Raw genomic sequence first — 144179 nt, 5'->3', positions numbered from 1 at the left:
TAGCAGAATAATCCAGCACCTTCACTTTATAGATGAGGAAACTGAGATTCAAAAAAAGTAGTTTGCTCATAGTAGGATATCTCCATATCCCTTTACCCACAGAGAGGAAAGAAGATAAAATGGTAGGAGATCTAAAGAGGACTAGAATAAGGACAGATAAGGAAGAATGTTTAATAGAAGTTTGCCAATAGACAAATAGACAAGCAGGGTCAGCTTGGTTCAAATCTTTGCCTTTGTAAATGTGATATTTCTATATTTTGTACTTGATTTTGATTTTAATTTTCCCCTTAATTCCTTGATAAAGCTTCCTAACTACAAAAAACAAAAATTGAATTAAAGACTTATGAGTGGGCATGGGGTATTAGTGGTGAAACTAATAATTTTTGTACCTGATGTAAATGGCAATGGCAGGGATGGGGTAGATTCATCTGAAGTATCTCTCTTATGCAGAGCTTCTTTAAAGTTTCCCTGGACAAGGCTGACACCATTGTGTATTATTCATGATGTTTTCATAGCTCAGGAACTGAAAATGGGACAAATATCACATTTTTCAGTATTTATTCATTTGTTTAATAAGAAAAATTTCCAAATTTTGGCAATAGCTATGGAACTAAGATCCTTTATATTCTCCACAAACTGTCTAGATTTTTTTTCCTGTCAAGCTTACAAGGGTTGTATGAACTTGGCCTTTGGTCTTCCTGCCAGAGCAATCATCATTCACTGACATTTCCCACTGTACTTTAAATCCATAGAAAATGGTTAGGAAAGCAGGGTTTCCCATGGTGATATGAAATTGTATGCAAACAAGACAGACAAAGGGCTGGCATGTCCAACATAATTTTAATGGTATAAAAGGAGAAGTGAATAATAGTGATAAAATAGGAGCCAGGAAATAAAGGTTGCAAATGTTACACTAAGTCTTCATTATATTTTAACACTTCCTCTATTTTTTTCTTGGTTAGTGTGATGTGCTTTGGGTAATTAATCATAGTCTGAATACCCATCAGTGCAAAAATTCAATGTTCACAGACCCATCATCAAGCAAAACCTGTTTAAGTGTTGCCTGTGGCTTCCACAAAACTGCTCCTGAATTTTAAAAGCATTTTACTGACATGATCTCCTTTAACCTTCATGATAACTCTAATAGATACATGGTAAGTAGCAGAAGCATTTTTTTTTAATCCTATAGATGAGTAAATTGAGACTCAAGGGGGTTAAGTAACTTGCCCAAAGTCAAACAGCTACTAAATGGCAGAGACCTGAGTGATAAGATTTGGTGCCAAATTATGTGGTTGGAATAGCAATTCCTAGTTCAAATGGTGTTCTCTTTGCCAAAAGGTACTTTTATTTATGAGAAGAGGTTATGGACAAAATGAAGACATAAAATAGACACCAGAAATGATAAATATAAAATAGTATCAGGAGAGCGTATAATTAGCAAGGAAAGGAGTTTTAACAATTAACAAAGGAATAGACAAATTCCCTATTGAAACTCACAATTAATCAGGAAAAAGGGAATATACCCTGAAGTTTACCAAGAAGTTTTAGACAAAATCCAAAGAGGAATTTAGCAGAGTAACTCCAAAAGAGGTTAGCAGGGGGAGAGGATTGCAACATTGTTTTAGCACCCTAAAAAGAGTTAACTCTAACAAGGAGAATGACACAGAGAGAGGGTGAGGAGAAATACACCAAGAGGCAGAGTGTGGGGTATTAAAAAGGGATTTTTAGCAAAGATGGCTTTAGGCCATAGGCAGATTTATTGGGGAAATTTAACCTCAGAGGTTTGACATCAAATTGGCTTTCTGATTGAAAAGATGGGATTTCCCTGGACCTCCAGAGGGGGTGAGATTGTAAGGCTGAGCTGATCCCTATCCATGCTTTTCCCTGTTTGCCTCAAGAAGTATTATAATCTTTTCAGTATTTCAGGCTTTCTCTGCCAACCTGACCTAGTAGCAAGGACTCATCAGAACTAACTGATTCCAAATTCAGTCTTCTTTCTACCAAATCTTATTCCACTGTGCTGGTTTTTTTTTCTTAATAATAACTCACATTGATAGCACTTGAAAATGTAATAATAATACCAGTAATAAAAGCTGACATTTAAAGCACATTTTATTGATACTTTTAAAAAAAAATTTTAATGTCACCTTCCTTAGCAAATAATTTTTATCCTTCCTAGCCAGGGAGATACTCCTTATAACAAAGCATAACAAAGAAAGAGAAGGGGAAAAAATCCAAAACATTTCAACAACATGTCAACCAGTCCAATAGCATATGCTACACTTCACAACCATAGTACCTTACTTTTACAATAAAAGGAAGAGTTTGTTCTCAATTTTTGACTGAAGTCAATCATTGTCCATATTGTTTTATAGGTTCTAATCACTTCACTCTATACCAGGTCACAAGTCTTTCTATACTTCTCTGAATTCTTTATATCTGACATTTCTTATAATTCTATAATACTCCATGGCATTAATATAACAAAATTTGGGTATCAACTTTGTTTCCAACTTTTTGCTGCAAATGTTTTTATCTTCTCTTTTACAGAGTAAAAAAGAAATGATTATTTACTCAGGGTTACATAGAGAGGAATTATTCAAATTGAGATTCCAATTAAAGTCCTTTGATTCTAAAACATTTATCATTATACTAAGCAGCTTCTGTTCAGAAATTTAAGGGCAGTCATAGATTTAAGTGCTTGTCATTAATTTAAAGATAGTATGGGGACTAGAATTGTGATATGGTTGGTATAGGGAACACCCAAATAAGAAAACTCCATCTGCCAATAATTTTCTATATAATTTAAGCCTTAGACAGTTATCTAGGGCAGGACTTCTTCCCTTTTTCTATTTTTTCCATTCAATGAACCTTTTTCACTCAAGAAATTTTTATACAACCCTGGATATATAGGTATATAAAATAGGTATATGAATCAAGCATTTACTGAATTTAAATCATAATTTCACAAGCCCCACATTCAGTTATGAAATTCCACATAAGGTCTTAAAACACATTTTAAGAAGCTGGGACCTAGCACAATGAGAGATTAGAAGATTTGAACAAGATCTTCTTGGCTCCAGGGTAAGCTTTTTATTTACTACACAAAGATGATTTTAAATCAGTTTTTAAAAATCTATTTTAAAAAATTGATAACATGCATTTTGTTTTGTTTTTTGCTAACCATGGGCTTACCAAAAAAAAAAAAAATCAAAGTTAGTTGCTGAGAGAATTGTATAAATATGTTTATGCATATTGGATTTAACATATATTTTAACATGCAACATATAACATACAACAACACATAAAGGGAAAAAGGGAAGAGTTCTTGGCATAATCTGTTCAGTGATTTTGTGACATGATAATTTAAGGGAAATTATATTCTTTAAAATTATTGTATTTTTATTAATAGGAAAAGATTAACTGCCCTTCTAAGTAGTGATTAACTTTGTCTTATAAGTCAACAAAGATGTGTTGAGAGTCTACTTGTTCAAGGGTAGGTCTTATAGTTTGTTGTTCAGTCTTATCTGACTGTGATTCCATTTGGGGTTTTCTTGGCGAAGATAAGTGTTTGTTTGCCCTTTCCTTTTCCAGCTCATTTTACAGATAAGGAAACTGAGGGAAACAAGATTAAGTGCCTTGCTCAGGATCAAACAGCTGGTGTCTGAGGCCAGATTTGAATTTAGGTTTTCCTGGCTCAGAAGCTGCCTAGTTTGCCAAGGTTTAAGTGGTTGAAATCAGTAATAATCACCCAAAGACACCAGTTTCTGGGATAAGAACGCATTTAAATGTTGTGATCTAGTTCAGATGGATCTGAATCTGTCCCTGTTCGGGCACCAAAATGCGGTGATCTTTTTCTTCTAGCCCGGTTAGCTTAGAGGCCTATCTCTCTGCTTGGTTCCAAGAGCTCTTGCCGCTTTGTCCTTTGCTTCTGCCTCTGCTTTTTTCAGCCTCCAGAGCCAGCACCACTCTTCATATCATTCCCGTGAAATCTCGACTTGTAGCTTCTTCACTCTCAAGAACTTCTTCTGCCACCAGCCAGCCAAGTGGAAAATATTCTGCCTTGCCTCGGAGAGAGAGCTTCTGGCGTAACTCCGCTGAAATCTCGACTTGTAGCTTCTTCACTCTGAAGAACTTCTTTGACTGGCCCATTGAAGCTCTATTTATGCTAGTGCTCTCTGGCCCAAAGAGCTTCAAGGGAGGTGTGAACTCATTGAACTCCAATGAGTAAAGATGTGAACACAAGCCTTGTATTAATTAGTTCTACTTAGTACCTTGTTTCAGGTTCTGCCCAAAACATCTTCTTGTAAGATTAGATCTTGTAAGATTAGGATTCCAACAGATGCCCATCAATTGGAGAATGGTTGAGTAAATTGTGGTATATGAACGTTATGGAATATTATTGTTCTGTAAGGAATGACCAGCAGGATGAATACAGAGAGGACTGGTGAGACTTACATGAACTGATGCTAAGTGAAACGAGCAGAACCAGGAGATCATTATATACCTCAACAACGATACTGTTTGAGGATGTATTCTGATGCAAGTGGATCTCTTCGCTAAAGAGAGCTTTAATTGATCAAAGATGGACAGAAGCAGCTACATCCAAAGAAAGAACACTGGGAAATGAATATAAACTACTTGCATTTTTGTTTTTCTTCCCAGGTTATTTATACTTTCTGAATTCAATTCTCCCTGTGCAGCAAGAAAACTGTTCGGTTCTGCACACATATATTGTATCTAGGATATACTGTAACCTATTCAACATGTAAAGGACTGCTTGCCATCTGGGGTGGAGGGAGGGAGGGGAAAAATCGGAACAAAAGTGAGTGCAAGGGATAATGCTGTAAAAAATTACCCTGACATGGGTTCTATCAATAAAAAGTTATCAAAAGAGAGAGAGAGAGAGAGAGAGAGAGAGAGAGAGAGAGAGAGAGAGAGAAATCAGTAATAATCTATTGATAGTCCTGCACCTGTAGAAGTAATATCATAGAGTTCAAAAACTTTTGCAGATGCAGCAGCCTACCACCATTACATATTAACTTGAATTTTACCAAAACAAAAAATTTTTATTGAAAAATCATAGAACTTTAACATATTTAATATGTATTGGTCAACCTGCCATCTGGGGGAAGAGGTGGGGGGAAGGAGGGGAAAAGTTGGAACAAAAGGTTTTGCAATTTTCAATGCTGAAAAATTACCCCTGCATATATCTTGTAAATAAAAAGCTATAATAATAAAAAAAAGAGAGAGAGAGAGAGATCAAAGAATTGTAGAATATTTACAACTAGAAGATCTTTAAATCCTTATTTTATGGTAAGGAAGGTGAGGCCCAGAGGGTAAATTAACATGCGTAAAAACTTAAACCACAGTCAGGAGACTCATTTCCCTACTCCAGGCGTTTGGAATAGTTTGTCTCACCAACTTTGCCTTTTGGCTTCTGGAGTTTGCTTCAAATTTTACCTCCACAAGCTTTTCTCAACCCCTCTCCCCCTTAATCTTGTTTTTTTTCTCAATTGATTATCTCAAATTTATACAGTATATAGTTTTTATCTGCCTAGTAATTCACATGCTATCTCCCCCATTAGAATGTGAATTTCTTGAAAGAAGGGATTGTTTTTGTCTTTTTTTTTGTATTCAGTGCCTAGCATATAGTAGGTACTCACTAAATGTTTATTAATTTAACTTGTTGACTTAAGTTTAGTGATTTTAGAATAGATAATTTACTCAACCCAACCCACTTAAAAGTAAGAGATAAGATATTACAATCAAATTCCACAGCACTTAGATTAAGAGTGGAAAAGTTCTTTCCTTTAAATTAAAGTGATGCTGAAGTCCAGCAACAATAGATATGAAGAGAAATCTCATTTAAAATAACTGTAGTTAATATAAAATATTTTCTAAGACAAAGTCAGGAACTATATGAACACAGTAACAAAACACTTTCCACACAAATAAAGTCAGATATAAACAATGGGAAGAATATTAAGTGCTTATGGGTAGGTGGAGCTAATATAACAAAAATCACAATTCTACCTAAATTAATCTACTTATTCTTGCCATACCAATCAAACTGCCAAAAAAAATTTACTTTACAGAGCTAGAAAAATAATAACAATTCATCTGGAAAAATTAAAGTTCAAGAATTTCAAGGAAATTAATGAAAAATGCAAATGAAGGTGATCTAGCTGTACCAGATTTGAAACCATATTATAAAGCAATAGTCATCAAAACCATTTGGTATTGGCTAAGAAAAAAAGTATTCAATCAATGGAATAGGTTAAATTCATAAGATACTGTTATGGCCAGAACTCTGAACTTGAAACAAAGGATTCTTACAAGGTACTAAGTCAGTGGAATTAATAGAGATAATAGTTATCTAAGTTAGCATGGTTCAGTATGATTGATTTAATCCTACAAGGAGATGTTATGGGCCAGAACTTGAAACAAGCTACTAAATGGAATTAAGGAGACAATGGTTAAATCTAGTTTAGCATTGATTTAATCCTACTACAAATAATGGTTTCCTAGTGATATAATGATTGGTGTGTACTCAGTGTGGAGCATATAAGTGAGAAGCTCTCAGGGCCAAAGGACAAGCTCACTAGAAGCTCTCAGAGGCTGAGCCAGATTCATTCCATCTTCCACCTTTGTGCTGGCTGGAGGCTGAAGCACAAACCTTTGGATTCAGAGAAAGTTGGGGAGATTAAGAAGCCAGAGAAGGCAGGTGGGAGCTCAAGCTCTTGGAACCAAGGAGAGAGATAGGCCTCCAGAAAAACTAGCCCAGCCCCAAGGGAAGGAGACAATAAAGGATTTGGACTTTAACCCCTGGCTACTCATGTGGTGATTACTGAACTGAAAAGAAAGCTGCTCCCAGAGACCCCAAGAAAATCTCAACAGAGAACATTACATTTTAAAGAGAACATTACAAGATACAATAGTTAATGACTATAGTAACCTAGTGTTTGATAAACACTGAGGAATTCAGCCTTCCTATTTTTGCAGAGTAAAGGCTGATTTCCCAATTCCAATAATATACCTCTTATATCAATCTAGGCTCTTTAGGTTTGTAAGTTCCTTTACAGAGAATCTCTGTACCCCCAGAAGGGGGTTCCCCAAAACTCCCTACCCTTGTGCCAAATCCCAAGGGGGTGTAGAGGAGCCAAACCTCTCTATTTGGTTTCCTGAACCCTGAACCTGCCACTAGACCTTATCATTTAACTCCCTGACCACCAAGAACTCTAATTTCATTTTGGTTCCCTAAATCTAGACCTCATCATTTGATTCCTTGATAAAAGGGAACCCCAAAACCTAAATCTCATCATTCTTATAAATTTGAGTCAATTCTCTATATATTTTAGAAATGAAGCCTTTGTCAGAACATTGGATGTACAACTTTCCCCCAGTTTTTTATTTCCCTTCTAATCTTGTCTGCATTGGTTTTATTTGTACAAAACCTTTTTAACTTAATATAATTAAAACTATCCATTTTGTATTGCCTTATGTACGCTAATTCTTCTTTGACTACAAATTTCTTCCTTCTCAGATTTGAGAGGTAGACTATCCTTTGTTTTTCTAATTTGTTCATAGTATCACTCTTTATATCTAAATCATGAATCTATTTTGAACTTATCTTGGTATGGAGTGTTAGGTGTTGGTCAGTGTATAGTTTCTGCCATACTATTTTCCAATTTTTCTAACAAATTTTGCCAGATAGTGACTTCTTATCCCAGAAGCTGATGCTGAGTGAAGTGAATTGAACTAAGAGAACATTGTACATAGCAACAAGATTGTGGGATGATCAATTCTGATGGCTGTGATTCTTTTCAACAATGAGGTAATTCCAATAGACTTGTGATGGAAAGAGAGAGACATTTTCATCCAGAAAGAAGACCATGGGGACTGAATATAAATCACAACATACTATTTTCACCTTTTTTGTTGTTGTTTGCTTGCTTTTGGTTTTCTTCCTCATTTTCTTTTCTTTTTGATGTGATTTTTCTTGTGGAGCATGATAAATATGGAAATAGGTATAAAAGAATTGCACGTGTTTAACATATATATAAATGCTTGCTGTCTGGCAGAGAAGTGTGGGAACGAGGAGAAAAATTTGGAACACAAGGTTTTGCAAGGGTGAATGCTGAAAACTCTCTAAGCATATATTTTGAAAATTAAATGCTAAAAAAAAAAAAAACTATAGTGATGTTGTGTAAGAATCATGTTCAGAGAGGCTTAGGAAATTTAGTAACACTTGAAGGCTCCTGTATAAAGTATCAAACTAGTTAGAACTACATTCACTCCAGAGGTTGAAATAATCTTGTGGCAGAAAAAAAAAAAAATTTGAAAGGAGAGTCATTTTAGAATAGAAGACCTGAACTGAAGGAAATCCATAGAAAAGGTAAGCTTAATCCTCAGCTTTCCTTCCTAGTGCCCGTCTATTCAAAGACAGTATAATATAATTTTGCTTTTAATGTAATCTTCTGTTTTGCTGCCCAAAAATTTCCAGTAAACTAAATTTTGCCAAGAGTTGAACTAGAAATAGATATAAAATTAAGCTTAGGAGAGAGCCCAACTTTCTGATTAACTAACAGGAATTTTCTTAACTGGGGGCTCACAGTAATTATAGATGAAATCACAACTTTACCTCTAAAGTGAATTCCCTAAAGCTGAAAAAGAGGAAACCATGTGGATCTTGGAAGGAGAGGTGTCATTATACTGCCACCAGGCTTAACCCATGCTAATTATTATAGCAGTATCACACTAATATCATAGATCTAGAGCTAGGTAGGGCTTCAGAATGTATCTTGTCCAACTCCCTTCATTTTATAGGTGAAGAAACTGAATTTCAGGGAGATAGTGAGTGGCCCAAAGTCACACAGAGAATGATCATCAGAGATAGGGGCTGAACCCAGTTCTGCTGAATCCAGATCACTATTCTTTCCATTATGTTATTCAATTTTCCATTATATACATTTCTCCTACTGGTTATAAGAATATATATGTCAAGACTTCTATGCCCTGAATAGCATGATGTGGTAAAAAGAACACTGGCTTTAGTGTCAAAGAATTTGGATTCAAATTATGGCTCTGACATTTATTGCCTTTGTGATCTTGGACAAATTATTTCTCTGTACAAATTAATCCTCAGTTTCTACATTTTTATAAAATGAGAGAGCAGATTAGATAATTACTAAGATTTCTTCCTAAAATCATCTAATCAAGTATCTAGGAAGGAGAGTGGGATTTGAAATAAGAAGATCTGTGTCTTTCTCTAGATCAACTAATATATAAAAAAGTATTTTATAAACCTTATTGAGACCAGAATGGTAAAGTGATTTGCTAAATATATAATAATAATATTAATACTAATTATAATGCTACTATTTATAATAATAAGAAGAAAAAGAAAAATACTAGCAATAAGAGTAATAATAGTAATAATAAGAATAAAAATACTAGCAATAAAAGTAACAATAATAATAAAAATATTAGCAATAAAAGTAATAATGATTATAATAACATTATATATAATATATAATAACATTACTCTTATTAGTAGTATTATTTATTTATCCCTCATATTGCTAATATTATTATTAATTACTAGTGTTATTATTTATGTGTTCCTCAGCAAATCACTTTACCACTCTGGCCTCAGTTTCCTTCCTTATGAATGAAGGATCAGACTAAATTAATTCTAAGGTCCTCTGAAGTTCTAAATCATGTGATCCTTTGATCTTATGATTATGAGTAGCCAGTTTTTCCTTTAAATATTACTGATGCATCCAGGATCATCATTGGACAAGTTAAAAAATCTGTACAGTTCCTTGTAAATGGGCTCCATTTATCCTAAATCATGGACCTCAGAGGTCAGCTAAATGCTTAGTAAAGATTTGTTGAATTGAATTGTACCTATAAGAAAACTTCCACCCCCAAGATGCAGTACTGTGGCCTTCTCCTGAAAACTTCCAATAATATGAAACTCCCAACTTCTTCAAGGAATCCATTCTACTTTGGGACACCTCTAATTTTTAAGTTTTCCTGTATTTTGTTTTCTGGGACAAAGCAGAATAAGTTTAATCCTTCTTTCACTGTGCTGCCCTTTAAATGCTTGAAGACAACTATCATGAACTTCTGAATTCTTTTCTCTTCCAAGCAAAGTATGTACTTACCCTTGGTTCTTTTTTGCCAAACCTTGTATGGCACAGTTTCCAGTCCTCACGCCATTCTGGCTGAATTCCCCTGGAATTCAACACTTCATTTGTCAATGTCTTTCTTGAAATGTGTGTCTAGACCTGGACATAATATTCCAGATGTAGTCTAATTAGAACAAAGTCCAGTGGGATTCTGTAAAGAAGCATAGGACTGAGGAGAAAGAGCTAGATTTGAAATTGGAGGTCTTAGGTTTAATTCCCAGCACTGCATGACCTTGAACATGCTGATTTAATCTCTGGGTTTTGGTTTCCTCATCTGTGAAATGAGAGGGCTGTACTAAATGGTCTCTGTGGTCCCTTCCAGCCCTAAATATCTTATTCAATTATAATCATCTCCTAATTCTTAGACATTTTGCATCTTTCAGTACTGTTTTTTGCACTATGACTTTTGGGATGCCCTCTGTGACTAAAGATCTCATTATCTTGAATGACTTTTCTGTCTCAGTCTTGCCATGGTATTGTTGGGTCAGTGTTTCCCTCTATAGGCATCCGTAGGTGGAAGAATTTTCACATCACTTATGTGAAAACTATTATATGGAATACTGTGGTAGAGAGATTGCCTCTGTTGAAAAGAGTTTAGGAGAGAATGGATTTTTGTTTTGAGATTTTAACAGAGAGGAAAGGGGATAATGAAAGGACAAGATCAATGATCAGAAGTAACCTCAAAGTTATCACTGAATGGGAAAAGTCTTTTGAGGACAGCCAAGTCTTTGCATTCTACTGAAATGTCCTGACCAACTAATGAGAAAGAATGAGACATTACTGAGAAGAGGGTGGGGATAAGGACAGAGTTGGGGGGAGGAGGGAAGGGAGAGAGTCCTTTTGCTGAAACATACCTATTTGCTTAAGCCTGTCATTCCCACTGTAGGAAAAAAAAAAAAAAAACACTTAGGACTATTGAAACTCATTATTTTTGGCTCCAGCTTCTAGCAGGAGGCTCATTTCAGGCTTATTACTTCCCTAAAGCCAAGTTCTCCACATCTGAGCTGTGTCTGTCTCACAAATGGATTCTAATGGGTTTCATTGTCAGGTTTGCTGAATTTCTCACAATGGCAGGTAACTTCATAGCTACCTGATAATAGACCCCTTTGAGTTATGCCTTTGAATGGCACCAAATGATTTTTCTAGCTTGGCTGGGCAGATGAGGTAATTAACAAGCACACCTATCTAGTTTCCATTTAGTCTTTAATGGGCTTGACAAGTTAACAACTAGAAAAGAAAGCTTTCTCTTATTTACAATACTTAAGTTATTGAAGTTAAATTGGATAGGAACCAATGACTTTCCAAATTCAGTCAGTCTTTTTTGGAAACTGCCTCATTGACCAAAGAATCTTTAGTCTGGAAGGGGCTTAGGAGAGGGGCTCAGCTTGATCTTCTTTTCTATCGATAATGTCACACTTTTCACTCTTTCAATCTACATAGACTTCTTTTCACAAGCAATTTATGTATGTAGAACAGGTTCAGACACTGATAGAGTAAAAACTCTTAGCACAAATGTGATTGGATAGAAACCAGGAAGGAAAAGTATGGACTTTCAGAAGGAGCTCACTTGGCATATGCTTCCAAGACATGCAATATTCATTCATGAAAGAAAAAAAGTACTCTATAGAACACCACAATTCCAATGAGACCATGATGAAAAAAGCCATCCACCTTCAGATAGAAAACTGGTGGACTGAGAATGCAGAACAAAACATTTCTCTTTTTTTCTTGTCTTTTTTTGGTGGAGGTAGTTCAGACATGGCTACTTTGAAAACTTGTTTTGTATGACTATATATATTTGTAATGAGTCATATTTTTCTTGCCATCTCAAGGGGCAGGGGAGGGGTGCAGTGAGGGAAAGAATTTGGGACTGAAAATAAAATAAATCAAAATTTTAAAAAGGGGTTTACTTATTTCTAGCCATATGAAAAGATCTCCAATCAGAGAAATGCAATTAAGACAACTCTGAGATACCACTACACACCTGTCCGATTGGCTAGAATGACAGAGAAATATAATGCTGAATGTTGGAGAGGATGTGGGAAAACAGGGACACTAATACATTGTTGGTGGAATTGTGAATCCATCCAGCCATTCTGGAGAGCAATTTGGAACAATGTCAAAAAGTTATCAAATTGTACATACCCTTTGATCCAGCAGTGTTTCTACTGGGTTTATATCCCAAAGAAACCTTAAAGAAGTGAAAGGGACCTGTATGTGCAAGAATGTTTGTGGCAGCCCTTTTTGTAGTGGCCAGAAACTGGAAACTGAGTGTATGCCCATGAATTGGAGAATGGCTGAATAAATTATGGTATATGAATATTATGGAATATTATTGTTCTGCAAGAAATGACCAACAGGATGATTTCAGAAAGGCCTGGAGAGACTTACATGAACTGATGCTGAGTGAAATGAGCAGGACCAGGAGATATATACTTCAACAACAATATTATATGATGATCAATTCTGATGGACATGGCCATCTTCAGCAATGAGATGAACCAAATCAGTTCCAATGAAACAGTAATGAATTGAACCAGCCACACCCAGGGAAAGAACTCTGGGAGATGACTATGAACCATTACATTGAATTCCCAATCCCTATATTTTTGCCCGCCTGCATTTTTTATTTCCTTCACAAGCTAATAGTACACTATTTCAAAGTCCGATTCTTTTTGTACAGCAAAATAACTGTTTGGACACGTATACTTATATTGTATTTAATTTATACTTTAACATATTTAATATGTATTGATCAACCTGCCTTCTGGGGGAAGGGATGGGGGGAAGGAGGAGAAAAATTGGAACAAAAGATTTGGCAATTGTCAATGCTGAAAAATTACCCATACATATAACTTGTAAATAAAAAGCTATTATAAAAAAAATGGGTTCACACATATAATCCCTTTTGAGTCTTACAATCTCAGTGTGATGCAGGCACTATTATCATCCTTATTTTGAGGAAGGGGAGAATTGGCTTGCCAAGAATCCTACAATTAATGAGTATTAGGTCTTCTTGATTTTACTTCTGAGAAGTGTTGCATTCACTATATCACTTAAATAAGTGGCTGCTATGTGGGGCATTTGATATAAGCCTGAAGTTGAAAAGACCTGAGTTCAAAAGTGGCCCCAGATACCAACTAGCTATGTGACCCTGAGCAAATCACTTAACCACTGTCAGCCTCAATTCTCTCAACTGTTAAATAAGATAGAACTGTTTCCTTTTGTCTTTGTGTTACTATCATTCAGCACAATATCTTGTATATAGTAAGTGCTTAATAAATGTTTGCTGAATTGACTTGAAAATGATCAACAAAGAATTGAGAAACTAACTAAGACAAGAGAGTCCTTGAATGATCTCCATCTATTCATCATCAAGCATTTTATTAAGTATCATATTAATTAATTTCACTCAATTAAGTGGTCAATCATCTGATCCAGATAAACTCCATCCTGAGGTATTATTGAGGGAACAAGGTCTTAATGCCTATATCAGCTGGGAGAGTCCTCATCAAAGTTCTGGATCATTTTGACTTCTGATGTCAGTGCCCAGATTTAAATCTAGATCATAGGATTGAGTCCTATTAGAGACCTTAGAGATAATCTAGATCAGTAGCTTTATTTTACACATGATAAAAATGAGGCACAAAAATATTAAACGAATTTCCTAAAAGCAAATAACTAGTAGTAAGTTGTTTTTAACCCAGAATTTTAACTCGGGAGTAATGGACTTTACCACTGAAGAAATTTTCAGTTTTACTTAAGGCATTCATTGAGATTCATAGAGATACTCAAAATTCTGTGGGAGGAAGAGAGATAGGAGAACTGAGATGAGACTTAGTATTAGTATTCAATTGTTCCATTGGAAAGTACTGTACTTAAAATAAGAATATCCTTTGCGTTCTGACAAACATATAGCATTTTAAATGATGCTAAGTGAATTAGAAAACCTAAAACTCTTGCTATGTGGAACCTATTTCTGGTTATAGGGTAGATGGCAGGGAAATTGATTCATAGAAAGGAATAGATTGCAAAAACTAGCCCTTTTACTTGCAGAGAAATTTGTAGTGCCTTTCTGGCTGGCCGCAGTTATGAACTCATGCTAAATAATGTTGGTAGGGACATATGATTCATGGGCAATTTTTAAAATATTATTTTTAGAACATGAGATACTCCAAATGCTCTTTTCAGAGAGACATAAAATGAAGCTTAAAGTTCCTGAGAACTATATGGAGTAAGAAGTTTTCTGATCTTCATACTTCTTCCCACCAACCAAAGCTTTCTCCTACCAACTTGTTGAATTCCTACCTATCTTTTCAATTAGATCCTAAATAAATTCATTGAATATTTATTACATAGAAAGCACTATACATATAAAATAGTGGGGATATAAAGATGAAAAATAACAATAGGTAGCATTTACACGGTGCTTTTAGGTTTAAAAAGTGCCTTACAATGTTTTTTTAATCCTTACAACAACTGGGGAAGTAAATGCAATTATTACTCCCATTTTACAGATAAGGAAATTGAGTCAGATAGAAGTCAAGTGACTTGCCCAAGGTCAAAAAGATAGTAAATGTCTCAGCCTGAATTTGAATACATATTGTCCTAATTCCAAAAACAGTATTCTCTCCATAGTGACTCTCTTCCCTCAGGGGAATAATCTAATACATTATAGTGGAATGAACACTGGTCCTAGATTCAAAGGATGTTAGCTTACATCCCAGCTTTACTACTTATTATCTGTATGATTCTGGAGAAGTACAAACTTCTCTGAGTTCTGGTTCCATAGTTTCTGAGTTCACTTCCAGGACTACATCTATGATCTCATGATCCTGTAACATTCTGCTAAGTAATACAACACATCCCACTGATAATGAATACAAGATAATTTTAAAAGGGAGAAAGGGAGAAAGAAACACTAACAAGTTGGAGGAAATCTGGAAAGCTTCTCATAAGAAGTACCACATGAACTGAACAAAGAAGGATGTTGAAGATTCTAAGAGGAGTCAAAAAGGGAGTCCATTCCAAATCAGAGGGGACAGGTAATGAGAAATTAATAGACCTGGGAGATGACAAATGTTGAGTTTAGAAAGCAATGAATATTCCAGTTCGGAGTGGATGAATATGTGAAAAATGACTGGAAAGGGAGGTTAGAGATTGTCAGCAATGGCATCAAGCCTGAAATGCTAAGGTGAAGACTTCTTTCCAGAAAGAACCATTGAAGTTTTTTGAGCAAGGGAGTGGTCTAGTTAGAGTTGCACTTTTTTTTTTTTAGATTCACACTTTTAAAAAATGGCTCTAGCAATTGTGTAGAGAAGGTGGATTAGAAAGAGAACATAGAAAGTTGAGTAGTCAATACATTGTTGGGGGAGTTGTGAACTGATCCATTCTGGAAAGCAATTTGAAATTATACCCAAAAGCTATAAAACTGTGCATACTCTTTGATCAAACAGTAATTCTACTGGACCTGTATCCTAAAGAGATCATAACAATGGGGAAAGTACCCACATGTGCAAAACTGTTTGTAGCAGTCCTTTTTGTAGTGGCAAGGAACTAGAAATTGAGGGGATACTTCTCAATTGGGAATGACTGAATAACTTATGGTATTTGAATGTAATGGAATATTATTGTTGTATAAGAAATGACCAGCAGGATGATTTCAGAAAGGCCTGGAGAGATTTATATAAATTGATGCTAAGGGAAATAAGTAGAACCAAGAGAACATTATACAAAACAACAAGATTATGTGATAATCAACTTTGATGGACTTGGCTCTTTTCAACAATGAGATGATCCAAGGCAATTGCAACAGTCTTGGGATGGAAGGAGCCATCCTCAACTAGAGAGAAAAGTATGGAGACTGAATGTGGATCAGAGCACAGTTATTTTCATCTTTGTTGTTGTTTGGTTGCTTGTTTGTTTTTTTCTTTTTCATGTTTTTCCCCTTTTGATCTGATTTTTCTTGTGTAGCATAATGAATATGGAAATATGTTTAGAAGAATTGCACCTTTGACATACTGGATGGTTTACTGTCTGGGAGACTGGAGGAAACAAAAATTTGAATTTGCAAAAGACTATCTTTGCATGTGTTTGGAAAAATAAAAAACTATTATAAAAAGAAACAAAAAAAAAAAAATGAGTGGCCAATTAACAGCCTTTTGCTATAGAACAGAAGAGAAATGGCAGGAGTTTGATTTAGTCTGGTGGCCAAAGTGAAAAAAAAAAAAGGAGAGATACAATTTGGAAGACTCGAAATCTGATGGGCATGGGGGCAAGGAGTAGGAAGATGGAAGTTAGTGAAGAGTCAAGGATAATTCTGAGATTGTGAACCTCTGTGACTGTGAGAATAGTAACCTGCTAAAGGACAGAAGGGTTTGCTATTGGGTTTCTTAACCTTTTTTTGTGTCATGCATTCCTTTGGAAGCCTAAAGAAGCCAATGGATTTCTTTTCAAAATAACGTTTTTTATTTTTGTTTTGAAATTTTATTTTATTTTCAGTTCCAATTTCTCTTCTTTCTGCCCACCACCCATTGAGAAGGCAAGAAACATCTTACCCATAATATATATGAAGTCATACAAAACTTATTTCTACTTTAGCCATGTTTGGAGGTTGAGAAGTGGGGGGAAGAAGGCATATGGAGGAAGTAAATAAATAAAGGAAAATAAAGAGAAAAAAATGTGCTTTAGTCTGTACTCTGAGACCACCAATTCTCCATCTCAAGGATGGATAGTATTTTATATCATGAGTCCTTTAGAGTTGTAGTGAATCATAGTATTGATTAGTTACTAAGTCTTTCTCAGTTACTTTTCTTTATAATATTGCTATTATTGTGTAGATTGCTCATCTAATTCTTCTCATTTCCCTTTGTATCAGTTTTTCCAGGTTTTCTGAAACCATCCTCTTTATCATTTCTTACAGCATAATAGTAAGTCCACCATCCATCAGTAAGAAGTCAGAAGAAATTCAGTTTTATGCTAATAACAACAATAAGTAACAATACAATGTACTTTGAGGATACTCTGAAGGCTATTAATGGGACAAAGAGGTATAGTGTGTCTCAACTCCTCCATGCTGGTGGAATCACACTGATTAGTGATGAGGATGTGATCCTGGAAAAATGGGAACACTTCCAGTATTCTTAATAGACTGACATCAATCAATGCTGAAGTCATTGACAGTTTATCTTCAGTTGAAATTAATCCCTCTCTAGCCAGACTTCCAATAGAAAAATAGGTTTTGAATGCCATCTCCTATGACAAACCATCTAGTGCTGATTTTATTTCAGCTGAGATTTACAAGGTGGGGGATGGGGTGAGGTGGAGGAGCAGCGTCCATTGTTCATACAAGAGCTGACTGAAATTTTCTGAGTTATGTGACAAGAGGAAGTCCCCCACCCCCACCCCCGGAGTTCAAGTAAAATTAAAGGAAATAAATTGTCTTGTGCCAATCACAGAGGGATCTCTCTAATTATTGGCAAGATTCTTGCCAGAGTCTTTCTCAATAGCCTGATGTTTCCCCTAGTAGATAGTTATCTATTTGAGAACCAATGTGGCTTTGGAAAGAGTTGAGGAATTGGCCACATTGTTCAAATGCCAAACATATGCTTGCCTGAAAGACTATGAAAAATACATGTTATGTGCTCATATGGTAGTCAGAAGAAGCAATAGAAGGACACTCCTAAAGTCTCTCTGAAGAATTTTGAAATTGATTATGTGACATGTCAAAGGATGACATACCTACATCAAAGAAGGCAAAGTAGAACTGCAGCAGCTCAAAAGAAATGTGCAATGCACAAATTTAGAGATATTTCCACCCCAAGTTTATATGGATTATTTGTGCCTGACCTGTGATAGAGCATTCCAAATTCATATTAGTCTGATCACTTCACAACCAGATACACTATAAGTAGACTCCAACATAGTGATGTCATTTTGGTTCTCTTTGAGAATGAAGAACAACAACCAGTACCACATACTCATATACCATGCCTTCTTGGCCATTTTCCAATTATTGATGAGCATTTACTCAGTTTCCAAGTCTTTGCCATTACAAAAAGAGCATCTATAAATATCTTTGTATTTATGAGTCCTTTTCCTTTTCTTTTTCCTTTGACTTCCTGTGGTAGAGATCAAGTAATAGTATTGTTGGACTTTTGGGGCATATTTCCAAATTGTTCTCCAAAATGATGGGATTAGTTTGTAGTTCTACCAACAATGCATTAGTGTGCTTATTATCCCATGTCCCCTTCAGCATTTATCACTTTTCTTTTTTTGTCATCTTAACTACTATGATGGATATGAGGTAGTTCCTCAGAGTTATTTGGATTTCTCTGATTATTAGTGATTCAGAACATTTTTTTTTGCGTGTGTTTAACTGTTGATAACTTTTACTTCTTCTCCTGAAAACTTCCTGTTCATTATATGTGAAGAGTGCGTTAGCACCCTGGTTACTTTAGCATCAGCCAGAATCAGGATGGGCAAAAGTCCTTGATCTTTATTCTTTTTGGATGTGAACAAAGTGGCAATACGAAGTGAGATCAATCGTGATACAATACGGTCAGGAGTGACTCTGGCTTTCTCACTCCACCCTCTTAATCCTCCACCCAATCTCCTATACAACAGATCAAGCTTGCACACAGTAGTGGGCAGGGCCATTCTTTCTCCAAGTATATACTAATAGAGTTATTATCCAATTGGTAATTAGCCTTACATGCTCTGATCTCAGTGTATCAACTGAGTTTCAGCCCATTACAATTATACTTTGACCATATATCAATTGAGGAATGACTTATTTTTGTAAATTTGACTTGGTTCACTACTATACTTGAGAAATGAGATCTTTATCAGGAAATTTGTGGTAAATTTTTCCCTCCCTCAGTTTTGAGCTTTCCTTGTAATTTTGGCTACATTGATTTTTTTGGTGTGTATTTTTTTTTTATTTTACATAATCAAAAATTCATTTTACCTCCTTATCTCTTGTTTGTTCAAATGCTTTCCCCCATCCATAGATTTGGCCAGTTATTTCTTCTATGTGTTTCTAATTTAGTTATGTCTAAATCATGTATATCCATTTTATGTATATAGTATGAGATATTTGTCTATACCTAGTTTCAGCCAAACTATTTTCCATCTTTTTCTGCTTCTATTGACATAATGATTTTTGTTGTTTTTGTTATTAACAATCAAGTATGCTTATAGTTTTCTTAATATTGAATGTCTGAATTCTTGTTATAAACCAGTCTAATCATAATGTATGATCTTTGGGATGTACTGATGTAATTACTTTGCTAATATTTCATTTAAAATTTTTGCTTCAATTGTCATTAGAAAAATTAGCTCATTTTTTGGGGGGTTCTCTGTTTTACTCTCCCTGCATATTTATGTCAGAAAACAATTCAACAAAATTCTTTATCTTTTTAAAAAAAATGTTTCTATAATATTGGAATTGTTAAAATGTTTGGCAGAATTCACTTGTAAATTTCACCTAGTCCTGGGGAATTCTTTTTTTTCTCCTTAGGAAATTCTTTATGGCTTGCTCAATTTATTTTTCTAATACGGTGTTATTTAAGCATTTTATTGGATTTTCCATTAATCTGAGTAATATATATGTATATTTGAAAATATTTATCTATTTTATTTAGATTATCAGTTTTATTGGCATACAGTTGGGCAAAATAGTGCTCAATAAGTTCTTTCATTTCATCTTCATTGTTGTGCATTCATCTTTTGCATTTTTAATAATGACCATTTAACTTTCTTTTTTATTTTTGACATCAATTTATCAAGAAGTTTGATTTTATTGATTATTTTTTCATAAAATCAGCTCCCAGTTTTATTTATAAGTTCAATTTTTAAAAATTTAAATGGCTCTATTTCTCTTTTAATTTTCAGGATCTTTATTTTGGTGTTCAATTGAAGATATTTGCTTTTTTCTCTAGTTTTTTAAAATTGCATGCCCAATTCATTGATTTGATATTTCTCTCTTTTGCTAATGTAATTTTCCCCTAAATGTTTAATAATAAACATATATTTTCCCCTATATTTTGGGTATATTCCACAAATTTTGGCATGTTGTCTTATTGTTGCCATTATCTTTAATGAAATTGTTGATTTTTTTTCTGTGACTTATTCTTTGATCTACTCATTCCTTAGGATTTGATTAGTTTCCAATGACTTTTAAATGAAGCTTCTAAGTCTGCAATTATTTAATGTAATTTTTATTGCATTATGATCTGGAAAGGGAGTATTTAATATTTCTGCTTTTCTGTATTTGTGAGGTTTTATTGCCCTAATACATGGTCAGTTTTTGTGAAGGTATCATTGCATCTCAGAATAGATGTATTCTTTTCCATTCCCATTCACTATTCTCTAGAAGTCTATCATATCTAACTTTTCTAAAATTCAATTTTTCTCCTTAATTTCTTTCTTGTTTATTTTATGAGACTAGATTTATTTAGCTATAAAATGGATAAATTGAGATTCCCTACTAGTGTCTTTTTAATATTATTTTATTGTCTATGTGCTCCTTTATAATATTGTTTTATAATTTCATCCTACAACTTATTTAACTTTTCATTCAAGAGTTTTTCGTGTGTTCATTTTCTTTTCAGTCTATTTCTTGACTTTGGATATTATGTTAAAATGGGATTCCATTCATCTATGGTAGGGGACGACTTATGCTTATCTATTTTATGTTCTTCTACATATGTCTGGAGACCTTATAAATTTTCAGTGTTTCCATAGTTGTGTAATCTGAGGAGATGTCTGGTTACCATCCTCCTGATTTGCATTTTAGTGCTTACCTGTATCAGTTTCCTGCATTCTCACAATAACTGCTCCTTTCTGCCTTAAATGTACAATCCATATTCAGGTAGGAGCCCTGCTCCTTTGTGACCAGAATCACTCCTCTCTACCCTGGATATGCAACCCAGAACTAGGTAATGAGCTAAAAAGCCACTAAATTGTACTGTACCCAGTCCTAGTGTAACAGCTGAATTCCTTTTTGGATGCATTGAGTTTGAGCTGGAGGATTTCCACAGAGCTTAACAGACTAAAGTTCAGGAGGGGTGTGTGTGTGTGTGTGTGTGTGTGTGTGTGTGTGTGTGTGTGTGTGTGTGTGTGAGAGAGAGAGAGAGAGAGAGAGAGAGAGAGAGAGAGAGAGAGAGAGAATTTGTGAAGAGATGATCATTGAATGCATGGGTGCTAATGAGTATACCAAGAAAGAGATTTAGAGAGAGAAGAGGGTCTAGAATAGTGTTGGGTATATCCAATTATGGAGCAGGTGCTATATGATAGTTCAGTCCAATCCTACAATTATTATACATCTAATATATTACAATATAATCACTGTGTTAAGAATATAAAAATAAAATGAACATTAGAAACTGACTTCAAGGATTTAAAAAGAAAAAGGCAAAGGAGACTGAGAAGCATTCAGGTTGATAGGAAAAAATAGAAAACAGTTTCATAGTTGGTGACAGTGATGTTTCCCTGTAACAAAAGCTGCAAGGAGATCAATAAAGTTTATACAAAAAAGATGATCAAATTTAATAGCTAAGAGATCATTATCAACTTTAGAGAGAACAGTTTTTGTCAAATGTTGAGGTTAAAATCCAGATAGTCTAGGGTTGAAAAGTGATTGGGAGGTGAAGAAGTGATAAGTGAAAGCAAAAGAATGAATTAATTTTTCTAGGAATTTATTTGTGACAGGGATGCAGGGCCAAGATTTGTAACTGAGCTTCCAAATTTTTTAAAGTATAAAAGTAGACCTGAACTTATTTACAAGCAGCAGGGAAGGAGCCACTCGATAAGAGAAGAAGGACTGATTGGAAGAACAAGCTCCTGGAAGAACCTAGCAAGACACAATTATAAGGATTGGTCACAGATGGGAATAGAACCATATCTATGAGAGACTAAAGCAAAGGAGGATGGGGAAAGATAAAGAAGAAGGATTTGGAGGAACTAAACACAAGTACAATACCCTTCAGGATGCTTTTCCTTATCAAGCTTTTTACTCTCAAATAGTAATGAACTTAGAACTACCCCATCAGGGCTTCACATAGTATGTTTTACTTCTGTGCACTTATCGTGTATTTTATCTATCTTTGTGTATGGGTGTATATGTGTATCTGTGTATGTGTGTCTCCACCCCCCCACCCCCCCCCCAAACCAGACTATTAGCTTTTGGGAGGAAAAAGTCACTATCCAAGTTAAGCTTGTCATTTTATCTTGCCTATCAAAGGAGCCTGAACACAGTAGGAACTTAATAACATTCATTAAATTGAGGTTATCTAAAGGTTTGTATAGTTGATAAAGACAACATCTGGGTCTGGAGTCTAAGGCTAAAATTTAAGATCTAAATAATATAGGAAATTTAACTACAAGTACTAGCACCAGTTCATTTTGTGCCATGTGTAATGTAGTGTGGTATGGTAGTAGGCACCCTGGGACTGGAATAAAAAGAGTTGAGTTCAAGTTCTGGCTCAAATTACTGAAAGAACTTCAACAAGATGTTTCACCTTTCTGGGCTTCTGCTTCCTCATCTGAAAGGTGAAAGGAGAAAGGATTGGACTAACTGAACTCTTATGAACTTTTAGAATCTTTGTACCTAGAATCTGAACAGTTTTCTCAATGCTAACTGCAAAAGGAATTGTTAGCTTTAACCTGCACCTGGCTTCTGTCGAAAACTACTAAGGCAATGAATTGACAGGCAAGTTGGCTAATTATATTTTCACCTGCATGTGCATAGGTTACATAAACACACATCACCAGATTGCCTAGTTCAGCTAAAAATTGAATTTATTTAAACAGCAGCTGATGAAAGAACTCTTATTCTCCCTTAGGAAGATCCCAGGTGTGTTACACAGCTTAGAAATGCATGTAATATTATTGGTGGGGAAAAAATGTTTTCAGCTAAATATACACATTTCTCCATCATTTTATAGGATTGCTAGAAAATAGATGTCTACCAAAAGTTTATTTTTTTTTTTTACTGTATAAATTTTCTAAGAAGAGTAAATGCACATTATTCTGATAGTTTCTTAACATGATGACTTCCCAGGTCCCAAAATGACATAATCCCTTGGATCTGCTTTAGGTTATTTATCTAGAAGGCAGCACAAGGGGAAAATCAGTTTGTGCCACTGAAATGTTCCTTGATTTCTTAATTCATATAATGATAAATAGACTTTGATTAGTCATTTTAGTGATATACTTACAACTCTCCTGAGAACCATTGTTCTCGGGGGACAGAGTGCTAGGTGTAGAGGGGATCCAGGTTCAAATCCAAGCTCTCTGCCTCTTAACTTGTGTGAATATGAGCAAATTACTCATATCTCTGGGCTTCTATTGCCTTCCCTATAAAGTATGTGAGTTGGATCTGATTGACCAATAAGATTTTTTCCAATTCTAGATGACATGTACATAGATTTAGAGCTAGAAGGGACCATATATGCCATTTCATTCAACTCCCTCATTTATAGATGAAGCTCAGAGAGAGAAATGACTTGCCTATGGTCACATAGGTAAGACATGTTATAGAGGTGGAATTTGGCTCTAAGCTCAATGTTCTTTCCACTTTTCTGATCTTATGGAAGACAGATTTCGTAAACAGGAAAAATGAATTCATTTGTACCAAATGATCCAAAACAGCCCCCCAGATTGGCTAAGTGGGCCCCATGCTCTGCAATTACTCTTTGGGGCTGACATAGCACCTCCTGTAGGAGAAGGCTGAGAAGCTGACAATTATGTAAAGTCCTGTTTGCTGTGGGACTTGTGACACAGGAAATATTTTCCCTCCCCTATCCAAGGATTGTTTCCCCATGGGAAAAAGGGACATCATTATAGCACTGGGATGAATCTGAATCTTTACTCTCGTGCTGAAATAAAAACAAAATTGATGATTTCCTATTTCTTGGTTTCTCTCCTTGGGAAGTTGGAGAAAAGCCAGTTTTGAAGCCAATTGAAATGCTGAAAGTTTTGGGACACAGGTATAAAAATACCACTGAAGTGATGACCCAGAAATAATGGCTGCTCTTGGGTAATAACTCTCCCCTATTTTTACACTCTTCCCCTGCCATTTTCCTTTTCAAAATGTGACTTGTGACTGCAGTAGACTACTGAAATTCCAGATGGTCAGACCTGGGGTAGAACATCTGACAGAACCTAGATAGAGGGGAGAAAAACCAAATGGCCCATTAGCAGTTTATTATCATATAGGAGTACTGTGCCAACACCTTAGATAAACACAGATCAGTGAATGTCCAAACACTGATGGCAACTGTTTGCTGCCAGGTAAGAGACACAAAGTAACCCAAGGCACTCAGCAGTTTAGCCTATTCAATTGGGAGCATCCATCTTCTTTACATTCTATTGAGACATCAGCAAAATACTGCTAAATGACGCTAGTGTCTATCTTCTTTGATTTGAAAACGCAGTTAATTCACTCAGTTCTTCATAATTCTTCTATATCTGTCCATTTGTGGGATGCTTTTGGTAACACTGATGGTGACTTCTCTTGCTGGCATCTGCTTGCGCTCTTTTTTCACCTGTTAAAAAAGATTTACAACATCGTTACACCTCCACCTGACAATAGCCAAAGACCCCTCCTTCTTTAACATTTTGAAGGGTATCATGGGGGGAGGGGGGCGAGGTGAGATTACATAGCTATAGATTAACACCTTGACAGCAAGCAACATTCTTCACCTAGAATTTGATCTCTGGAAGTAACTTAACCTCATGCACTTTTCAGAAAAAAAATGCATTGACTCAACCCAGAGTCAGTCAGTTAACACTTAGGAAAAAACAGTATTAATTACTTAGTTTTCCTAAACAGCATTTCTTTCCCATTGGAAGACAGACCTTCTCCTCACATAATTACTTAGTCTCACTGGGCCAGAACAGATATTAATATGGGAGTGGGGGGGGGGGGGGGAGTGAGGACAACAAACAATACTTAGTGGTGCACAGAAGAGACAAATCAACTTCTTTAAAATAAAATTGGTTGATGACAAATTCATGCAAAACTGCCTAGGTTGGATTGCTTGACTGGTTTTCAGCTGTTAAATTTTAAAAGCTAAAAATCAGCTAATTGCCATTCTTGAGAACACCTGGCTAAATTCCCTAGGAGAGAAAAGATTATAGTAACTGAAAACTGGCTCCAGTTATTGGTAGTATGTGTTTTTTAAAGCAAAACTCACTCAACTATCATTGAAATGTTACTTCCTAATCTCCAAGCTTGCTTAAAGGCTGTAACATATCCAGAGAGAAAATTATGGACACAGAATGTGGATGGAAGCATAATATGAAACATTCATCTTTTTGTTTGCTTGTTTCTTTCTTTTTTTTTGTCTGATTTTTCTTGTACTACATGACAAATATGAGAATATGTTTAAAAGGATTGCACATATTTAAACTATATCAGATTTCTTGCTGTCTTGGGGAAAGGGGAAGTAAGGAAGGGAGGGAGAAGATTTAGAACACAAAATTTTACAAAAATGGATATTAAGAACTCTCATTACATATATTTGGAAAAAATAAAATACTATTAGAAAATAAAAATAAATTTGTCCATACACACACACACACCCATACAGTATCTTTGAAAAACATTGTCTAGGGGCAGTTAGGTAGTGGATAGAGCACCAGCCCTGAAGTCAGGAGGACCTTAGTTCAAATCTGGTTTCAGACACTTTACACTTCCTAGATGTGTGACCCTAGGCAAATCACTTAACCCCAATTGCCTCAGCAAAAAAAAGTCCAAAGTTTTTCTTATTTTCATGAAGTGTTTCATGAAATATTACTACATGCCAAAGCAACCCATTCCACTTTGGAGTAATTCTAATTAATAGGAAGTTTGGCTTTACATTTAACCCATATTTATCTCTTTGCAATTTGTACCAACTCTAAATCTTAAGAATTTAAATTTTCCCAGTTCCAATTTTTCAGTGTTGAAGAGAGCCATCTACACCCAGAGAGAGGACTATGGGAACTAAATGTGGTTCACAACATGGCATTTTCACTCTTTTTGGTGTTGTTTGCTTGCATTTTATTCTCTCTCTCTTTCTCTCTTTCTCTCTCTCTCTCTCTCCTGATTTGATTTGATTTTTCTTGCGGAATGATAATTGTATAAATATGTATACATATATTGGATTTAACATATATTTCTACCATGTTTAACATATATTGGACTACTTGCAATCCAGGGGAGGGAAGGAGGAGGGAATTAGAACACAAGATGTTTCAAGGGCTAATGTTGAAGAATTGTCCATGCATATGTTTTGAAAAATAAGAAGTTTTAATTTAAAAAAAAAAAGATTTTAAATTTTGTATCAGTTCATAGTACAATAACAATGAAACCTGCCAAAGAATGTTTGAAATACATTCTGCAAATAGCAAATCTGTTTTGGAACTGTCCCAATTACTACATCTCTCATTTACTTGGATAGGGATGAGAGCAGAACCCAAATATTTTTCTGAGACTGGCCCTGAAATTCTAGTATTCAATTCATTTCATCAGGCTCTGGAAATGCAAAGGAAAAAAATGTCCCTGCCCTCAAAGAATGTATTGAAGAGTGGGTGGTAATGAGGGAGAGATGCATAGATAAACATCAGATTATAGCTCACAGCTAGCATTCAGGGTAAGTGTTACAGTGACTACATAAGCAGGCTTTATTTCACTAGTCAGAAACTAGAAAGAACTTATAAGTAGGCTTAAGTCAGCACAACTCTCCTTTCTCTGGTGAACCCCCATCTCCCTCAGGCAATGTTCCAGACAAATAGGACTAGCCCATGGTCAGAACCCTCCAAAAGATTAGGAGTAATAAAGAATTGACCTCTTTCTTCCACTACTGACATAGTGCACATAATTCACAGTAGTATGGGAGGGCAAAGACTGGTTTTTCTTCTTTACATCATTGCTTTGTCCTTTGCTTCCTTTTGGCTCTGGTGACAGAGCTCTTCTATTTGGTCAGAAACTAAACATTGCTTTTTGCCTCCAACCACTATAAGTTTTGTGGTCATGTGGTTTCTTTTCTCCTAAGAAAAAGTATTAATGCTTCTCTCCTGAGACCTTTTAAGTTCCCTAAGTAAGTATGAAATCAGTACTCTTTCTGTTATCTGTTTATCTACTCTTCCTGTTCCTTCCTCCCTCCTTCCCTCTCTCTTTTCCTCCCTCCCTCTCTCTCTCTCTTCCCCTGTCTTTCTTCCCCTCTCTCTTTCTTCCTCCCTTTTCTCCCTCCCTCCCTCTTTCTCCCTTTATCCTTTTCCTCCCTCCTTCTTTCTCTCTCTCCCCTCCTTTCCCCTCCCTCTTTTTTCTTTTCTCCCTCCCTCCCTTCCTTTCTCTCCCTCTCTTTCTCTTTTTTCCTTTATCTCCCCCCTTTTCATCCTCTGTATTGGTCTCTCTCTTCTTCTGTCTTTCTGTCTCTCTTTGTGTTTCTCTGTCTTTGTGTCCCTGTGTGTTTCTGTCACTGCCTCTCTCTGGTTCTGTCTTTTTTCTTCCCTTCTTCCCTCCCTCCATTTTTCTCCCTCCCCCTATCTCTCATCCTCTCTCTCTCTCTCTCCCTCCTCTGTTTTCTGTCCTTTAGTAGTGTACCTCTTATCTCTTTTACAGGATAAGGCTAAAGATATAGCTCAAGTGTCTGATTAAATATCCTTTGTGAGTTGTCAAAGGGCCAATTAATTGTACACAAGGCAAAGTTACTTGTCCAAACTTGATTAAGAAATATAATCAATATTAGATCAAAATCACAAATATGATATCAATTGGATTACTTGTGTCTTATATAGAGAGGCATATTAAATTCCAGAAATGTTTTTGTCATTTATAAATACATATGAAGATGCACTCAAAGACACTTAGTTCCCAATTTATCAAATATGGTCATATTCTGACCCAAAGACCATGGGTGCCAGAGACTATAGTGATATTCCATGTTGTAGCCCTTTCCCTCCTCTCCCCTGCTGTATTTATTGCTTTCTAGAAGTTTACCTACAGAGAGTAGAATAGATATAGAATGAAAGGAGTATAGGCAGATCAAGTGAGGATTTTTTCCAGGATGAGGGATTCATGAGCATGTTTGTAGACAGGAGGGAATAAGCCAGTACCCATGGAGAGATTAAAAATAAGTGATCCAAAAGGAGGAGAAATGGTAGAATTGCTTGATCAGAGAGAAGAGTTGGCCTTAGGAAAGAGGAAGGCCACTTCATCATGTGAGACAGGGGTGACTGTCTTAATTTACTTCTGGGAAGTTCCTTTGGTTCCCAGCAACTAACCCTATAAAAGTGACTGGATGCTATTAGAATCAAAGATTTAATACTGGAAGGTAACTGTGAGATTTATTTAGTCCAAGTAATTTACAGATGGAAACTAAAAGGTTAAAGGATATGTCCAGTGCCATGTAGATAAGTGAATGGCAGACTGATAGAGACCAAAGAGGGGAGTTGGGAGAGCGATTTTGGTTAGATAAATAGATTTGGGAGTCATCAGCAACCATATGCTCATTGAATGATGAAGATGAAGATGAGATTATCAAATATATTGTAGGAAGAAAAATGAAAAGAGAGTCTAGAATAGAGCCTTAGGCTTAGAGACATGTATGAACAGGAAAGGAGATTTAGAGTAAGTGTCAGGCAGGAGTACTGGGAGATAGATAGCAAGGGCTATTTTATTTTTGCTTTTGTATCTTCAATGCCTGGCACAGTGTAAATGTTCAATAGATATTTGTTGAATTGAATTAAACAATGTCACAGAATTGTTATAGGGACTGGAACAGCATTTGTTAAGAGCTTACTGTGAACCAACATCTGAGCTAAGCATTGAGGGCATAAATAGAAGAGACAGATTATCCCTGGTATCAAGAAGTTCACATTCTAAATAATGGGAACAAGATATACCAGAGGGTGCACCTACAGGACTAGATGTCTTGACAGTAATTCTTAGAATGCAGCTTCATAGTATATGCCAAAGTCCTTATGGGCCTGAAGGGCAAAGCTGCAGGACATTGATGATAAAACACCAAATAGCATTTCCCTGGGACTTCTATCCTTACTCTCAAGTTTTGAGTGCTACAACAATTATATTGTCATTCAGTCATTTCAGTCATGGCTAACTATCCAGGAATCCATTTGGGATTTTCTTGGTGAAGATACTGGAATGGTTTGCCATTTTCTTCTCCAGCTCATTTTACAGATGAAGAAACTACTAACAAGATTAAGAGACTTGCTAATGATCTCACAGCTAGTAAGTGGCTGAGGCCAGGTTTGAACTCAGGAATATATGATTCCAAACCCAGCACTCTATTCACTGTACTACCAACATTTATATTATGCCAACAATTATATCATGCCATATTTAATGCTGTGGAGCAGACCCTGTAATTTCATTAATAAAGGGAACTCTTGAGAAGGAAAATCTCTCAAACATTGCAGATGATTCACCTTAGAGCTTTGTCCAGGACCACAAGCCATTTAAGTGTAGAGTAAAAGGCAGAACCTGAATGTTGCCAGTTTCTCCTTACCTCTAGACCAGCTCTCAGGGTACTTACTACTCCAAAGTCTCTCCCTCTCAGGGTTCTTTTGAAGCTTGGGAAACTTTTAAGGTATTTATAAAAGATTCTTTTCTTATATTAGCAGTCTATGGATGCATGTATCTAACACCCAGTCCCAAAGTCCATTAGTATGGGACTTTTTTTAATGATGAAAATCAAAGTCCCAGGTCTTCCAGAAGAGTGGATGGGCTGGAATTGGTGAGATATCTACCAATAAGGAAATAGTCTCATATCAGTGAGTTTGGGAACTGGGGTTTACATGGAGGGAGGCTAATTGAGTTGTTTCACTTCAGCAGAAACCAGCTAATTATAATTTCAAGTACAAAGTTGGAGCAGGAGGAAAAGCTGCAGGATCATAGTGCATGCAGGTCACTTCTTTAAGGAATGCTCTCAGAGTTCTTGAGGTAATGAAAAGTGCTTTGGGTTTGTAAGAGCTCAAAGTTCTGAGTAAATACATAACCTCTTCAAGTGTGCTGAGGGTGTTTGAATCATACAGGTACTTTCCTTCCCGGTGTGGTTTCCCAGCAGCCGTTGAAACCCCTAATTTAGTGATTTATTTTCCTTATTGAGGGCCAAGGAGAAAGTGTTACTTCATTTAAATTACTGACTGCTCTTCTGTTTTGTGGTTCCTGTGGAAGATTATTGTGCTTCTTCCATATTTTTCTCTCTTTTGAGGTTATTTTAAGTATTCTAAAGTTCCCTGAGTTTAGTGGTATCTCTCTGGAAGGTCAGTGGTCCACCATCTTTCTTTTAGTGGCTTTTCACGGCTGACCTTCCTTTTCCTGCTGTTTGCTCTTTGACTTTTGTAGGTTTCTTGCCCCAGAGTCTGTAGTTTCTAACACTCTTAGCTGCACTTTTTCATTAAAAATGATTCTCTAGTTCTTCTTTCATTGGAGAGGCCAATTTGGAAACAATAATTCCACGATAGATATGGGCTTGTTTCTCTCAAGGTTTAAAAGTCAATTACCCAGTTTATTAAACTCCAGAGAAAATTCTTTCTTAACTGCTAAAAGTAGGTTTGTATTCAGAGTGCAATCAGAAGCTGGAAGTTAAGAAAACTGATTTCTAGTTTTAGCTCAACTATTGAATGAACTGGGACAAGATCAAATCAACATTACCATTCCTAGAAAGGTCACACAATCAATTCCTCTTTATTCCACTTAGCATCCCAGTGACTTCCAAACCTGAAACACCCCTCTCTAGACACAATTCTCCTACATTTTATCTTTTGATAGAAAGTAAGTTCTTTGAGGGCAAACCCCATTTTGGGATATTTTATCTCCAAGATTTAACTTGGTGCCTACATTAGTAAAGGCTTCATGAATTTTTTTTATAAAAATTCAATTATGCTGAGCTTCAGTTTCCTCCCCTGGAAAATAAGAGAGAGAAGTGGGATTATATTAGATAATTTCTTATATCCTTACAAAATTCTGATCCGGAACTTCAGGTTAATTTCCTTTGGTCTCTTTAATTTTCTTCTCAAGAAATGAAAATCCAGATGCTATCAGCCTTACTCAAGCTCCCCAGATTCCACCACACCCAGCTGAAGGTTTTGCCATCCCTTGGGCTCTTCAAATGCCAGGTTCAGGATTTTGGAATGTATCCTCTAGGCAATAAGGAGGCATTGGAAATTTTTGAGCTGTGACATGAAATGATTAAATTAATGTTTTAGTAACATTAACTTAATCTGGGAATTTAAGATATAAGACAACAAAGAGGCAGAACACCAAGAATATCTGAGGTTTGATGATGGGGAAAGAGAGCAGAATTTAGGAAGCTGGTATTTGAATTTCTAGAATTGACCTCAAAGACAGAAAGGCAGACACATTAATACTCTGGCAACTCTCTAATTATAAATCAAATGTATAGTATCATATCTTGATAAAAAGTGGAGAAAACTCTAGAGAAATAAAGCCTCCTTCAGACATTCAAGAGTTTTTAGTAAAAGAGCCCCTGCTTTAGATCTTTGAACAGGTATGGGGGTTAACCGAGTAAGTTTATTACACAGAGCTGATCATAAGAATAAGAAAAAATGAAATTTTCCTGCATTGCCTTCAGACTCAATGTATGTATTTGTGTCTGTCTGTTTCTCTTTTTCTGTCTGCATCTTTCTGAGTCTCTGTCTCTGTCTCTATCTCTCTGTGTCCTTCTCTCCCTCCTCCTTTCTCCTCTTCCTCCTCCTTTGTCCTTCCTCTTTCCTCCTCCTCCTTCCTCCTCTTCCTTCCTCCTCCTCCTCCCTTTTCTCCTCCTCCTCCTCCTTCTTTTTCTCCTTGTTCTTCTCTCTCTTTCTCCCTTCCTCTTTTTTCTCTCTCCTCCCCTCTCTCCCTCTCCTTTCTTCCCTCTCTCCTTCTCTTCTTCCTTCTCTCCCTCTCTTTCTCTCTCTCCTTCTTTCTCTTTCTCTTTCTCCTTCTTTCTCTTTCTCTCTTTCCTTCACTCTCTCCTCTACCTCCACTTCCTCCCTCTCTCCTCTTCTTCCTTCCCACCCTGCCTCCTCCCTTTCTCTCTCTTTCCCTCTCTTCCTCCTTCTCTCTTTCTCTCCCTCCTCCTTTCCTCCCTCTTTCTCTCTCTCTCTTCCCACTTCTCCACTACATTCTCCACATAGCTGCCAAGATGATTTTCCTAAAGCCTATGTAAACCAGATCATGTCATTCTCTTACTTAATAGGCCCAAATGATTAGACTTCTTATGCTAGAGGCAGGCCATTCAGCAACCACATGCTCTTCAGCAACCCTGAAGTGTATACTAGATGAAATAATGATTAATAAATCACTGAGAAACTACACTGATATCTTCTAACCCAAAGCTTCTCAAGAGGTCAGTTGGAACTGTCCAGTATCAAAGCTACCACTAGCATAATTGTAACCTCACAGGGAGACTTGCATCCTATAATAGTCTATGTCCAGAAATATCAAGAATGAAAGATTCATCTGAGAAAGTCACAAGATCATCAGAAAGCTCCTTAGAAGCCACAGGAGTAGAAAAGCAGAGAGCAACCAGCATAGTAGTCCACCCAACACAATACTATAATACTTACACCTCAACAGACCAGGTGCATGGGTCCTGGAGTCAATAATATTCATGTCCTAGATGTCAAAGGCATCTCTGAACTCTCTAAACTCCAAATATCCAAAGAGGTGAAGGTTAGTGCAAGAAGGCAGGGGACTAGGGCAAGACCAAGCAGTGCTGGTCATCTTACCCAAAAGCATAGCAGGAGTCAGAGCCCAACCCTGGCACAAAGCCCTGATTCAGGAGGGAAAAGATGAAAACATGAATAAATCAAAGAAAACTTCATCTAATATCAAAAATAATTGTAAACCCAACTTCATAACAACTGTTAGCAGAGATACAAAGGAAAAAGCTGGATTTCCCACAAAGATCATATGGATATCCAGAGGACTATATGAATTCCTAGAAGAAATGAAACAAATTTTAAAAATTAAATAAAAGATCTTAAACAAAGAATTGGACACATAAATTCAGAATAAAAATAAAATTTAAAATAAGAAAATCTAGTGTCTTCCTGTTATTTCTAGGATCAAAATACAAAATTTCATTTGGTATTCAGAATTCTTTATAACCGGCCTTTTCCTTTTGTCACAGTTTTTCTAGCCTGCCTTCCTGTGATATTGGCTTACCAGCAGACTACCTGGGCCCTAGCTAAACGAAGTGACTCCATGTTTGACCAGTGATTGACTCTGCTATGTACTAAGAAGTTTCTATGTATCCAATCTAGGCTTAATTGGCCACATTTAGTAAAGGAAAAAAAAGTTCTTTTTATCACAATCAGTTTAATATGCCATCACAATCCAGAAATACAAGATTAACACACTTTCCTAATTACAATGCTATTGTCAGTCAACAAGGAAAGGGCAGGGAGTTTGCCATCCAGACCACCCACTGATTGACTGCCTTTAAGGCACTCTTCCCACTCAATTGCCTGTGAATATGCTCAGCAACAAAAATCAGATATAAGAACAGAGACTGAGAGATTTGAGCTTCTCCTTAGATTGTACTCTTGTGCCACTGCCTTTCTGCCCATGGATCCTTTGGGCTGGGGAGCCACACACTTTCATACCTGTCAGCAATAAACAGCTTGACTTATGATCCTTTTTCTTGGTAATTCACCCACAATTTACTTACTCTTTTCCAATTTAACAATGAACGGTTTGGCATTTGAGTCGTTGCATAGAGTGTCCAAAAGTAAAATCAGCTGCCACCTTAGGAAATGAGTTCCTATTCCCACAGGTCAAGTGGAGGCCAAGTGACCAGTCACTGATGATATCATAAAAGGGATTTCTTTTGGGGTATGGACTGATCTAAATGATCTCTGAAATTTTTTTGAACTATTTCTCTCAGTCTTTAATTCACAGTTCTTAGTTTCTATTGAAGGTGAGTCTGAAAATGAGACTTATTTTAAGAGGAAAAAAGTTACTTTGTGAATGGTACCTGCTTGCATTGCTCTGCCTGAATGTCCTAAGAACTTTGGAGATGGTGCTTCAATTATGCTCAGGATTGACCTGTTATTTCAACCTCCCTGTGAGAAAGGAATTAGGCTACTTTCAGCAAAGGTCACAAAGGCTAAAGCAATTTGACAAAGCACCTGCCAGAATCACAATGAACCAAGGGCAGATCCAGAGACCACTCATTAGTTTCCTGCTTGCTGTGGGAACCCTATCCCACTGTGCTATCCAAGTTCATGTGAACTATACAGTTCCCAGTACTAATCAGATAGGATTTCCTTCTTATTCAAATGGCTAAAAGGCAAACTTTAAAAGCTCTGTTAATTCAAATCCCACATCATTTCTCCCCATTTTTCTAGTCTCATTAAAGGCAAACATTTAACAAACATTTAACAAACCTCAGATTTCTTTTGGGCTCTATTCTTTTTGCCCCTGTCTCATGGATTTTCAAGGCACTATCACAGAGTCAACAAGGAATATTTGATCTTAGCAGCTCAAACAAGAATCAGCCTTATTTGCATCATTAGGCAGGGTACAGAAACTGCTAATGGCCTAAATGGAAAGAATTCCAGAAATCATCAAAAAATCCTGCAGGGGAAGCAGATGGTCAAAGATGCTATAATCCAGCACAACTTGGAGTCTTCCTGCACAAAAACTGTGTAAAGACGCAATAATGAGCACTCTGAATTTTAGTCTTAAAAATACAACTGATACTTTTCTTCTGGAATCCTTTTAGGGAGATGCTTTGAGATTTATATTACAAAATGGACTTTTGCCTTTATAGGAGTTGAAGGATTCATGTAAAGTGGTTTCTTAGTCTGGCTCCATTTATTTAGTATCAATAATTGATTACATGTGTAACACTATGAATTGAGGGGGATACAAAGAAATAGGAGTAAACTCATTGAAGGTAGGGATTATTGTTTGTTTTGTTTTGATTCATTTTGTCTGTATCCTAGCACAGGATAAGAACATTAATTGATGTGTGTTGAGTTAGAAGAAATCTAATTTTAAGAACCTTTGATCTTTCGATCTAGGTTTTTTCCCTGAGGACTGGGCTAGTCAACTTTGCAACTATGTATTAGTGACATATAAAAAGAAAAAAGAAAAAACCACAACCCACACTTAACATAGAAGGTAGGATTCTAAAATCATGAGGTGAATTGCTAAGTTTTTTCTTTCCATTGCCAATTCTTCCTCCTCCCTCACACACATCCAGAGGGAGTTCCAAATCATTTTCATATATCTTTATCACAAAATGTCTTCCTGACAAGAGGTTCACAAATGTAAGAGTTGTTGAGTCATTTCAGTTGTGTTTGAATTTTTGTGACCTCATTTTCTTGGCAAGACACTGGATTGGTTTTCTATTTTTGCAGATGAGAAAACTGAGACAAACAGGGTTAAGTGACAGGGCCACACAACTAGTAAGTGTCTGAGGCTGTATTTGAACTCATGAAGATGAGTCTTCTTAATTTGAAGTCTAATGCTTTATCTATTGCACCATTCAGCTGCCCTCAAATTCATGTATCTGTACTAATTTAAGTATGCTAGATGTAAATAAGCCTAACATTTTGTCCCTCAGTGAGGCATATTCTTTTATTTCTATCTTCCCTCTCTGTGAGCTTCTTCAGAGACCATAGCTGTGGTACATTGGGTAGAATACCAACCAAATTGAAGAACCTTAGTCTGTCAGTTACAGCCAGTTGAGATTAATGTGAGTTTGAATGCTGCAGAATTTGATTTAGTGTGATTATAAAATGATATCATGCTGTATTTAGGGTGAAGCACAATTCAGTTAATATGATGTTATTTGATCAGGGTTTTAATATGCTACTACATCATCAGCCTGAATTTGCCTCTCATGAAAAGTGAATGTAATATGCTAAAACATCCTATTACCAGTAGCTATGTTAATTTTTTAAATCCCTTAAGAAAATGGCCAATAGAAAAAAATACTTCAGAGGAAACCATAGAAGAATCAGAACAACAACAAGAACAATAGTTTGTCACAATGTTAGAACAATTTAATATATTTGAGTGGTATAAATGTGGTCATGGTAACACAAAAGAAGAACAAAATGTTTGAATGTCTGAATTTATGGCCCATAATATTATAAAATACATAGGAGAAATAAGAGAAAAATGTATGCTTGCCATCAGCTTTTTGTGGTTTACAAACAACTACATGCAATAGAAGTGTTACAGTGATAGAGGTGAAATATCTTAGCTATAAGGATTGAAAACAGCAATGAAAACCACATTCCTATTAACAGAACAGTCATTCAGACAAAAACTTCACATCTACAATGAAAGAAAATGGATATGAAATGGATAGTGAAGAAACATGTTGGAAGATGAAAAAACTGAGACCAACAGACTTAAGTGATAGGGTCACACAACTAGTAAGTGCCTGAGGCTGATGACGATAAGCAAATATTGATTGATTTCAATGCTTCAAAATTGAGTTCAATATCATAGTGTTAAAATTACTAGAGAGATGACCAGTGCAGAAAAAGTTGCCCTAGCTAAACATTCTGATGTATTGAAGAAAATAATTAAAAAGAAGGTGAATACTTTGATCAACAAAAATTTAATGCAGATAAAATAAAGCTATTCTGGAAAAGGATGACTTCTAGAATAGAGCCTTAAGTCATTTGGTTCATAGTGTAAGAAAGTGAGCATGCAAATTTACTTGAGATGAGGATAAAGGTTTTTATACCTATCAGCATATGTAGGGAGATTTTGAGAAAGAGATGTTTTCATCATATTAAAATTATAGTCTTATCTTGAGATATGTATTTTGTAGTCTTTTTGTAATTTTATTTTCTATAACTATTACTTTGTAAGAATCTTGAATCAGAAATACAACTTTTCTAAAATTCTTTCCTGTTACATTACATTAATAAGCAAAAATTTTAAAATCTATTTAAAGGGTTTTTTTCTGCATACTTTTACTGAGCTGGACCAATTACCATATTTAACATATAATTATGACTTCATATAGTTAAATTTGAATAATGAAATGAATATATTATGAAAATTTAAATAATTCATTATTTGAATAATAATCCTATTTCATGGAATTCATTATTTACACTAATCAGGACCTAGCTGTCCTGTCTCTGTGACCTTGGAGAAATTATTTAACCTTTATGATTTCAGTATTTTGAATCTTCTTTATTTAAATTTTATTTTCAATTTTAAGCATTCATTTTTCCTCCTCCCCATTTCCCCACATTCTCTGAAAAGAAGGAAGAAGGAATCCCATAAGCACAAATTTTCACATTGTTTAAATCCAAAAGAGCATTTCTTAGTTTGCATATTAACCCATTATATCTCTGCCATGAGGCAGGAAGCATTCTTCTTTATCAGTCCTCTGGAATCTTTTAATTAATCAGAGTTCTTAAATCTTCTGAATTATGCATTTTCATAATTTTCTTGCCATGTATACAAATTCTGGAGGGATACTATGACAAGAATATTATAAAAATTTTCTGGTTTCTGCTCAGTTCACTGTGTATCAATTCTTGCAAGTCTTTCATGTCAATTTGAAATCATCTGTTTCCTCATATTTCATAGCACAAAAGCATATACATAATACAACAATTTGTTCAGATATTCTTCAATTAGTAGATACCCCTTTAATTTCCAGTTTTTTGTCACCACATTTTTGTTTGTAATCTTTGATTTCTTTGGAATTTAAAGCAATAGAATTGCTGGGTCAAAATGCATGCAATGTTTAGTACCTTTTTTAGTAGCAAATGTAGTTGTGTATCTTTCCACTGTCTATGTTTCAACATTCTTTCTATCAATTAGCACTCTTGTCATCTAACAGTGAACAGCTCCCTGAGGGAATAGGATGAAGGGGGGCAAGTTTTGATAAGGTAAAAGACAGAGAAAAATTGGGCACATGGAGATGCTGCTCATGATCTTTAATATGCCATATAAATAAATGTTTCAAATCCTCAAATAAAACTATTGAGACTTAAGATTTGTCTTGCTACAAGGAAGTAAATAATGTTTAGGTAAACTGGTGATACCAGAGGATTCAGAATCATGGACTTCTAAAAGACTCTTTGGATAGTGGTTGAACTGGATTATTCTATGATTCTAAAGAAAAAGAGGTTAACTAGGAAAGAAGAGAAAACAGTCATCAACTAAGGAACCACATGATGAAGTGGGGGAAATTCTGGATCTGGAATCAGAGGACCTGGCTTCAGATCCTGATTTTTTTCCTACTATCCCTGCTTCCTATATGCTCTTGAGTGAGTAATATATATAATCTTTTTTAGGTTTTACGTTCCTTATCTGTAAAATGAGGAAGTTGATCTCAAGTCCTTTCTACCTTTAAATCTCTGATTCTAAGAATGTCCTGGAGGTTTAAACCCATGGTTCTGGGAACTAGAAAATAGCCTGGATTCAGAGCTTATATGAAAGAGGAGAAAAACATAGAATGAAGAGAAAGTGTGATTCTAAAAATCTAAAATGGAAAGACATATGAGTGGATGAAGAAGATGGTTAGTATTGATTCCAGATTCAATTAGAATTTGAAGGAATGTACCTAAGGTTCCAAGAGTAAATGACCAAAGGCTCTAAAACAGCTGACTTAGCTCAAATTGCAACCAAAAGATGGAAATAGGATTCAGAAGAACAATTACAGGACTGAGTAGAAGAATCTCTGGTCTAAAAGAAAGGAACAAGAATCATCTCGAACAGATCATTTTCTGTTTTTAATCTGCTCAAACTGAGTCATGATTGTACTAGCCAGTCAGTCAATCAACAAGCATTTCTTTGTCCCAGATATTGTTAAAAACAGTTGTAATTTACTTCAACTATCTATAATCCATTTGCTGAAATTCCTTGACAATTCAGTACTTGAAATTTGTATTGTGTAAATGATATTGTCTCTAGAAAAAGATCATAACATCATAGAAGCAACTAGGTGATGTAGTAGAAGGACTGTTGTTCTCAGAGTTAGGAAAAACCTAAGTTCAAATCTTGCCTCAGAAACTTACTAGCTGTGTGGCCCTGGGCAAGTTACTTAAATTTTTCTGTAATTCAGTATCTTCATCTGTAAAATGGGGATAATATCACCTCTTTACTAGGGCTATTGTGAGGATCAAATGAAATAACATTTGCAAATGACTTTATATAATTCAAAATGCCATGTAAATGCTAGAAATCATGATTATCTCAAGCTGCAAGGGATCCCAGGACTTCTTTATTATTATTATTATTATTTTGATATTGTTCAATTGTTTCCTGGCCTGGAATTGGTCAGTAGGCAGATTCTTTTGTTCCTTTGTTCTTTCACTCTTTTCTTCCTTCCTTTCTCCCTCCCTCCCTCTTACTTCTTCCCTCACTCCCTTCTTTCTTTTCTTCTTCCTTCCTTCCTCCCCTCCTCTCTTCCTGTCTACACAGGCTATCACACTCTAATCTACAGACTCTTCATGACCCCATTTGGGGTTTTCTTGGCAAAGATGTTGGTGAACTGGCCATTTCCTTCTCCAACTCATTTTATGGAGGAAGAACTGAGGCAAACATACTAAGTGATTTGTCCAGGTTCACACAGCTAGTAAGTATCTGAGGCCAGATTTGAACTCAGGAACATGAATCCTTTAGACCCAGTACTCTATACACAGCACCACTTCCCTTTTCTATTTTACTGAGGCAAAAGAAAGTTAAATATCTTGCAGCAGTTCTCAGATAAGAGGTATCAAAGGCAAAAGTCAAATCTCTGGTCATCTGATTTCTCTAGCTAATGCAGTTCCATGAATCTCAGCATCTTAGAGTTGTAAAGAATCATAGAGATCATATAGTCCATATAGTCTCTAAGTAGTAATCCACTCAACAACATCCCTGACAAATAGCCATTAAGCCTTGGCTTAAAGATATCTACTGATGGGGAAGTCACTCCCTCCTAAAGTTTCCCATTCCACTTTTGAATAGCTATAATCTTAAGAAGATTTTTCCTTATATTAAGCCAAAATTTGCCTTTTGGCAACTTCCACCCACTGTTCCTAGTTCTGCCCTGTGGGACCAAGCAGAACAAGTTTCTCTCTTCCACATGACAGCCCTTCAAATATTTGAAGAAAGGAGCCTGGACAAGCTTAGGGGGAAATAGGAAGGTGGAGAATGGGAAAAATGCCAATGGGTGCAGCAAGATGCAGAATGAAAAGTTGAGGGAACCACCTTTGCCTGCTTCATTATTTTGCCGAGAGCCTAATGAGAGAGCAAGAAAGTCATGTGAATCATATAATGATCTTTCCGCCTTCCAGAGTTTAGAAAGGCAGGTGATGATAGAGGAGCTGCTTTTGGCTTTGTGCCAAAAAAGGCAACCTCATTTAGCACTCCTGCAGGTTCCCATGATCACTCTGGAATCACTGAAATAAACTCTTTAGAGATGCCTACCCTGCTCTTCACTCTCAGTTCTTCTAATTTAGACCTTAACCTACTGTTATGTTAATCTTCTTCATAGTATGAACTTGGCCATACTATTCCACTGCTCCAACTTCTTCAGTAATTTCCTATTATAGGGCAAATAGCAGTACAAGACAGGTGTAACATTCAAGCCACTGTCCATAAATATTGTTGCCAGAGATTATTAGTTAGCATAGTCGTGCAAGATCCAGCCTTTGGATGTGGTTGTGATGAGGGTCAGCCTAGAGTTGGTTTGAGAGTATGGAACAGAGAGAGTATGGAAGTGATAAATAGGTGTAGAATGTTAGATAGTGAGTATGAAGGTGAAAGGGCACTTAAATACAGACCCTAGGACCTGATTCTATTCTCCCATTGAGTTAGGAGATTTGGCTAGAACAAAAGTGTCAAGCCCTCAATTCAAACCAGAGGGAAACAGATTAAAATGTAATTGGGAAATTAACAAAATAAATAAAAATGCAATAAAACTAAGTAGATATACAGCCAGCAGGGATCCTTATCTATAGATTAGTATCCCTTGTTTTTATTTCTGTTTGTTATCATTAGGCTAGAGGACCAGGCAGAGTCAGCTAACTCTTACTTGGGTTAGCTGGCCAGAGAGGTCTTAGTGTCAAGTCTTCTGGAGCAAAATCATAATTCTGAAAACTATGATGACAATATCTTGGCAGATGAAAATATCTGATTGAAATAGTTCAGAGTTCCCATTTATCCTTGAAAGAAAAAAGAAATAGTGCTCAGGTAAAAGCTTTGTTTGAATGTGGCTATAAGAAGTGACAAGCAATGAAGTCATTGAGAATATTTGTGAATATGTCCATGTCTCCTTATTACTTGCTGAGTAAAATTTAAATTTATTAGCTTGATATTCAACATGCTCCAAATTTGGTGGATGTCAACCTTCCTGACCTTATCTCAAACAACTTCCTCAAAGGTTCTCAGGAGGACAAATAAGATAATTTATATAAAACACTTTGCAAACTGCAATATTAATGCTAACTATTGTTGAGTAGTTGAGTTGGTATAGTGAATAGAATGTTTCCTGTAGTCAGGAAAACTAAGATTAAATCTCATGTCACACATTTATTTAGTTATGTGACTCTGGGCAAATCATTTTATCTCAACCTGCCTCAGTTTCCTCATCTATAGAAGGAGATAATACCTTCCAAGGTTGTTGTGAAGATAAATGGATATTTGTCAAGCACTTTGCAAACTTACAAAAGCTATATATGATTGTTGTTGTTGTTTTATATTATATGCTTCAATAATACTGTTTCTTATATAAGCTGCATGGTTACTATCCTTGATATCTTTGCTACTATTGTTCCCTGTGACTGGAATGTTCTACCATTCCTCCCCAATCCTTGCACTCTCAACATTGGTCCATTTATCATGCTAAATTCCTGTTCATTTCTTTAAGACTAATTCAAATCCAACCTCTTCTACTTAGAATAAGTAAGTAAATGGATTTCCAGGTCATGTGAGCAACAAGATGGTGGACTAACTAGACATTTTCACCTTTTTTCCCATGACCTTTCTAATGTCTCAAAAATTGAAATTATGTTTCAAAGATAAAGTAACTTCAATTATCCATGATTCCAGATACCCAGAATACAAAATAAAAAAAAAAAAAAACTTGCTGATCTTGCACTCATCATCCCTTTGCCACCTTCCATGTTACTGGCAGTGAGGCCATATTAGCAGACCCAAAGACAAAACACACACTTATATGAAAACCCATCTATGTACCCCATTCCCTGCCCCTTTTTTTCCACTTCTATGGCGATCCTGGCTCCAGGATATGACCATTTATTCTGGTCTCAATAGTCAGCTTGGCCACAGACCTTCAGGAGCAAAAGCCCAGTAGAGGTTGCCACCCAGTGGCACTAGTGCTGCAAAGTTTCATATTGCAGGTGACAAGGAAAACAGGCCATCAGAAGGCTCTAAGTTGCTCAAGCAAGGCCAGAGAACTAAGGAACAGAGGGAGTGGGACAAGTCACTATGACAGGACAACCTACATTTTAAGAGATGAGCAGCAATCCACTAAGCTTGAAGTAAAGAGTACCACCTTCATTGGGGATCAGTTCTAATCATGCACAAATCAATTGGGGCAGAGTCCTAGACTGGAGAACTATAAATTGGCTATGTAGGAAGAGCCTTTTAGCCCCAAAGAAAACCACATTCAGAGGGAAGAGAGTCAGGAAGTCAGTGAAAAGGAAAAGGGAGGGTTGAAAGTACCAAATATTTCAGGAAGAAGAAATCTCAAAGATCTTGAACATAAGTAGATAAATCAATAGGAAAACAATAACAGAAGAAAATATGGTTATCAGATCTGTGAATGAATTCAGACATCTATGAATAAATATTGCAGAATGAAGGGAAATGATTCAATATTTGCCCATAAGGAGTGATGAGACAGAGGATTCCAAAGAATTTGACGACAATGTGGTACCACAACATAATATTCCTGAGTGACTTAAAAGAAAAATGAAAATTCTGAGAGAAAAATTTATATTCTGCACAGCAAAAATAGTGAGCAGAATAGAAAGATTTGAATCTCCAATGGCAAGCTCACCAAAGAGATAAAAAAGAAAACAAATGTGTGAGGCCAATAGACAGAAATGAAAGACAACCTAGGAGAAAAAAACCAAAAATGTTAAAAGAAAATATGCTCTGATATTTGTAGAAATATGTATAGAAGAACTACACATGTTTAACATATATTGGATCACTTGTGATATAGGGGAGGAGGTGGGGAGAAGGAAGGGAAAAATTGGAACACAAGGTTTTGTAAAGGTGAATGTTGAAAATTATTCATGTGTATATTTTGAAAATAAAAAGCTTTAATTAAAAAAATATGCTCACTAAACAATACACAAGTCAAATAGAGTCTGTGTAGAGACAACACAAAGATCATAGATGTGTCAAAAGAACACAATAGGACAAATATCATAATTTAAAAAATGGAATAAGACTGCCTAGAACTTCTAAACATAGAAAATGAAATCCTAATTGAAAAAAAATTCACATATTACTTCCAGAAAACAACAATAACTCAAGGTCACAAACTTCATGACACATAGTAGTTATATTTAACAATTCAGTTCAGAAGTGGTAAGATCTACAAAGTCATCAGAAGAAAAAAAAATTACAAAAGAAAGTATATTTGAATTTTAAAAGTGAAAAATCTTAGGGAGCACAAAATAGTTGTCTTAAAGTATCTGAGTGATTCCAGAGAACAATACTAAGCACTATAGAGAGAAATTGCAAAAGACTGTTTCATGATATAATGGGTTCCCCAACACTAGAGGTCTTCAAGCAAAGGGTAGACAATCTCTTGTTGGATATGTCTTATTTGTATGTAGGTTATACTTGATGTCTTCTGAAGTTCCTTCTAGTTCTGAGATTCTGTCATTCTGTTATAAGACAGTTTTTTCACAGAGCTAATTGATAAGATCAGGATAGTAATTCCTAGTTCTAAATAAACATGTGACAAATTCACAATGGCTATTCTCTTTGCCAAAAGGTAGGTTTATTTAGGAAAAGAAGTTATAGACAAAATAAAGAGGTAAAATAGGCACCAGGTATGGCAAACATGAAATAGATATGGGAGAACAATAGAGTTACCAAGGAAAGGAGTTTGGAAGAATCCATTAAAGAAATATGCCACGAAGTGTAATCATACCATTGACTGGCAGTCTAAATCCATAGAGGAGGTTAGCATACTAAAAGAATTAATTAGCTATAACAAAGAGAAAAACATCATGAGGCATGATGAAGGTGTGTGAAAGGAAAGACACCATCAAGCAGAATGCTGTGGTGGACTAAACCAAAAGGGGTTCAGCAAAGATGGCACGAGCTATGGACAGATTTATGGGGGAAATTTATAAGGGTTTGACATAACTTGGCTTTCGGATTAGATATGGCCAGATGGGAATACAAATACAAGCACAAAGTCAGGCTCAAATCTATGAATATAACATGTAAAAAGAAATTGAAAAGTGAGAGATAGGAGGAAGTGGAAGCAAAGATGGCAAAGTAGTCCTGAAAATCATAAGCTAAAGGTTTGAAGTGAGTATGACCAGTATGGGCCCTATTTAATCAATAAATATTTGTTAAATTGAATCAAATTAAAGTTAGCTACAGATTAGTTTGAAACAAGAGTCAAAACATTTGGATCTGAACCTAGGCCCTTCCAAATGGACAATTATGTCACTATGAGCAATTCACTAATTGTCTCTGAGCCTCATTTTCTACATATGTATGTTCCATGAGTATGATAATTTTTGCATTCCCTACCTTATACTGAGGAGTCAGGAAGATATGAATTAAAATCTGGCCTCAGACTCTTATTATGTGCTCCTTGGCAAGATACTTCATCCTATTTGCCTCAGTTTCCTCATCTGTAAAACGAGCTGGAGAAATAAATGGCAAATCACTCCAATATTTTTGCCAAGAAAATCCCAAATGGAGTTATGAAAATTCAGATACAACTGAAAGTAGCTGAACAACAAATGAAGCTAAATCACTTTCTTTGGGATCTGGAATCATAGGAAATAGGCTTTCACATGCATGATTGGCTTGATGTAAAGTTGGGAAATAGAAGGTGTTTGACTGATGATATGGGGATATAGTGTTAGCAATAGGGTTGTCATTATTTTTACCCCCAGAAATTGTCAAATTCAATCCCTTCATTTAACAGTTGAGCAAAGTGAAGTTCATGGAGGTTAAATGATTTATCCAAAGTTTCATCCAGATAATAAATGTCAGAGCTAGGATCCCATATCCTCTGTGTGGTTTGCTAAGCAAGAAAGAAATACTACTTTGTTTTCTGAAAGAAATGCTTTCTTTCTTTTCATTTCATTATTATCTACTTGGAGTAAGTTATTTTTTGTTTCTGTTTTGTTTGCTTTTAAATGTAGTTCTAGGAAAAAAATGAACTAAAATATACATAGCACATTCTGAGCTATAAGCACAGTATACCCAACAAAGGTTCTCCTTTAGCCTTGTGGCCAAGATTGAGATATGGGATATATGACAGCATAGTTAGACACATTTGGGACTGGTAGAATGACCACACCCAAAATATAGTAATTGATGAGTCAATATAGAACTGAAGGAATATCTGAGACAAAAGAGTCACCCAGGGATTCAAAAACATTGAACTGAACCTAATAAGATGTGTAATGGGAATAAAGTCTTGCACTTTGGTTAAGAAAAATTACATTACAAATATGGGTGAAGGTGACATGATCAAATAGTAGTTTGTATGAAAAAGATTTAGAAGTTTTAGAATTTGATAAGCTCAATGCAAGCCAACATTGTCACAATACAGCCAAAATAGCTGTTGTGAGCTTGGGCTGCATTTTGTTGTTGTTTAGATGATTTTCCAGTAATAGTTGACACTCTGTGAACCTATTTGGGGTTTTCTTGTTAAAGACAGCTGAGCAGTTTACCATTTTTTTTCTTCAGTTCATTTTCCAGATAAGGAAACTGAGGAAAACAGGATTAAGTGATTTGTCCAGGGTCACATAGCTAGTTAAGTGACTGAGTCCAACTTTGAATTCAGGAAGGCAAGTCCTCTTGAGTTCAAGCCCAGTATTCTATCCATTGTGCCACCTACCTGCCCAATGCAGCCCTCTAGGCTATATTAAGAGACATATATTTTAGAATCAATGACATAAAATTCCTCTGTATTCTGCCCTGATCCACACACACCTGGGCACCACAGTTTAGGAAGGACATTGATAAGCTGCAGAATATCCAAAGTATGGCAAACAGAATAGTAAAAGATCTCAAGTACCTGCCATATGATGGTCATTTTAAGAAATGGTTGTTTTTACCAGGAGGTTAGAGGAGATGATGTAAGATAGAACATATTTCTTTAAACAATGTGGTCTTGTGGAAGAAGAATTAGTCTTCTTTTTAGACTTAGAGGGCAGAATCAGACTCAATGAACAGAAGTTGTAGGGAGCAGATTTAGAATTCTGGGAAAACCTCTAACAATTAGAACTATCCAAAAGTGGGTCAGGCTGCCTCAAGGAAATCATGAGTTCTTTATCACTGGACGTCTTGAAACAAAATCTTCATGTGGGATGACAATTTCTCAAGTATTTGTTGTAGTGAAGATTCTTCTTCCAATATAGATTGGACTAGATAGCCACTGAGATCCATTGAACTCTCAAATTCTGTGTTTTGGTATACACACACACACACACACACACACACACACACACACACACACACACACACATTTTTTATTTCCCTCAAAAGATCCATGAATTCTTTCTATTGGCACTTTGTTGTCTATGTTAAAAAGTTCTGGGAGGTTTTCTTATATCATTTTATGCATTATGATATTTAGAGTTTTCTCTTGTGTTCTTCTGAGGGACCTATAATGTGCCTCTATACATTCTGTTTTGGTGATTTGTTTAACTTTCAAGGAGATCATGTGTATATGTCCTATTATATATGTGTGTGTGTGTGTATGTGTGTGTACATATGTATGTTTACTTATGTATGTGTATATATACACATATATTAAATGAAGGCATAGATAGTATGCTTGTGAAATTTGCAAATGACAGTAAGTTGGATGACAGAATTAAGATCTTGACAGACCAGAATAATGGGGATTGCACAAATCAGGGATAGGTGAGACAACAATTTGTCTGGGAAAATATCTGCAGGCTTTAGGGCAATGAAAACTCAAAATAAGTCAGTAGTGTAACATGGTAGCTGCCAAAAACTAAAGCAATTTGGACTAGATTAATAAAACTGTTAATAGTCATAAGCATGATAATAGCTGGCACTTATATAATGCTTATAAGTTCCCAAAATATTACTTCTTTTATCCTCACAACAAGCCTGAGAGCTAAATGCTATTATTGTTCTCAGTTTACAGATAAGGAAACTGAGGTAGACAGGGGATAAGGGACTTGCCCAGGACCACATAACTAATATGTATGTATCTGAGCGAAGATTTGAGCTCAGGTTCTCCTGACTACTACTCTATTGTGCTACCTGGCTACCTTTAAATTCTAATGTCCTGGGAGAGAGAATCACCACACTCAGTTCCTGTCGGATCAGCTCTGAATACCATATTAGCCACCACATTTTAGAAAAGACAACCAGAATGATGAGAAAACTGGAGATTATGCCACAGGAAAATTAGTTGAAGGAACTAGAAATGTTTCACCTGGAGAAGAGAGGCCTAAAGGTAATGAGTATTTGAAGAACTATTATACTTACTGTAGCACCATAGATCTTTAGAGAACATTAAATCCAACCCCTTCATTTTTCAGCAAAAACAGAGGCACAGAAAAAAAAAAGTGATTTTCTAAGGGTCGCAGAAAGTTAATATCTGAAGCAGTATTTGAAATCAAGTTTTTTCAGCTCCAAGTCTAGCACTCCATCGACTGCATCATTTACTTGTTCTGAGCCACCCACCCACTCCCAGAGAGCAGAGATAGAGTTAGTGGATAGAAATTAAAGAAAAGCAAGTTTAAGCTCAACAGAAGAAAAAAAAAAAAAAACAGGGGCAACTAGAATGGTGCAGTAGATAGAGTGCTAGCCCTAAAGTCAGGAGTACTGGAGTTCAAATTTGGCCCCAGACACTTAATATTTCCTAGCTGTGTGAATCTGGGCAAGTCACTTAACCCCGATTGTCTCAACAAAACAAAACAAAACAAAAAACAAAATCAAAAGCAAAAAAGAAAAGAAAAGAAAGAAAAAGAAAAATAACCTACAACTTAGAACTATCCAAAAATAGAACTAGCTGGAACCATAAGATCTTGAGTTTTTCAGTCACTGGAGGCTCTCAAGAGGAGGCTAGACGACTACTTGAAATTGAGGATATCATAGAAGAGATTCCTGTTCAGTTGTAGGTTGAACTAGAGAACTCTGAAGTCTCTTCTAACTCTGAACTCTTTGGTTGTGTTTTTCTTTGATTCTGGGTACAATTTTCTTATAGATCCTGCTCTCTGTTAGATGGTAACTAGATAATCAGATTTTTTCTGAGTTTTGGGCAAAGAAAAAAGTAAACAAAATTGATCAATATATTTTTTAAAATCTTAAAATATGCACAATGTTCCATACCCTTGAAACCCCACATACCCACAAACACTTCTGCAAAGGAGTTGGGGTAAGGCATCTTCTTATAGTTTTTCTCTGGCACCAACTTTGTTGTTTTTTCCATTTACATTGTTGTAGTCATTGCATACATTGTTTTTTGAAGTCTGATTTCTTCACTTTGTATCAGTTTGTATAAATCTTTCCATGTTGCTCTATAATAATTATATGTTATTTTATAGCACAATAGTAGTCTATTACATTCATAAACCACAATTTAACCATTTTCCCATACAGAGGCATCTACTTTGTATCTAATTCTTTGCTAAAACAAAAAGTGCTGAAATAAATATTTTGGTGCATATGAAACCTTTCTTTTCATCATTGACTTACTTGGGATATATACCTTGTAATGCAATCTGGAGGGTCAAAGAATATGGATATTTTATCTGCTCATTTCTTCATGAAGATTCTGTTATATGTTATACCCCTATGCTATTATTATACTTAAAACATTAATGTTATTTAAAATGGATGTCTATGGGCAACTAGGTGGCTCAGTGGATAGAGCACCAGCCCTGAAGTCAGGAGGACCTGAGTTCAAATCGCATCTCAGACATGTAACACTTCCTAGCTGTGTGACCCTGGACAAGTCACTTAACCCCACTTGACTTAGGGGGAAAAAAGATAAAAAATAAACAAAATGGGTGTCTAATCAAAATAACAACTCAATTAATATTTTCTAAGAAGTATATAGCAACTCTATAAGTTGTTCACCCCTCATTCTTGTTATGGGCCAGAACTCTGAAACAAGGATTCTTACAAGGTGTTGTCAGTAGAATTGATGAGACAATGGTTATCTAATTTAGCATGGTGCTTAATAGTTCTCTAGTTCAGTATGATTGGTTTAATCTTACAACAAATAATGGTTTCCTAGTGATATAATGATTGGCTTATATTCAATGTAGAGCATATAAGCTGGGAGCCTCAGCCAGATTCATTCAGAGGGCTAGGGAAGACAAGCGGACTGGAAGCTGAAGCACAAGCTCTTGGATTCAGATTCATTCATCCCATCTCACACTACCTTGGTGGCAGAACTGTCCTTCTTAGTTTCTCCACTGAAACCAAGATTCCAGAAGGCCTCTAAGAAAGCTAGCTTGAAGCCCTAGGCAAGGAGACAAGACTTTGAAGGAGATAATAAAGGATTTGGACTTTAACCCCTGGCTATATTTTGTGATTACTGAACAAAGGCAGCTCCAAGACCTCCAGAAAACCAAAGGAGGACATTACACATTCTTTTTTTTTTTTTTATGAGTATATACAGTTTGTTTGTTTTTTTTTTTAATTATAGCTTTTTATTGACAAAACATATGCATAGGTAATTTTTCAACATTGACACTTGCAAAAACTTTTGTTCCAACTTTTTCCCTCCTTCTCTCTACCCCCTCCCCTAGATGACAGGTAGTCCCATACATGTTAATATGTTAAAATATATGTTAAATAAAATATATGTATACATATTTATACAGTTATCTTGTTGCACAAGAAAAATCATATTTAGAAAGAAGGTAAAAATAACCTGGGAAGAAAAACAAAAAGCAAGCAAACAATAATACAAAGAGTGTAAATGCTATGCTGTGGTCCACACTCATTTCAGTGTTCTTTCACTGGGTGTAGCTGGTTCTGTTCATTGCTGATCAATTAGAACTGATTTGGATCCTCTCATTGTTGAAGAGAGCCACATCCATCAGAATTGATCTTCATATAGTATCGTTGTTGAAGTGTATAATGATCTCCTGGTTCTGCTCATTTCACTCAGCATCAGTTCATGTAAGTCTCTCCAAGTCTCCCTGTATCCATCCTGCTGGTCATTTCTTGCAGAACAATAATATTCCATAACATTCATATACAGCAATTTACCTAGCCATTCTCCAATTGATAGGCATCCATTCCATTTCCAGTTTCTAGCCACAACGAAAAGGGCTGCCACAAACATTTTTGCACATCCAAGTCTCTTTCCCTTATTTAATATCTATTTGGGATATATGCCCAGTAATTACAAATACCACCATCTCCAGGAAGCCTTTTCCAATCCTTCTTAATTTTAGTACCTTCCCTTATTTCCTATTTATATTATGTTTTGTATATTTGTTCATAGTTGTTTGCATGTTGTCTTCCTTATTAGATTGTGATTTCCTCAAGAATAGGGACTTTTATCTTTCTTTGTATCCTGGAACATAGCACAGGACTTAACTCATAGTACGTGCTTAATACTTATCTATTGGCTATTTATCTTTTATGGCTACTCTTTATAACAAAGTTTCTTAATTTGTGGCCCACACAAGAGGTCTATGGGTAGATTTCGGTGGATGCATGAATTTAGATGGTAAAAAAAAAAAAAAAAAAAACTGGTTTCCTTTTTAATCCTATGTATTTTGTTTTATACATTTAAAAGCATTAGTCTAAGAAAGAGTTCATAAGTTTCCCAAGATTGCTGAAAGGGTAACAGGCTAACTCCTGGTTGTTGCATCTTACTTAAGAGATATGCAGAAATTCTTCTCCCTCCCTGGTCCTTTTTAGTTTAATGCTCTTTTAATTAGATTAGCAAGACACCTGAGACAAACATTCTTACAATCATTTGATGTATTTTTTATCCTTGGTCAGGTATATGTCAAGCATATATTATAGCTAGTAATCCAAAAATCCAAATCTTAGTCTCACAAACAACAATGCATATCACAATCATTTCATGCCCATTCAAAAGGTATAACTTTCTTATCAAACTGTGCATATCCTTTGACCTAGCAGTGTTACTACTGGGTTTATATCCCAAAGAGATCTTAAAGAAGGGAAAGGGTCCCACATGTGCAAAAACTATGGGAAAAGAGCATTTCCACTCTTTCTGTTTTGTTTGCTTGAATTTTTGTTTTCCTTCTCAGGTTTTTTTACTTTCTTTCTAGATCCGATTTTCCTTGTGTAGCAAGATAACTGTATAAATATGTATACATATATTGGATTTAACATATACTTTAACATATTTAATACGTACTGACTGCCATCTAGGGGAGGCGGTGGGGGGAAGGAGGGGAAAAACTGGAGCAGAAGGTTTTGCAAATGTCAATGTTGAAAAATTACCCATGCATATGTTTTGCAAATAAAAAGTTATAATAATAACAATAAAATAAACTTTTAAAAAGGGTATAACTTTCATTCTTGTCCTTATTCAAGTTTACTACAAGGTGGACACCAACATGATATAGAAAATTTGCTCCATTTCTTGTGATATCAGAAGGGTACCATTGAAGCATACTGATTGTCTCCTTGTATCCCTTATTCACAGACAACTCATCTTCTCTTTCTAGAATATATTTCCTCAATATTATCTTTTGTACCTATTCTTTGAAATTCCTCACTGATTATATATTTATGTTCCTCACATCTACCATAAATCTTTTCTACTGCCCTCAGTATGACATACATTTTTTAATAATTACGAGTCCAGACCAAAAAAGTTGTAAAGAGACATATTTATTTTAGTTCATACTTGTATGTATATCCCTTCCTCCTCTGGGCTACTTCCACACCTTGTACTTATATTGATATTTGGAACCTCAGAAGAAGGCTACTAACACAAGTTCTAAGGGCATTCACTCTTATGGGGAGTGCAGAGAACTAAGTCTCAGGGATAACACTGCTTCTAATTTTGTGACTGTGGGAAAGTCACTTGACAAGTCCAGTTCTTAATTTCCTCATTTCTCAAGTGGGTTTCATTCTAGCATAATGATCTGACTCCTGGGAGACGAAAGGTTCTAAATAGGAAACAGGATGACCCTGAAGACCAACTTTATTGAATTTTTGAACTTTTGGCCAGAGGAGTAAGGGCAAAAAGACCTGTATGTCTGAAAGTAATTTGGAATGGAAATGAAGACAAAATTTAGGAGAATAGACAGGGTGTTATACATGGTGTCCTGTGTGAAAGAGAAAGAAGGCAGTACTGGCCATAGCTTTAGTTGCCTTAGGCTGGGAAGTCTACCCCTCCCCCCATCCCAGAAGCACAAAAACTTGGCTAAGTACTCATGTAGAACTCCTCCATTCCCTTCAGGATTTATTACATTATGTAACAGGACTACCTCTGTGGGATCACAGATTTAGAAATATAAAGTATCTCTAAGGTTATCCTAGTCCAAACCCCTCACTTGATGGATGAGGAAACAGAGGTACAGAGAAATTAAATGACTTGTCCAAAGAGTTAGTAAGTGGATGACTCAAAATCAAAGTTCTTTCCATCAGATCTCCCTCATGCTCAGCATAAAACATTTCTGCTTTCTCCATTCTCCCTTTATTCATTCTACCCTGATCATTTTCGCCACCTTAATGCACTAACATCAGAACCAAGGTACAGGCTGAATTTGATTGCTACTCGTGGTAAGTATAGACTTCCTGAAATTGAAAGGTAAAGGCAGAAAATATAGCTTTTAATGAAAACTACAATTCATCAAAATTCCATTATCCTCTAGAATGAAGACCCAACTTCATTAATTCAAGATAAACAGGTATTCTTGGAAGAAGTCTTCTTTTTTCTGGATATTAAGTAAAAGAATTTTTTTCTGGTAAGTAACAAGCAGTCAAATCCTTACATAGGGTTCTTAATTTCAGTAACTATAATATTAACTGATATATATGTGTGTATATGTATATATAAAATGTTATTTTGATTTATATGAGATAGATATTATTTTTCCTATTTTATAGACAGGGAAATTGAGGCAGAAAGTTTAAGTGATTTGTCCTGGTTCCAAGGCTTAAAAGTGTCAGAGGTAGGATTTGAATCTAGGTCTAATCTCCAGGTCCAATGTTCCATCCACTGCATCATTTGGGGAATGGCCAGCAGTAATTTCCTTGGCCTTGAATTTAGCCAAGCTATCATATTCCTACCTCTGCAGTCTGAAAACCATTCTATTTCTGGCTGAAACCACCAGCACTGTGACCTGGGGGATTGATACACTAAGTGCCACAAGTGATATTCTTCTCAGGATTCATGATTCCACTTGCTGATGAAGATAAGGGGACACAGATCTGAATTGATAGTCTATTTTCCAACAATTTGGGGGGCTGAAACAAAGTATGGAGTCACTGAACTGAATATGATGTTGTTCATTGCTAATGAGTTTCAAGCCTTGTGCTTTCCCTCAATTTGTTTATAATATAACTGAAGAAAAACAAAGAGATACCTTTCCCAGGGTGTTGGGAAATCCTTGTGGTTAGTAAAGAATTATAGAGGCATCAGATAAGAGTGCTATGTAAGGAGAAAGTGTTATGATTATTATATAAGACTTATTTACTATTAAGTAAGAACCCAGAAACATAAAGTATCAGCTACTCTACAAGATTCCCGAGCCAGTACTTTGATTAAGCAAATTTTACTAAATAAGTAATCACAATGCTTTTTTTTAAGCCAAAGAAACATGCTTAAGAAAGCAACTAAAGGCACAGGTGTCACAAGTTAATATGCAAAACACCTCTTCTAAGCATCTGTTAAACTCTTGATGATGACTGTTATTAGAATGTGAAAACTGGAAAAGGCTTTAGGAATCATTTAGCCTGATCACCTCATTTATAGCAGAGAAAATCAAGATATAAAACATGTCACTGAATTGTCCATGTTGAACAATAAGTCAGAGTCAGAGTTGGAATGAGATCTGTTTTCCTCTAGTGTGGTTTATCTCATATCATGTTTCCTCCCAAATAGTTCTCACATTATAAAGATACCCAATGGATTAGTTCAGGTATTTTTCAGTCATATTCAGTTCTTTGTGACCCTCTTTAGGATTTTCTTGGCAAAGATACTGAAGTGAGTTGCCATTTCCATCGCCAGATCATTTTATAGGTGATAAATTGAGGTAAACATCTATTCCTTAAAAATTTGGTTCACAAGTCCCCACCAATAGTTAAGACTATTTTTCTTAATAGTCAACCACTAGACATAATTAGTTCTTAGCAAAAAACATTTCTAAGATGATACAATTTTTTAAAAGTAGTTATAAAATATTACCTCCATAAGCTTGAAGTACAGTGTCCCACAAATAAACTCAGTGTCCATGAGATAAGTGGGTAGACACAAATTTAATGTACAATGGCAGTAAGGCACATGTGTGGGGAACATATATGGCTAAGACTTCTAACTGCTCCATTACTGTTGAATTTTTAAGTACGTCTTCTCTTGAGGAGTCTTCTTCACAAATCTGTCTACTGGGAATAGAATCTCTTCTGGAAAGGCTGTTCAACTGTATACTCTGCTCCACAGTTTGACTCGATTGCTGGAGATATCTTTCATTTGAGTCCAGAGTTGGCCTTTTTCACTAGAGGGAGGATTCCTCAAAGTTGCATCCTCCCTCTAATGATTAACTTTCTGTATCCATATATCTCTGGAAGGTGTATTTTTAGTCCCTCAGCTATGCCATGAATTATTTCAAAAAGATACTTCACCTGAAGTACATGTTGTTTCTTTTTAAGTAAGCTACTTAGCTGTTAAATACTAAAGTCAATCTCAGTTTTGAGAAGGAAAAAAACCTGTCATTTCCCTCCAAGATAAGAAAATCTGGGTACTTCCTTGACTGCTGGGAGCTCATTTGAGCTATAAGCCTTGATTATTTAAAGTCCGTGAGGGGGAAAAGGGGGGCATTATCAATTTTTCACTCATCTGATGGTATTGTTCCCTTCTAACTCAATCAGAGAGATGTTTGTAATAATAAATAGGTAAACACAATCATAAGATCATAGATTTTGAGCTGTCACAGACCTTCTAGGCCATCCAGGTCAACTTTCTTAACCTAGAGATGAAGAAATTGAATACCAGAATAGATAAGTTATTTACCCAGGATGACTCAAGTACTAAGTGTCAGAGATAGTATCTGAACCTAAGTCTTTGTGACTCCAAGTCTTTCATCTTATATTAATATCTTGTTAATATGTTAAAAGATCAATATCTATAGTGATATCAAATGGACTAGAGAAGTGGTAGAAACCAAAGCTCCATTATGTGAATAATATTTTCCTCAGTAAAATTTAAGCTCCTTAAGGGCAAGAACAATTTCAGTTTTGTCTTGATGTCCCAGCACCTAACACAGGACTGCACACACAGTGGGTGCTTAAATAATGCTAATTGATTTTATTTTGACTGAGAGAAACAAGTGGAAAGGAAAGAAAAGGAACCCAAGCTTCTATGTCAATATATCTTGGCTCTAGCCTGGTCACTGGTGGTGCAGGCTAACAATACAAGAAAATAGAAAGTAATGACATGATATAGGGATTCATGACAAAAAGTACCCAAATAAATGTAGAGTGGCTTTCACTTGACAACAACTTTGAGTGCATATTTAATGCTGCTTTAGATGTATGCAGGTTTAGATGTATGAAGCATTTTAGATGTAGGTAAGTTCTCAGTCAGCAATCTTTTAAATGATTCTTATTGTAGTTCAGTCATTTTAGTCATGTCTAATTCTTTGTGATTCCATTGGGAGTTTTTTTTGACAAAGATACTAGAGTTTTTGTCATTTCTTTCTTCAGCTCATTTTGAAGATGAGGAAACTAAGGCATAAGTACCTGAGATCAGATTTGAACTCAGGAAGATGAATCTTCCCGACTTGAGGCCCAAAAGTCTATCCACTGTATCTCAAAAGTTCACAGATGGAAAATACCGTAATAGTCCAACCAACCCCTATAAAAAAATCCTCCCTACAAGTCATCATCCAATCTTTGCTTGAAGACCACCAAAGATAAACTATTTTCTAAGGCAGCTCACTATATTTTTGGATAATTCTAATTCTGAATTTTTCATCATATCAAATCAAATTTTGTCTTTACAAGCTCAGTTCATGGATCTCCTCTCTGATGAAGAGATTCCCTAAAGTTAATTCTGACACTATACTTCAGATTTTGAATATATATATGCAAATATATTTCATATATAATCACATTTTATGAAAAATCTGTTTCTGAAAGACCATATCATTCTTTTTCAAACTTGAATAATATCTAAATTAAAATCACAAGTATGGTCCAAATGCACATATATGCATGTATATAGTATACATACATATAAACTAATAGATATCTAAGATATTTTCCAACTCTAAAACTATGATTCTCCATATATGTGTAGATGTTATCACATATAAAGTATTCCAAAGTTTTTGTTCTGATTTAAACTTAAAACCATAGCTATCTCGCTATTTATTTGTATTGGCTATGATTATTATCATTGAATTATCCTTTATTATTGTTTCCTCCATTACAGTATATGATTCTTAAGAACAAGATCTCTCTTGCTTTTGTATTTATATCCCCAATATTTAAGCATAATGCTTAGTTTTAAGTTTAAATTAGAATTTCCTGCATAGAAAGAGGGGGGGAAAAGAAAGAGAGAAATAGAGAGGGGGGAGGGAGGAAGGGAGGGAGGAAGGAAGGGAGGAAAAGAGGGAGAGAGAAAAAGAGAGAGAGAGAGAGAATTGCAGGATTTCAGAGGTGAAAAAAAAACTGTGTATGTATTTATGTGTATGTGTGCATATACATATGAATAATATATATGTTATATACTTGGTTCAGATTTTAATGAAAATAACCAAAATGCTATTTATGTTAAATATCGATGACATGCAACTTTTAGAAAGACAATGACAGCAAAAAATAAGGTCATACATATACATGTATGTGAAAATGTATGTTGCATAACACCCTGGTGTGCCCTTCAGAAAGAAGGCACTGAATGTCTGGTGTGCTAGCAATTAAATGCTTAGGAGTAAGAACATTCAGAAGCTGAAGAAAGTCCTGAGGAAGGCAACTAGTATACTGCAGAGTCTTGAATTCATGTCACATGAAAATCTGTTTAAGGAACTGGGCATGTTTAGCCTGGAGGAAAAAATATTAGAGATGAAGGGAGGATGGGATAGGACAGCTGTCTTCAAGTATTTCAAGGAGGGATTAGATTTCTTCTGTTTGGCCTCAGAGAGTGAAACCAGGAGTGATAGGAGGAAGTTATAAAGAGGTTATGGTTACTTTTGCTATCAGGAAGAACTTCCTAACAATTTGAGCTGTGCAACAGAGCATTTAGCTGCTTTGGGAGGAGAGGATGAGATGAGGAGGGAATATGGTTCTCTCCCTTATTAGAGGTCTTCAAGGAGAAGTTGGATATAGATAACCATTTCTTGGAAATGTCCAGTAGGGATTCCTTTCATGTATAGATTAGGTTAGATGGCCTCTGATGGAAGATTCCTTCCTGTTTTCAAATTCCATGATCCTGTGATTCTGAGTTTGCAGCAATCAGAAAAGATGATATTCTCTGGGCTGAAGTGGTCCAAAGGTGTCACTTTGTAATTGGGACCCATCACTTAAGAGATGTTCCCTTTATACCAAGGCTTTTTAATTTTTTTTCATGCTTTAGATCCCTTCAGTGTGCTGAAATTTATGCATCCCTCCTCAGAAGAAAGTTTTTAAATGCAAAAAATAAAACACAGTGTTATTTTCAAAACCCAACTAAAATGCATAAAATATATGTACTGTTCTGCATTATATATCAACATATTTTATCTTTTATTTTTGTCTTGTATACATTTCTTAAATACTGTTATATTATAAAATATTCTTATATTTTATAATAATTCAGATTTCTTCTCTGGTATGAAAAGAAGGCCAAAAAATTTTATGTGGAGTTTCCATATCGTGAAGGCACCATGCCCCTATACCTGGTGGCATGAAGGAATTTATAAAAAAAAATTTTTTTAATAAATTAAAGTATATTTAACATCTACTGGTCATTCTGTCATCTAGAGGAGGGGGTGGGGGGAAGGAAGGGAAAAATTGGAACAAAAGGTTTGGCAATTGTCAATGCTGTAAAACTATCCATACATATAACTTGTAAATAAAAAGCTATTAAAAAAATTAAAGGATACTAGGTTAAGAATTTCTATTTTATATTAATCATAAAATATTGGAAATCTAAGAATTGACAGAGGTTTTAAGGATCCAATTCATATTTGAAACCTAAATTTCCTCAATAATATCTTCCTGAGGTTTAGAAAAGAGCCACCAATTTCTTGTGAGCTAAAGGTGCTCAAGTTCTCAAATTCTGCTCATTCCTTTATGATATGCTATAAAAACATGAATGACCCAAAAGAAGCTTATCAGTCATTAACACCTTGGTGCAAAATAATCTCTCAGATTCTTTCCTAATTACTGCTGATAAAAGTCTTCTTTAGCAAAAAAAAGAGAAAACCAGTGAAATCTGATAGAAAACAGCTTCTTAAACTTTATCCACTTGTGACCCCCTTTTCACCTGAGGAATTTTTATACAAGCCCAGGGACATAGATATATAAAATAGCACTTAATGTAATGTTAATAAATCATCATTTTATGACTCCCATAATCAGTTCTATGACCCAAATGGGTTTTTGACACACAGTTTAAGACACTTTGTGATAGGAGAAGATTGGTCTAAAGTAAAGGTTAACAGAAGGAGGACTTAGTTAAGAGTCCCAAAGTTGGGGGTTGTGGACAACCTGGAGGCATGGGCACCTCCCAGAGGAAAGAGTTAATGCCAATTAACAAGGATTCCCAAAGTCAGTCAGCTGCTGAAACAGAGAACTAGTATAGGAGATGGTAAAGAAGCAGAGAAGGGAAGGAGAGATTGCAGCAAAGATTTATTTCCCTGATTTCACAGTTTCACTGGATAACCTTGACCCAAAGAATGGAATGATTTTGGCCCAAGTTTCAGTCTTCTATGATAATCTTGATAGATCTTTCAGGTTCTCATCAAGCGGGTCAAGACCCCTTTTGAGAGAGTACAGATCAGTTCTGGAGGGATAGGCATGGCAAGAGCCAATGACCTAGTGCCAAGTTCTAGGGACTGAAGAAAACATCTATTTTCCTTATGGTGAACATCATAATAAAAAATCATAAGCCATTTGCTTGCCCCTTAGGCATATCTTTTTGATGCTCTTTACAGCGTTCTCATTCCATACACTAGAAAAGTCAAATCACAGACTTATCCAGAAGAAAGAGAACAGATGCATACTATATTTACTAACAAATTTAAACCATTGATTCCTTTCCAAAAAGCAGAGATTTCTAGCTTTTGAGGAAACTGTCTAGTCTCCATACCTCACCCTTTGCCTCCAAAGGAACCACAGAAAACCAAAACAGCAGCTGAGAGGCATGTGGCAGACAGATGCAAGGGCCATGTCATCCTCATCCCATCATCTGGTTTTAGTAAGTGATTAAAATTGTTGATCATTTATGCCAATGGTTCTCAAACTTTTGCTTTCAGTATCTTTATCCTATTAAAAATTATTGAGGATCTCTCCAAAGAGTTTTTGTTTGTCTGTTTTATATTTATAGATATTTACCATATTGGAAATAAAAACTATTTTTGAATTTGTAGATCCTCTAAAAGGGTTTCAGAGATCCCCAGGATTCGGGAGTCCTCAAACTAAGGCCCACGGGCCAGATGGGGCAGCTAAAGATGATTATCCCCCTCACCTAGGACTATGAAGTTTCTTTATTTAAAGGCCCACAAAACAGAGTTTTTGTTTTTACAATAGTCTGGCCCTCCAACAGTCTGAGGGATAGTGAACTGACCCCCTATTTAAAAAGTTTGTGGACCCCTAGATTTGAGAACCACTTATTTATGCAGTCATCAGGAATTGCATGGCTGTGATTCTATTAGACAGAAAACTTAACCCTCTGGAATGTAAAATGTTAACTATTTATTTGGGGATATTCTCTAGGTTTCCATAGAATAAGATTTGGACTCATCACACTCTGTCCTAGACTGTTCAAACTTGGATTAGGACATAATGGAAAGAGTAATATTATGTAGTAATCCTCTGCTGTTACACTGCCACCTACTGAAAGCTTGACTCTTCATCCTGCAAAATTAATTACACAGCACAGGAAAATCTCTTGCTGCTGGCATTTTTCTGTCTTACTGACTTCACAAAATTTTTTGGCAAATTATCAATTGGAATGTGGCAGCCCCTCATAGGAAACCATTACACAAAATCAGAGGAGGAGCTACAGGGTGTGAAGAGACAAAATTGAGCAGATTCCAAAGATTTCAAGGACAACTGGCTACAATAAAAACAATATCTGAGGTCCACATGCTTTTAATTCAGAGGGCATCTGACAAAAAGTGGCACAAATTTCTCCAAAGACAAACTTAATTAAGGAAAAGCATCCTTGGGCACTTGTGGTAAAAACAACAATAACTACAATGAAAACATCCACCATGTGGCACATAGCTTGAGAAAAAGAAATCTGGGTGTGTGAAAACAGCTTGATGAAAGTAGCTACCAAGACCAAACCAGCAAGGGATATATTATCCTTTTGGCTTCTCCCTTTAATTGGTTGGTTCTTCCCAGAACCTCTAATATAAGGAGATCATGCCAAGAATTCATTTCTTCATTCCTTTCTGGCTTTACTCCTGACTTCTCTACATGTCCCCAGCTGGGTATTTTTAGCTTCTGCTCCCATTTCCATTCCCTAGCTTTTCAGCTTTCCTTTTATGTGTTGTCTTTCCTCATTAGACTATAACTTCCTTGAGGGCAAGCCCTCTTTTTATGTGTTCTCCGCCCAATATCACACACACACACACACACACACACACACACACACACACACACACAAAGATAGTTATAGCTTTGATCTTTCCATCACTTCTGAATTCAAGAATTCTGAAATCCAAAAACGCTAATCACAATCTGATTGGCTTTTCATCTCTTTCTCTATATTCTTTTAAATAAAACTCTGTCCTTTAACTGCATCATGATCTTCAATCTCTTGATCTCTCAATTCTCTCCCAAGTTGTCTCTCTTGCACTAACCATTCTCTTCTCTTTCCTCCATCTTAATGCCTTGGTCAGTCAATTCAACTTTGCATTGTTCTCTTCACTTGAATGTCTAATCCCCTTATCATATTGACAATTATGTCCAGCCAAGAAGCAGGGTTGAATCACTCCCATCATTTCAGCCTTCACTCCTACACATGTGCTGCTGAATGATGATGAATCACATAACTGTTCCTGAATGGGTCTACTACAAATTTATACACTACAAACTCAACTGGCTGTTTACTGCTGCTAAAAAATCCTATTATGCCTCTCTTGTCAACCCATTAAACCACTGTCATAGCAACTCTTCCAAACCTTTACATTCCTCCTCAACATTCTCATGATTTCCCCTCCTTCTACTCCTTTAGTTAAGAACCTTGCCTTATGTTTTACAGAAAATTTTGAAGCCATTTGCTGTGAGTTCCCTTTTTCTCCCTGTTCTTTGTCTCCTGTTACCGAAGTCTTCTGCCACTCTTTTCTTCACCCTTATCTAATATAATACTTACTTACTCTTACTCTTTTTAGTTTTATTTTTATATGTAAGTTTTACTATTCATTTGTTTTTTATTCTTTTAAAAATTTTGAGTTCCAAATTCTCTCCTTCCCTCCAATCTCTCCCCCACCTGCTGAATAAGAAAGTGAAAGTAAGAAATAATTTATACATGTGAAGTCATACAAACCACATTTCCAAATTATCAGTGTCACAAAAAAGCAAGAAAAATAAAGAAAATGAGAAAATGATATTTCAGTTTACACTCATAGTTCATCAGTTCTGTCTCTGGAGATGCATAGTATTTTTCACAATGATTTGTTCATAATTGTCTCAGGTTGTATTGTGTATGATGTTCTCTTTTTATTCTGCTCACTTCTTTTGCATCAGTTCAGATAAATCTTCTCAGGTTTTTCTGAAACCATCCCACAACTTGTTCTATTATTCCCACCTTAATTTTCAATTCTTTGAAAATGGACTTACTATTTACCCTGGCTAATCCTTCTATTTATTCAAACAAATCCTATTCCATCCTGAATCCTCCAACAGATTGCATCCTCTATCATCCCTACTCTTTCATTTTTCCTTCTCTTTCTATCTGTTGGCTCATTCCCTACTAAGTACAAATATGCTCAGGACTTCCTTATTCTGGGAAAACTCTCACTTGTTCTTTCCATCTCCATTAACTATCATCCTATTTCTCTTTCACACTTTTTAGCTAAATTCCTCTAAAAGACCATCTATAGTAGAGAACTCCCTTCTCATTCTTTTCTTAACCCCTTACAATTAGGCTTTTGACTATCAATCCATTGAAATTGCTCTCTCTAAAATTACTAATATTTTTAGTTGTCAAATCCAATGGCTCTTCTCAATTCTCCTTAACCTTGACCTCTCTGCTACATTTGACATTATTTGTCACACTCTCCTTCATACTCTCTTATCTCGAGGTTTTTAGGATAACATTCTCTCCTAGCTCTTATTGTACCTATCTGACCTCTCCATCTCTGTTTTCTTTGCTGTCTCATCTTCTATATCACACATTCTAGCCACAGATATCCCTTAGAGTTCAGTTCTCTTCTCCCCCTTTACTACTTCACTTGATGATAACATTAGCTACCATGGATTTAGTTACTATCTCTATGCTGATAATCTTCAGATCTAACTATCCTTCCTCAAAATCTTTGCTGACCTCTGATATCATAGACATCTTGAAGTGGATGTCCAGTTGATATCTTAAATTCAATATATCCAAAACAGAATTCATTATCTTTTCCCCTAACCCTTTTCCACCTCCTACCTTCCTTATTTCTATAAAGGGCAACAAGATTCTTCCATCCTCTCAGCTTACAATCTAGCTAGGCGTCACCTTGGATTTCTTACTCTCTCATTCCTCATATCGATTTGTGCCAAGGTCTGCTGATTTCACCTTTGCGACATTTTTCAAATAATCCCTCTTTATCTCCTCTACCATCACTATAGTGCAGGCCACTATCACCACACACTGGTGGGTCTTTCTGCCTCAAATCTCTTTATACTTCAATCATTCATTCAACTTCATTTAATCACTAAAGTGATTTTCCTAAAGTATGGGTCTGATCGTATCATCTTTCCTACTTCAGGAACTCTAGTGAAACTCTATTATCTTCAGGATCAAATACAAAACCCTCTGTCATTCAACTTTCATCATAACCTAGCCTCTTCTACCTTTACAATCTTCTTAGACCTTACTTGCTAGCAGACACTCTCCAATAATACTGGCCTTCTGACTATTCCATGAACAAGATATTACATCTCTTAGCTCAAGGGCTTTTCTCTAGTTATCTTCCATGCCTAAAACACTCCTTCCGCTACAGTTACTGCTCTCCCTGGCTTTCTTTAAATTCCAATTAAAATCCCATATTTTACTGAAGGCCTTCCTCAATCCCTCTTAATTCCAATGTATTTCCTATCAATTATTTCCTATTTACTCTATAGCTGATTATATATATATATATATTTGCATATTGTGTTCCCCATTGGATGGTAAGCTTTTTGATGATAGAGACAACTCTTACCTCTTTCTGTATCTCCAGAATATAGCACAGTGCCTGGCACATAGGCACTTAATAAATGGTTATTGATTGAATATTGATAAATTTCTTTCAATCTCTAGTACTTAGCTGCAGTGCCTGGTACATAGGAGGTGTTTTAATGACTACTGAAAATTTAGTACATTCATTCAACAAACATTTAAATGCCTACTTCATGTGAATCACTGTGTTAGGTACTATAATTAAAAGTACTTCTTTTTATCTATTCACATAGTTTCCTAATTAGCCTTGACTGAGTACTTTTCCTTACTTGCCTCAGATCATATCTTTAAAAACGATCCTTCCTCAAAGCCTTCCCCAATGATCTAGGTTTATTCTTCTGTCGATTTTTCTTGGCAAGAACATTCATATCTTTGTGCTAATTATTATAAACCACATACCTTAAATGCATAATAATTTATCAGTAGGGCTCTATCTAAGCACATTTAGTGTGAATAGAATTAGGGCAGGCACCAGGAGACCTGGGTTCTAGTACTGGTTGTGCTGACTGGGTAGCCCTAGGCAAGTAATAGTGATAAGAATCTCATATCATCGTTTTTTGGTAGGCCCACCCTTCTACCTTATTCACAGCACTCCTTTTCTTTCCAACTCTTTTTCCTCCTATTCATTTTTCCCCCTTTTCTCTTGTCTGCCATCTTTTTCTTCTTTGCCTGTCTGATAGTTCTTACATTATTACATTATTACTTGTACTTTGCATTAGGGACTATCATTTCCTCATTCTTTTTCTCTTTCTCCTTCTTTTCCTCAGTTTTCTGATTTTCTATTTCTTTTTACTCATTCTTTCTCTACCATCAACTCTTTTCTCTAGCCTGTCTTACTTTCTCTTTATACTCAAGTACACCTATGTGTGTGAATAAACTAACTTCTATAGTTATCTTTTATCTTCTTGTTTCCTTGCAGTATTCTTGTTTTGAGGCTGTTCCAGTTTAGTTTGGATCATGATCATCATAAAATTCATATAGTATATAACACATTGCAGAAAACTTTCTTCTCAACAAGCTGTGAGTCAGGTGGGTAATATATTTATTCCCATTTTACTATAATGTTCTAATGTAAGAATCCTTAAGTCTTATGGATCATGGATCCCTTTGGCAATCTGGATCGCTTCTTATTGTTTACAAGTGCATAAAATAGAATATGTAGCATTAAAAAAAAAAGGAATTCTGAAGAACAATTTGGAACTATGATTAAGGACTGTAAAATTGTATGTACCCTATAACCCAACAGTCCCAGCAGGTATTTACAGGTAGTATACTAAAAGATATCTAATAAAAAGAAAATAGGTGGGGCAGCTAAGTGACTAGAGCACCAGCCCTGAAGTTAGGAAGATCTGAGTTCAAATCTGGTCTCAGATACTTAACACTTCCTAGTTGGTAACACTAGGCAAGTAAGTTAACCCCAATTGCCTCAGGGGGAAAAAATAAAAAGAAAATAGTCCTATATGCACCACAATATTTATAGCAGCTCTTTTTATGATGGCAAACAATTAGAGACTGAGGGAGTACCCAGTTGGAGAATGGCTGAAGAAGTCTAGTATGTGATTGTGATAGAACACTATTGTGCTATAAGAAGTTATGGAGGGGATGGCTTCAGAAAAATATGGGAAGACTTATATGAACTGATATAAAATAAAGTGAGCAGATCCAGGAGAACACTGCGCACAGTGACAGTAATATTATTATGATGATCAACTGGGAAAGACAACTACTTTAATCAATAAAATGATCCAAGACAAATCTGAAGGACTCATAAAGAAAAATTCTATTTACATCCAAAAAAAGATGTTGAATTCTGAGTGCAGGTTGAAGCATGCTTTTTTTCATTTATTTTATATTTCTTACTTTTAATTTATTTTGGCAATATGGCTAACATGGAAATAATTTACATGATTTCACATGTGTAAGTGATAGAATGCTTGCCTTCTCAATGGGCAGCTGGAAAGAGGGAGGAAATTTGGAACTCAAAAAAACTTTTTAAATGAATATTAAAATAAATGAAGCATAATTATTTTTAAAAGGAAAGAAAAAATAATTATATTTAAATACAGTGATCAAAATATTATTTTTTATTAAATTACCAAGTTAATGAACTCCAGGCTAAGAAGTCCTCTAAAAGATTTATGATTTCATTGATGTGGTTTTAAATCAGATGCTCTTCTCCACCCCCACTCCATAATAATATCTGCTATTTGGGTTAATTTAGTTCTGATCAAGGGTTATAATCAGTGAGATGGTTAATACAATTTAAGCATTCTTGTACTTTCATATATTCCATGTGTAATGGATTGAGTGTTGGATATGGAATCAGGAAGACCCAAATTCAATCCTCACTCTAATATTTATTAGGTGTGTGAGCTGAACAAGTTTTCTTCTTCATTCTTACTAGTTTCTCTCTCTCCTAAAAGTATCTTGCAATTTTTGTATATGTATTCTTCATGTCTTTATGAATATTTTATCCATGCTTTCTCTCCTTTTAAAATGGAAATTCTTTGAGGAAGAAGAACGATTTCTCTTTTGTCTTTTTATCTCCTATGGTTAGTTAGCATGTTACTTGGCACAAAGTAGATGATTAACATATACTTGTTGATTGTTATAGCAATAAAGACTGTTATTATTACTATCCTGTGTACTCACAACTCTGGCTCACATCAATGAAGAGCCCAGTCTTTTATCAATGATACCTATGGTCTACATGAGTTTTCCATTCCAGACAGCTTGCATCTCCAAAATCATACAGATGTTGTTGGTTTCCCCTACTCCCAGAGCTAGTTCTTAGGCATATTATGGCTACTATCTTAGGAAAACCTGCCTTTCTCCTCAACTCTAAATGTTAGGATCTGTTGAGACTTGGTGACTTTGTAAATAGGGTGACCTGTCAAAATGAGTGGAACCCTGGAGATAGTGCAACAACTCTCATGAAGCAGCCAGAGTTAGTGTGAAATTTATTTCTGGGTAGGTGTTTTTCTCCCTTTAAATACAAACTGCTAAAATACCCAAGGAAGCAAGTGCAAACATGAAAAATTCCTTCTGCTGAGATTTCTCTTTGAGGTGTCCTGGGAAATGGTTGCTGCTTACATAAATGAGGACCATGAGAGAAGGCAGTTGATTTTGGAAATCTTTAGAAGCTGCTGCTTCTGCTCAAACAGGATTTTCCCAATGTCTTCTACAGTTTCTAAAGGGATCTCAAATTGTAGCATCTTTCCAGAATGTTGTTCTTAATTACACAACTGTCTGTTTGCCCTCCAATCCTCCTAATATCCTAAGAATTCTCAGTCTCTCTTTGCTCTATTTCTTTTCCTCTCCTGTTTTCCCCTTCAGGCAGAAGGAACTGCCAGCCAGCAGACGTCAGAGTTCCCTATATAAAGAAGTTCTTAAACAACCTTTGCTTCATAAAGGTCACGCTATACTAGATTATATTTGAAAAAATCTGTTCAATGCCGTGATTTACTGGGTCAGGAGGAGCACTCTAAAAGATGCTTACAACACCAATGCTAACTTCAAGTTGGGGCCAGATCAAGTAGCAAGGAGATAGGACTAGATAATGCAGGAGAAAGTTTTGGAAATATGCTTAAGAGAGGTTATTTTGATCTGGATTTCTTCCTTACCTTACCCAATGGTTGTTTCAATGCATATAACAAGTGATAGGGAGCTGATTTATTTTCCTTTTTAACCAAAGTAGAAAACTGTAGTGTTCACAAAGCTAGATTAGGTAGTTGTCTATGGATTATGACCAAGAATGAATGAGTTGAAGTGGCTAGGTCATGCAATGGATAACATCCTGGCCCTGAAGTCAGGAGGATTTGCATTTAGATCTGAAATCAGAAATTTACCATCTGTGTGACTCTTAATTCCAATTGCCTTACAAAAAAAAAAAATAATAATAATGAATGAATGAATGGTGTTTAAGTTCTTGCTGTGTACAGCCTAGAGCTATGTCTATTTGTCACCCTAAATATTTATTACTCTATGGGAAGGTTCAAGTTGTGCTTCTAATTGATATCTATATAGCTATCAAGATATATCTTTACACTAAATGCAAGTTCTTCAGTGAATCCACATAACAAATATCCAAGTCAGCAGCAAAACAAAAATCAGAGAAGATATATATATGAATATTTCAGACAACACAAAGTGAATGTGTTCTCTCATTGGAAGTGAGATAACTCAGTTCGACCAACAGTCTCAAATCTCACCTAAGCAGAAATATCTTGAAATCTCTAGTATAATAATCCCCAAGATAGGGAAATGATTGAGGTGCCATCTGCTCTACATGTTGGCTTTTTCCCAGAATCTTTTTCTTCCTTAAAGGACCTGAAAAGAATCTGTAACCATGTGTTTTTTCTATCAAACTTTAAAGCCTTAAGACTTGCCTCTCTCTTTTCCCAAGTTCTCACCAATTCTGTCCTTCCCACAGGTACAGATATTGAGTAGTCAATCTGCATAAGTGAGACAAGTGGGCTTTGACATTACATATTACATATGTACATTATATTATTACATTTTGAATTACATATTGAATTACATATACATAACATCCACATATTTATATATGCATGTATGTATATATTTATATATACATAATATACACACATTTATGCAAAACATATACAAAGCAGATATGAGTTAATTTTGGAAGAAAGATTTTATCAGACAGGAAGAACCAGAAAAGGCTTGAGCTAAATCTTGAGGGAAACCAGAGATTCTAAGAATTAGAGGTAAGGAAGAAGTGCATTTCAGGCATAGGGACTAACCATATAAAGATAAGCATACTGAATAGGAGAAAAAATAAAAGATGTATAAGGCCAGCAAACTCCCACAAGGCTTGGAGAAATCCAAAAGTTGAAAAGAACATACAGGATATTGAACGACCACTTGTCAGGAATGCTGTAAAGAGATTCTGATTTCAAGAAGGGATTGGTCCAGAAGTCTTATGAGATCTCTGAATGTATGAGGCTGTAGGGGTAGCCACAAGCCTGCTTTTTTAGAGATTATGCTGGTCCAGTAAGAGTTATTAGCAACCTTTTATCAGAGAATTCACTATTATTTTATATAACATAGTCACTTAGTGATAAATCCTCTAAATTTGCAGATGCTCACTAGAAAATTAACTAGCATGTTAAATTAATATGTGGTTCTTTTGGTCTGCTGGAGGAAAGCATAAAAATTCTTATCTTTTATTGACCAAAAATGTAAACATCAACCAAAGAATGCCATAAATGGAAAACAGATTTGAGACATTTATCTTTTTAAAAAAATTTTGTTTATACCTTTTGTTTTTATATCATACAATTTTTAGCCATCCCAACCCTTTCCACTGTCCAGCATAAGCCTTCCCCTTATAACCAAGAAAAACTGTTAAATAAAATCAATGAACCCATGATGACATCTGACATGTATATAACATTCAACACCTGTACTCCCTTATTAATATGTGAATTACTTGAAGGCAGAGACTATGTTCTTTCTCTGTATTCCACCACATAGCACAGTGTCTAACAAATACCATGCTTAATAAATGCTTGATGACTGTTGAATGACAACTGACAAAGGAAAAACTATCTTGGGACATTTTTGTTTGGGATTCAAAATATTTACCTATTTTGCTATCTAAGCCACTACACCCCCAAATACTTTACTACTGTATGGTTTTGTTGAAGTAAATGTTTTGCTAAAAATTACATTCCCCAATGCCTGATATTTAAGACACTCTGAAATCTAGGATCATCTTACCTTTCCATACTCTTTACATATGACTTTCCATCATACATTCCAACTTCCAACTCTTCCTTCCTTGTAGATAATTCTGTGTCTTTATGGAAATTCTTATGCCTAAAATGTCCTTCTTTCAACATATGGCCTTTTGAATTTCTCTTGATCTTTTGAAGACCAATACTAGCATCATACTATAAAATGTATGCTCCTTGAGGTCAAGAAATACTTTTTTTTTGGTCTTTGTATCTCCAGCACCCAACCACAATGCCTGGTATGTAGCAGGCTTTAAAAATGATCACTCCTAGAAATCTTCTCTAATCCTTGTCCAGCTCAGGCAAGATAATTTGGATCTTATCTCCTTAATAAACAAATAGTATGCTGCTATAGTTAATAGTGAGATTAACTGTTGGCACATTAAATTGATTGTATAACCTAGGGGCTTTTCTTCCATTACTAGATTATAAACTTCATAAGGGCAGGGATTATGTTTTATTTAAGCTTTATTTTTCCTCTAGTCCCAGCATATTTTTCTGCATATAGAGGGCATTTACTAAAATGTGTTTTGAATCGAATTAAACTGAATTATTGAATTTAAGTTTTTTTTAGTTTTTTTTTCAGCAGTACAATTTTTGAGGTGACAATCAGAAAAAGGAGTTAGATAATTTGCTACTTTTTGACAAGAGGAAAGAATTATATAGAGATTGGTTGAATTCAATTCTTTGGCTCCTCATCCATCATCACTCTTTGTTATAGAAAATAATTGTTTCATAAGCAGGGACCAAAGAAAACATTTCTTCTAACAATTAGAGACAATTAGTTGTAACCAGATCTACAAGTACTATCACCTGCGGCTGTGGTAAAAACCGTGGCTTTATGTAAAATGCTCCTTTGTAATAGTATTTGTTGAGATGAGATTTTACTAGCACTTATAAATATATCTACATATTTACCCCTTCAGCACTTGGAGAATAAGCTAAAAAACTTCTGGATAGTGATGATTGGGACCTCAGGGCTCTTTTACCAGGTGGAGAGAGCTCCCCTTGCCAGAACCTTTGGAAGGATTACCTCACAGAACAAACTGACTAGGTGAAAGAACTCATTGTCAATGTGAAATAGCTTGTTCATAATTAATTTACACATAGCAGGTGGACGAGATAAACAATTTTCACAGGTGCCATTTCTTATCTTTCTTTTACTGAGAGCAGACAAAACTCAGCTCAAATATCACCTTATACTTTCACTATCTATTCTCCCTAGCTGTTAATACCCTCCCCATCAAACTATCTTAAATTGATTCTGTATGCATTTTGTCCTTTAATAAAATGTAAGCTGCAGGAGCAGAGATACTATTTCTTTTTTGTCTGGCACATAATAACTACTTGCTAATTGATTGATTGAACATGGCCAAGTGTGAAACCTGGGCCCTTTTTGGAAACCTTAATTCCTTTTATGACAGTCATATTTTATTCATTAGCAATGAGAATCTTATTTGGGGAAAGCCAAGTTAGAACCTTTCAATGAATACAATAGAATTCTTCTCTATATATCACCCCCTCCCTAAACATGGTTTATGCCAATTCTGGCAAATGTAATGTTTCCTTTAAGTACAATAAAAGGAAAGTAAATGAATTATGAATTTGCAGCAGAGATAGAGTAGGCAAGCTGAAGTAGAGGAAAGAGGGCTTAGAACCCTAACTACCTGGATTTTTGCACCTCTTAGGCTATTGACCAGGGATTTGGGCAAATTGTTTAATCTTTCTGATTTTCAGTTTCCTAATCTGAAATATGAAAGTAATAGTGATTTTTCTACAACTTATTTCATAGGTTGCTGTGAAGATTTTGCAAATTAATACTACTGTACCCCTCTTCTCCAGATAACAAAGGCTTTCTGTAATCAATATCTGGCACATAGTGGCACATAATGAATGTTTATTGAGTGATTGACTAACCAGTTCAAGAAAAAATAAAATGGAAATGATTAAATGTGGGAACTTTTTTACTACATGAAACTCAATGTTCAGTGTTCATAATATATATATCTTTAATCCTTTCCGCATGACCTTATTATGTTATTGCATATATAAAATCAATTCTTCTCCTTGACCAGTTTTAATTTCACATTTCTAGAGTGCAATATCTGATCCCTAGAGCCCTAGTCTTGTCTCAGCAGCTTCCCCTGAATATTATTAGAAGCCAGTTTAATCATCTAATTTTGTTTTTCAGACAAATCAAATTAAAGGCTTTCCCCCTCCCCTCCTGACAAGTGCTAACAAGACTTAGGGCCCCAGGAGTAGACACTGCTGGCTTTGATTTAAATCAAACCACACCTCTCAATATTTACAGAATGAGGTGTCCTTCCCAATGGAAGGATTTAGAAGGCATCATTATCACAGGCAATAACCTGCTCACAAAGCTATGGGACATAGCCCAACTGTGGGATTCTATTCTCTTTTGTGTAATAAAACCAAAGAACTGGAAGGATTTTAAAAGTCAATATCTTTCCCATAGGTCTTAAATAGCATGTTTTCTCTTTTTCCATTGGCTTTATTTTCTTTGGTATAAAATAGTTTAGATGTTGTTCTGTCATAGCCAACTCTTCATGACTTCATGTGGGGTCTTGGCAAAGATATGGAATGGTCTGCCAATTCCTTCTTCAGTGGATTAAAGCAAACAGAGTGACTTTCCCAGTATCACACAGATAGTACCTAAGGTCAGATTTGAATTCAAGTCTTCCTAAACCCAGCACTCTGTCCACTATACCATCTAGCTACTTTCATATAATAATTACTGATCTGTTTAGTCCAGGGTTTCCTGTTCCACATGTTGGAATGAGCCTGAAAGGACACAGGTTAATTAAGTGAATAGTCATTATTAAATTTTATCAACAGAATCCTTGAGATTTCTGAGACAGATGGAGAAAATGGTTCCCTTGTTGTTTTTTAACTTTGAATCACAGTTTGAAGCATCTAGGGGACACAGTGGCTAATGCTAGACCTAGAGTCAGAAAGAACTGCATTCATATCTAGTCTCACTTATTAAACGTGTGCCTTATGATGAGTCACAAACTCTGCCTCAGCTTTCTCATCTTTAAAATGGGAGTAATAATATCATCCCAGTCCTAAGATTGTAGTAAGGATAAAATGAGATAATATTTGTAAAATATTTTGCAAACTTTAAAGCACCTTATAAATTCCAGTTATTACTACAGAATGAGATAAGCAGTCAACTAGCAATAATATTAAATACCTGGACATACAAAGAAAGACAAAAAACATTCCCTCTTAAGGAGTTCACAGTCTAGTGGGGGAAACAAGATGAAAACAATTATGTATAAATAATAGGATATATTTAGGACAAACTAGGCACAGTCTCAGAGGGAAGGCCCTAAGTTTAAAGAGGATTGAAGAAGACTTTTTACAAAAGGCGGGACTTTTAGGAAGGGACTTGAAGGAAATCAGAAGGTAGAAAAGAGAAGATATCATCTCAGGATTGGGAACAGCTAGTTAAAATGCTCAGAGCAGGAAAACAAAGTATCCTATGTGAGAATAGTAAGGTGGTCAGTGCCATTAGAACTCAAGAGTGTGTGGAGGAAAGTAAGGTATAAGAAGACCAGAAAAGTAAGAAGGGGCCAAATTGTGGAGGGCTTTAAAAGCCAATAGAGTATTTTGTATTTGATCTTGGAGGTGATTGGGAGTCTTTGGGGTTTAATGGCTGTGAAAGGAAGAGACATGGTCATCCTTATTAATATGACAGCTAAGTAGAGGATGAAATGAAGTAGGGAAAGACTTGGTCAGTGGAACCAACAAGAAGGTTAAGACAATAGTCAAGAAATAAGGTGATGAGGGGTCTGTACCAGGATGATTGCACTGTCAGAGGAAAGAAGGGAGAGGGAAAAGGCATCTGAGTGATGTAAGATAAGGAACAGAGAAGAAAAGGGAGCTATCTGTGAACGGTTTCCATTTTTCCATGAAGTAAGAGGCAAGATCCTCAGTTTAAAAAGTGGAGAGAAGGGGAGCAATGAGAGTTTTGAAGAAGGATAAAATTAGCTTGTCTTTATGGATTTTGTTCAAGAAAAGTATAATAAATAGGTCTTACTTTCTATGGGTCAAATATAGTTTGGATTAATTTTTCCCTGATGTTCTGTCTTCAGCTCCCTCTATCCCTTCCTTCTCCCTTTTTTTCTTCTCTCTTCTATCTCTCTCTCTTTTCTCTTTCCCCCTTTTTATTCTCTCCATGTATATATACATATATGTAAATACACACTATGTGTGTGTATATACACACACATATACACATGCGCACGCGCACACACACACACACACACACACACACACACACACACACACACACACACACACACACACACACCAGTCCTGAAGTCAGGAGGACCTGAGTTCAAATTTGGTCTCAGACATTTAACACTTCCTAGCTATGTGACCGTGGGCAAGTCATTAAACCCAATTGCCTCAGCATACACCCACACACAAAAGTAAATTAAATCAGTAGTGTTCCCCTGAATAACCACTTTTATAACCCTGTCATAAAAGGAAAGTGTTGGACTACTATGACCTATTTGTAATGAAGCTATGTTGGTTTTTCGTGATCTTTGATTCCTTTTTAAAGTGGTCACAAATAATTTCTCTGACATATTTTAGAATTTTTTTCCAAGAAGCACTATGATACTGTGGCAAAAGCATTGGCTTGGGGCTCTGAGGAACTGGGTTCAAATCTTGTCTCTGTCATTTAATACTTATGTGATCTTAAATAAGTCACTTAATTTTCTTAGGCAATAGTTTCCTCAATAGTAAAATTAAGAGACTGAATTAAATGTCCTATAACGTCTCTTATGATCCTATGAGGTTAATCATCTCTTGGCACTTTAAGCAAAATTCCAAGGATATTTTAATGTTACCTTTCTACTTTTCACTTCATCATAGTAAACCACCCCCCAAACAGTAAAGTCACAAATTTTACTTAAATTGTTGTATTCAAAAATCAAAGTCTCCATGATAAAAATGAAAATGTACTTCATTATGAGTAATAATGATTATTCATATTGAATTATAATATGAATCAAATAGAAAATATTACATCAATCCTGTGCTGATTTCAAAAAATAGTGGAAATGTTCCAAAACAGCTGATATATTTAGGTGGGATTTTTTTTCTATGGAGAGCTAAAATATGGTTCTAATACTAATGCTTAATAGTATATAACAAAATTCAATTTAAAAAAATCTGAAAAGAGACACTTAGAAAATCACATTTGGAAATGTCAAGAACTTGTACACACAAGTTCAATGGAACCAAAGGTGGTAATATGACACGATGGAAGAAAATCTGGCTGTAGAATCGGAATATGAATTTTCTCTGAATTTTCTTCTCTTTGTGGCCCATGGACAAGTTAGTTTGCCTCCTCTCCAAGATCATTTGGAAATTTAATTATGCAATACCAAGTCAAAGTTCCCACTATTTCCCACAGCCTCTGAATTTGATTTTTCTCTAGTACTCAATCATATTAAGAATACCCACTCCAATTTGGATGTTGCCACTACTGCATAGGTATTAGGGACTGTTGTTTCTATTTCTTTTATAGTATTTATTGTGATGAATATGAGCTTGGATGGACTTTGAGAGAGAGAAAAGGGCTTGGAATGCTATAGTCCATGTTGCTGCACAGAGTTGGATATTATTTATACATAATTGTTTTCATCTTGTTTCCCCCACTAGACTGTGAACTCCTTAAGAGGGAATGTTTTTTGTCTTTCTTTGTATGTCTAGGTATTTAATATTATTGCTAGTTGACTGCTTATCTCATTCTGTAGTAATAACTGGAATTTATAAGGTGCTTTAAAGTTTGCAAACAACAGCATCTACTTGTTTTTATCACTAGTCCAACCCAATTCAGTCCAACAAGCATTTATTTATGTCTGAGTCATCATTCTAAGTGATGAAAATACAAAGCGGGGACAGAATTGCTGGGCTAAAAGAGTCAAGAACTTTGAGATCATTAAGTAGGGCCAAATGCATCCACCACCAGAGGGATGATTGCTTTTAAAATTGGCAAATGGACCCAAAGTCTGGAACAAGATTAGGTGTGAGTTTTGATGGACTTGATTGTCCTAGAGGACCAAGTTTTAGAGCTATAAGAGACCTTAGAAGTCTTCTGATCTAACTCCCTCATTTTAGAGATGAGTAACTAAGGCCTTCAGAGACCAAATGATTTACCTACGGTCACAGAGAGCCAAAATCAGAACTTAGGTCTTTGACTCCAAAGCTAGAGTACTTTCTATAACACCATATTGCTTTACTTCCTTTTTTGCCTGTTTTTTTGATTATTATTTTTTTTTACTATCGAAAATTTCAAGGATCTTCACTTTACATTATCATTCTATCATTTCAGTTGTCTCCAACTCTTAATGTTTCCATTTGGAATTTTCTTAGCAAAGATGCTGGAGTGGTTTGCCATTTCTTTTTCTAGCATACTTTACAGATGAGGAAACAAACAAACAGGGTTGAATGACTCGTCCAGGTTCATGAAGCTAATAAATAAATAAGGGCAAATTTGAACTCAGGAAGATGAGTCTTCCTGACTCCAGGCCCAGCACTTTTGCCACTATGCTACCTAGGTACCCTCACAGTAATAGTGCTACTAATATCTGCTTATTAAGATAATGCATAATGATCTCAAAATGACCTCAAAATTCCTATAAATTTAATAATACTGAAAAAGTGATTTGTATTTTATAAAACCATAGTACTATCTATAAACATTTGAAAATAGCAAAATATATGTGTGTGTATCTATCTATCCATATCTATATATATCTATATCTATATCAGGTCTGGCACTCTATCCTCTGCACCAACCAGCAGCCTGAAAAATAAAAAAGGTAGTGTGGAGTAATTAATGGGGGATCATCCTTGGAGTTCAGAAGTCTTAGGTTCAGTCTTGCCTCGGAAACATACTAGTTTTGGGATTTAATCTCTCAGTACTCCAACAACTCTTTAAGACTATTGTTGTTTATCATTTGCTTCAAAGAGAACCAAAGACATCATAGGGTGATGTCTCATTGTAACTCATGAATTGGATTTAAGTAAGGCAAAGCTACACAATGTTGGCAGCCCCAGTCGCTCTTTCAGAGTCATATAAGGCCAGTGACAAGATAAAAGTCAGGACAATTTGCAATTATCCAGGGTGCAGTAGATGATCTTGGTATCTTTAACACATGACCAAGCTCTAAACACTCCACAGCAGTTGTTCCAGCAACTTTCATGGTCATTGAAACTCATTGTTCTCATCCTTTCAAAAGCTGGAGGAAGTCTTCACATGCTTGGGATAGACACTCCAAGATCACCAACAGGTTTGTGATCTATCAACTAATTTCAACCTGGTTTACCTCATCTACTGAAAGATTTTTACTGGGATGTGGCCATTGTGTATGCTACAACTTCTTGAAGCTACAGATGAGAATGGGACAAAACAGATGGATACTAAAGGTAGATAGATGAGCAGCCTTGAAACAAGCTCAGCCAACTTTGACATCAGAAATGCTCCCTGAACACCTCGGACACTCTTTCTAAGACCAAAAGTTGTAGCTAATTGCTTATTCATGCAAGAAGAGGTGAGTTTCTATATTTAAATTTTCCACATTATAGGTTTGAAATTTTCTCCCCCCTCTCTCCAAGTTATTTGACAATCTCCAGTGAAGTTGTCTTCTGGTTTCTCATTTGGAGAATGACCTTGGTTTGGAGATGATCTTGAGTTCTTGAAAATTTGCAGTTGTTAGCAAAACTATAAAATTTTAACTGTATTATTGGCCTAGTAATAGTCTATATGTCCATTATCTGAAGGCCTACTTAGCTTAGAATGATGTGAGAGGATTATTTATTCGTAGAAGGCTTACCACAAAGTGTTAAATTTTAATGGTTACAGAAATTCTCAAAGGTCATTTCCTAAAGTCTCCCCAAAGACTGGGAGGTAAAAGAATTTGGTTTTAGATCTAGTTCTGCTATACCTGCCTTGTGACCTTGAACGAGTAACTTGACTGGACAAGTCTGTATATCTCAGTGTTTTTATCTGCCAAAAAAGGTGTGTATGTTGGGAGGGCTGGAGGGAGTAAGGAGAACCACAAGATCTTTGAAGGCTATTCAACTGTGATAGTTTCTGGTTCTAAATGAGGTTCTTGAAGCATCGTCACTGATTTTGGTCCCTCAGTTGTTGTACAGATACATTAGACATTAATTTACCCATATTCCACCTGTCTTTTCTCTCTATCCAAGAATATGTTCCATTCAGTGAAATCTGCTTTTACTCAAGCCAGTCACCAGGAGTAAATGTTCTAGACAGCAAATGCCAACTGCCTTTCAGAACAGCTTTGCCTGGCTAATGAAACACAGTCTCCTTTATTCTGCAAGATCAAAATGGTAGAAAAGAAAGAAAGGTCATGAATGCAGGGGGTGATGCTAGAGCATAAGAAATTCAATGAAGAACTAGAAACAAGGAATCATTTAAGGAAAACTCTTGTCTTTAGTATTCTGTGAATGTTCTAGTGAATATGCAGGGCTAGAATGATTTTATAAATAGAGGTCTTGATATTATTTTAATTGAATAGGAAAGTATTGGGGTATTTATGTGGCCTTGTTAATATTCATGAGGTTTAGGGGAAATATTGTTAGTCGCTCAAAGTTTTAGACTAATCAATTAGAATATTTGGGCTAAATGTCCATCCAAATACTGTTGATTTCCTTTGATATATCCTATTTCAATCAACAGACTAGGAAAATCCTCAAATACAAATAAACATATTGAGGTAAGATCAAACAGAATCCATTTTTGATAGCCCTTTGTCTGAAATAGTTAGTAAACTGGCTCCAGCCTACATTTTCAGTCTTATTTCAAATTATTACCTTTCATGGACTCCATATGTCAGCCAAATTGTCCTACTTATCATTTCCCAAGAATTTTCCTTGCATTCTAGTCATTTTTCATACTGTTTCCTTTCCCTCAGATGCCTTCCAAAATCGTGGAAGTTTAGAATTAGAAAGGACCTCAGAGGCCATGTAGCTAATGCATTCCTGGACAAAATCTGTCATTCCAACATGCCTGGCATCCATCTTTTTTTCAGTACTTCCAGTGGCAGAGAATCCATTTTTCTCTCAAGGCAATACATTCTACTTCTGATTGAAGCAGGAAGTTTTTTCTTACCTCAAGTCTAAATTTGTCTATTTGAAACTTTTGCTCATTGCTCCTAATTCTGACTTCTAGAAACATGAATAATAAATAATTTCTCTTCTATAATAGCCATTCAAATGCTTGAAGAGAGATATTAAGTTCTTCTCTCTCCAATCCTTAATCTTCTCTTCTCCATGATAAATATCTTTATTTCTTTTAGATGGTCTTTATAAGCAATGATCTTAAGCCCTTTAGAATCTGGTTATCCTCTTTCAGGACCATCCAGCTTATCGATATCTTTTATAAAATACGGCATCCCAGAACTGAACTTCCTACAGATGTTCATCATCCCAGATGAACTTCCTGGCTTCAGCCAGGGCACTGAATAGCAACACTTTTGCTGATCTAGTCTCAAAATCTATTTCTTTCTATTTTAGGAATAACCTAAGGTTGAATTAGGTTTATTGGATGCTATATTGTGCTGTCAATTCACATTTAATTTGAAGTCAAATAAAACTCCAAGATTTTTACAAATTGTCGTAAAACCACTCCTCCTTCATCTTCTACTTGATTTTTGAAATCAAATCTAAACTTTACTTATAAATATAAATTATAAAATTATAAATATTGATATCCCTTATAAATATTGATTCATCATAATGAGATTTTAGAATTCTATCTACCCTACAAGGTGTAACTGAAATGTCACTTCCTCCATATACATTTCTCTGTCATCTCAATCATAAAGTAGATCTTTCCTTCTTTTGAATGTGTTTTTTAAAAAGTGTTTTATATCTTTCCTACACATGTTTACTTATACTTCATATAATAATCATGCTTAATTGTTTTCTAACAGATTGAAGGTACTACAAGACAGGGACTTTATGGTGCTCATATACTTTTCTGACCCAGCAAATATCAATGTTGCCCATATGGTTGTCATATTTATAACAGGCTCCTGCACCTGAATTGATAAAAGATTCTAGAAGGCAGCCTCTCTTCTGCGTGTGTGTGTGTGTGTGTGTATCAGAGAGCGACAGAGACAGACAGAAACAGAGAGACACACAGAAAAATGAACAAAGAGAAAGAGAAACAAAGAGTGACAGAGACAGAAACAGAGAGACATACATAGAAATAAACAAAGAGAAAGAGAAACAAAGAGTGACAGAGACAGACAGAAACAGAGAGACATAGAGAGACACACAGAGAAATAAACAAAGAGAAAGAGAAACAAAGTGACAGAGACAGACAGAAACAGAGAGACATACATAGAAATAAACAAAGAGAAAGAGAAACAAAGAGTGACAGAGACAGACAGAAACAGAGAGACATAGAGAGACACACACAGAGAAATAAACAAAGAGAAAGAGAAACAAAGAGTGACAGAGACAGAAACAGAGAGACATACATAGAAATAAACAAAGAGAAAGAGAAACAAAGAGTGACAGAGACAGACAGAAAAGAGAGAGAGAGACACAGAGAAATAAACAAAGAGAAAGAGAAACAAAGAGTGACAGAAACAGAGACAGAGAGACATAGAGAGAGACACACAGAGAAATAAACAAAGAGAAAGAGAAACAAAGAGTGACAGAGACAGACAGAAACAGAGACAGAGAGACATAGAGAGACACACACAGAGAAATAAACAAAGAGAAAGAGAAACAAAGAGTGACAGAAACAGAGACACAGAGAGAGACACAGAAATAAAGAGAAAGAGAAACAAAAAGAGACAGACAGACAGAAACAGAGAGACACACAGAGAAATAAACAAAGAGAAAGAGAAACAAAGTGACAGAGACAGACAGAAACAGAGACATACATAGAAATAAACAAAGAGAAAGAAAAACAAAGAGTGACAGAGACAGACAGAAACAGAGAGACATAGAGAGAGACACACAGAGAAATAAACAAAGAGAAAGAGAAACAAAGAGTGACAGAAACAGAGACACAGAGAGAGACACAGAAATAAAGAGAAAGAGAAACAAAAAGAGACAGACAGACAGAAACAGAGAGACACACAGAGAAATAAACAAAGAGAAAGAGAAACAAAGAGTGACAGAGACAGACTGACAGACACTGAGAGAGGGAGGGAGGGAGGAGGAAGGAAAGAGACAGAGACAGAGACAGAGACAGAGACAGAGACAGAGACAGAGACAGAGACAGAGACAGACAATAATAGCACTTATCTCAGAGGACTGTTGAGGATCAAATTTTCAATATATGTGAGACACTTTGTGAATCTTAAAGTACTACATAAATATTATCTGTTGTATCTCAGTACCAGGAGAAAAGATACTGACTTCTGGCATCCCAATGCATGGTAACGTCTCAAAACATTTTGCTAAAATAATAATGTAAAGCAGGACCAGTCAAAACAAGGACTCATTAGTTAACTGGAAAACATGGCCTTATCTTTATCCAATTTTTTTTTTCTGTCTCCAGTCTCTCCTTGTACTAACCTATTATTTGCCAAAAAGATTATTTTATGGAGAACTCACACAGGCAAGGGCTCACAAGGTGGTCAGAAAAAGCTATACAAGGACACCCTCAAGGTCTCTCTTAAGAATTTACAATCAAGGGAGCAGCTAGATGGTGCATCTGATGGAGCACCATCCCTGAAGTCAGGAGGACCTGAGTTCAAATTTGACCTCAGACACTTAATACTTCCTAGCTATGTGACCCTGGGCAAGTCACTTACCCCCAATTGTCTCAGGGGAAAAAAAAGAATTTACATTTGATTGTATGACATGAGAGACATGCCCAGTATGGTGTGAGCTCATCAAAGAAGATGCTGTGCTCTATTAGCAAAACAGAATTGAATTAGCTCAGAAGAAACTTGAGATGTGCAAAGTTAGAGAAACTACCCTAAATGTTCATAAGGACAATTTGTGTTCAATCTGTTGGCAGAGCATTCTGAGTTCCTATTGTTCTGATCAGCCACAATCAGGCACACTAATTTGACTGCAACATAGTGATGTCATTTTGGGTCTCTTCAAGAACAAAGAACAAAATCACCTTTCCCACCCTTGTGTCTTCTTCACGTGGTTGTGACCCTACTCCCAAGAACTGGCTTTAAACATGATCTTTCCCCCTTAGCGTTTGGACCAGTGCTATAGGGGGAAAGCACCCAGATTTGAAATCAAAAGACAGGTGTTCAAAGTTCTGCTCTTCAACTTAATATCTATATCATGTTAACCAAATCTCTTCCTCTCTTTTGACTTCAGTTTCCTGTCTGCATAATAAAATGTTTGCATTAGATGGTTCCTTAAAGTTCCCTTCAGGCTTCTTTCTCCTCACTCCCTTTCACATACAAACTATTCCAAGCCAGACTGGTTTACTCACTTTGAATCTGACTTCCCAGGGTCCATTGATTTGCCTAAGCACAGGCAGATCCCTTTCTCCCTCGAATACATTCTCTCCTCCCCTCTTCCATGAAAAATCTTTAACTTCTGTCAAGTCTTCACTGAGATGCCTCCTACTAAAAGCTTTTCCCCACCACCACCTCATTGCCAGTTATTTATACTCTCTCCCTCTTCAAAACTATCTTGCAAATATTTATCTACACATAATATGTAAATAAGATCCCTGAGGCCAGGGACTAATTTTTTTTAATGTTATCTTTGTATCCCTAGATGTATCTCCATAAATTAATGCTTAAGTTAAGTTTGCTGAATTAAATTGAAAATTGAACCTGAAACACCAAGGGAGGAGATATATTTTCTTTAACAATGAAATCTAGTGCTCTATATAAAATCAGGAAGACTTGGATTCAAATCCTGTCTCTGATATTTGCTACTTATATGATTTTTAATAAATAATTTCATCTCTGAGCCTCAGTTTCCTTCATCTGTAAAATGTAAAGAATAATAACTAGAGGAGCTCTCCACCCAAATATTCTAAAGACATCTCAAACTCAGCATACTTAAATCAAGACCTGTGATCCAAACCTCATAATGCATTCCTCCTCCAAATTTCCTTATTTCTACCAAGGGCCATCAGTTTTGCAGTCTCTCAAGTTCTCAACCTCAGAATTATCCCTTACTCTTCACACCCTCCCTACATTATTCAATTCATTGCCAAGTTTTGTCAAGTCCATTTCCTTATTATTCTTTCATATTCATTCTGTTTCATTTAGGCCTTTCACCCCTTGCTTAGACAATTATAGTAGCTTCCTAATTAGTCTCTCTCTCTAGTCTTACCCCCTGCCAAGCTATCCTCCACACAGCTGCCAATTTTTAAAATAGTATTTTATTTTTTCCAATTACATGTAAAGACAAGTTTTAACATTCATTTAAAATTTATTTTGAGTTCCAACTTTTTTTCTTCCTAACGCAGTGTCTTGGATAGACGGATATTTAATAAAGATTTGTTAATTCAAATTTCATGCACATTTTGAGGGGGATACACCTGTGATTTCATCACACTAAGAAACTTCTTCCCTCTAACCAATGCAGATAGACCTTGCTCTAAGGTCTATTTTTAATACAGTAAAACTTTAATTAAAAATGTAAAAATCGTTCATAGCATAATGTGCATTTGAACAACGCTTCTTAAAATGTGGTTCATGATCCCATATTGAAGCGGGTTGTGGTCCCTTTAAGAAACTGTATTTCCTATTGATTTATGATTCCTTTCAGATTGATCTGTGATTCCTTTCAAATTCCCAGGCCCTCCTGGCTGAGGCATATCAGTCCAGGATGTCAGGGCCTTTGATTCACAAATCCTGGTCAAAAACACCCCTTTGAATTCCAATAGGAGATCCTGAATTGTCCCAGTCCCACACTGGATCTGAGCCAACTTGGGCTCTCCCATCCCCCACTGGTTCTGATCTGCTCTGGTTGTCTCAACCCCTATTCTGACTTGCTTGGGCCTCCCAGCTCGGGCTTCCCAACCCCCACCAAGACAACCAATATAATAAGCTTCCATCAATTAAGGTCTTTGCAGATGGACCTCAGTGGCTTACTCAGCTGCCAGGACTTTCTGTCCACTGAGAACTGCATTCTCAATGCAAAACTCCATCTTCCATAGATCTGCCCACTGGAATAATATTCTTTTCCAATGTTATCCTTTCCTTATCCTCACCTGAGAGAGGGAGAGGGAAAGAAGGCATTTGCAAAGTCTCTCATAAAGAGAAACTTTATGCCTCTCTGTCAGGATTTCTAACCTTACTTCCAATCCCCATAATAAACCTCTTTTATCAATCTAGGTTTTCGGGTCTGTAAATTCTTTTACAGAGAACTACACTGCCAGCAGGGAGTCCCCAACACTCCCTACCCTTGCGCCGAATCCCAAGGGGTTGCAGGGAGCCAAACCTCTACATTTAGTTCCCTGAATCTGCCACTAGACCTTATCATTTAACTCCCTGACCACCAGAAACCCTAATTTCATTTTGGCTTCCTAAATCTAAATCTCATTAATATGAGGTAGCATAACTAAATATGGAGAATCACAAAATTATGATTATTATTATAGATGTTTGATTTGTATTCCTATTTTATATATCTATACATCTGGGGTTACGTAAAAATTTATCTGGTGAAAAGAGGTCATGAGAGGAAAAACTTTAAGAAGTCCTGCATTAGAGAATTGTTTAGAACTTAGAGAGTTATTTGCCTTGTTAGATGTTCTACAGACAATATATAGCGAGCCAGAACTTCCATCAGAGGCTCCTGATGGAAGCTGGCACTCTGTCTTCATGGTGAAATAAGCCTGGTGATTAAAAACCTCAGTAGATACAGTCCATCCCTTGGGTATCAGAGACATATGTATCCTAGTTAAAAGAAGAATCCAAATATTTACCAGTAAACATACCCATCAAAGACCCATATTCAACTTCAGCATTAGTTTTTCTATTTTTGTTATTATTTAATTAATTTATCTATTTTAGGCAATCATGGTAAAGTGACTTCCCCAATGTCACACAGGTAGTATGCATCTGAGGCTGAATTTGAACTTGTTTTCCTGACTCCATCCTATCCACTATGCCATCTAGCTATCCCTTGGCCTTTGTTCTTAAGAGCTGAAAAATTTTGCAGAGCTTAATCAGTCCATGGAGGAAGCTATCCCACTAAAGGAGCTCCTTTGGTAAGGAATTGGAAGTCAAAAGACAAACTGTTATTCTAAATGAAAGCTCCTTGCCTCCCAGGCATAAATATCATTCATGAGAATCCAAAAGACTTTTTTAGTGCTGTTACTGACTGGAGCTGGGGGGGAGGTGAGAGAGAGGGAGGGAAAGAAGGCATTTGCACATAACCTGAATAAATATAGATGCTCTTGAGCCTATTAAGGCAGCAGAAAGTAGTGAGAATGAAGAGATTTAACACAAAGTAGAAAGAACTGTGAATAATTTTACTATTATCTTCAGCCTAATTAAATTCACTATCCCATCATATTCTGTGTTTCAAGCATTCTGGAATACTCTCCAATCTCAAAATTCAATTCTCTATCTCCTTTCTTTATCCTTGCTTATGCCTTTTATGCTTCCACTCATCTCTGCCTGCTGACATCCTCCTGATCCTTTAGATCCCAGAGCAGCTGTACCCTCTTATATTAGGTATTCCCTGCTCTCCATCTTCCCCACCCTGAAGTGATTGTTTTTCTTTGAATCATTCATAGTGCTGCCTCACACAATTGGTAGAACTTTGGACTTGCAGTTAGGAAAAGTCTTGAACACTTACTGGCTCTGTAACTCTAGGCAAGACACTCAATTTCTCTTTGTCTATTTCTTAATCTGTAAAGTGGGAATAATAAAATAGCAGGAAATGATCAAAGAAATCCTTGTTTTGCTAGGCTGGGACAACTTTCATGGAGCCAGACATGCATGAATTCTATTCCTTTTCTGAAGGACATTGATTTTATTGGGATAACACAAAAAAGATGATTGGAAATATCAGGGCTCAGAGCTTTTCCCACTGTGGTATGTTAGAGCTGTAGAAATAAATCTGTCCTTTTTAGGGGGAGACATACCTTTACTCCTTTTCCACATGGATTTCTCTTCTTTGGATTTCTAGCAAGGTATAGGGAAGAGATTTCTCTCTCCCTCCCTTCTTCCCCCACCTATTGACAATGGCAGCTAATACCATAAGCACATAGTAACAGGAATACATACAGACTTTTTGTTTCCTTTTAAAAGCACCAGTTAATGCCTACTAACCTGAGAAATGGATCCTACCATTCAGAGTTTTCATCTGGTCTGAGACTTTTATCTGCTTCAATTTCCTCAGATATAAAATAGGAATAATAGCCTCTACCTCCTAAAGTTGTTTTGAAGCTCAAATGAGATAATAATCATAAAGTACTTCACACAGTGTCTGATACATAGTTGACCAAACAAGTTTTCTTCTTTGTCTTTACTTTCTAGGGGGGGAATATAACGAGCTATTTGATATAGTTTATGTTTTTATATCTGTGAACAAGTGCCTTTAAGTTGTTCAGATTTATGGTGAAGGAAATAAATGTCTGCCCTATACCTGATATCCATATTGTACATTGAACATCTTTATGAAGAGAGATTGTGGAAAGCCTAGACAAACCTTAGCTTTGTTTTTTGTTTTGTTTTGTTTTTATGAATTTGAACCAATCTTACCAGGGTGGGGTGGGGGGAGAAGGAGGAGCAGGCAGAGAAGACCAAAATGGCAGAGAAAAGGCAGAAATTCACCTAAGATCTCCCAAATTCCCCTCTAAATACCTTTAAATAATGCCTCAAAATGAATTACGAAGTGGCAGAACTCACAAAAGGTAGAACAATTAATTTTCCAGTACAACTTAGACAGCTGGCAAAGAAAATTTGTTGCACCAGCATAAGAGTGGAATGTGGTGAAGTGCAGGCTGTGCCAGTACACACTAGGTTCCAGCAAATCAGCTGCAGGATCTGGGGGCACTGAATCAGTGGTGGCTTTTGGAGCTCTCAGCCCACAGATGGTAAGGAGATCAGATAACTAGTCAGAAGATTACAAGGATCCTTTTGCTTGTACCAGGTGCAGAACTCTGTTGCATTGTCCATATTTGGATTCTGGGGGCAGTCCTGAGTACTGGTTGGTCATTCACAGACCAGGGTACGGGCCAGAAAAGTAATGACTGCACCTCTCTTTAGATCATACCATGTTGGAAGAATAGAAAACTTATAGACCTTAAAAACTAGCTCTGAAAGCAACAGCAAGAAAGGCCTGAATCTTGAGATAGTTCTTCCTTCACTCACAGAGCAAAGCTCTACTTTAATGTAAAGTTAAAAGTCAATAAATAGGATGGAAAATAAACAAACAACAAAAAAGAACTTGACCATAGGAAGTTACTATGGTGACCGAAAATCAAAACACAAACTCAAAAGAAGACAACAAAATCAAAACTGCTATATCTAAAACCTCCAAAAAAAGGTTTGTGAATTGATCTCAGGCCCCCCAAAAATTCCTAAAATAGTTCCAAAAGGATTTTTAAAAAATCAAATAAGATAAGTAGAGGAAAAATCAGGGAAAAAAGAATGAGAGAAAACTCATGGAAAAGGATCAACACCTTAGTAAAAGAGGCACAAAAAAATACTGAAGACAATAAAACTAATTCTTACCTTTGACACAATGTGAACATTAATCTCTTGGTGCCCTGGATAACTCTCTAAGACTGTAAATTGCAGGGAAGGTACATATCTGCATTGGTAGAAAATTCCTTTTAAGAAAGAAATAGCAGATCCAGTACCTATTCCCTCTTCCAGCTATGTAATTCCTTGTTTCCTATCTCCAGCTTTTCAGTGTCAGTCTCTGTCATCTGTATATCTTTTTTAATGGAAGGAGCAAGATATCACAGTGGATAGAGTGCCTGGGCAGGTCATTTAACCCTGTTTGCCTTAGTTCTTCATTTGTAAAAATGAGTTTTGCCAAGAAAATCCCAAATAGGGTCACAAAAAGTTGTATACAATTGAAACAGCTGAACTGAATCTTTCTCAGTGACTAGAACATTATGTGGCATGGAGAAGATCCTTAGTGAATGTTAGTTGGATTGAAATATAGGTTATGATGCATAATAGAGGTTGGAAAAGAGCCCTAAAAAGAGGACTATCTTTAACCTTTTTTTATGTGTATATATTACCAGTGCTTTGTACAGTACCTGACACATAGAAGGAGCTTAATAAATGCTTACAAACTGATTGACTTAATTTCAAATTTCAATTGTCAGTTACTATCTAAATCTTTGGGCCAATTAGTATCTTTGTATCTCAATTTCTTCATCTATAAAATGATGGGATTAGACCTATCATTTAAAGTTCCTTCCAATTGTGAATCAATGAGCTTGTGATATCTAAGCAACTTATTTTGCTTGTGTTAACTATTCTGTACCATTAGCATGAAAAGATATACATGTGTATAATATGAATACACACACACACATAAATACATATAATTCTCCCTAGGTACTCGTTGAATTTCCCTATTATAACTAAGTGCCCTATGTATAGCAGGTATTTAATAAATGTTTGCTGAATCATTTACAAATCACTATCTACTCAATAAGGAAATTTAGAAGCTTAAAGTCAAAATGTTAGAAGTCACTGCCAAGTGAAGGGTGTTCAGAAATTGAAAACAAAGTATCTCTGAGAAAAAAAGTTTCATTTTATAAATGCTTCATTTGCAGAATTCTGGATACATTGATTATGAAAAAAAATTAGCTACACCTGCACTCAATTCTATTGAATTGTCACGGGAATTGGTATTTGTGAGGAAGCAATTTGTCTGCTACTGATAGACAGTTGTGGTTTCGTAGCCCTTCAAACTAGGGAAAAGACACAGGAGAGGCTTATTAGTAGGCATTTGTCAGAAAATCTGGGAAAAACTAAGAGGGAAGGAAGCAAAGCTAATTCCGTGGCCTGGATAATATCTTAAATGGGCTTTCTGATTCCTGAAAACAAAATTTGAAAATGTATTTGACAGAGTTGGATAGAAATTTGGCGCATTTTTATTACTTCATTTACAACCCTTTCTTTGGCTTTGATTGCAAACCTCACCAGTAAGTACAGCTTGACAAAACATATACCTCATCTTCCTGCCTTCCTAAGTTCTGCCATTCAAGCACGATCCATTCAAAAATTGTGCTGAGAGAGGAATTCAGCTCTAATAACTTTCTGATTCTAAGCAAGATTCATCTAGGAGCCTGTGGAAACCTTCCTTATTCAGCTTACAAACTTCTGCATGATTTTGCCCTTTTCATTTTCTATCCCTGTTCAAATCAAATCAAACCAACATATATTCCAAATTGTCAATAAAATTTCAAACAAATAAATCAGTAAGATATGCTGTGTGAAAAATGTTTGTGGCAGCCCTTTTTGTAGTGGCAAGAAACTAGAAACTGAGTGCATGCCCATCAGTTGAAGAATGGCTGAATAAATTATGGTATATGAATGTTGTGGAATATTATTATTCTATAAGAAAAGATCATCAGAATGATTTTAGACAGGCCTGGAGAGACTTACATGAACTGATTTTAAGTGAAATGAACAGAATCAGAAAATCATTGTACACAGTAACAAGATTATAATATAATCATACTGATGGACATGGCCCTCTTCAACAATAAGATGATTCATACCAGTTCTAATTGTTCAGTGATGAAGAGAACCATCTATATCCAGAGAAAGGACAGTGGGAACTGTGTGGTTCACAACATAGCATTTTCACTTTTTCTGTTGTTGTTGCTTGCATTTTGTTTTCTTTCTCAGTTTTTTTCCCTTCTTGATCCAATTTTTCTTGTACAGCAAGATAATTATATAAATATATATCTATATATGTTATATACATATATCTATATATGTTATATATATATATTGGATTTAACATATATTTTAACATATTTACCATGTATTGGATTACCTGCCATCTAAGGGAGGGGGTGGGGGAAAAGAAGGGAAAATTTGGAACTCAAGGTTTTGCAAGGTCATTGTTGAAAAATTACCCATGTATAAGTTTTGTAAATAAAAAGCTTTAAAAACAAACAAACAAACAAACAAAAACAAGAATTATTGGGATGAAGAAGACAGACTAGATATGTAATTTTATCAGTATAGAGAATTTCCAGGTGACAAATTCTTTCTCTCAATACAGGGCAGCACCTTCTCTGCAACTTATGACTTATGTTTCCTAAAGTCACTAATAGCTTGAATAAATTGTACAAGGACACACAGTTGCTGTATATAAAAATCTGCACTTGAATTGGGTCTTTTTTAGTTTGGAGTCTAGTTTTCTGGTTACTATACAACACTGTGTCTTTCACAAAGAAAGAGAGACTATAATTGAGAACTGAAGGAAGCCAGGAAAACAAGGAGGCAAAATCACAGAGAGAAGGTGTTCCAGGCATGGAAGACAGCCAGTGAAAATGCTCAAAGTTGAGGGATTCAACTAGGCTAGTATTATGGGACCAAAGAGTTTGCGAGAAGTGAGTACAGTTGGAAAGATAGGAAGGAGCCAGGTCTTTGTATGTCTTCTCTCCTACAAGTTAAACATCTTCAATTGCTTCAGCCACTTAACATCATAGAGATATAGGACCATCACTATACACTATCAGAGGCACTAGGAGCTGGGACTGGATCTCCACTCTGCCTGTGTGATATTGGGCAAGTCACAACCACTGTGGACCTTAGTTTCCTCATCTGTTAAATGATGGTGTTGGACTATATAGCCTCTAAGGTCCCTTCTTGCTCTGGATCTATGATTCTATGATCTTCTTAATTTAAAAGAGGTAGTTGTTACTGGAAAGAATGTGTCAGTCTATTGCCTAAGGTTCCCACTCACCATCATTGTAACTGTGTCTCAACGCACTTCCTTGGTTACATCTCCCCTTTGCACATTGATTTTTCCTATTAGAATATAAGTTTTGTGAAAACCTGCACCTTCTGATATGCTTTCATTTGCATCCCCAGCATTTAGCAAAATGCCTAGCATATAAGGAGTATTTAATAAACACTCTATCTGAAGCCACGGAAGAAGTACCAAATAAGGTCGATTGAGTCAAAAGTGGCAGAGAAGTCAAGAAGGACGAGAACTTTACAACTTGATGTCACATAATTTAAAGATCAGTAGGGATCTTTAAACATTGGAGCAAAAATCCTAAATCAAGTTGCTAAGGAGATAGTGGGTATAGGAGAAAGAGAATGATACATCATAAATAAGTTTTTCAAAAGGTTAAGCAGTGGAGAGTAGAGAAAAAGGACATCTAAATAGGCTAGAAATATCAAAGACACACTTTTTTTAGTTCAGGTTAGATAGAATGTTTGTAGACTGATAGGAAAGAGTTAGTGAAAAGAAGAGAGGTCAAAGTTGCTTGGGAGAAATGGGACAAGTGCTAGAGCAAAATCCTAGAAGCAGGAGAGAATGGAACCAAATAGCTAGGGAGAAATAGTCATGATGAGGAGTAGAGATGTGTTGTTTTATGGCTAGCTGGAAGGAAAAGAGACATGGTGCTAAGACTAAGAAATTTCAGACAATTTAGAAGTGGGGGCTGAGGAAGCTCCTGTTAGAAAGTCTCAATCTTATGAAGTAGAAGGCTGTGTCAATTGATAAAAGTATGAGGAGAGAGGAGATGTGGGGGAGACTATACATAGAGAAGACAAGGTTTGAAATGGACACTATGAGGAATGAGACTGGGAGTCAATAAAAGTGAAATAGAAAAACTGTTAAGCACGAGTAAGAAACCAGCTTTGGTGATGTAGCACAAATTTGTAGAAGATGAAGTCAGTGAGAGTCCTGAGGTTCTACATCAATGCTTAGAAATCCTTGATCAGAAGCAGACAAATTGGATACTGTAGATTATTCAAGGATGAGATCAGAAAAAGTCAGATATAAGGGATAGGAAATGGCAGGTAAAACATTAACAGAGAATGGACTCAAGCCTGGGTATGAATGAAAATGAAACCAGAGTGGGAAAGGGGGAGTTGAAGTGAAAGGGCACCAAGCACATCCAGATCGCAATAAAGGAAGATAATAGGTTTAAAATTAATCAGACAATGGGAGAGCTGGGAGGATATGAGGTTGTGGTTGGAGAATCAAATTTCAAAATTCCAGATGTTAGAGAATAGGAAAATTTAATGTTTGACTATCCCAATATACCATGAGATCATAGGATCATAGAGCTACAGCCTGAAGGGACTTCAGAGGTCATCTACTGATTTTATATGTAGTTCAGCTTGCCAGCCTAGAGAATATTGTTGTTCACTCAAGGACTTAAGAGGCCAAAAGTAACCATGGCAACCAATCAGACATTTTACCCAGAGTTCACTGCCTCTGTAGCATGTGGGATGTGGGATGTGTTCATGGCACAACCTACAGAATGCACTTAACAAGCTCCTGCTCTTACGGAAATAATCTAGGAAGATTATTTTATCTGTACTGGAAGAACTCACAAATCATTTCAAAGCATGGTTGGTAATGGCATCAACAGAGAGTACAGTAAGTAGCCTACCTGTGTCACCTATTGTGTGGTATGGAAGATGTAAATGTGTATAAGCTACAAAACTTTGGAAATTTGAAGCAACATGGACAATTACACCATGCCAAGGAGTTAATCTACTCTGGACTGCAAACCCAGTGCTTTTCAGTTTTACATTTACTTAAGTAAATATTATCAGATTTCTATATCATAGAAACAGGGGAAAAGACTACTTTTATCTACTCAGTGGTATTTTACTAGTTTATCAGTTGTTATCATATCATCATATGTTGCAGGCTCTTATCACTTTGCAACTATTGATGAATAAAGTAGTTGATAACATGAATTATATGAAAGCGTTGATATATACAAGACTTCATCATCTTCGGAAGAACATGAAAACTTAGGGACAGTGAGACTGTTGAAAGTACTGTATTGACTAAAGTAAGCTTGTATGAAGCTACCAATTGACAATCTTCAATTCTGCAGAACCTCTATCAAGTCACACAGTATCTCAGAAAGATGTATACTAACCCAGAAGAAACAGAAGCATTCCTAAATTAATTTCATCCACTGAACCTTAGAGATCTGAAGGTTTTTTCTAGTAGTTAATAGTTTATTAAGAACAATGCTGCAAGAACTAAGCTACTAGGTAACTTCACTTGTGCATGCATAATTGAAGAGATAAAGAAATGAGTTTAGAAAGATCAAATTATTTTAAAACCTGTACAGCCATTTGGAGGTCTATAAATGGACAAATATGAACAAACTTTGAGACTTGGTCCCTACATTAGTCAACATTAGAATTGGTCTATGTAGATCCAAGCAAGTCATTTATCCTATACTCAGATGCTAAATTTGAGAGCAGTCTTGTGTCAAGAGAGTAATGGTCACCAGAAACTAATTCCATTCATCTGCAGACTAGTGACAATAAAACTCACTTCCCATACACAAACTGAAGTTCTTGACTTTGAAGTGAGTTATCACAGAAAAGTACAAAGATTATGCACATGAAGTAAAATTTCAAGTGCAGAGGATAACTCTCCCCTCACATATGCTGACCAGTGTCAAGTTAAATTCTTCTTGCTAAAGATGAGTAGCAGGTCATAGTCAACTATGAACTCAGTATGCTTAAGGAAGACTGCTAAGGATGCAGATGCATGCCCTCTCCCAAATTCTCTGTGACACTGAAGTAATGATGATGATGAAAGGAGTGACGATGATACACAGGGAGCTTGTCACAATCAATTGGAAGTATATCTGAGAGTTTAAAACTTCTACCAGTCAGCATGGCAGGAGTGTATATGAAACTTGTTTCATTGAACCTATCTTCTTTGCCCCCTTGCCATGTGATGACTCACAGCAAGAGCAGGTGGGTGATAAAGGATTATGAGGAGGGATGAGAACCAAAGAGCAAGGAAATAATGCTAATGGTTTTTTCAGTTCCATTCATTTGAAGGCAAATGATACTGGAGCTGGAGCTGTACAATGGAGCAACAAACTATGAATGATTTCACTTATGGGACCAGGAAGCAGTTGGTGCTACCAACCATGTTGATGTATGGGCAAGAAAGTACTACAGGAAGACTTTAGACTTAGGAATTCTTTCATGTAATGAGCATTAAGTAAATCTGTTCACAGTTATTTCTTTTTTATATACAATTTTTTCCAATTACACATGAAGACAATTCTTTTCTTTTAAAAAATTTTTCGAGTTCCAAATTTTCTTTCTCTTTTCCTGCATATTTGTAGAAAAAAGAGTAATAAATTTTATACTTGTCTCCATTTACTTGTTTGATTTCTTTTTAACTTCTGGAAGAGATAGCAATAGCATAAGTCATATCTTAGTAGTAATCATTTACTAGTAGTAATCATAGTAGTGATCATTTCATCATCTCTGAATAAGTTATCTCCAACTAGGAATCATAAATTTCCTGCAGTTTGAAAAGCATTGTGGGTAAAGTTTGTTTTACTTTGGGTTTGGGTTTTGTTCTTGTTTTTAGAAGGGGAAGGGACCCAAGTTTCTATATCCAACCTTGACTGAAAGTATAGGAGACATCCATGCACTCCAGTCCAAGGCAGATTAATACAGAAGCTTTAACTTGTTCCATTTTGCTGACCTCAGCTGTATCACCCTTCTTTGGGCAGCCTGATAGTCCTTTACTCTTGGAAACATATTCTTGGAAACTCTTGAAAACAAACTCTTGGAATATATTAGTGATGGATTTAATGGGATAAGTTAATCAGTTATCCCTGTTGCAGCTCAGAACTCCTGAAGAAATCCACCAATCTCAACTTCCTAGAGGCAGAGATTACAAATATGTGCCACCATGCTTGGCCAAAGCATTTCTCAGTTTATAGATTCCCTGCCAGGATATATTCTGATCAAGGCAGAGATTTTTAGAGCAATCTAGCCCAAGAAATGCTAGCCTTAATGTGAAGAAGTTTAGAACTACATATTACTCTCCCAAGCATTTCAATCAAACATATCAATACATTAAATTGGGGCAAAGGATATTATCATTGGACTCATTTTATGATGTAACTTTGCTATGAATGAGGCTACAAACTTTATGCTGTAAAGTTTATGATGTTTGCATAATTTTTGATTTGTGTTCTCAGGACACAGAATAAATGAATGAAAAATTGAGTGAATGATTGAATGAAAAGGCATTATTAAGCATGTCCTATGTGCCAGACACTATGTTAAGTATAATAGATACAAAAGGGAAGACAGAAGTTACAGATACTCACAAGCAATACAGCTCTAATCTCTCTAATTGAAAGAGAAGGTAAAGGAAGCTTATCAGTTAATTGTGATTCACTTTGGGGGAGTTCCTGTAGAAAAAATAGATGATAAGATGACCAAGTTTGTTGTCAGGACCTCCAAGGAGAGAGAATTTTTTTTTAATTTTTATTTAATAATTACTTTAAATTGACACTCGTTTCTGTTCCGATTTTTTTTTCCCTCCCTCCCTCCACCCCCTCCCCTAGATGGCAAGCAGTCCTTTATATGTTGGATATGTTGCAGTATATCCTAGATACAATATATGTTTGCAGAACCGAACAGTTCTCTTGTTGCATAGGGAGAATTGGATTCAGAAGGTAAAAATAACCCGGGAAGAAAAACAAAAAAGCAAATAGTTCACATTTGTTTCCCGGTGTTCTTTCTTTGGGTGTAGCTGCTTTTGTCCGTCATTTATCAATTGAAACTCAGGTCTCTTTGTCAAAGAAATCCACTTCCATTAAAATATGTCCTCATACAATATCGTTGTCGAAGTGTATAATGATCTCCTGGTTCTGCTCATTTCACTTAGCATCAGTTCATGTAAGTCTCGTCAGTCCTCTCTGTATTCATCCTGCTGGTCATTTCTTACAGAACAATAATATTCCATAACATTCATATACCACAATTTACCCAGCCATTCTCCAATTGATGGGCATCCATTCATTTTCCAGTTTCTAGCCACTACAAACAGGGCTGCCACAAACATTTTGGCACATACAGGTCCCTTTCCCTTCTTTAGTATTTCTTTGGGATATAAGCCCAGTAGAAACACTGCTGGATCAAAGGGTATGCACAATTTGATAATTTTTTGGGCATAATTCCAGATTGCTCTCCAGAATGGTTGGATTTGTTCACAACTCCACCAACAATGCATTAGTGTCCCAGTTTTCCCGCATCCCCTCCAACATTCATCATGATTTTTTCCTGTCATCTTAGCCAATCTGACTAGTGTGTAGTGGTATCTCAGAGTTGTCTTAATTTGCATTTCTCTGATCAATAATGATTTGGAACACTCTTTCATATGAGTGGTAATAGTTTCAATTTCATCCTCTGAAAATTGTCTGTTCATATCCTTTGACCATTTATCAATTGGAGAATGGCTTGATTTCTTATAAATTTGAGTCAGTTCTCTATATATTTTGGAAATGAGGCCTTTATCAGAACCTTTAACTGGGAAGATGTTTTCCCAGTTTGTTGCTTCCCTTCTAATCTTGTTTGCATTAGTTTTATTTGTACAAAGGCTTTTTAATTTGATGTAATCAAAATTTTCTATTTTGTGATCAGTAATGGTCTCTAGTTCATCTTTGGTCACAAATTTCTTTCTCCCAAGGAGAGAGAATTTTAAGGAGAAATTTGGGTGTTAAGAGACAGATGACATCTGAATATATTTTTACCCAGAGTTCACAGGAGCGGTAATGTTTCAATTTAGTACTGATGGAAGACATTGGGAAGTGTAAAGAGAATCCATCTCGTTGAGTCCTCAGCTCTTGTTAGGAGTGAGAGACTGATCTGGGAATCAGAATAATGTATCTTTTCCCCAGCTACCCTATCTCTTGCTGCCACATACTCCTATATATTGCTATTATGGATGATCATGATACTAATACAAGTAGCCAGTTATAGAATGGTCTAGTGAGTCACACATGGACATCCTTCATACCTTTCTTTCTTCTTTCCTCTTCCCTGGTAAGTTACTAGATATCTATTAATTTTCTTGGTTAGCCTCCCTCTGAGAAAAAGAAAACGCATGTAAATGATCACCATCCCCTGAACTTCATGAGGGAAATCTGAGAGACAAACATGAGCCATGAAGTGAAAAATTTCACATAAGATGAAAGCTGAAAAAATGGTACTTCAGCTACTAATTGGAATTGAAGTTATTTAGTTTTAGGTTGTTGTATAGTTAGTCAACTAATTAGAAGGATTTTTAGCACCAAACCTAATTTCCAAGTAGATCTTGTAACTGAGGATATCTAGCTATCCATTTGTCTATATAATAATAATATTCATGTAGCACTATAAAGTCTGCAAAGCACTTTATAAATATTTTTATTTTACCCTAACTGCAACCCTTAGAGTTACGTGTTATTATAATCTTCATTTTTTGAATGAAGAAACTAAAAGTCAGAAAGGTTAAATGATGTGGCCAGCTACGTAGCTACTAATCATCTGAGTTTGGATTCAAATTTAGGTCTTCCTGACTCTGGCACTTTAACAACTGTGCCACTTAGCTGTCATCTACCTATCTACTTACCTATCTATCTATCTATCCATCTATCTACCTATCTATCTATCTATCATGTTAGCCTCTATTAATTATCGATTATTTATCTGTTAGGTTCTCTCACTCCACTTTGCTTCTGCTAATTTGCCTGGTTTCAACTCTGTTTCCATTGTAAACTCATTATCTCTAATCTCATCACCATGTTGCTAACTCAAGGTTTGATTGACACCACCTCTCTTGGGCTCCTCTCCCCTCTATCCAGAGAGTTAGAGAGTGGATTACCAAAATTTCCCTGTGCCTTCTTTAATAGAGGGCAGAAATTGGACTCTCAGGTAGTTCCATTTTTTATTTTTTACTCTACCTGGTTTCAGCTCCACAGAGAAAGATGCCCCCATGCTAGGTACACCTATCTTAACTGGTACCCCGTCTTAGCTTCCCACCACACTTTCCCATTTTCTTTTATGTATTGTCTCCCCCGTTATGTTGTAAATTTTTTGAGATCATAATTATCTTCTTTTTATTGATAGTATCTCCACCCTTAACACAGTGCTTAGCACATAGTGCCACGTGAATGTATTCAGATCCTGGATATCAATTATTGATACTAGAAAAGAGATGTAGTAGCAGAACAGAAAAAATAATCAAACTGCATACATTATCAATGTAATTATTATAGGTACTATGAGAATTATTAGACAAGAGTCTTCTCATGTCAGAGCTCTTTTAAAAATATAGCTGAAGAAACTTGGGTTTCTTGGGAGACTGTGACTTTCCCAAGGTAGGATTTAAATATAAGTCCTCTGATTCAGGAATCAGTGTTCTCTCCACTGTACACACACACATACACACACACACACACACACACACACACACACACACGCAATTTATGGAGTTGAAAAGATTAAGAAAATGATAGGGCAGCAAAATAGGGCATCGAGAAAGGAATTATCAGTATGTATTGAAGTCTTTGAACTATGGCAAGAGGTGAGTTAGTTAAAAAAAAAAAAAGACAAACCATGAGCCAGATACTTTCACCAAGAAAGTGGGCAAAGTGGTCGAGCAATCAGTGATGATAGCAACAAGAACAGATAAAGGGTAGTTGTGTGGACATCAAAAAAGTCAATCAATAAATATTTATTAGGCATCTATCATGCTAAGTGCTAGACAAAAGAGGAAAGGTCATTATGAAATATAGGCAGAGGAATGATCTGGAATCAGCAATAAGGAGCAAAGTATATGATCACTCCCTCCTCCTAACTTCCTGGGTTAGATGGAAAAGAAGACATAGCTTCCAGTGGAAAGAATTGCTAAGGACATGATATCCTCAGGGATAGCAAGATTTCAGTTAAAGCTAGGGGGTGGAAAGAATGTGGGACTCCATGTGGCAGAGGGGCTCAGGATAGCCATTCTTCATTCCCTCCTGGCTATGCAGCCCTCTCTCTAGACTGGACACCCTTCCCTATCTAATGTATCCCTCTCCTTTTTCAGTTCCATTTTTCTTGTTATCTTTCTCCCTTAAAATATAAGTTCCTTTAGGACAGGGACGGACTCTCTTTTTGTGTATTTGTAACTCAAGGATTTAGCTCAGGCCTGGCACATAATAAGCTGGTCTTAAATTTATGTTATCTATTTCTTACTGATAATGCTTGCCACCAGGGGCAGAATTAGGGGCAGTAGGTAGAAGCTAAAGAAAGACAGGCTCAATCTAAATAATATTTTTCTTATTAAGTGGAGCTATCTAAAATTGTGATGTACCACAAAAGAAAGAAAATGGTTTTCCATTTCTGGAGGTCTTTAAGTGTGTGATGAGTCAATAAATATTTATTATGTGCCTACTAGGTACCAGGTACTGTGCTATAAGCCCTAGGGGTACAAAAAGAGACAAATGGCAGTCCCTGCCTTTAAGGAACTCACAATCTAATGAAGGTGACAATATGCAAACATACATGTACAAACTATATATAAGATAAATAGAAAGTAATTAACAAAGGGATGTCTCTAGAATGAAGAGAAATTGAGAATGTTAGGATTTTAGTAAGAAATGAAAGATTGCCAGGGAAGCCAATAGATAGAGATAAGAAGGAAGAACATTCCAAACCTGGGGGAATGAAGCAGGAAAAATGCTGGGAGTCAGTAGAATTGAATAGCCAGGAGGCTAGTGCCACTAAATTGAAAAAATAATAAAGGTAAGCTAGAACTAGATAGATGAATGAAAAGCTTTGAGTAAAAAAAAATTGTATTTGATCCAGGAGATAATGGTCAGCCCAGTAGAGTCCATGGCTGGACCTGAATCTTAGGAAAATCATTTTAGTGGCTGAAAGGAAGAAAAATTGAAACAAGGAAAGACTTGAGGTGACCAGACTCATTAACAGGCTTATTGCAATGTTCCAGATAGAAGTGATAACAGCCAGCGTCAGGATAGTAGCAGAATCAGAGTGAGCAGGATGTATTTGAGAAATGTTACAAAAGTGAAATCCACTGATCTTGGCAATAAACTGGATATGGAACTAAGAGATGGTAAGGAGTTGAGGATGACATCTAGCTTGTGACCCTGGGGAACTGGGAGGATGGGGTTTCCCTCTATAGGGGCAGGTAATGAACTTAGAGTATCAGGCTATTTGTCTGAAAAGTTGCAGAGGAGTTTTCTTTGTAGGGATATATTTAAATAGAGGACTTGCCTTTCAGTACTGAGATTCTGTAATTCTGAGTTGATATAATATAATTCTGAGTTCTGATTTAGGGACTGAAGCTTTTGAAGACCAATACCAGGAAAAACTTCAGTGTCAGATACATTTGGCATGGATTGCATGGGAGTAGTTTGAAGGGACTCAAAAAATTTATGAATAACAGCTGTGATTCTAAGAAATATTGTAGAATTCTAGAGGAAATGGGACTATGAGCAATGAAAAGCTAGTGACTTATATGGGTCATTGCTGACTTTGGGATTCTTTGCAAGCAGACTATGTTCTCATTGTCTTTAGTGTCCACTGAATTATGCTTGTTTTATGTTAGAATTGATTCAAATTGAATGAAATAATTTTCTCCTCATTTCCTTTTTCACCGATTTGGCTTTTGCTAAATTGCAGCTGGATCTATTTGGCACAGTTTCTTCCTTTCTGACTAGACATAGAAGGTGATCCAACGGAAGGAAATGATGTGCAAATGCATTCTTCACCTGAAATTCATTATCTAACAGGCTACCTGAAAATTCCACATTATTCTGAAGAACCTAGGTAAAGAGTTCAATGATGCTTTAATAACTGGATTTAATGAGCTGACAAAATTTGAGGATGGGCATGGGTACCACATTGGCACTGAACAAATCTCCTTAAAGGCTGACCCTCTGGTTTCTTATCTGGCTTATTCATGTTCTCGAACCAAATTGGTTTTTGTATCTCTTATTCAGCTGTGTTGTTTCCCCTTAAGTATCTGTCTATATCAATGTCTTTGGGATAGTTTGGGAAAAATGTGAAGCATAGTCAAAGGACTTGGCCATTGCTATTTATTTAACTTCCTTTGGCCTAAGTTTCCTTAGTCATTGGACAAGATGACCTTAATGGTTTCTTCCAGATTTAAATACATGATGCCATTATCTTAAGATCTCTACTGTCCCCTGCTTATTTTTCTTCTATATGTGGCCAGACCTCCTAGTAAATGATAAAAGCTAGTGAACTTGATCCCAACATGATTTTGGCCCAAATGTTAGCAGTCTTGCATTAAAATTTCATTCAGTCAAGGTTCAAATTTCCTCTTCCAGTTTTTGTGGTGGTTTAAACTGGCTAGTTTAAAACTTGGTTTTGCTTCCCTCCATCCAAAATCTCACAATACTTTATATTCAAATACTATCTTCTCTATACTTGGAAGAAAGGACATCTATGAACTGATGTAGATGGAACAGAATCAGGAGAACAATTGTACTCCATCTCTCAGTTCCAGATATTTTCTCTGGCTTTCCCTCATTCCTGGAAGGCTCTACCTCCTCGATTCCCTGGCTTCATTCATGTACCTGCTAAAATACTACTTTCTTCAGGAAGCCTTTGTCAAAGTCTCTTATTCTAGTGCTTCCCTATATTAATTATTTCCTATTTATCTTGTAAACAGGTTGCTTGCACATATTTTTGCCTTTTCTTTCCCCCATTATATTGTGATAATCTCACAAGCAGAAACTATCTTGAAATTCCTTATATCCCCAACACTTAGCATGGTACTTGGCACATAATAAACCTAGTAGCTGTACTGTTTTATTTTTCTCTGATTTAATACTTTATTTTCCCCTGCTACATGCAAAACAAATGTTTATACTTGTTCTTAAAACTTTGAATTCCAGATTCTCCCCTTTTCTCTTCGCTCATTGAAAAGACACAAGTGAAATAATACAAAAGTGAAGTAATGATTTGTTCCAACCCCAAGGAGCCTAATTCTAGTAATAAGATAAAGTATAACAAATAATTTCAGAATATGTAAAAAGATAAGAAAAAGCAATTTTAAGAAGGAGAAAGCCCCAACAACTGGGAGAGAAAGGTGGAGTTGAGAAGATTTTTATAGAGAAAGTAGTACCTGAGCTATGCCTTAAGGAAGTTCAGGATTCTAAGATGCAGAATGAGGAAGAAGATGCATTTTCCAGGAATAAAGTTTTTTTAATAACTTTTTATTGATAGAACCCATGCCAGGGTAATTTTTTTTTACAGCATTATCCCTTGCATTCACTTCTGTTCCGATTATTCCCCTCCTTCCCTCTGCCCCCTCCCCTAGATGGCAGGCAGTCCTTTACATGTTGAATAGGTTACAGTATATCCTAGATACAATATATGTGTGCAGAACTGAACAGTTTTCTTGTTGCACAGGGAGAATTGAATTCAGAAGGTAGAAATAACCCGGAAAGAAAAACAAAAATGCAAGCAGTTTATATTCATTTCCCAGTGTTCTTTCTTTGGGTGTAGCTGCTTCTGTCCATCTTTGATCTGAATTAACTCTCTTTATCGAAGAGATCCACTTCCATTAGAATATATCCTCAAACAGTATCGTTGTTGAGGTATATAATGATCTCCTGGTTCTGCTCATTTCACTTAGCATCAGTTCATGTAAGTCTCGCCAGTCCTCTCTGTATTCATCCTGCTGGTCATTCCTTACAGAACAATAATAAGGAATAAAGTTTTTAACTGAGACCACTTTCCTAGACTAGCTAAGCAAAAGCACTAGAAATCAAATTCCAAGAGATGTAGATCATGTCTAAATGAGGCCAAAACATCTGCTCAAAATGGGAAATGCAATCATTCTCATGATTAATTTGACTGATTTCCCCCCATTTATAGTCAATGATTGAATTCTGTTCAACAAATATTGATTGAGTTGATTACATTTTTTTACCATCAGATAGACAGCCTCAATCCCAACACTGAGCCAATTCCTATCAAAATAAGTAACAGAATTAGTAATTATAACTGTCCAGTTTATATCAAGGCAAACATAGAGAGCTGTATTGAGCTGTGTTGAAGTCAGAGGATGGATTTGATTTGAATTTTTTCTTTATTATAATTAGATTTCATAGTTAACCAATTAGCCAGACATTTGAATTCAACTGGAAGGCATGTATTCTTAATTTTCTTAATCTGAAATATACCTATGTGTCTTATGGGGGGAGGGGAGCTATGTGATTAAATATGTTATGAATAGAAAGAGAAAGCAAGTTTAATGCTTCAACTATAACAACTTTGCCCAAAGAAAACAGATTAAATGGATACAATTTTCTTTTGAGGTAATAACAATGTTTTTGTCAAGACTGAAGTGGTCAATAATGGTTACTCACTGTCTTTATAGGGTTTGGACAAACCTAGAGATTTAATGATATATTCAAATGAATTCATCTATATAATTCCTCTGAGCCTATTTTCCCCCAAAAATAAGATCTTTCATGATATCAGAATCCTAAAATATCGGAGTTGGAAAGGATCTCAGAGAACTAGTTCCACCTGTTCCTAAACATGAATCTATTTCAAACAAGAGCCAACCTTTATCTGAATATCTCTGATGAAAAGGTACCCCCTGCATTTTGAAAAGACTTCATCCCACTTTGAGTCAGCTTAAATTGTTAGGTAATTAGAATTTTTCTGATATGAAGCCTAATTCTTCTTATTCCCTGAAATTTCTGCCTGTTGTTGTTTGCTCTGCCTTCTTGGACCAAGCAGAATAACAATTGAACCCTCTAAAATTGATAACTTTTCATCTACTTGGAGATAGTCATTATCTCTGCTCTGAATCTTCTCTTTTACGTTAAATGTAAGAAGGGGGTGTAGGGAAGAAATGGTGTTGATAAGTCAATTAATAAAATTATTCCAACCACCTAAAGTAATTGCTGTACCCTGGTACCTTAATATGATGGGAACTTAACTTAATTGGAAAAACAAACAAAATCATGTGAAAAAGCCTTTGATCAATATAGATAGCTCTGATGAGCCACTGGATAAACTGTAAGTGACACTGCACAAAGAAAGAATATTTAAATTAGGTTAAAAGACTTTATCATACCCTAGCAACCAGCCATTAAATATTAAAGTCTTTAGAATTCAAGAGATTCCAAGTCCAGCAAGTTTTATGACAATGGAGAGGTAAGAAAACTGTTTCTGAGAAGGAATCATTGGTGTAAGGGCAAGTATCAAGGTTTTTGCTTCCTTCCAACCCCTACAATTGACCAAAGGAGGATTATGTGAATTTTAGAGGTCCAGATGACATTCTGCCTTCCCAACAGCGTCTTAGTAGTGTTTGTAGAAAATATAAGTATTCATTCTCTCTCTCTCTCTCTCTCTCTCTCTCTCTCTCTCTCTCTCTCTGTCCTCTGCCTTTCTGTCTCTCCATACATACCTCTCCACATACACCTCTACATCTCTACAAAACATCTTAGATATGAATTGAGAGAGAGCATATCTAAATATAGAAATATGTTTTCCTTCATAAGAATATAAAGTCCTTGAGGACAGTGCTTATTATTTTGCCCTTTGAATCTTCAGTGCTTAATAATACAGTGCCCAGCACATAATTCATTCTTAGCATATGGTTGTTAATCTATTGATTAACATGGCATGAACTTCAACACTTTGACTGCCCTCTTCTCCACACTCTCCATTTTCTCAACATCCTTTTTACCAGGTCACAACCCAAAATCCTAGCACATTCATTAGCAGGGAATATATAGTAAGACAAAAAAGTGGGATTTGGAGTCAAAGATTATTTTATTGTTTGTTGTTCACTTGTTTCAGTCATGTTTGACTTTTTATGACAGCATTTGGGTTTTTTTGGGAGGGCAAAGATAATGAAGTGATTTGTCAATTCCTTCTCCAGCTCATTTTACTGAGGTAAACAGGGTTAAGTGACTTGTCCAGGGTCAGACAGTTAACAAGTATCTAAAGCCAGATGAATCTTCCTGACTCCATGTCTGAGACCATCAATGGTGCCTTTAAGCTGAGTTGGGTTTAAATTTTAAATCTGCTACTTACTAACTGTGGGACCTTAGGCAACCTCTCTGGGCCTCAATTTCCTTATTGGTGAAATGAGTTTGAATTAGATAATCTCTGAGATCTCTTCCAGTTATGATCCTATAATCTTTTGACATGACATTTCCTGAGCAATTACATTCCCAACACAAAATTAATACAATGCCTAGCACATAGGACTTCCTTTCTCCATTCCTTCCTTTCTCTCTCCTTCTCTATCCCAGGCTCTCCCTTTTTTCCCTTTCCCTCCCTCTCTCTCTCTACTACATTCCTCTTTCTTCTTTTCCCTTCATTCTTTTCTCTCCTTATCCCTCTCTTGGCTCCACCGTGGCTACACAGTAGTTGCCACGATGTTCTGGGAAAGAGTCCTCCATACTTTGTTAAATATGGATTAAGTAATCTTGCTAGATTTAGATATCAGACACAGACTTGTGGCTGAAGCTTTTTGAATATGAAACAAAAATCTATTCAATTCAATAAAAATTTAGTAAGCAACTACCAGAAAATTCCTGGGAGAAGTTTACAACTTAGTAAGGGGATGAGAATATACACAAAATAGTAACAATAACATCTCATGTTATTATAAAGTATCTCATTTGAACCTCAGAATAACCATGTTAGGTAGGCACTATTGTTATTTATATATTAATATTACAGATGAAGAAACTGAGGTAGACAAAATTTAAGTGATTTTCTCGAGGTAACTTAGTAAATGTGTGAACTCAGGTCTTCCTGACTCTGTAGATATATTTATATCACTTATCTAGACATGTTTATATCAGTTTTTTTTGTAATAGCAAAGACATGGAAAGTTAGAAAGATATCCTTTAGTTGGGGAATGAATAAAAAAGTATTCTCTATGGGTGTACAAACATATTGGAGGAGGAAGAGGAGGAGGAAGAGGAAGAGGAGGAGGAGGAGGAGGAGGAGGAGGAGGAGGAGGAGGAGGAGGAGGAAGAGAAGGAAAAGGAGGAGGAGGAGAAGGAGGAGGAGGAGGAGGAGGAGAAGAGGAGGAGGAGGAGGAAGAGGAGGAGAAGAAGAAGAAAAATGTTTATGTAGTTCTTCTGAATTTTATATTATAAATATAATGCCATTTTCTATTCATAATAACCATGGGAAGTAGGTACTACTATTTCTTCATTTTACAGATAAAAAAACTGAAGCAGGTAGAGATTAAATGACCTGGTGATGGCCTCAAGGTGTAGAATAAGACATCCAATTTTTGACATACTAATTTGGGAATATGTTTTGTTTGTTTATGCATATTTGTAGAAAGATTTGGTTTTTCTTTTAAATTGGGGAGAAAGAGGAGGAAGAGAAAAATAAATGCTTGTCAACTGAAAAATAAAAAGTTTTAAAGCAAGTGAGCTATTTTAACATTCTGGGACCCAGTTTCCTCATCTGTCAAGTCCCATCCAGCTCTGAATTTATGTAGCACAACTGAATACTGGGTTCAAATCCTGTCTCTATTATTTACTAACTATGAATTGAGACAAAATCAAACATTTCTGGGCTCCAATGTCCTCACCTGAAAAAATATGGGATTGAACTATATCATCCCTCAGGTCCCTTTCAGTTTTAAATTTATCATATATAAAATGATGATCTATTAACTACAAAATGTACTCATGCTAAATAATTATTTAATTTAATAAAGTAAATAATGTAAAAAATAATAATAAAGGCAATTTTTAAAATTAAAGGAGAAAGAAATAAAGCACCCCCTGGGAGATCATCCAAACGCACTCTGCTAGATTTTCTTTCCAATTTTTGATCCAAAATGGAACTCGGGCCATGTAGCCAGGCTTTACTGCCTTGAGAACTCAGAAAATGGGAAGATTCACAATTTTAAGGGCTCATGCAGACAAATCAGTATGAGTCCATATACAATACACACTTGATGCATACCATATCAAGGCAAACTGACCTCAACCTAGTGCAATCGGCTCTGTCTCCTAGGAACTCATTCTTAGAGATGATGATTGATTCAGGTCTTACTTGGAAGCTGTGTTGCTTGTTTGCTTTTGCTGCTCAGTGGATCCCAGGGTTGGAACCATAAACGATTGCTGTGGTCCTAACATCACTCTCTGTTGTTATGGCAACCTTTTTTCTAAACAATCCTGCTGTTTTCTCCCAGGCCTTTCAGTTTCTCATCCTATGAAGTCCATAAACACATTGGACAAGGGCATGGTGATTTCCCAAATTTCCACAAGGAGCTTTGCCAAGACTTTCAATTAGTCAATTGTCCACTGTCTTCTGATTCTCCCATAAGCTTTCAGCCTTCCTGTCTGCCAGTGACCCCTTGCTGTGAACCTTTCCCATTGTCACTAATTAGAAATTTGTGCCACAGAATGTTAGTGAGTGCATTCTTCTCTGGTGGGCTTTGAACTCCCACGAAGTTGAAGGAGAAAACAAAGATGCATCTAAAAAACATTTGAAGTTTGCAGCACATATAGCTGCCCCAGTCTTCCCTTTCCCCATTACATTTTTCTGTGATGCATAATTAAATCTGGAATCTCATTCTAAAATTTCTACATTGGGCTCCTTCCACACTTTAGATTAAAAATTAAGGGGTTGAGAGCCATTAAATCTTCTCCTTTATAATTACTTAAAATATCTATTCTATCAACATCTATATAGAGATATATATCTATTCATGTATATATAGCTATCTATATTATATCTATAGATATATAGATGTATATGACAGAGAAAGAGAGATGTGTACAGACATATCTCTATCACGCTTTCTTGGGGTTGTGAAAGTTTGGGGGAGAATGAAGAGAAGTTGGTGATCTCTGGATTCAAACCAAAGATAAAGTGAGTTACTAAATTTTCCCAAAAAATGAAGTTAGAATTTCTCAGTAAAGGAACCAAGACCACAAGGAGACATTGCCTTATTTGGGAATACCAGATCTCTTTCCTGGTTACATTTTTCTGTAATCCATAATTAATTCTAGGGTTTCAGTCCAAAATATCTACTTTGGGCTATTTCCATACTTCTGCTAGTGTTCTTTTAACATCTAGGGGTAAATAAATGGCGATTCTATTAGATGCCCCCTGAAACAATCTACCTTGGACCAAAATGGAGTAGGAAAGTAGTTAGAGGCAATTTTAAAAAATCACTGGATTTCAGATAATCTGGGTTCAAATATCTTTTGTGCCTCCTGTATGATGTCCTGTAAGCCCCTTCCCTTCTTAGGATTCCTGTATAGTAGAAAGTTCTTGCAAATAACAAATATTCTGGGACAATTGAATATTTGCAGGGGATGAATCTGAAGCCCAGAGAAAAAGTGACACTCAACATAACACATCTTTCGAGTCCCAGGATTCAGATCCAGGAATTCTGACTCCAAAACATTTTCCCCCCCTGACTTCAAAGCTTTTAGCCACAGCTTATTTTGCATCTGAATACTACACCTTGTCACAGTCTAGGCAATGCCATTCATAACATCACACAGCCCCCTACTGGCTCATTCCAAATATTTCATGAAGGAGTACCAATGCCCCTTGAATCCATACATGACCCCAAATCATCAATCAGTGGATCATATGGTCTCATTCTTGTTGTTGCTCAATGATGAGATTCAAGTCAAACAATGCAACTAACCCTCCCCATACCCCTACTATGCTGTGCAAAGACCTGGTCAATGACCTCAGATTCCAAGATGGGAATAGGCACTGGATCCATGATCCAGTCTGTCGGCTCATCAACAAGCATTTATTAAATGCTTACTGTGTATCAGACATTGTGATAAGTAAGCACTAAAGATACAAAGAAAGATTGAAAACTTATTACCTCAAGGAACTCAAATAACTAATATAGGATATTATGTAAATGGACACTAGATCGATAGCCTTATAGACACAGTGTTGGAGTTGTAGGCTGAAAGAGCGGAACTGGCATCTAGTCTCAGAGGTTTACTAGTGATGTGATCTTGGGAAAGTCATTTAACCTCTCTCAGTCTCAGTTCCCTTATCTGTAAAATGGAGATAATAATATACCTATTTCCTAGCATCACTGTGAGCACAAAATGAAATATTTGTAAAGCACTTGCAAATGTTAAAATACTACATAAAAGCAGATATTTTTATAGGGGCAGGGAAGCAGAAATAAAGCAGATGCTAATCAGATGGGAATGGCTGAATAAGTTATGGCATATGAAGGTAATGGAATATTATTGTTCTATAAGAAATGATGAGCAGGCTGATTTCAGAAAAGTCTGGAAAGACCTTCATGAACTGATGCTAAGTGAAGTAAGCAGCTCCAGAATATCATAAACAGTAACAACAGATTATGGGATGATCAACTGTGATGGACTTGGCTCTTCTCAACAATGAGTGGTTCAAAGCAATTTCAATAGATTTGGGATGGAAAAATGTCAATTGCATCCAGAGAGAAAACTATGAAGACAATGTGAATCTTTTTTTAATTTGTTCTTTTCCTTCCTCATATTTTTTTCCCCTTTTGGTGTGACAAATATGGAAATATATCTAACCTAAATTAGATTGTTTGCTATCTTGGGGAAGGGAGAGGTAAGGAAAGAAGGGAGGGAAATTTAGAACACAAAATTTTACAAAAATGAATGTTGAAAATTACCTTAACATGTATTTAGGAAATAAAATATAATATATTAAGGGGAAAAGATTTTCCAATAAGAAAAAAAAAGTGCTACATAGATTTTTTTTTTTATAATGATGATCATTTGATCATGGTTAGAATTAGAAGAGACTTTAGAGAGCTCACCTTGTCCACTCTCCTTATTTTACATGAGGAAATTGAGACCTAAAAAAATAGTGACTTAACTAGGTCATCTTGGCAATAAGCATCAGAGCTATAATTCAAAAGTAGGTCCTCTAATTCTAATTCTGTACTTCCCTGTGTTTCAAAATCAGTGTCTATCATGGTCCCCCAATACTAGGTACTCCCTATCTACATACTCATCTATTCAAGGGTCTCAGACAATTTCATTGCCATCATGCTGACCCAAGTCAAGTCAAAAGCAGGCCATGAAGGGTTCAAATAGTATACAGATGCTTGATTAGCTCCATAATTCTTCAAATAAAACTGAGGGAGAATCAAGAACCCTTGACCCTGAGCCTTAGGAACTGAGGTTCTTCTTCCCAGTGGTTCTCAGAGTCTTCTAGTTGGGATTTCAGGGAACACATTATCACTAGACAAAGAAGGAGTGCCAAGTTCTGTCCTTGGCAGGTACTAGTCACCCTGCCCTATTGCCAGAATTCCTTGGCCAATTACCAGATTTTTGCAAATGTATTCTGCTTGTAGGAAACTGAGATACTCCTTCCACATTAATATTTCAGTGGTGTAGTACACTTGATGCTAAAGGCTCTAATCCCAGTAGATGCCTTGATAAGTCCTTCAGGAGTTCCTGGAAAATGACTGGTGATAGATCAGCTGCTGTAACACTCAAATTGTCCTACCAGGCTTCTTTACTATTTTCTTTACTAAAAACAACACGAAAACAAGTGGATAATTCAGAATGAGCAAATGTTGCACCTTGAATGTGATTACCATTCAGAACAGCTACACTTTAGTCCTAATTCCTGATTTACTGGAACAGCTGGAAAAGGGTACAAGGTTAATAATGATGATGATAATATGGCTAGCAGTACACATATAGCACTTTAAGTTTTGAATAGTATTTCAGGAAAAGGACCCACATGTGCAAAAATGTTTGTAGCAGCTCTTTTTGTGGTGGCAAATAATTGGAAAGTGAGTGCTCATTAATTGGGGAATGGCTGAATAAGTTATGGTATATGAAAGTAATACAATATTATTATTCTCTTTTAAAAATGAAGAACAAGCTGATTTAAGAATGGCCTGGAAAGATTTACACGAACTAATACTGGGTGAAACAAGCAGAACCAGAAATACATTGTACACATTAATAGCAAGATTGTGCGATGATCAACTGTGAAAGATTTGGTTCTTCTTAGCAGTTCAGTGATCCAAGGCAATCCAAATAAATCTTGGAAGGAAAATGCCATCTGCATCCAGAAAGAAACTATGGAGATTGTATATAAATCAACACATGCTATGTTAACTTTTTTCTGTTTTTTTTTCTCTAGTGGTTTTTCCCTTTTGTTCTGATTTTTCTCTCCCATGTTTCATGAAGATTTATATATTTTAAAAGTTAATATGCATGTATAACCAGAAAAAAAATTTTTTAAAAGCATTTCACATTTATCTCATTTTATTTCTTTTCACTAAATGAAACAGAGGGGCACCTAAAACTTTTTTTTCATATATGAAGTGCTTTATTTGTTGTTGTTTAGTCATGTCTGAGTCTTCATGGCCCCCATGTCTGAGTCTTCATGATCCCCATTTGGCATTTTCTTAGCAAAGGTACCAGAGGGGTTTGCCATTTCCTTTTCCAACTCATTTTTGCAGATGAGAAAACTGAGACAAATAGGGTTAAGTGACTTAGCCAGAGTCACTAAGTGTATAAGACTGTATTTGTACTTAAGAAGATGTGTCCCCCTGACTCCATATTCATGAGGTTACCCAAGTATCTGAAGGATGACATCAATAGGTGATGATGTGTCATCCGTGACGCCCCTCTAGTCCAATTCAGATCTTCAAACACTGAAAGAAAACTAATAGTTTCATCAAAGAGAACAGACCCTATGTAATTTATTCCCATATTTCCCTTCATGAGAATCAACATCTAATTAAACTCTTGTTATCTCTGATGCTAGTGGGTATTCAGGAGAAACTTGTGGTTAGACATAGATTGGCTTCCCAACAGTCTTCTCAATGCTTGGCTACTTGTTTCACTGGGGGGGCTACAGACCAGAAGATATCACAATGGATAAATTGCAGAAACTTCCCACACCAAAATTGATCCAACCTTTCACAAGCAATACTTCTGTCAGTCTTGTCTCCAGGCAACAGGGAAGCCCATCTGGGAAAAGAGTTATGTCAGCACCCACATGAGAGAGCTGGTAAAGCTCCCCACAGAGTGCTGCAGAAAGACACAGGCAGTGGAGGGGCAAAGCCCTGAGTGAGGAAGTCCTGGCTCAGTTTGATGGTGAGCTCTCCTCATCCTAGAAGCTTCTTTATGTATACTTGGCTTAACCTGGTTTGTAAACCTTGGTTCCAGATTGTCTCCTCTAGGTTTTGCCATCAATAACGTTGGTAATTTGTAATTTATAAAAGTAATAAAGTAATTTTGTAAAAATTACAAAATTAGGCAAATGGCAACTCCAAAGAGCAATGGGAAGATAGCTGATGGGCATTAGCATTGTTTATGGAATGATACTGACAAAGAATTGCATATGATGAGTGATATGAAAGATATTTTCAAATACATGTATAACCAATAATAGACGTAAGCTTATCATAAATGAAATATAACAGGCAAACAAGAACAGAACAGTTCAAGTAGTATGTTGGTCACCACAGAAATGAGGAAAGAACTAGAGAAAGGCATTCAATGAGTTGAGTGGATTCCCTAAAAGAACATTTAAAGAAAAACATGAAGAAAAATTGCTCAAGATGAGAAAGCATAGAAGGCTGGTGCTCTACTCACTGGCATAGATGAAATCCTCGATCCTCCTCCAAGACTGTGGTTTGTGACTGAGGAGGTAGAGGTAAAGGTCAGATTAAGGATCATCCCACATGAGGGGATGGAGCTGGCTATTTTAGTGGAGTTAAGAGGACCTTGTAGTGAAGCTCTCATTTTAGAACAAAAGTTAAAACAAAATTGAATAGGAAGATCCAGAATGAAGAATCTAAGCAATGAAAAACAAGTTAAGAAGACAGAAGAAAGTTACTCGGTATGATGGAGATGAAAGATTACATTGCATAAAACTGAATAAAATGTTAAACATCCATCACCTCCGACTTTTTTTGTGGGCAAAGACCAAAGGAACATCAGCTAAGTGAACAGGTAAGAGATATGTGAGAGCTTTCTAAATGAAGTCATAGCAAATAAACTCAGTAAAAAAAGAACCTTGATTCTCTAGAAAAATAAATTAGCCTCTCTCAAGAGATAGAATTAAGGAAATCTAGTGAGAACAATGATCCTTCCTCCCCCCTTGAAGAAAGACAAAAGAAGCACCTCATAACAGAAAAGGCTATAACACAGGAGATGCCCAATTAAAAGCTGAGATACAATGGACAGTTAGGAAGACTCACCTCCTTGAGTTTAAATATAACTTCAGACACTTACTAGCTGTGTGACCCTGGATAAGTCACTTAACCCTGTTTACCTCCATTTCTTCATCTGTAAAATAAATTAGAGACGGAAATGACAAATGACTCCAGTTGCTAAAATCTTGAAGAGTCAAACACAATTGAAAAATGATTGAACAAAATTAAAGGTTAAAAGGTTAGAGATCTTTTGAGGTTTAAAAAAAATCAGAGGGCAAAATAGTTACTATATCAAAACTATCTTCCAATATTTGAAGTATTATTACTTGAAGGACATTGATTAATAGTCTGGTAGAATGGAATGAGTGATAGGTTTGTAAGTGGAGGATCTGGGTTTCAATACCAGCTCTATAGCTTACTAGCTGTGTGATCTTGGGCAAGTCACTACAAAAATATGGGGGTGAACTAGCTGAACCCCATAATCCCTTCCAGATTCCTAAATCTCAGATTCTATAAACTTTTCTCCATAGAAGTCAAGATGAGAGGAAATAACCTATCACCCAACTTTCACAATCTTAGGACATATTTTACAGAGGCATTTTCTCATGCCAGGGCTGTCAAACACTAGAACAGTTTGTTTGTTTGTTTTCTGAAGCACAAGGTGATCTCTCCATCCATGGGCATCTTAAAAAAATAAGTAAGAGCACCTCAGAGAAAGAAATGGCAAACCACTCTGGTATCTTTGCCAAGAAAATCCCCAATGGAATCATGCAGAATCTCAAATCATGCAGAAAACCCCAAATGTAATCATGTTTTCAGCTATGTTTGAAAACAACTGAAAAATGATCCAACAATAATAGCAAAAATCATCTTTGCTTCAGATGAATGAATTCCTGAAGTCTCTTCCAGCTTTAGGCTTCCCAAAATCTAGTCAGTCTTGCTGATTTTAAACCCTGAGGCCTTGGAGGATCTATTTTCCTCAAGAGTCCTCAGGAAAAGAGTGAGGTTACAGAGAGAAAGTGACCATATGCATTCTTAGTATGAAACATGGTGGAATGAAATAGACACTGGACAGAATTCAAGTCCTGACTCTGATAGCCTTGTGACCTTTAACAAACCAAGTGACATTTTTGAGATTCAATTCCCTCAACTATAAAAATGAAAGCAATTATAGGGCTGTTTTTTTTAGTATGAAAAACATTTTTGAAATGTAGTTTATTGGTCTTTTTCAGTTTTCTTCTTTATAAACTTACCTTGACTAAAAAGTATGATAAAACTTTAACTGTGCCATGATGTGACAGCATACCAAAAAATTCACAAAAAAAGTAATTTTCTTGTTGAAGAAATATAACAATAATCTAGCTACTTTTATAATAGTCAAATATTTGATTTGTTAATTTTGCAACCTGTCAATATGGACATCTTAATATTGCATTATGTATTCATGGCATAGAAGGTCTCATCAAATCCATTCCAAATGGTATGTGAATTATATATATAAACATTTCTCCAGAGTTTTTAGTCAGATGAACTTAAAAATTGTAACTGATTTTATGGTTTAGATTCTCATGATCTTAAAAGTCATTTGAAAATATCTGATATTTCAATTTAATCAATATAACATGAAAATAACTTGCTTTTTCTTTCTGCCTCATACCTAATCCTGGTAGACTTCAATATATTGGGAATATTTATCAGGCTCAACTAACTCTAAAAGTATTATGTATGAATTATTTTCTATTTCATTTAACTATTTTCCACAATCTCTTTTGTTAATTTTAAATTTCAAATTCTCTTCTTCCCACCTCTCTAGCATCCATTGAGAAAGCAAATAATATATCAATATAATCAACTTGCAAAAAAAAAGTGGTTAAAACAATAATAGCCAAAGTTTATTTTCTTCTTTAAGGTTTACAAAGCTCTTCAAATATAAAATATATTTTCACTTAACTCTCATAGTAACTTTGTCAAGTAGATGATAATAATAATAATAATATAATAAACAACTATCTCTGGGAGGAAAATAAGCAATTATTAAATCTCTATCTTGTGCCTGGCACTGTTCTAAGTCCCATTTGATTCTCAGGACAACTCTGTATTATTGTTTTCCCCATTTTAGGTTTGAAAAATTAAAGCAAGCAGGGCGTAAGTACCTTTCCCAGTCACACAGCTATCTGAGGCTAGATTTGAACTCAGATCTTCCTGCTCCAGATCTGGTAGCTTCTGCTCTTCTAATGTAGTAGCTTGTGAGGAGGGGGGAAGGAAATAAGGTGAGTCTGGTATTATCTATTTAATGAAGCCTCACAATCAAAATTCCCTTTTAAGTGAACATTTAGAAAATGAAATGATGGCCCCAAAGGACCATTATGGTTTCACCAAGAACAGGTCATTCTAGACTCTTCTTTTTTCCCTTTGTTGATAGGATAGAACAAGGTAATAATGATCCAAATTATGACTACTGAATCTAATGCAAAATGTGTGCCTCTGCTTTAAAAAAAAAAATCCCATGATTTCACTAAAATTACAAAAGGATTTTGTGGTGGTTGTTATCTGTTTTATTTGTACAAACATGATATTTCTAGTGATATAAAAAATGTCCTAAATCACTATTGATTAGAGAAATGCAAATTAAGACAACTCTGAGGTACCACTGCACACCTTTCAGATTGGCTAATATGACAGGAACAAATAATGATAAATATTGGAGGGGAATGTGGGAAAACTGGGACACTAATTCATTGTTGGTGGAGCTGAAGTAGACATTCTGGAGAGCAATTGGGAACTATGCCCAAAGGGCTACAAAACTGAGCATACCTTTTGATCCACCAGTTTTACAATTGGGTCTGTATTCCAAAAAGATAATGAAAAAGGGAAAAGGACCCATATGTGCAAAAATGGAGCAGTTCTTTTTATAGTGGCAAGAAATTGGGTATCAAGTGGGATGCCCATTAGTTGGAGAATGACTGAATAAGTTATAATATATAAATATAATGGAATATTATTGTTCTATAAGAAATGATAAGCAGGCTGATTTCAGAAAAACCTGGGAAAATGTACATGAACTGATGCTGAGTGAAGTGAGCAGAACCAGTAGAACATTATACATATTAATAAGATCATGTGATGATCAACTGTGATGGACTTGGCTCTTCTCTATAATGAGACAATTCCAATAGATTTGTGATGGAAAGTGCCCATCCACATTCAGAGAGAGAACTAAGGAGACTGAATATGGATGGAAGCATAGTATTTTCATCTTTATTTATTTGATTTCTTCAGTGGAGTGTCCTCAAAGACCTGGAAATGACCCAAATCATTCTTTGCTGTCTTGGGGAGGGGAAAAGGAGAAAAAAATTGGGACACAAAGTTTTACAAAAAAATTAATGTTGAAAACTATCTTTATATATGCTTGGAAAAATAAAATAGCTATTGAGGGAAAAAGAAAGAAAAGGAAGGAAGGAAGGAAGGTGTCACTTTCAACAATAAGGTGGCAATCATACTTTTGGACTCTTCCCTGTTCAAATCACAGCTAGAGTGAAGTACCAAGTTCTGGAGTCCACAATTTAACAAGGCAGAGAACAATCAGAGGTCTGCAAGTAGGATGTTAAATATATGTTCCATGAGGATAGGAATTGTGTGTTCTCGAACTTTGTGTCTCATCCAGTTCTCAAGATATTGCTCCATATAAGCAGGTGTTTGTTGAATTATAAATGGGTGAATGAAAGGTTGAATTTATCTAAAATTGTTAAGGAGCAGGGAAGAAATATGCCAAACCATAGTCAAGTTTCTCTGCCCTATCCTCATCCCAGATAGCACTAACCTCTTATTTTCTGTGTGACTTTGGATCTTTGTTGAAAAATATAAACCTCCCCTGACATTTCCTAATACCATTGTTATGAATGACTGAAAAAATTTTTATTACGCATTTACTATATGCAATAAATTATTAAAATATTAATAATGCTATTATAAAATATAGAAATTTTAAAAATAATAGAAATTGAAGTTATTATCTAGGAAGTTTCAAGATTTATTCTCATCTTGATACTTAGGATGAAAAGTAATCTCTGACCAGTTTTATGACAGTTTCATTTGAAAGAGACTAGGTCAACATAAAATATCAATTACAATATTATAAATATCATTACTTAGACCATTCTCAAAAATATCTATGCATATATTCTTTTCCTTGTCCCCTCTTCCCTTCTAAGCTACTAGGAAGTGCCTCCACTCTGCCCTCCAAGATTACATTCTATATGTATCTTGTATAATTTGTCTTTTCTGTGGAATACAGGCCTCTTAAAAGGAAAAAAATACTTAAGGCAGAGGCAGTTTGATTGGAGAGTAGTGTCCATGTAGAAAGTAAACTGAAACATATCTGGAGAGGCTGGAGCCAGATTATGGAGGGCTTTAAATATGAGAATGAAAAATGTATACCTTATTAGAAAGCTAATGAGATCCCCTGAAGATTTTTGATTAGAAAGTAGACTAATCAGAATTGTGCATTTGGAGAATTAGTTGGGCAGCAGTGTCAAGGATGGATTGCAGAGGGGAGAGAGGCAGAAAGACCACTCTGAAAATTGTTATAATAGTCAAGATAAGATCCAGGATTCTGAATTAAGGTGGTTGCAGTGGGAGTAAAGAGGAAAAGACAGATGTGAGAGATAATGAAGAATTAGAACTGGACGGATGGATAACTGATTAGATAAATAACTCGAAAATCTGGCAAGGTAAGAGAGTATTTTTCCCAGAAGTTTAGTAGAGGAAGCAAGATGATAGTTTGAAACAGCTAAAAGGTCAACAGAAGATTCTATTTTGTTTCATTGGGGGAGAGGGGGTTAATTTAGGAAAGGGGGAAATGGAAGATATTTATAAGTAGATTGGAAAGAGACCATGGAGAATGAAGGAGTGGGGACAGAGCAACGGCATCCAGGGCACAGGTAACTAGGATAACTTTGGCAAAGGGAAAAATTATTCTCTAAGGTGAGGTAGAATAACAGCAATAGCAAAAATAGGAAGGTTTCAAGATATGACAAGAGAGATGAAAGAATTTTTAAATTGGATGGCTTCATTGTCCATACATAAAAAAGTTCCTCCATCCCAATTGATACTCCCAACCATTTACTGATGTTTGGGCTTTATTTTTCTCCCTTTAAAGTCTTGTTATTTCATCTAAGTACTTTTTTCAATTGTACACATCTTCATACTTCCACACTTTAATCAGATACATTTATGAGTTACTGTTGACTTCTTCCCCCCAAAAAATGTGCGTGTGCCCCTGTGTGTATTTCTTGAAGGTGGTGACCAATCTTCTCCTCTCCAAATTTTGATAGGCTGGTCTTTGAACAATCGGCCAATACTTGCCAACTTTGCAACTTGTTAAGACCTCAGGATTTTTGATATGCCGGTGTCACCTTTAGAAGACAGAATCACCTTCATAAAATGGTGAGACATTCACTGGAAGGGGAATTCATGGTGATTCTCCAAGTCACTCAAATAAATATGTTAAATTTGAAAATCATTTGACTAAATCATTTATATTTCTTTTTATTTTTCACAAAAAAACCCTAAAAAACTAAAAAGAGACAGTGTGAAACTGTGGGGGAAAGTTGTGACTTTGACATAGTTACATTTGGTTAGAATGTTAGTGCTACTGCTTTAATTCCTGTGTGAACCTCAGCAAATCACCTGCTTTCTCATCAGCAAAATGAGAGGATTGGACTAGAGAATTTCTAAGCTTCCTTAGCTGTATAATCTTATAAACTCTCAGATGCAGAAACAGCGCAGAGACAGTAGAATTCGAGTGATTAGCCATACAGGCTACTAAATAAGGAAATTGTTATTCAAGATTTGATTTCATTTGAATTGATTGAGAAAGAAGATGGCAGCTCCTTTGTAATAAACAGCTAAATGATGGCTCTTTCTCCTCTTTTTCTATGAAATAAATTTTGAAAATCGTGGGTGAAATATCACAGCATGATACCAGTTAGTATAAGAGATTAGGTTGATGAGAAGATGTAAAATAATTTCCTGTGAGGAATGATTAAAGGAATTGGGGATGTTTAGCCCAGATATGAAAAAACTTTAGGAAACTATATCCTCAGATCAGAGGAATTGGATTTGAATCAACTCCAGATAAATGCTATTTCTTAAGTGCGGGGGAGCCTTAGGTAAAGCACTTAACCTTTCAGACTTCAGCTTTCTTGTGTGAAACTAAATGACTTCCAAATTCTTTCCAATTCTAAGCCTATATTCCTAAATATTTGAAAAGCTGTCTTTAGTAATAGGAATTAGATTTGTTCTGCAAAGCTCTTAAAGAAGGGGAACTTAAACAAATGAGTGGAAATTAAAGAAAAGTGTGTTTTGGCCTAAGGCAAAGTAGACCTTGCAGTCTAAATTAAAATTATTGTCTGAACAAGGAATCTTGTTGTAATCCTTATGGTTGTTTATCCTTTATTCTTGAAAAGGATCATGACATCAGGAAGGTGATGCCATGATTTGCAAGTGAATTGAATTTAAGTGAGGGAAAAACCATGCAAAGTCATCAGCCTTACTCTCTCCTTCAGAGTCATCTAGGTCCAATGGCAAGATATAGATCAGAATGAGTTGAGATGGCATCAGATATTTGAAATGAGCAACTTAATAAAGCAATGAATTCTCTCTCACAAGAAGTGTTCAAATAGATGCTAGATTTTACAAAAGTAGATTCTTGCATGTCTTCTAGATGGCTTTTTTGGGGAGGTAATGGGGATTAACTGACTTACCAAGAATCACACAGCTAGTAAGTATCTGGGGCTGAATTTAAACTTCGGTCTTCCTCACACCAGGCAGGTGCACTGTGCCATCCCACTGCCCCTCTAAGGTGATTCCTAAGGTCATTTCAACTCTAAGATTCTTTAGATAAGAGGAGAAGGTTTCATTGATAGAGAGGATTCCTATATGAAGAAACTCCTTTCATCAATTCAAGTCAGAACCTTCTCTATAACTTACAACCTTAAAATTAAATAGAGTACTAAAAAGTTAAGTGACTTATGAAGGACCACCTTACCAGTATGTCAGAGGTAGAAACATCTTTGAGTAAAATGATTCTACATGAATTCTCATTAGCCTGTTTTCTTTCAAAATCCTGACTTTATGGTTCCTAAAAATTATTTGCATATTATAAAATCAGGGAACCTATACCTGGAAGGAACCTTTGAGATCATCTAGTCTTACCTGCTTTTACACTAGAGAAGAATAGAACTGGGAAGTTATTTACATTGAAGCAGATGAGCATGAATGATCTGGTTGTATTCTAGCCTTCAAAGAAAACAGTAAACCAACCATTCAGGGAAACCCAAGAGCAGAAACACTGGTCAAACATGAAGTTCTTTAGCTTGGTATTTTGAGGACTCACAAAATGTATGAAGCCAGTTCGATTTGGCTTTCTGGAAGAAGCAAAGAGCTGCTTTCTAAGAGTATCAAAATAAGGAGAGCTGAGAGAAATGCTGCTCTCCAGTATTTGCTGAGATACAGCATTTAAACATCTGATCCAAGTCCAAGCAGAGGGAGACCAGATGACTAGGTAGATGAGCAAATTATCTGGGTGGAGAGGTGATGAGATGGCTAGAGAGAAAAATGGAGAGAAACATGGATGCAGAGGTAGAATGGGGGTATGGGGATTGGGGGTGCGTGGAGATGGTGGGGGAGAATAAGGGGATACGCCATTGTGATAATAGCAGGATGTCCTCCCACCCTCTCCCCTTGTAGATGAGCAAGCACAACGAAATACAGAGGGACAGAAGTCAATTTCTATCAGAAACTAGGGATGTAATTGCGAAGGGAACCAGCCTTTGGGAATCAAGTCTCCCAGTAAAAAGAGTTGCTGGGTGAGGGTGCCACCCTGGAACATGTGATACCAGTCCTGCTGTGGGTCCTCAGATCGCCCCTCCTCCCCCCAACCTAATTCTCAGTCCCCTTTTCCCTAGACACCCGCCTGGGCTGTAGTCTGGAGTCCAAAGGGAAGTGCTGCCCGGGGACTCGGCTCGGCCGCTGCCCTAGTGGGTTGGAGGGAGGGAGCCAGGGTAAAGACATGGGGAAAGCCCTGGCCCCAGTGGGCAGCTGGCTCACTTACCCGTGTACAGGGAGCCCTGGTCCCGCAGGCCGCCAGTCTCTGGGCCGCTGTCGGGTTCCCCCGGGCTGAGCCCGGCGGCTGTAGCGGTTGCCGAGAGCTGCAGGTCGGTGTCCGTGTTAGTCAGCCAGGTGGACTCGGTCTCTCGGGTCCAGCTCTCGTAGTAGCGGGGCTCAATGGCATCGGCGCGACTCCCCCCGCAGCCCATCCTCCTCCACCACCTCCTCCTCTTTCCCTCTCTCTCTCTCCTCCAACTCCAGTCCCGTTTCGGACTCTCTTGCCTGTTGGCTTCGGCTTGGCTAAGCCTTCACCCCCAGCAGTGGAGCCTGGGGTAAGCAGGCAGCAGCAGCATCGCCCGCCGCCGCCAGCACCACCGCGGTCCCAGTGCCCAGCTCCCTGGCAGACCCAGCCCCGGAGCTCTCCGCGCCCCGCGCTGCGCTCTTCCCCCTCGCCTCTCTCTCCTCCTCCTCCTTCTTCTCCAAAGCCCGCCCGCTGCTGCCCCCCTTCTCTCTCCATCAGTCTCTCGCCCCCTCGAGTGCCCCTCCCCTTCGCTGCTTCTCCTTCACTAGAGAAGTGTCTCCACAGTCCCCATGAGCTCAGTTTGCCCTCCTCATTCCTGCTCTCTTCACAGGGTCAGCTGGGGGTGCCCCACAGGCAATCCAGCTTCTGCGATCAGATCTGGCCCCCGCTCAAGCCCTCTCCCCATTTTCAGATGCTCCTGGAGTCCCGGCTGCAGAAGGATTCCATCCTACCGCACTCCCCAGTTCCCGCCCTAAGAACTGATACTTTGATGGGGGACAGTTTTTGCCACAGATCACTGGTCAATCAAGTATTGCGGAGGAAACAGCCTGCACAAGGCGAAACCCTCGAAAGGAAATAAGGAGACAAGTACAACAGAAGGAGCCGTGAAAATGATCTGCACGTTTCCATCCTTAGCTGCGAAGGAAGGACTATTGTTTTACGTATCAAACCTGGAAGAACTACATTTTCAATCAGGGAAACTCTAGCTCCTGGTCAGAGCTGCCTTCTCCGATTCTGAGCTAGAGAAGGTGGAAGGGCCTTATTGCTCAAACCTAAAGAGTCTGTTCCAGAGTATCTGGGAGAGTACATCCAAACAGTTGATAGGAATCAACTACAGGGAACACAGCCAGGGGCTCCTTCCTAAAGTGCCTTTCTCTGCGATTAATTAGTTGGATGTGCCGATTGAAAGACCCTTTCTGACAAATGACCCAGTTCATTTCAATAAATATTCTTGTAGCACCTACATATACAAGAAATGTTACTTAGATCCTAGACCCAGAACAAGAAGTAAGAAAATAAAGAACATCTTGAAGGGGGCTTTAGGGAAAGGCACATGGGGATGAGAGGAAGAAAGGAATCACATCTGTTGTAAACTGGATCCTGCTGTCCAGTACAAGTCCTTTGTGGAAATTCACTTAAGGCTAAGTGGTGATTCTGGTGCTGGATTAAACACAGTTTTGATGGCTGGAGGGAAGAAGGACAAGATTGCCAGATTCTGCACTACCACTTGGTTCTTTTCAGTAATGGTTTTTAGTTTATACGAATGGCAACCAAGACATGATGGGACTGAAAGGAATTCCCTCACTCCAGTTCCATTCAATGCATTTGAAGATTTGCTATGCTAATTCCCTAGGAAGATATGGAAGAAGATATGGGAGAAAACCCAGGTTAGCAGTCCAAGAGATATGATAAAGAAAGAAAATTTCAGAGCATCACTAAGAAAAAGTTTGGAAGAGAGATTCAGACTAGCATAAGAGGAAAAAAAAGTTCAAATACTAAATTCTCTGGCTAGCTATCTGGTTGTGGATGGCTGGTGTCTGAAACCACAAAATAGTTAACTAGAGGACAGTCAGGAAAAGAACTGACAAATCCCTCCCTCACCCACCCCCAAAACCAGCAAAGATCCCATAGCAGCAGGAGGACCAGAAGATGTCATCAGAGAGCAATAAAGAGGAGCACAATGAAGATGTCGGCAGAGAGCAGCACAGCAAAGTACCAGAGGACCCCAGTTCAATGGAGCATGAAATTCCTCCAGTGATATCACCACAGTAAGTGAGCATTTCTTATGGTGGGGCATCAAGCAATGACAGATGTATGAGTGGCAGATGTATTCCCTGTAATGCAAATTTATATATCCTTGGCTTTTGTTCTCTCTCAGAGTTGGTAGATCCTCAGTTACCAAATCTTGTCAATCCTTGTCTCTTGCCATTCACATGGTTAATAACAACCAATTAATAAATTATATAATTGTAACATATCAGTAATACATAATGACTAATTAAGGGCTTTGTTTAGGCCTTTATTGCCTTGTGAAAAGACACTAGTAGCTTCCTAATTGGTCTTCTCTTCTCTAATCTATCTTCCACATAGCTGCCAAATTGATATTCAAAAAGCACAATGTCATTCCCAAGGTTCAGGAAGTCTCAATAACTCCCAACTTCCTCTAGGTTAAAGTATAAACTCATCACTGTTTGGAATTTAAAGCCCTTCATAAGATGTTTCTCAAAGCTATTGATTTCCTAGTCTGATTTCTTCAATTCTCCCTTCCTTATGAACTCAACAAGTCAACTTAATGGATCTATTTCCTCTTGGAATCCTTAGTTCCCTTCAAGACTCGCTTTAAGTATTACTTTCCCCAAATGGACTTTCCTGATCTCTCTAGTTGTTAGTCCTCTACTTCTCCCTTCCCATATAGCAGACAGATTTTAAGCTAAATATCACAAAGACATTGGATCAAAAAGAATCTTTGATATATACTAAGTACTGGATTGTAGACAAGTACTATCTGTGGTCCAGATAGTTCTCTGAGATTATAAATTGTATAACTCTTGCTGATCTGTATTGATTGGGTAGAATTTCTTCATTAGGCTAGATTACAAATCCTTGAGGGCAGGATTGATTTTTGTCTTTGTATTTTTAGAACCTACCATAGTTCAGCATACAATAGACACAATAGATGCTTGTTGATTGCCTTTCTTGGCAAAGATACTGAAGTAGTTGGTAATTTTCTTCTCCAGCTTGTAATACCGGAGAAATTGAGGCAAGATAGAGATTAAAGAGTTTTAATATTTTATTTATTGGAGAGCTTAATTGATTGACTGGACAGGACGCTCGTCTCAAAGTATCCAGTGGTGAATGTGAGACTCCCAGGTTTTTTTATAGGACTCTAGTAAGAAGCGAAACAAAGGCAGGAAGCAAAGAATGGGAAGTTTCAGGACCATAAATTTGATTCTAGCAGGATGGGGGGAAAAACTATAAATTCTTACTAACTAGGAGGCCAGCATCAGGATGTCTGAACAAACAGAAGTAAAGATGTCAACTAGGCATCTGAGATAGTCTTATCTTTTGGAATGTTTAGAGTGGGTAGTACAGCCCTAATGGACAGGAAAAAGGTGGGGGTTGCATACTAACTCAGGACAGTGGAGATATAATTTAGGGAAACTATGCAAGGAAACTGACGTAGAACATTTCAAGGAGACTGTGGCATAACAAGCTCATTGTTTAAAAGAAGAAATCAAGGCAAACAGGGTTAAGTGACTTACCCAGGGTCACATAGCCAGTAAATGTCTGAGGCCAGATTTGAACTCAGCACAATGAGTCTTCCTGATCTCAGGCCTGATTCTCTATACACTGCACCAACTGGTTGCCCTAGTATTCAGAGACACAGAGACATGTTTGCCTAACCCTGAAAGATATTTCTATTCATTGTGTGAAACTTTTTTTTCAAATGAAAAAAGGGTGGTGATGATATAAATTAATCAATTAATGTAACTAATTATTTATTAAGACTTACATTCTACAAAAATATTGAGGATACAAGGAAAAAACAAAAATAGTCATGAGCCTTTTCTGGCCCATGGGCCATCCCAGTGCTAGTCACAAGTTATTATGCTGGAAATCAATTTTGTAACCCTCAAATACATTTCTTTTTCTCATCTTTCATAGAATGTCACAACTGGTAAGATCCCTTCCACCCATCTTTGACCCAAAAGCATAATGGAGTTTTCTTATTGCTAGAGATGGTCTGGAAATTAGAGCCCTTATCTGTAAATCCACTTTAGGAAATATTTTAAAGCAATTTCAAACACTCTTTACTAGTCAAGGCATCCCTATTGATCTTCAGATTGCTCTCAAGTGACTTGCAGAGAAATTGAGGTGAGTTACCCCTAAGCACAAAATCAGATTTCCTATCACATAGACAGAAAAAGAATAAGCTAGAAATTGACATTTGAAGTTAACTTATTCAAAAAAGCCTCTTATTTTTGAAGCAACCCTGGTTACCACAGGGAAGTGAAGAGAACCTTCTTAGATTCGTGGAGATCTGGTAGTTAGATTATTTGGGATGGGGAAAGAGGAAAAAACATAATGGAAAGGAGGAATATGAACAAAGGAGATGCTGGAATGTTAAGTTGGCAGAATCACTAATTAGTTCTGCAGGTTGATCACAGGAAAGGATTGATTAGAAATGATGAAAGAGGAAGTTTATAAAGCAGTCACGGGAAGTAAGTCCAATTCTAATTTTGTTCAAATACATATCAAATCATTCCTTCTACTAAAGGACAGTAGGGCTTTCTGTTGTTTTTGTTCTACTTTGTACTTTTTAGTTTTAATTCTAAAGACAAGCTGTCAAAATAGGTAGAAAGGGTGATCCATAACTGGCTTTCAAGCACTTTGTCATATGGGTCTAAAATTGAAATATGGATACATTGTAGGTTCTGTGTCTTCTAGCCTATGCTTTCCAGATTTTCTGTAGAGAGAGGTTTGAAGTATTGTACCAGCTCATTTCTAATAAGTAGTAAATGACTCTTCTAGTCTCTCACAAGGGAAAATGTAACTTAACTCTACCATAAATAGCTTCCATAGAAGAAAATCTAGACAGATGAGGTAGCCAAGGGGATCAAAAGGCAGAGATTGGAGGGGTGATGCAGAATAGCCTAGAATTAGAAATTGTTAAGACTAAAAGAAATAAGGCTACAGCAGGTTTAGAAAAGCACAATTTCAAGTAGATTTTGAAAAATAGGAGGTTGATTCTCCAACTGAAAAATGGTAAAAGGATATGAACAATTTTCCGATGAAGAAACTAAAACAATTTCTAGTCATGTGAAAAGGTGCTCTAAATCACTATTGATCAGAGGAAATGAAAATTAAGACAACTCTGAGATACTCAGATTGGCTAAGATGACAGGAAAAAATAATGACGAATGTTGGAGGGGATGTGGGAAAACTGAGACATTGTTGGTGGAACTGTGAATGAATGCTACCATTCTGGAGAGCAATTTGGAACTATGCTCAAAAAGTTATCAAACTGTGAATACCCTTTAATCCAGCAGTGTTACTATTGGGCTTATATTCCAAAGAGATTTTAAAGGAGGGAAAGGGACCCACATGTGCAAAATGTTTGTGGCAGCCCTGTTTGTAATGGCAAGAAACTGAAAACTGAGTAGATGCCCCTTAACTGGAGAATGGCTGAACAAATTGTGGTATATGAATGCTATGGAATATTATTGTTCTGTAAGAAATGATCAGCAGGATGATTTTAGAGACCTACATGAACTGATGCTAAGTGAAATGAGCAGAACCAGATTATTGTACACAGCAACGAGATTATATGAGAATCAATTCTGATGAACTTGGCTCTTTCCAACAATGAGCTGATTCAGCTCAGTTCCAGTAATATAGTGATGAAGAGAGCCAATCACACACAGAAAGAGTGAGAACTGAGTGTGGACCACAATATAGCATTTTCACTCTTTCAGTTGTTGTTTGCTTGCAATTTGTTTTCTTTTTCAGTGTTTTCCTTCTTGATCTGATTTTTCTTCTGCAGCAAGATAATTGTATAAATATGTATACATATATTGGGTTTAACATATATTTTAACATATTTAACATGTATGGGACTACCTGCCAGCTAGGGGAGGGGGTGGGAGGAAGGAGGGAAAAATTTGGAACACAAGATTTTGCAAGGGTCAGTATTGAAAATTTTTCCCATATATATATTTTGTAAATAAAAAGCTTTAATTTAAAAAAAAAAAAAAAAAGGAAAAGAAAAATAGGAAGCTGGTCATTTTCAACTGGTGAAGAATTGAATTAAACATCCATCTTAGCATTTCGTTTTTGTAAAATATATTACAGTCCTGATCTATTTTTCCCAACAATCCAACAAGATAAGTTAAAGGGACAATAGTCCCTTTTATGGTTCTTTTACCAGTCACAAAGAAAGATTTTTAAAAATTCTTAAAGGTCATAGCAAACATAAAAAACAGACCAAAGAACAATTCCAAGTTCATAAATTTCAGATCTTAGAGCTCCTGAGAACAAAGAAAAGGTGGGACTGTGATCTCATATATTTGGAGAAGGAGAATTGTTTATGAATTCAATTCTACAATTTTCAGAGACATACTAGTCACATATCCACAACTCTACTGCCTTTGACAACTTTGATAAGATTTCAGCAGACTACAGGAGGGTCCTGTGGAAATCAGAAGGCATTTGTAAGAACAAAATTCTAGCTAAGGGAGAGGAATTGAAAAAAAGCAGAAAGGATTTAGCAGGTGCTTCTTGGCAGAACCCAAGGGTCATTGTACAGTATGAGAAGCTCATATCAAGGAGGAATTTGAACTAAAGCAAAACTAACAAGGCTGACACATAATGCATTTTTGGACTCTCTGTTGATGCTGAGCATCTTAGAATTTCACTGAAATGATCAGAGCCTAAAATAAGACAAATTACTAAGATCCCTCTTCTGAAAGAAAATAAGGAATTTCTAGAGAGAGTTTTGTTTTATATTTTGCAGGTAGTGCTACTCAAATGGATCAATCAATAAGCATTTATTAAATATCTACTATGTGTCAGACACTTAGTAATACAAAGCTAAAATCAAAATAGTCTTCGGCTTCAAGAAGTTTATGTTCTAAGGCAGAGACAAGTATATCTATCTATATATGTGTGTGTACATATATACAGAAAACATGCAAAATAGATATTTTACACAGATATGTATATGTCAAAAGACGTCACCTGTACCATTTTTACTTATCTTAAAGCCCTTTGATGACAGGCAAGTAACAAAGCAGTAAACGCAGATATACTGGGAGTTGTCATATTCCTGCACACAGACAGGCCATCTTCTCACTGCAAACAGCTGTGGGATTTGACAGTCCCCTGGGTGTCTGGTCTGTCTTTTAAGGACCACACTGCTCACCTCCAAGTGGAAGGAAGGGGCTAGAAAAAGTGCCCTAAAAATTGTCTGTTTACTCAACTCTGATCTGTTTACCACAGCAGGCAAGGATCCTACCCAGTTGAAACACCAAGAAATGTACAAAAGCTTCTGCAAAGATTATTTCCATCACCATCAGTAAATAGAATGTGTACACACTTACAGACAACACAAAAGGCAATAGGTCTGAAAAACGAACAGCTCTTGTTGCAAGAGACCTCAGCAGGTATCACATCCAAATACAGCCCTGAGTAAAGGGAGGCTGGCAAATGAAAGCTAGCTTACCTGGAGCTGGATACACATTTTTCTGGATTGGCCACGGTAAAGAGGAATGCTGTGAAACTGGCATAAATTTTGTAATTAAAACTAATCTAATCAACAAGTTTGGATGCTTACAAAAAGAAGTAAATGACAGGCTCATGACAATGTGATTGCTCTGTACCACCATCATTAGTGCCTATGTAAATTTTATGAAGACCTGGAGACCTTCACCATCAATGTGCCAAAAGACCACAAGCTTATAATTCTGGGTGACTTTAATTCTAAAGAAGGCACAGACTACCAGACATGGTAGGAAGTCTTGGGAGGAATGGAATTGGAAACAGCAACAGCCATGTTCATTTATTCCTGAAGACTTGTGCAACTCATGACTTCTTCATCACCAACACTGTCTTCCATATACCTAAATGCAATAAAACTTCATGGATGCACTCTTGCAGCAGATATGGTCATTTAATAGAATGTAATTGTCATTATAAAGAGAAGATTCAGACAGGACCCTTGGAGAACGTGGTTTTAATAGCTGGGGAACCAGGAAAGGATTCCTGCAAAAAGGTGGCCCTTAAGCTGAGTCTTGAAGAACACCAAATATTCCAAAATGTAGACGTGAAGATGGAGAGTATTCCAGGAATTGGAATGTGTCTGTGCAAAGGCAAAGAGACTAGGGAATAGAACACTGAGTGTGAGGAACAGCAAGCTGGCTCATATGGTGGAACCATAGCCCAGAGAGGAGAGTACCATACATGAGAAATTTCATTAGCAGTCCTAAACTTCTATGTGAAACAGCAACCCATTTTTTTTAATGCCAGTATTATTCTGGTGAATATTCTTCTACTTTATAGAATCCTGGCCTCCATCAAAGGTCATTTTAAATGCTACCTTTTACATGAGTTCATTTCTGATACCACTTCCACCAATTGCTGCTAGCACTACCCCTTCCAAGTTACCTTTCATGCTTTGTACATATGTGGGGAAACAGCACGCACACACACACACACACACACACACACACACATACACACACACAGTGTACTTCTCTTTGTCTCCCCAACTCTCTGTCTCTGTGTCTCTGTTTCTATCTCTCTGTCCTCTCTCTGTGCCCTCTCTCTCTGGCTCTCTGTGTGTGACTTTATCTCTGTCCCTGTCTCTCTGTGTGTCTTTCTCTCTTTCTCACACTCTCTCTGTCTCTCTTTGTCTCTGTCTCTATCTCTTTCTCTCTCTGTCTCTCTTTGACTCTGTCTCTATCTCTTTCTCTCTCTGTCTCTGTCTCTAACACACACACACACACACACACACACACACACACACACACACACAGAGAGAGAGTGAGTCTTTCCATCTCTATCTCCCCAACTCTCTGTCTCTTTTTCTCTCTCTGTTTGTCTCTCTGTGTCTGTGTGTGTGTGATTTCTTTCTGTCTGTCTTTCTGTGTCTTTCTCTTTCTCTGTCTCTCTCTATTTCTCATAGTCTCTCTTTCTGTCTCTCTCTGTCTCTGTCTATTTCTCACACTCTGTTTTTCTGTCTCTTTCTGTCTCTCTCTGTCTCTGTCTCTGTCTCTTCCTTTCTCCTCTTTGTCTCTCTGTCTCTCTCTCTTCTCTTTCTCTTTCTCTCTCTCTCTCTCTCTCTCTCTCTCTCACACACACACACACTCACACACACACACCCCTCAAGTGACTTGCCTAATGTTACACAGGTAATAAGTGCCTTCAAATTCAATTTTTCAATTAAAATCATAGATATATGGTTATATGGAAGTTTATTGCAATAAAGTAGATGTTCGCTGTTATGAACCATGATGTGGTTTGTTCTTTGTTTTCAAAAGAGGACCAATGACATCACAGGGTGATGGTCTGATTCATTCACGAATTGGACTGAAGTGAAGCAGAGTTGCACTTAGTTGCCAGCTTTATCCTTTCTTCCAGAGTCTTATCCAGTGATAAGATAAGAGTCAAGATGACTGGCAATGGCTTGGGAAGTTTCAGATAACCTTAGTATTTTACATGTCTAACAAAGTCACTTCCTTAGCATTTGCTTCAGCTGCCTTCAGTGACAAATTGTTCTCATCTGCCTAGCCACTAAGGGAAGTCTTCCCCTACTTAGACATCCCCCTAATTCACTGACCAGTTTGTAGACCATCAATTATCCTTAACCTGATTTAACCTGTTTGCTGAGGTTGTTTGCCAGGATGTGGCTACTGTACATATTACAGTCACAAGTAAGAGTTGAGTGCCAGGCGGCCATCAAAAGTGGATAAGCTATGATACTAATAAAGCTGAGGAAAGTTGAGTTAACCCCCACACTCAGGTATGCTGGAACCAGTTCCAACTGGCTAAGAGAGCTAATTGTTAAATTTTCACTGTGAACATATAGGCTTAAGAAAGTAATGGGTGTAATGCCGGAGAAACTGAGGCAGGAGAGAGATTAGAGAGTTTTTAATATTTTATTAATGGGAGAGTAAGATTGACTGGACAGGACTCTCGTCTCAGATTATCCAGTCAGACAGAGAAAAGTATACTGGGACCAAGGAATCCATATTGGTCCCAGGGCTGGAGGACCCAAAGAATCCATCATCCAGCATACAGCTGCCAGACGCCATTCTCCAGCAATGAATGGAAAAACCCCAACTTCTTAAATACCTTTTTGGAGACAAAGAAGAGAAAGGGAGGGAAAGTTTTTTATCAGGGAGGGGAAGCCTAAAAATTCCAGAGACAAAGAAGTAAAGATATCATGGGTTGGTCTTGGAATATTCTAAAGGAATATTGTAAATCCATAAAAGAGTCAGGAGAGCTACTCTTTTATCTTGCTAATTTACAACCGAGAGCGAATAATCCTTAGTTTTACTGGGTCAGAGACAGAACAGTTAAAGTAACTGAGACAGGGAAACTGAGTCAGGACAGTTAAAGAAAACTGTGGCATAACATGGGAAAGTATAAATAAGGCAAATTAAACTTAAAATTGGGTCCTGTGTACTTTTTAGGGTCAAAGAATAAACTATTAAATATTTACCCTTGTAAATATTCATCATACATCATACATCATACATCTCTGATTATACTTCCATGAAACCAGATAGGGCTTGTGGATAAAGACACTTTGCAGCAGACCTAGGGCAGTTTATGCTAATTTTTCTCATAGATAGACTAATCAAGGATTCAACTTTGGTCCAATGAAACCATGACTGGGACAACATATTTTATTAATCATTTCACTGAAGATTAAACAAGAATTCTAGAGGCTGGGATGGGAGGGACTTTAAGATTATTTAATACAATCCTATCTCTTTACACATAAGGAAAATAAGAAAGTTAAATGATAATCCAATGTTCTTTCCACTTTGTGAAGTATAACAATATCTTATTCTTTTCATTTTCTTTTCTTTTGTTACCATGATTGATATTTAGATCAGGGAAGATAGCCATAGGTTCATAAATCTAGAGCCAGAAAGTATCTCAGATCTCATCTAGTCCAAACTTCCTGGTATAGATAAGAAAACCGAATCCCAAGAAGATTATGACTCACCCAGAATCACAAAGATCTCTAACCCCAGAGTCTTTAATTTCTCTACCGTACTTTTCTGTCTTTCTGTAAGAGGGAGACGTCAGACACTGGGAAATCACATGAATTCCACACGTTGAAAAATAATGTGGAAACATGATTCAGTTTATTCCCCTGAGCTTCTAATAAGTAGGACTACCCTGTCCTCTCCCCCACAAAAAAAGCCTTGCTATGAGGAAACAATATTGTGATGATGGAAAATGAAAAATGAAGTATAATATAAAATGGAATCATAGAGAGAAAATGCTATTTCTTTAATAAGGGTGTCGTGATAGGCAAGGAGCCAAGGTTACTGACTGGCATTTTAAAAAGTTGGCTGATCTACACAGCGTTGGTGATGCAGTCCATTTAGATGGAGAAATGTAGTTTTGTTTGAAATTTGGGCACAGTTCAGACAAGGAGGAAATAGCTTATAAACTGTTTGGGTGGACTATAGTAATACATAGGGCAGTTGGGTAGATCAGTGAATAGAACACTGGCTTTGGAGACAAGAAAAGCTGAGCTCAAAACCTGCCTCAGACATTTATTAGTCATGGGATTCTGGGCAAGTCAGTCAGCAAGTATTTAATAAGCACCTACTATGTGCCAAGGAAACAAAGAATGACAAAAACCAGTTTCTGCTTTTAAGAAGCTTACAATCAAATGAAAGAGAAAACATGTAAACTATGTGCAAACAAGGAATAAACAGAATCTCTTGGGAAATGATTTGTAAGAGAGAAAGCACTAAAGTTCAAGAGGATTGGAAAAGATTACTTGCAGAAAGTGGGACTTGAGCTGAAATTTAAAGGTCACCAGGGAAGCCAGGGTGAGGAAATGAAAAGGGAGAGAAATCCAGGGCAGCCAGGAAAAAGATTTGGAATAGGGAAGTTGAGTATCTTGTGAAAGAAACAAGGAATTGCAGTGTACATGGAAAGGGTAAAGTATGGGAAGATTGGAAAGATAGATAAGAGCCAAGTTATAACTACTTTCACTTCTCAGTCTCAGTTTCCTCATCTGTAAAATGGGAAGGATGAGAACACTTGGGTTGTTGTGAGAATCAAATGAGAAACTATGACAAGAAATTTGCAATCTTAAAGTCCTATATAAAGGCTAGCTGTTGCTGTTGCTATTTTCTTGTTGTTGTTGTTGTTGTTGTTGTTGCTGCTGCTGTTGTTGTCTGCCTGAACCTAGGAAATGTGGGTAATAAGCAGGAGATATGAAACAAGAGGTGTCTAGACATTCCTGTTTTCCTTTTCTCTCTTCATTTGTTCTGGAACGAGGGGAAAAGAACTGATCACAAGGGTGATTTAGAGTTGTCAGGCTCTTGCCATGTTATTTTCAAAAGCTATTGTAAAGCCAGCTGGGACAGCTCTTTATTAACAATTACTGAAGGTGTAATAATCTTTGACAATGGACTCAGTCATAGGCATTTTGGAACAGAGGCTTCTCAGCCTGTACTGCTGTCTCTAGATCTGTGACAATTGCATAGATAACTGGTCATTGAATACCTGCATTTTCAACCCCACTACTTTTAAGGTACCCAGCAGGCACCTGGTCCCTCCCCTCAAACTAGATAAAGGACGTGCTTTTCCAGTCCTTCTTTCCTGGATTGGCCCCTGTATCCCAATCCCTTCCAAAAGGAGCCTATGGGAGGAAATCAGGAAATAAGGATAAATGAAGAAAGACAGAAATAGTTATATAAACTTTTATAAAATCATAATATATTAGAACTGGAAGAAATCATAGGGGTCTGAGGATCATAAGACTATAGTTGGATAAGACCTTAGTTCTTCTATTTTACAAATAAGGAAACTAAGATCCAGTAAAGGGACTTGCCCAATGGACAAAGTACAAGTTAATGGCAGAATTGGTTCTCAGAGTTCTGACTCCCAGAATGATAGCATGTTACAGACCTGTCCAGAGACCCTGTAAAATCTTTTCCAGGTTAGAACCTTGGAAGAATGTCACTTACTTTCCTGTAGTACATGTGAGAAGAAATGAAAATATTTCATTCCAATAGCATGTAAGTTCCTTGAGAGCAGAAACTTCTGTTTTTCTCTCTGCATCCTCAGCACTTAACACAGTGCCTAGAACATAGTAGGTACTTAATATACCTGATAAATGGAATTTAATTGAATCACATGTAGGAAATGTTTTTAGTCTCCAGAAGGATCTATCCCTGCTGTGAGTGGTTCCACCCAAAGGAACAAATTTTTTCAAGGAAATAGTACACAAAAATTTTGCTATAATTTACTGTTACAATCTGTCTGGCAAACAGCCATATGATCAGAAGCCATGTCAAGCTAGGACTAGAAAGAACACTGATATAATTAAATCTCTTCTCCATGTTCTAGCAGCTGTATATACCATGGAGAAGGAACAATGAGCTCATAAAGTGTGAATAGGCTGTCAAAATGTTAAAATTAGCTACATAGATAAGAATCATAAAATTTGAAAGATGGAAGAGACTTTGTCAGCCATACAGTAAACCCATGTCTGAAAGGAATCCCCATACACCCGACAGATGGTCATCCTCTTCTTGAAAACCTTTGAAGAGAGTATACCTACTTCTTGGGACTACAGATTTCATTATTGGACATACATTAATCATTAGGAACTTTCCTTGAAATTTTAGATAAATGACCGACTAACCAAGACTCCAAAGGATGGATGCTGAAGCATTTTATCCACCTCTTGACAGAGAGATGATAAGATTCAAGGTGCAAAATGAAATCATAAGTCAGATATGACTAAAAAAACCCTCAACAACAACCACCAAAAAAAAAAAAAACTTCAGCAAAGTTTAAATAAATGTATGGCCCTGTCAGAAAACCTGAAGCAAATGTGTCCACTATTATCATTTAAGTCTGCTGTATTATGTCAGCATGTCATGTAAGTCAGACTCAATATGTGTCATATCAACTATTTCATTCCCATAATAATATTATAATGTCCTTTGTTAACTAATAGAGCATGAATTATTCTGAATAATTGAGTTAATTAAAGTAAAGTGATAATAATAATAAGTAAGGTGAAGTAGCCAGAGAAGTGTTATAATCAGGAAGCCTTTGCCAATTGTCCTGACATGTCTTACCACCGTACTCTGGTGACTTTGGAAGGGAGAATGAAGTTGATGATTTTGCACTACTGTCCCTCACTTAAATCCAATTTACTTGCAAGTTGAGACGTCACCCTCCTGATATCACAGATTCTATTCAAGAACAGAGAATGAACAACAACAATTCAGGAAGATATGAGTTTGAATTTGGTCCTGAAAGCTAGTAGTTATGTAATCTTGGCTAAGATACGACCTGTTTGAATCTCAGTTTCTTCATCTGTAAAATGAACATAATAATGCCCTTACTCCCTACCTCGTTGGGTCCCTGAGGCTCGTGGTACAATGTCTTTAAAGATTGTTAGATTTTGGTTAAATTAGATTAAAGGTTGACATTAGTAAATGTTTTAGAAGGCATGCATGTTATCCTTTTACCCCCTTGCTAATCTTTTTTTTTTCCTTTTCTCTCACCTCTTATTGCACTATGTACTTCTCCTTATAAATGTTTCTCATATATGTACATGTCTTATTTCCTCTACCCCTCAAGTAGCTTGCTAGTTACTAGAAGGCAGACATGGTGTTTTATCCAAGTCAGTTCCACAAGCATTTATTAAATGCCTCCTATATTCTAAGCATCTGGCATACAAATATCAAAAGAAAAAGAAATATCTGTTTAGAATTGAGAGGGTAGAGGACTGAGAAAAATGGAACTGGGGAGGAAGGACCAGTCAAGGGAAGAATATTCAAATTTGTATCCCCTTTGCCCAGCATAGAACTTTGAGCATAGTAGTCTCTTAATACATACTTGTTGACTGACTCCCAAAACTTTCAAAATGCTTTATAAAGAAAGATGGTGTATCCGTACTTTAGGTCCTAGGAAAAGATAGAAGTAGGAAGTAAATATTTCTAGCCATCTTCCTAAAAGCTATAATCCAAGGGAAATGAAAAGGTTTCTAGTCAGGATTCTTGTTAGAGAGTCCTAATCATACCCATGCAGAATTTCTTCAAGTTGAGAATATGGGGGGGAAGTAATTTTCCCTTTTGACTGTCACATTTTTATATATTGTCACTGACTACATGGTCCAGTTAATATTATCAATTAATCAATCAATCAATCAATAAGCATTTATTAAATGTTTATACTATGTACCAGGCACTGTTCTAGGTGCTTGGAATACAAATAAAAGCAAGCTTTCAAGGCACTTGTATTAGAATGGGCCAGATAACACATAAAAGGAAGTTAAAAAGAGGGAGGGAGAGGAAAGGTACCTGATATGTGGGGTTCTGGGGGAGGGGAAATGCTGGGAAAGTCTGGGAAAGTATAGCCTAGGGAGAAATGAAGATTTGGCTAATCTCAATACCTTTCTTAAATGAAGTTTCTACTATAATAGGTATAATCCTTCAAATTAATAAATAAGAAATGAGATAGATCAGCTGTCTATTACATGAACAAAAAAAGAAATCACATGGAATCATAGGATTTAGACCTAGAAGTGTCTTAGATCTAATCCAATCCTCATTTTATAAAAACAGGAACTAAGATACAGAGAGGGTAAAACCACTTATCAGGCTCACCCAGTTAGTGGCAATACTGGGGCTAAAGCCTGGAATCTCTTGACTTCCAATGCAGTGAGCTTTCTTTCCCTCCATCTTTTTTTTGGTGGATATTGCCTAGAATTTTACTTCCTTTTTTCTGCTTACAAGTTCTCACAGTCTGTTCAGCTGCAGAGCTGAGAAGAAGCTATAGTCAAAGGAAGAGTGACCTTTAGGAGGATTTAAATGACTTTGAGAAAAACTGACTAATCATACTCTGAAACCAGTGCAATGCTGATCAGATAAGAATGGGCCCTGGAATAAATGTTCTAGAGTTCTAAGACCCCTGGTTGTCACTATTACCCTGTTGTATGCATATTTGAATGCTATTTCCCTGAAAAAAAAGATGTTGGCAGCAGAAACAAGCTGTACAAAGGAGGAGGGTATTTGGGATTCTGAGCATGGATTCCCCTTTTGTCTCTTAGAGGAAGCTTCTGGGCTGCTGCTGGTTGGAGAGGATAGGTTGAGGAAACCAACAATGCTGTCAGATTAATGAAGTAGGCCTTTCAAGGCAATAGGAATTTTCTGTGCTTTTGCTATCCAAAATGAGTCCAAAATTGTGAATGCTCTACTGGGATATGTGGACTTTTCTTACTTATTTTTAATTTCAATTCACCATGCAATGAAAACAATGTAAGGTTTGTAGTTATAGGATCTGTATTTAAGACCCAGTTCTCCAATACCATCTGAGTGAACTTGGATAATCACTCAACCACTTTGGGCCTCAGTATCCTTATCTGTAACATGTAGGGATTGACTTAGATGACCTCTAAATATTCTTCCAGCTGTAAGTCTATTATCTACTATGTGCAAGACACTGGGGATATAAAAAAACAGAAAACAATCTTTGTACTCAAAGAGCTTATTTTTGACTGGAGAAATCAGGTGGGAACCGGCATGCACACAGATAAGTACAAAATAATGAAAAGTCATTTTAGGGAGAAAGCATTAACAAGGGTGAAAATTGTAAAAGTCCTCTTATGGAAGGTGGCGTGTCAACTGTGTCTTGAAGAAAGCTGGAAACTCCAAGGAACAGAAGTGAGGAGCACTGTGAGACAAGTTCTTCATGAGTTTTAAAGTGTGATAAAAATATAATCTATTATTTATAGGAAGGATTCACAGAATAAGAATTCAGAAATAAACTCAGGAAGTAATCTTTCTAACCTGGCAGTTTTTTGACTGAGTCTTTTTTAATAATAATAACCCATTGTGAGCAGCTGTGCCCAATTATTCAATAGCATTAAGACACTGCTTCCTAAAGTGAGCAATCTGAGAATTAATGCTGGGATCATTAGACTAATCCATTTAATTCTAGGGAAGACAGAATGATTAAATGATACCCAAGCAGTGGACCTAAGGCTTATAAAACTGGTGATCAGTGATAGATTCAGAGATGATTTAAGGACTCCATTATGTTCTATCTTTGTGTGTCAGTTATTGTTAGTCCCTGGAATTTCCCTCAGAATCCATGACACTGGTCCAATATGTTTGTGTTTCAGGAAAATGGATTCTCAAGGTAGATATCTATTGTATCTCACCTGTCTGTGGTTTATTCAAGTTATGAAAGATCACATTCTAGGGGTATGATGAAGCCTTCTCAGACCACAGTGGGAAACAATCTCCCATCCAAATAGGGTCCCAGGCTCTGCTAACTAGTGCATGAAACTAGCAGTTTCAACTGGGAGTTTTCCTTACAATGATCACAAGGCACAAATTTCAAGCTAGGAAGGCAGTTTTTGATAACGACAATAATAGCTCATTTATGCATTATCTTAAGGTTTGCAAAGGGCTTTCTTTTACAGCAACCCTGTGAAGTAAGTGGGAATATTCAGGGCTGCATCTTACAAGTGAAGTTGGAGCTCAGAAAGGCTTGTGATCACACAACCAGATAGTGTCAAAGCTAGAATTCAATCTAAGATCTTCCAATTTAGCTCAGTGCCTGACACATAGTAGGTGCTTAATAAATGTTGACTGATTGATTATGTGCTTTTTACTGCTTCACAGTCTATAAGTTTTGATTCCTCCAACTAGATGGTAAAATTCTTTGTCAGTTGATTGCTTGACATAGAATTATCTCACTCACAAGTTCAGGGACATCTCATTTACCGAGCTCATTCTGTTCTGAGTTTATTGCAGGGAAAGAGGCAGCTACCTCTCCTATCACCTTTGATTCAATAAGTTTTATTAACCTTCTTTTATGTGCAAGGCATTGAGCTAGGGTAGATATAATGATAAATAAAATGAGCTCTTAGAGAGCTTACAGTTGGGCAGGAAGGATATATACACAAATAGCCATCATTCAGAAAGGAATATTATCTATAAATGAATAAGTGAGGCACAAATGAAACCCTGTAAAATAGTGATGCCAAATATAAATAAAAACAAGGGCCACTAAACAACAGTAAGGATTCCTATCTCAACTTAGAAAACTACATAGTAACATTATGTGTGTTTTTCTAAGTCAATTTTTTTGTATTTCTTTGTATTTTTATTTTTAAATATTTTCCAGTTATATTTTAGTGTGAACACAGGGAATGTCGTGGCTGAGTATTTGACAACTCTGCTATAAAAGATCTGAGGAAAAATTTATTTAGATCTGGGGGAATTAGGAGGAAGATTATAGGAGGAGCAATTTCCTAACCCTTCCATTCTCACCCATGCAAGTCAGTCTAGTTTTTTCTTTAAAAGTCCAGAGACCATTCTAAAGACTTCGTTACCCTAGGGAACTAAAAATTCAGATTCAACATAACTTCCTTATTCCCTGAATATGAGGCAACAAAGAGGACCTACAGGTGCTCTTTAATATGTGGTTGATAGATCAAGATGGGTCACTGAGGTAAGGGAGATTTAATTAAGTTGAATCACCTTAAGATATCCTTAAATGACTATACTTATTGAATATCTGTCTCCCTCTATATGATTCAGTTAAATATATATATTTTTTGTTACCTGTTTAATAATTTGAGAGCAAATTTAAACTCAGAAAACTGTTGACTCCAGGACTGGCTCCCGATCCACTCAACCACCAGTGGACTAGCTTGAGTCAAATCAAGCCCAGAACAGGAAAGATTGGGGAAAGTTTCGTGAAAAATAGAAGTACTATTTTTGGATTTGGCTCCTTTTAAGTGGGAGATGAATCTAAGACAGATTAATTTTTAAACTAGTAAAATGGTCATAAATAATAGTTACAGGTTTAGGGGACCTTTAAGTCAATCAATCAACAAACATTTGTCAAATACTTTCTAAATATTGTAAATACAAATAAAGCAAAGAAAAAAAAAAAAAAAAACAGTCCCTGACCTCAAGGAGTTTACATTCAAATAAAGATGACAACATATTTATACACTGGCAAATACAAGATACATGTAAAGTAGAGGAATAAATAGATTATTTTAGGAGGAAAAATCCATTGGATTAGGTGGGGAAACTGGCAAAGATGGTAAAGAACTCTTTCAAAAAGTGGTATTTGAAGTATTGCTGTATCCTGTGAGTTTTTAAGAGGTCATCTAGTCTTCCCTCCTGCCTTTAAGAAGAACCATATCCTAGATAGAAGAGAAAGTGACCAATTTTCAAAGACTTGCCAATGTCTTTTTATAATCATTCTGACATTTAATAGCAGTTATCATAATATGCCTCGGCAGGTAGATGGTGCAATGGAGAGGATAATGGGCCTGAAGTCAGGAAAACTTCAAATCGGCTTCAGATACCCATGAGCTGAGTTATCTTGGGCAAGACATTTTATTTGTCAAATGAACTGGAGAAGGAAACAGCAAACACTGAAGTATATTTGCCAAGGAAACCCCAAATGGGGTCAGAGAGAGGCAGACATGACTGCAAAATGACTGAACAACAATGATATATACATATATGTCTGTCCTTATCCATTATGTTATAACCTAAACTCATTTCCTCTGGCTTTCTCCTTGAGACAAAGAACAGAGCGGTCTCTGTCCCTTGTGGAGATTCCCCTGAGGAAGACATCTCTTGACCTTTCCTGGGTCAGTAAGATTGGGGCTTAAGTAACAAATGTAGAATCAGGTTCTCTCTATATTCACTCTACATTGAAAATTGCCTACACCCTGTTCTGATCATAGATTTAATTTAATTCAGCACATAATCAGATGCTTACTCACTGAATCAGTGGGAAGGAGGAGGAATTAATTATTTTTTAAAGAAATGAAATATCTGAAGACAAGAAGGATGTCTATTCTTTCTCTTTAAGAATGGAGCCCTTAATATTTCCATCAGCCTTGACACATGTGAATCACAACCCTCTCATTCCCACAGAAGAATCATGATTCAGAATGAGCACCTTTCATCAGTAGGTTGGCTGTACATCCCCCTTGAACAGCGTAGGCTTCCCCCAGTGAATAACTCTGGGAACACACCACACCCAGGCTGCTTCATCATCTTGATGTTTACTGTGAAAAAACTCTGTTTACATTTCTTCTAGGGACTGGAAATTGGGGATAACTTTAGCATGAGCTCTGAGTTTATAATCATAGATGGAAGTGGAGGGAAAATAGCTTCAATAGCAAATAGCTCTTTCCTTCTCATTATCTGAATCTGCTGGAATGCCAAAGGAAAGAGACACAGGCAAATTGCATTTCAAAAATAAAATCATAAAGAGAAATGCCATAGTTATCAATTGCCTTAGATGATGATTGATTAAAATTTTAAATCAGACCAAAGGTTATTTGAAAAGGAGAAAATATTACACCAAAGAAATATATAAACAGTATGTGCTTCTGAGTATCAGGACTTAAGAATTTTACTATGGAAGGGACATTTCCCAGTAGAATGAAAGCTCTTTGAGGGCAAGAACTAATTTCACTGGTTTTTTTTTTTTTTTTTTTTTTGTATCAGTAGAGTCTACAACAATATGTGGCGTATAAGAGAGGGCTATGTACTTTCTATCTACTTTGCAGATATCTTGTGTCTCTCTAGTCATTAGCAGTGCCTGTAACATAGTAAATGCTTAATAAATATTTGAATGATCGAATGAATGATTAAGTGTTTAATAGATGTTTATTATTGATTAGTTGACTTCAGAGATATTCTACTCAACTACTTTCATTTTACAGATTAAAAAACTGAAGCTATGAAGTATTTTACCCAAGATAAACCTAGATGATAAATAACTAGAATTCAAATCTGGGTCCCATCAGAATGAAGCATAGTTATCACTTCCCACAACTTGACTTTCCCCATCATAGTTTCAACATATTGTGGGTTGGCATAAAAAATTTAAATGGGAATTTTGAAGGAGTTTTGTGGAAGCCATAGACAACACAGAAAAAAATTTAGAAGTTCAAAAATGCATAATATGTGTATGATATTGAATAATATCAAAATATTTTACCTTTTAATACCATAATAATTCAAATTTCTTCTCTAGTATGAAGGGAGAGCCAAAATAATTTTCAAAAAATTTCCAGATTAAGAAGATACTACATTTCTAATCCTTCAATGTAAAAGAAATAACTAATTTTTTTTCTCTGCTAAATTGTGTAAATTTAGGCTACTTACCCTTTGGGTGCTACAGCTTATGAATCTATAAAATGAGGATATTAACCTATTTCTCTGCTACTTTTTATTTCTTGTAAGTTTAAGATAATAATGATTGGGAAAACGCTTGAGAGCTTTAGAAGACATAGATATTTAAAGTACAGTGATTCAATTCAGTTCAATAAGCATTTGATGAGCACCTATACAATTATAAATTACTGTCCCTATTTCATTACAATTATAATGAAAAGAAATTCTTTTTTTTTTAGTACTAGTTCCTAATCTTGTGCATATGCCACAGGAGAAACAAAAGAAGGCTGAATGGAAAGATTTCTTTATTTCATTTCTGCCTTTGGCTGATGTTCTGAATGCTTTCTCTACCTTGGAGCTGCCGATCACCTCTGTCTTGTGTGTGTGTGTGTGTGTGTGTGTGTGTGTGTGTGTGTGTGCACTACTGTTATTCCTAAGAACAAACTGTCTTTCTCTTTCCTCCCAAATGCTAAGGCAGACATCAGGATAAAATGATGCTACAAGTTAGATGAATTACTTTTAATCACAGTTAGCAGGTATCTCAGTCAGCATTTGGTCACAAATTTTCCCCATCTCCAAATCGGAGCACTCATCCATGACATCACATTTCCTCTCAAAGATTTATTGAGCACCTATCACAAACTCTCTTGGTGTTCTTCACACGCAATACCTCATCTTTTAACTCAGGATCTTTGCAAAGTTGCCTCCAGAATCTGGATTGCATTCCCTTCTTCCCTCTGCCTTGGAGAGCCCTAGTTTATTTTAAAACTCAGTTCAAGTCCCTTCTCTTCTAAGGATGTCTTTCCTGATCTCCCTACCTATCAATGCTTTCTTCCCCAAATTTACATTGCATTTATTTTGAATATCCTTATATATTTCCATATCTTAAATAATGTGTTTCTTTGCTTACCTGTAAGGTCCTTGAAGACAGGGAATGTTTCCTTTTCATCTCTGTAATCCCAATGTATAGTACAGTGTCTGGCACATAGTAGGTATTTTGTAAAATAAATTCTTGTTCATCAATTGACTGATTGATTGCAAGGCATTGTTGGAGGAATTCATATGAAAATGAAAATTGTCACAGCTTATTCTCTCAAGAAATTGAGAGTAGTCCTGGAGGATGATGATAAGCTATAAATATAAATAGCATACTACAAGGTAGCTCAAATAAGGTAATCTATATGTTTTGTAACTCTAGAAGCAGCATATATTATATAATAACTATTATTATCATTATTATTTCAAGGTGAAAAAGACAAGAGATAGATTTAGTCAAAGGGCTATATAATATTTCATTGAAAGGAAAGTTTTATGGAAGACATGACACTTGAATTGAGCTTTAAAGGAAGTCAAGAGTTTCATTAGATGGAGATGAGAGAGCCTTTCAAGCACAGAGTGGTATATCAGATGCCAAAACTATTTCATTATAGAATCAATAAAATAATGATAATAACTTACATTTATACAGTTTACTATGTGCAAGTCACTCTGCTAAGAATTTTACAATGATCACATTTAATCCTCAGAACAACCCGGGGAGATAGGTACTATTAGTATCCCCATTTTACAAACGAGAGAACTGAGACAAACAAGGTTAAGTGATTTGCCCAGGATCACACAGCTAATAAGAGTCTAAGGCTGGCCTGAAACTCAGACATTTCTGAGTCAAAGCCCATGCTCTGTTCACTACAGTACCTGGTTTCCCAAAAAGCTAGGAAATAATTTTGATAGCCTGTGAGACATAATTCATTTGGACCCCTATT

The 144179-nt window shown here is 36.4% G+C and overlaps 1 protein-coding gene across 1 annotated transcript; it reads right to left on the bottom strand.

Annotated features, from left to right (window-relative positions):
- Nucleotides 1–22979: 22979 nt before the first annotated feature.
- On the bottom strand, nt 22980–121632 carry BAALC (BAALC binder of MAP3K1 and KLF4). Its single transcript, XM_051970963.1, has 2 exons — nt 121184–121632; nt 22980–24745 (listed from the first exon to the last, which is right to left on the bottom strand). Exons 1-2 carry the CDS (start codon nt 121386–121388, stop codon nt 24663–24665), a joined length of 288 nt encoding a protein of 95 aa, XP_051826923.1. The 5' UTR covers nt 121389–121632; the 3' UTR covers nt 22980–24662.
- Between the last annotated feature and the right edge of the window lie 22547 nt (nt 121633–144179).

This window comes from Antechinus flavipes, chromosome 1, assembly GCF_016432865.1.
Source record: "Antechinus flavipes isolate AdamAnt ecotype Samford, QLD, Australia chromosome 1, AdamAnt_v2, whole genome shotgun sequence".
NCBI lineage: Eukaryota > Metazoa > Chordata > Mammalia > Dasyuromorphia > Dasyuridae > Antechinus > Antechinus flavipes.
Note: the sequence above shows the minus strand (reverse complement) of the source record. Positions and strands in the feature narration are given on the sequence as shown.

Bases quoted from the DNA above. Each gene is read 5' to 3' on its own strand.
- BAALC (XM_051970963.1), bottom strand. From the start codon at position 121,388: ATGGGCTGCGGGGGGAGTCGCGCCGATGCCATTGAGCCCCGCTACTAC. The intron at 24,746-121,183 runs GTAAGTGAGCCA...CTTTTTTAACAG, and splicing joins CCAGGGCTCCCTGTACACGG to GTGAAAAAAGAGCGCAAGCA.